Source organism: Ammospiza nelsoni, chromosome Z (assembly GCF_027579445.1).
Source record: "Ammospiza nelsoni isolate bAmmNel1 chromosome Z, bAmmNel1.pri, whole genome shotgun sequence".
Taxonomy (NCBI): domain Eukaryota; kingdom Metazoa; phylum Chordata; class Aves; order Passeriformes; family Passerellidae; genus Ammospiza; species Ammospiza nelsoni.
In genome coordinates this window covers 55,519,700-55,663,878 of record NC_080669.1, presented here as the reverse complement: position 1 = coordinate 55,663,878, position 144,179 = coordinate 55,519,700, and the positions used below count along the sequence as shown (strand labels likewise).

Sequence of the window (144,179 nt, the reverse complement as noted above, 5' to 3'; positions counted from 1 at the left end):
ATACTTTTTTAGAATACATGTTTTATTTTGCAGCAGAAAAATATGTCTTCCTAAAACAAGGGAAGGTGGGTTTTTTTTCAGAGAACCACCATGTTTACCTATGTTTCTGAGTTATTTTCTCTGAGTTTAAGCATCTATATTAGCTTGTATTAAGCTTTATATTACCTTTCCAAAAGGTATTAACACAGGCAATGGTATGTTTTCCATAGTATAGTTAGGACTTTTCAATGCTTGTCTTCGTAAATTTTACTTCTGCTGAAAACTAAAACAATTTAATTTTGCAATTGGCATTTACATTGTCTAAATTATATTTATTATACATTTGCAGTTGGTGTTTCACTGCAGTCTAAAAAGAAAAAATACTCCCAGTGTTTGCAGGGTTTTTACATTTACCTATATTAAAGAATTGCCACAATGTATAATTTTGTGCTGCTTTGAAGAATGCAGGATAAATGAATTTCCCTAATAGTGTATTTTTCTCTTTGTTTCTACTTCTTTATGTATTGTTATTAGGCCAAAACAAAATGCCATTTTGTAGTTATCAATATAAAGAGCAAACACAATCTGTGTTTCAAAGAACTGAGTTCTTTTCAAATTAAAAAAATTAATATTTCTTTAAAATAAAAATAATAAATACTTGTTTTAATATAAAAAGAATACTTCTTTAAAAATTAAACTGTGACATGCATGCAAACATCATATAAAACACACTGGATGAACACTGGCTGTGGTAAGGGTGAGTCACATGAGAATAGAGATTCTCTTTTTCATAGAATAGTGATTCTCTTTTTCATAGATAGGCTGCTAAAAGGCACCAGTATCTGATCACAGATCTATGTACAATTAAAACCTGGTATAAAATATCACTTTGTCTCCATTGTCAATACATTTGTTGCTTATAATTTCATAAATATAAAGCAAATATTAAATGATAAGATAATTGGAATATTTCATTCTTCAAATTTAGATAATGAAAAAAATAATGGATGGCTTACAGTGCCTGAACACTTTACATCATATTGCTTATAAATATGGTCCATGAGATTTGGAAAACTCTAATCTAAAAATAAAAGTAGGTTTGTATTTTTTTTAAATGAAGGAAATCTCTATAAAATGCTTATAAACAGAGGAATGCAAATAAATTACATGGGACAATCATTCTTTTTTTTAATTATGTTTTAGAATATATCAATTTGTTTCTTATTTAGTTATGTCCATGCATAAAAATAAACCTATCAAGGCTGGGAAAAGGGATCAGGTAGCAGAAGTCTCTGTTTATGGCATGGGGGTTTTTTTATCTTCTCATATTAATGAGAGTACCTAATATCTTGATCCTAATTAGCTCTCAGAAAACTGTAACCGCTTCATGAAGACTTTCTTTATTTTCTCAAAATTGCTTGTATTGTATAGGTGTCCTTTGGGGATTTAATGATCATTATGAAGTGTCAGGACATATGGCACTTAATTTTTCTGAGAGTACTGACCTAATTTCCTCTTATTAGGAACTCCTTATCAGATTGAGATGGAGTCTAACCCCACCACTGAAAAACACCTGTAAGATGATTTGGAGTCATATTACTAATAAAACAGCAGACAAAGATTTCCTCCCTAGAAAATTAGCATTTCCATCCATCTCCGAATGAAATGACAGGAGGCAACTCCTCTGCATATCAGATATGTCAAATAGAAAAATCCTAGCAGTAAAACTAGGGAGTCACCACTGGGCTAATTGAATCAGGGTTGATATGATTGTAAGAGATAAAAACACATTAAACAAATTAGGATATTTTTACAATACAATATATGATTTAAAATTCACATTTTCCCAACAGAAGGTGATCCATGATGCCTAAATATGGATGTTATGTTGCTAACAAAGTTTTAGATTTCAAAGCACAATTAAACTAAGAGAAAACTGCTTTTGAACAAGTTATGAAAAAATAGCTTTGAAATTTGATGCATCTTTCATGTTCCTTTTCTTTGCACTCTTTATAATTTTTATTATTAAATAAATCTTAGGGATGAAAAAAAACTTTGGCCTACACTTCCAGAAAACTACAATTTTTCTGATCATTGAAGGCTGAAATTTCCATCCCATTTTCCCTTATTCTTGCACTAACCAGTTTCAGGTTTTGTCTTGGGGTTTTTTTGGTGGGTTTTTTTTGGGTTTTTTTTGTTTGGTTTGGGTTTTTTTTTTGGTTGTTGTTGTTGTTGTTGTTGTTGTTGTTGTTTTGGTCACATTTGTATCAGAATGTATCTTTACCTGTTTTCTTTTTCTTACAGTGCTATCAAACATTTTATTGTTTGGCTTTAGGTGTTGCAGTCCAGACTGGTCTTTGATAAAACCCATATAATGCAGTTTAAGGTCCCCAGCCATCTGCTGCGCTGAATGTTCTGAGTAAACTCATGACACATGGAAAATGCAAGCACACAGAAGATGGCTCTTTCTGGTAATACAAAGAGACATCTGAGAAAATAAAAAAATAAAGATTCCTTTCCCATCAATCAAGAAGCCCAATGCTCCTTTGGATCATCATAGTTTTGACTGTTTCATTTCAAATTGAGAATCATCACTGGAAGATAGACAATGTGTCAGCAGGAGCCTAATTATAGGGAATTGTAGGAAATTTCTTGAAACATCTACAATATTCACACAAGCTGTCCTCAGTTTCATTGTCTCAGCACACTGGTATTTCCTTTTGGTAGCTAGCCCTGTGCAGATTATAAGCGTGAGGACAAAATGGGAAATTGTTTGGCTCATAATCATGTTTCTCTGAAAGCATCAGGCCTAAATATCTGGTATCTGGGATATCTGGCTCCCTTTTAGAGGTTAAGTTTTAGGTGCTCCTTCTCCTCTGCTTGGGGAGGGTTTAGCTGTGCGTGGTAGGACAAGGAACTTTTTTTTCTTCTAAGCAAATATATTTTCTATTATATATACACTTATTGCTGAAGAATTAGGATGCAAAAACTACTAGGAATTAGACTTATTTATAGTTCCGTGTAGTTGATGCATCCTGGCTTTATATGCTTTCATGCTAAATCCAGGAAGAGGCTACAGATTCGTAAATGTCTTCACATTTCATTCTGTGCTTAAGAGTCAGCAAAGACTGAGGCATATTTCTTATGCTGATAGCTGCTTATACATGTTAGCTGGCTGCAGTAGCTACAGAACAAATATAATTTCTATATATTCCTAAAAGTTGAACTCAAGGACAAAAACATATGGTAAAATAACAATAAAATGTCTTTTTTCTTGGCCTAAAAAGCATAATAGAATTTATTTTCAGAGATAAGAAGAGCAGTTGAGGAAATAAAGAAACTGTCACCAAAGCAAATTATTGCCTTCCCTTGTGGCTACTTCTATCAGGAATAGTAAAATTAGAAAAATCAGGAAAAATTAGGTATAATACTTTGATGATAAAGTACCATAATGTCAGGTGGCAAGAGTAATTGCAGTTGGCATTTGTTTTGTGCTTATCTTTATGTGAATAAAGAATAATGAAAAAATACAAAAATAATAAAAGAACCATTCTGAAATGGGTGGTTACATGATAATGGGCATCAATGGAAAATACTCATCGTTCTGGGTCTTATTCCCAGGTCCTATTCTCGTGATATTACAGTTTCCAGTTCTGTGCCTGCAATTTTAGTCTAGTTAGTAGAAGAATTCAATTCATTCAATGATGTATGGCACAATTCATATGCATTTTATTTGCTCTGTATTTGTTCAAAAATGTAAAGGAGTCGTGCAATGATCCAGGAAAGAAAGCAACCAAGAGAAGGCTAATATCACTGATATCTCCAGTATGGCCTAGATCACAGCTCAAAATTTCTCAGGAAACAATTTTTTGGAAGCTAATGATCACAAGTTCTCTTGGCAAGCTGCCTGAAGCACTCAACTTGTAAGCTGAGAAGCCCCATTTCAAAGAGAAATTCGTTTCCTAAAACTGTAAATTTATAGACCCTAAAGCTTTGCGTAATCTCCAAACTTGATGACTCTCAATTATCACATCTGCAGACACACTTACAAACAGTGGAATTTATCCACACTTACAAATTTTTATGCTAGAGAAATATAGGTGTCAAGACTGTGTCAGGACCATGTGTCTAATTTTGCTCATGTTTGAATAAAGTTCAGACTGTCCTGGTGCATGTGACAAACAGGCATGTATCAGCTGAGGAAAAGGAAGATGTCCAGAACTAATGATGCAGCAGATTAAGTCCTACTATTTTCCTCAAGTTAGGTGGTGTAGTTTCTCTAGTGTCCATCCAAGAAGCAATAAAAAAAATGTAACCCATATATATTTCCTTTTTCTCTTTGCCCTTTGTTCTGGCATTAGCATCTCAGGTCATATAGTCAGAACATTTTTGAGATTTCTATGTGAGCAGATTGGTCAAAAAGTATTTTGATACAACTTTGTATGCATTTTGAAAAAAATGGTACATTGTGAACACACTGCAATATTTTCCATATACTTCAAATAAAAAGCAGTACGGGCAAAAAAAGGCATACATTCCCTGATGCAGAAATCCAAAAACACACACTCGCAGAGAGCACAAACATCTGAGAAATAGGAAAGAAACTGAAAGTGAAAGGGAAAACAATCAGTTGAGGTTTCCTTTCAAAGCAAAACAACAAAAAAATCTGCAGCTAAGATAGATGACAAGCAAGCCAGATTTTCCCACATCCTGTCCTGACCCAACTCTTTCTAAGGACCTTATGTACACAAGTATAAACAGAAGCAATTAAGTGCAAATTGGCTGAATATCACTGATCTTATCCACCTGACACCAAGAACATGGTCTTTTTACTCTTCATTCATATTCCAGCATTGCAATGAAGACTAAAGCGCATTAAAACTAAAAATGGACTGACACAGATTTAGAAGCATAGAAACGAAAATAATTTTGCAGGCCACTGCCTCCTCCACCACCAAATAAACTAGCTGTGCCCTAGCTGCCTCAATGGTCCTAAAGGTGATGCAGAAAAACATTTTCAGAAATGGTAATGTGTCATTTCCAGTTAGTCTAAGCTACAATATTCCATCATTTTCTTCAGCAATTTAAAATAAACTACTATGTTTAAACTTTGGATTATAATGGTATACAAATTTTTGCATAAAAATATAGACCTGTGCTCTTAAAACCTTTACTGACTGTCCTTTCTCACGTACTCAGGTGAAATTATCATTCTTTCCAGGAGGATAAGGAAAGCACTAAAATATTCTTCTGTCTTAGCAACTTCCACTTTCTTTTTGTGCCAAAGTAAGGCTTCAGGACTGGTCTACTAATGCACAGGAATGTATTAGGAGCTCAGCACAAGAATTACTGTGTGAAATTATAAGGCTTATGTTATACAAGAGGTCAGACTAAATTATCATAATGGTCCCTTCTGGGTCTTAAAACCTATGAATAATTGGTGTCTCCATCCTAACGTAGGCTGCTACTTCATCTAATCTAGTCATCATCATATTTCCTACAGAGGCTAGCACCTGAGATTTCAGTGGAAATCAAATCCCCTTTCACCCTTTTAATGTAACTAGATAATTACATAAGGGAAGAAAAATTTCTTCCCAACTCTTGTAGGCTATCATACTATAAATGAAAGTAAGGTACTTGTTTCCTTTCTGCTATAAGAATGTTTTATCCCATTAAAAATGTAACATTCTTGAACTTCATATATAGTTCACACATGCAGCTGCATCCAGCAACCATTTAGTCGATACGATGGGGCATTTATGAACCAAAACTTAGAAAATTTTCAGCAGCAAAGTAGCCAAGAGAAGTTCAGCCATAGTTCATACAGTCTTTTAAAAAACTTAGAGTACAGCTGCAAAGAAATGGCAGCCTGAATCTGAAGGATGGAGTCTTCCCTGGTGTGTCGCAGGGTCAAGAAATACTGTACCAAATAAGAATGCAGAGCTTTGCTGTAAATATTTGTGGTTTTCCTTTTCATACTGTCTTTTTACTGAGGGCTGGAATGCTGCCGTATCACACCCTCAAGAAGAAGTACAAAAAAGCCATGTGTTGACGTGAATTTTAGTATTTTAAAAAATGTGTGAGAGGGGACACTATGAGACCCATGCCCATACAAGAGGCAAGGAAGAGATATAAGGGGCTAGGAAGAATTATAAGATGAATCACCAAATTAGTCAATTAAACAGGGAGAGAATTATTCAGCCAAATGAAGCAAAATCCCAGATGCATGCTTCTACATTTTTCTCAAGACAAATTCAGGATGGGTGATTAGTTCTGCAAAGTCCTTAGTTCATTCTCTCAAGTCTTAATCCTAGGGATTAAAAAATGTAATGAAACTAGCAAGATTGTTCAAAGTGCACAACCCCAAACATCAGAGCTGTAGTGCAGCATTATAATTTTTTCCAGGAGCCTTCTTATAACACACTGATCTGCTCAAACTGCTGCTGCTGCGTGACAGAGGGTCCCCTCTTTATGGTACAGAAATAACACATGCCACATGTTCACTATTAGAAACTATGTTTTCATTATTCTCTGCTTTCCTACTTCTCATAACACAGTGCTATTCAAAGCAGCAGTATTTTCCTTACATCTAGAATGCAGATTTTTAGTATAAATGGAAGTTGCTACTGACACTTCCCTACCATTTTCACTGTATCCACTGAAAAATCTGTGATCTGGAAACCACAGATAAACACAGCTATCAGGTGTCAGGAAATGAAATTGGACTGACACCTGCACACAAAAGGGACTGGAAGGTAGGGATGAGATGGGAGCAGCCATCTGGACAGGGAGAGCCATTTCTATCTTTGTATGAAAGCCTGTGACAGTAAGTCATAATAAAAATTCCTCGATTCATGAAGTCTGGTAACTTCTCCTTCCTAAAACACATGTTTATAATTACCACAAAGAAAGCATTTCACTTCTATAGAATCTGCAGAACTGTATCAGGAAACAGCTCTGAGAATTCACAGGGCAACAGGTTCCTGTAAAACATTTCTATTGCTCTCTGAGCACCTCCAAATGCAGAGTAAACACTTGTTTCTTTTGTAGGAACATGGTGATTATGAAAAAAAATACAGAGACTATCACAGGAAAATATAAATCTAGAACTATTTTCATTAACATTCAACAATATAAACATTTTTTCTAAGTCAAACATGGCCTTATATTGTCCAACTATTTTTTTTCCAAAATGTTTCTGAAGTTAAACACTTATATTTGTAAAATGTTTCATTTTCTTCAAAAATCTACTTAGATTTTTGGAATTGCTGCAATGTAAACAGACAGATTTAACACCTCTTTTTTTTCCCCCTTACAATACAAATAAAATTTGGATTACCCATTTTAAAAAGTGCATTTTATATACGTGTGTGTATGTGTATTATTTGTCCATCTGATACATATTCTAATAGCAATTTAAATTCTTTCTTGGAATTTTTACTGCAACCATTGACTGTGAGCTATTGTCATTAGGTATCTTGAAAGAAGCATAAGTTCAAGCATACGTGTTTTCTCTGTAAACATATATATGGAAACATATGCAGTCACACACATATACAGTCACAGAGATTAAATCTATACTTCCACAACCTCCTTAACAGAAACCTGAAGGAAGTAAACATATTTAAAGGTGTTTAATGGGGACTAATACAGTTTGGATATTGATAAATTAATGATTTTAGCATGAAAAGCTACCTACCAATATTCAAGGAGGCATAAGATAAAAGCAACTGTTCTTTCCAATATCAAGATTAGCAATTCTGTATTGCAATACACCCAAACTGAAGCAGACCACTTCACTGTAGAACACCTTCAAAATTATCCCATTTAACAAGTATGTACAATGAGTCATTGACCTGATCATCTTAGAAAACCATATGTGCTAATGGAGAAAAAAAAGACTGGGATTTAACTGGGGAAGTGAGAGAGATGGCCAAGAAAGCACAGCTGCATGAAATATGTAATGAGGAGCCTTGGTCCCTTCTAGAAACCACAAAATCAGTGTGGTTTCTTTCTGCCTTCAGCCCAGAGTTCTGGGAGAGCTGCCAAAAGCAAAAAGAACTGTAGGAAGCTAGTGAGGCTGACTGGAAAGGAGGAAGATATTTTATTAAAATAAAATGTTTAGGTTTTTTACTCTGAGAGAGGAAACTGCAGAACACCACCTGCTGGTAGGGTCATCAAATGATGAAGGAAATTTCTTAGGACTAAAGCACCTCTCCTACCAGGTGGAAACTGGGAAAAAGATCCCATTTCCTCCCAAGTAAACAATGGTCAGAACTGTTGATTTTCTGTGCTCTGTCCCGGAACCAAGATTTGGCAAAAAACAGCTTCAGAGAGGAAAAGCTTTGGATAAGGGTCTGGAACAAAGATAGTCAGTTAGTGGAAGGAATAATTTCAGAAAATGAACAGGAATGAGCTGAATTTGGGTGAACAGCTACATCAAAACTGACTGTGAGGACTCGGACGTGGGTGTGACCTCTTGAGTGCTGAGTGAAGACTGCACTGCTCAGAATATACCACCCATGTTGGAGGCAGCAAATGCCTGCAAGGAATAAGATTTATGAGCAATGGATTTGATTATTAAAAGCTCAGGGAGGCTCCAAAAACAAGCAGAACAAAATCTGCATAACTAAATTAATCACCAGAAGACAGGTGATTATTTCAAGTGGAGTGAAGCAAGCCATGGTTTCATTTAGCAAGAGGAAGGGCAGAGTGCTTGAAACAAATAGAGCAAGATGAAGACCATAAGACTACTGCAGCTTCTACTTCACTTGTCTTCCCAAATAGCAAACTATGGGAGTAAACCACATTTGCACTCTCAGCAGTGATACCTGTGCACTCCTGGAAGGAGATTTGGCAAAAAGTATGACACTAAAGCAACAATGGAAAATAAAAGCTATTAATCAGTCATGCTGTTATGTCTATTAAAGATGTTATTAGCTTCTAGAAGATGATTTAGAGAACATGCTAAATGTTAATTTACTTTATATGGTTTGTGTATGGGGGGGGAGAAGGGTCTCCTTTTTTTATTTTTTATTTCATTCCTTACCCTTAAGCCAGTGGCTGAATCACATCTCTGTAAGAAATTGTGCAGCACTGTAAGATTGAATCTGCAAACTCCATTCCAGAAGTACTTAGTAAGTGCATAAACCAATTTTTTCTCTTAAAAGTAACCATCCATGCTTCACCTGCAGGAATTACATTTAAATAAATTCTTCAAGGACGAATTTGAAGAACAATTCATCTGCTAATAAACACAAGAAGTATTTTTAAATAAACAGTAATGAAAAGTATAGTCCATTGACTAATACTGTATAAACCATAGGCACTCTTCAAAAAAACTGATTTTTAAATAATAATTTTTGAATAAATATACCTAAAATAATGCAGAATGCAGATTTTTAGAGTGTAGATACTGAATGTGTGTAGTAGGCAAAAAACATCTCTTAAATGTAAAGATATAACTTAGATTAAAAATAATAGAAAAGCAGTAGCGGTACAATTATACTTGATATCAAAAATGGCCCTAAGTTTTCTTTATTCACAGTTTCTAGGAGTTGTACCACAATGCAAGCACCACTTGGAGCAGGAGTGCAGGCAGGGGACAGAAGAGGGAAGATGGAACTGCAAGTGACCTTGGAGATGAAAGCTTTTGTCAACCACGCACTGCCACAATCATTTTTCAATATGAAACACTTCTAACAGCAGTGTTCATTTTTGCTATGTGTTTGTCAGAGGAAATACTGAACATATGTTTTCAGTAGTTAGATTGGCTATATTAATAATTCTAATGTATTCCTTAAAAACATTAAAAACTTTCTTAGCCTCAACAATCTGGTACTCCACTATTTTCTGCCACTAATCTCAAATATTTATTTCCAACTGTATAACAAGTGGCAGTGCTCTTATCTTTACTTAATTAGCTTCAATTTCTAATGTTAAATTGCAGTTTAAGATTAAAAAGAACATGGTTAGCCACATACTTACTATCTGTAGTATCTGTAGCCATATTTACTATCTGTAAATAAAATGAGTCTGTTGTGAAAAGTTCATATGCAAATGCCTGTTGTTGATGACTACAACACTGAACTTGTACATCAGTATTGTGAAGAAAATAATCAAATAATTCCAAACACTATTTAGAGAGCTCTGTTTAGTTTAGAGACGTTGAACCCTGTATCTTAAAATTACCAACATCAATCAACAGAAGATACAAAAAAATTCTGTGATAAATTATTTGCCTGTTGAGAATCACTGTCAAAATTGATACTGCTAGGTAATTATATCTTCAGAAAAAACAAGGATTTCAGCTGCATAGATTGGACAGATACTAAAAGTTTTTTTGTATCTGAAAATTTCTGCAAATGAAGGGAATAAATTTGATATGATGGCATTCCTAAAATCTTTTTATTTATGATGTATGCACAACTGGGCTGGGATAATTTTGCTGTGTGGTCCTTTTTGTGCTTGAGATAACTGCTATCTACTTCTGCCATTCTTACTGGACTCTTTTGACTTTTATTAGAGTTTTTGCAGTATAGATAAATCTGATTAGGGGTAACAGGAAAAGCCAACTCAGGCCTTGTACATTTCACATAGCTGCATCTATACACTTACATAAAGTAATTTTCAGTGGTTGGATGAACCACACAGTGTATCCTCTGCTAAAGGAAGTAAAGAAAGTTGAGATTTCTGCAGAATGAAAATCTGTTTCTCTCAGCTATGTTTTACTACACACCTTCAACAAAAAAAAGGTTATCATTTTGTTTATCATGATAGCAGTAAAAAATTCTAGCAGTAATAGCCACTGAATCACAGAGTTAAAGCTGAAGTTTTATGACACCAAAAGAATTACCTATAGTAAGATAAATCACCAAGAAAGGCAGGATTACTGAGCTCTAATAAAATCCTTTAATGTCCACCTACCTCTGGTCACTATGTACTTTGAGGATATTCTTCAATCTTCCTTTACTTCCAAGCATCTTTCAGTTTCTTTCTAAGTTCCCATGGGACTTTTTGCTGCCCATCCAAAGGCAATACAAAAATGTCATACAGATGTAATCCAAATACCTACAGAGTAACAAATGAGCAAAAGTATTTATTAAAAAAAATCCATTCTCCTATAAGTTGCACATGGCCTACACACATACAAGAAGAAACAATTACATAGTAAATACTGAAATTTACATGATGAAAACTGTCTCATACCTCAAATAATTTTACTGATCACAATTGTGACCAAAGGTCACAGTCTCAAACCAGTTTTTGCTACTGTTATCCCCCAGTTTCACCAAAAACTTGGATGATAGAGTGCTCATATTATTCTTTGTTCCAAATTACTGAATCTCTTCATAATTCTGCAAGCAAAATTTATGAAGCATCGATTAGTCATTTTATAGTTGTAGTTTTTTTGAGGCAGGGGAGAAGTGACCATCAAGCATTCAGATTTTGATTTATATGAGAAGAGAAATTAATATATCTGATCTTTCAATTAAACTACAACCTGATTTGAATACCACAGGTCACTTATATTGTTGTCTAAAATTTCAGGATTGGTATTCACATAGAGAAGAGTACACAGAAAGACTTGCCACTGAAATATAGTGAATAAGTATTTCTGCAGTGACCCAGTTCAGACTGTCTCTGATGATTCAGTACATTGGTAGATATGTAGAGAAAAATAAATAGGTCAAAGTCAGAGGAGGTTTGTTCCCAGGAAAGACTCCTGCATGGACAAGGGAGCATGAATTTCTTCAGACCAGGCAGGCATATGAGATTTCCACAATCCTGGCCACTCAAACTAATAAAAAGATAATTTTTCTGCCTATATCTAAAAGCAGCAGCATTGTAGGCTGCTCTCCTAGGAAAATCACACCACATTATCTCAGATCTAACAGTTCAAGAACCAGGTCTTCCTGCCTCTGCACATCTGTCTGAGAAAGGTACTTCATTCTCACCAAATGTTATCTTAGCCCGTCCTGAGACTCTGAGTGTACTTAAGTGATACCAGTGTTTACAGTGTACTTGCATCCCTAAGACAGCTGCAAAAGAGTGATAGGATACATCAAAGCTCTGTGGAAGTTTCCAGGTAATCCTAATCACAGCCTATTATAAGAAACACAATCCTGCCTGACACATGGAGCAAATGACCTGTAAATGAAGCTGCCTCACAAACTATAAAGACACTTCTCTGTTTTCCACACAACTTTTGCTTCAGAAAATTTAGGTCAAATAGCATTTCAAATTTTTTTTCCTAGCAGATTAAATTGGGTCATGTTCCTAGAGAAGTGGGTCATTTTTCCTTGTAAATAAACAGTTTCATGCCTGCATATCCTTAGTTCAAAGGCTCTATTGTTTGTACTCAAAATTGCACAATTCTTTTACTTAGCCAAGAGGCAGTGATTTTTTTTTATATTTTTTTCCAAAGGGCAGTCTTTAGCCTAAACCAGTAAGACATATGATTTTTCTCAGTACATGACAGTGAAGAGTCTCTTTTCTGCCTTCCCATCAAAACACTGACTGGGGACAAAATTCTTAGCCAGTATTGATTGATTTGCTCCAGTGACTTCAGCAGAGCTGTTCTGGTTTATATCATGTGGGAATCCATGCTAAAAAAGATCAGTGTCCAGTGAAAAATATAGAAAAGTTATTGCAAATTTTCTAACACACCTCAAAAGATTATTTTCACATCTGTTCAGGTGAGAATAAGGACCTTTATGAAGAGAAAATGGTGCAATTCCCTAGCTTGAAGCTGTAAAGTTCAAGCCAGATGATCCAGTAGCTTAGTGAATTTGCACAGGATGGTTCAGTTAAATGTTATAGCAAGGGGGAAAGGGGGAAAAAAGTCAACTATGATATAATCTTCCCTCCCTTCTTTTTTTTTTATTTAGACTTATCAATGTTGTTATCATTTATGTCATCATGAATGAAAACATGGAGAACTGTCATACTGCCAAATGAGTTTTGAAATGATTACATACTTATCTAATTTCCATAAATACAGACATACATTTCAAGTTCACATAAGTGGATATGATCATTCAAAGTAAGGTCATTCTTATGCTAGCCAATCCCCACTCCTTTGTGTTCGGTTTCACAATTTTTTCTAATATTTAATGGCTACAGAATTTTTTTCCTCACTGTTGTTAATCTTTCATTGCATGTCTTATGGAAACTAAAGGATTTAAACATTTTTTCCTTTTTAAAGTCCCAACTCTCATATTCTCAAATTGACATTGCATAAATGTGCCTAACAAACCCTAGAATACCTACTGTCTTTATAAGCTTAATTCCTCTTCACTATTACTTCTTCACTATCAAAAGAGGAACGGCTATATTACTGTATCAAATTTCAGCAAGCATAGGTACAATAAGAATTTTAAAAGAGCATAAATTATTGAAAAAGTAAGGGGTTTTTTTATTATTGGAGTGATATTTACCAAGTTTTCTGGGAAATCTAGTCCGTCTTTATTGATATTAATTTTATGTTCTGTATACTACTCTATGTACTACAGGAAAGACTATATTTAAAGCATATCAGCAGCAGACATATTATTCTTATTCTTTAGTCACAAATTTAGTTCTAGTTATAGTATATGATATAATTTCTGGACTCGTAACACAGAGCTCCAGTCTGCTTTCCTATGGTTTTTGGAATCAAACATTTTGATAAAGACATACTAACACTTGCTTTGAAAAATCCTCCCAATATGACCTAGATTTTCCCAACTTCAGAAGTACTCCAGAGATAACCCATCATAATTTCAAGAGATTTGAAAGATACACAGAGATTTGACAGCATTTCTTGACATGGCACGATTTTGCCATATTAATCTTGATGTGGTTTGTATGAATAATGAAGAAAATGCTACTGGCAGCAATATTTTCTAAATTAATTTGGAAAAAACTTCCAGCAGATGCACTGTGCCTTTTCATCAATTTCAAATGTCTTAAGATATTTGTTCAGTTATATAATGAGGACAATAACACCAGTGAGCGTTGCTTTATTCACATCAGTGAGTGAGCTTCTGAAATGCTTCTGAAAAAAAAAATCTAAAATCATTGTCAAAAGAAGATTGTAGAAGAACAGCTAAATACCAAGTCTGACATTAAAAGAGTAAATGAATTCTTTTCATGTTGGTTTTAGGATACCAATAATTTTATTCTAGTGATTTTACTTGATTTACTTATATATATGAAAAGAAAAGGTGACAACATAAACAGAAATAGCTTGTGTAGATTAGATTGAAGGGGAATTGCTGTTCAAGACAAGTACAACATAGCCTGTGGACACCTGTATCATGCCTCAGATGATCATCCACCAATAGAGACCAGGGCAGCCGGACTCTCAGGTGAGGTCCTTGAAAAGTGTTTTTCATGGGACACATTTGTTTGCTTTGAAAAATGATTCCACAGTCTAAAACAGATTTTGCAGTTTTTTCTTAAAAAGATTGGACTTTCTCATGTCATGACCAGATTGTGATGTGTACATCAGATGTGTGAGAAATAAAGCAGAAAAAAACCAGTGATCTCATTCCAAAAGGATACAAACCAGTATTTTTATCTGAAAAATGTCAACCAGCACCCATATGAGAAAAATAAAGAAATCAAATTCTGCACATTAAAAAGACAGAGAGGGAAGCTGAGCAGCCCTAATGGATAGCACTGGATTGTTTTCCAAACTTTGGGGCTCTCTGCATATATTAACTTAAATAATAACTAGTAAATTGAAAAGGCATTCTATGAACATACCAGCTCTTCAACTAGATGCAGTGAAACGAACTGCAAATAAATTAAAGGAGGGACATGTAAAAGTAAAATCAAAATGAGAACCAAAACAAATTGGTCAAAATTTTCTGCTGTGTTTATTTTTGTTTGTTGTTTTTTGGGGGTTTTTTTGGGGGGGAGGGGAATGCTTTGTTTGTTTCTTTGCTTCTCTCTGAGGGTTGGTGGTTTTTCATGAAGAGAATTGTAAATTCTGACACTCTCTTCAGAATGGAAACAGCTAGAAATGGAAATAAAAGCACAGTCACAGAAAAAAAGTTTAAATTACTTAACTAGAGTTATTGAAAAATACCTAAAAATAAGCTCTTGAAATTATTTTTAATATTTAGATAATATGTAATAGGAACTAACAGATATGGGATTACATATGTAAAAAGAAAAATTATGACTTTGTTCTCACCTGGGCTTTTGAAACTGGAACAAGCAAGATCATAAATCAAAGTTATTTCAGAATATGAGAGAAGCAAAAGGAAATAAAAGTAGAATTGTATAAAGAAACCCAAACAAACTTATCAGCAAAGTTACTGAAAAAGAAGACTAGGATGAAGCCATAGGCATGGCACAGAAATTTCAAATGTTTGCTAGTGTAAGAGACAAGAATACTGCTGGAAATGTAGGAAAATAAAGAGCTGGTGTGGAATGGACTGGTAACTATGCAACTAATTTTCCAATTCTGAAAAATACAGTGTCAATATGGTAATATTTGTGAGGTTTATATGCCTATCAACACAATACTGCCCAGTGTTAACCATGACCACTATTAACCAAAATCAAGTTATTTAAATAATACTAGGTCTCTATTTAAACAGCCTGTCATGAAATTTATTTTAATAGTACTTTTAGTCAACAGTCTTATCATGCTTTTACCAACAGTGTGATCAATATAAGCATTATATCTAGCCTACAATTTCACCCACTACTTCAAAAGCTTCATAAATCATCAACTTTTATAACTTCTTGATTACCTCCTAACGTTCATACAAAACAAGGATAAAAACAAAAATCACCCTCTGATGAAAGCATGCTGAGCACTTGAAAAACTTTTATTAAATGATATCCAGTTAGCAACACCCTGTTGGGCCATCACTGTGTAGTGATGATTATGGAGTGCTCTTTCGCATAAACTGAATAAATCTCATAAATTGTTGATGGAGGTGCTTTAAAATATCATCTATTGACCAACTTTACCCCAGCAACAGAATAGAATTGATTTACTTTGCCTCTCTTCTAAGAAATTTTATCCATAGCCTGGGGCTTGGGGATTGTACAGCAAACAGATCAATCCCATGTACTTTCAAGGGCTGGAGAAAGCTGTTCATGTCTGGGTTTCCTGAAAGGTCTGCATCTTGCTAACCAATTTAGTGAGGCTTGCTCACAGTATGACAAAAAAGGTGGATGAGGGTAGCTCATCTTTAACATCAAAGAGAGTTCACATAGGCACGATTAAAGGTAAAATTGTCAAGCCAATTTTTACAGTGAGGTTAGGTCTATGGGAGGCATGTAATTGAATTCAGTTCCACTGGAGCCCCAACCTGCCTTGTCCCTTCCTTGTTCTGCCTTGGCTGTTCCAAGGATTGTGGAAAGACAACAGGCCATGCTGCACATGGCCCACATGATCTCTATTCACCAGACAGGCTCCTTGTGCAGTACAGCTACATAATACTGCAACCCGATGACAGGAAAAAAAAAATAGAGAGATCAGAAATGCTTTATGTTGCTGTTCCACCTCTACAAGGTTTGTATTATAGATTTCTTCCACAACACTTTCTGAACTTGTACAAAGTATGGGAAATATTTTTGTTTGTCTACAGCCTGCAGTGAATTCAAAATGCCTTCAGCATTTTAATGCACTTGCCTTTAGACCTTTAGAGAAAATTCTCTTTTGCTACATTTTAGTCACTACTGGTGATGAAAAACTGAATTACTCTAAAGTTTTTCACAGTGTTATGCCTCTCTCTTTCATACTTCTGTGATGCTGCTTTGCTAACATATTCTTCACCATACTGAAAGAAAAAACCAAGACCAAACACTACTCAAAGTTCATTATGGTAAGATAACTAAACAAAACCAGATAAATCCAACTACAGTAAGGAGTTGTATATCTCATCAATAATGTCCTTACAATAGTATGATCTCTTACTTTTGGATGACATCTCAAAATATACAGAATACCCTTTCAGACTCAATATCTAACAAGGATCATTGGTTTCTTTAGGACTGCCCATGCATTTGAAATTACTGAATTGGTAAATGAGGTATAAGATGGAAGTCATTTAATACCTTACTGAATTGTCCCATCAGCTCTGAGGCAGGCATGGAATTGTTTTGCTTATAATAAAATCCACAAAAGACCAGTAGAAAATCCCCTATGTGAGACAGTTAGAAACACCTTATTAAATTCCCCAAAAATGAGGTGCACATTGAAGCCTCTCATGGCCCCACACGTGACACTGCCTGTCAACTTGCACCTCCTGTCTCACCAAATTGTGATTCTCCTTTGGACCCGATCTTATCACAGAGCGTGGAAACAGACTTGAATTCAGCCTTCCAGGCCTGGGGATACATGATTTTCATGATTACCTTCACTTTTACTGTATGAATAAACCATTGACCCCACTTGAAGCTGCTACAGAGATAACACAGCCTGGTACTATAAGGGGTTCCTTTAATCAGGTAACATTTTTAAATAAAGTCACATCTCCAGTGTTATGTTTTCTGATTAACTCTTTCTACATGCACATCCAAAGTGTTCTCATTTAAGCAAAAGTATTCATATATATGAATATTCCTACCAAGGAGTTTAACAGCCAGGATCTTAAAATCTTAATTAAAATGTAGTCATGAAGAAAGAAAAAACAGCTCTATTTTTTCCAGAGGGATTCCCAAAATGTAACCAAACTAACACTGAGCTTTAAATTTTCTGTACTCCTTGAGCTACATCTGCTTCTCACCTGGGAATTAATCCCTGTCCTCCATAAATATGCACCAGATGGCTGAGGAGGGCCTTGGGAAGGCCTGAAAGGGCACTCTACAGAAGAGCTGTAGTGTCACACTCAGGAGGCACTGAAGTAGTCTTTTGTGAAACCCACTGTCAGCCATTTATCATAGTACTACACATCCAGGGAAAAAACAGGCAGCGAGCAAAGGAGGGCAGATAGCACACTGTTCCAAGGTCACTTCTGCCAAACAGACATCATGCTATTTACCATGAAAATGCTGCACGTCCTTTCCTCCTCTCTTAGGGAGATTTCTTTTTTAATTCCTTAAATGTGGGCCTAAGTCTAAGGCATATTTCTTCAGCTATTTTTGTAGCATGTGTAAGACCAGTTTCTTTTATCCTTGTAGAGGCCAAAATATCAAGTTTCTAGAAGGATCACAGTGAGGGAAGACAAGGTTTCAGATTTAGCAGGAGGCCCAGGCATGTGGGGAGAACACGAATATATCTGCTGCAATTTTGTCACTGCTTGCCACAAGTCAGCTGTTTTTGTTATTGTGTACACAGAAGGAGCATTAGGACTAAAGTTCTCAGTGTGTCCACAGTATAGGAGCAAGAAGATTCAAGTTTTCATCTTGTTAAAATGCAGACCAAAGCTGGCTAATTATTTGTCGGTAGATACAGATGTCAAACCCTGAAAAGACGGCATTTACCAAGGCAAAGTGTAATGGCTAAACTGTTTTTTACTCACATCATCTATACAAAGAAAAAAACCCAAGCAAATTAACAAAGTGTCTTCTTTCCTAATATTAATAAACTAGTTTAAACCCAGCATAAATTCAAAGAGTTTTTAATGGAAAAAAAATAAAACAGAAACTTCAGCAAATTACTTTAAAAAACCCAAACAAATAAACAAACAAAACACCAAACCCTACAGCAGATTTAAAATTTTGCAATGGCTTCTGAAAAAAAACTGATTTTTCTTTTAATTATTTCAATAGGAGTCAAATTTTTTGGAAAATATATTAGAATATTTCTCGTTTATAGCACACATCTAATTAACAAAACCGGAAATTATATTTTGTCTGATTACATTTGTTTTAATACCCACACACAATATGTAATAGTTAAGCCATTTTCTCTCTTCTTTGTACCAGGTGGATAAGGACATTTTTTCAAGGCTCTTCAAAGATTTCTGAATACATGTAAAAACTCCTCTAACAGGTAACAAGCTATCCAAGTACCTCCCACACACTCCTTTATAAAATACTTCACTCTTTAACTGAAAGAGAAGGGGAGGACTGGTCTAACAATGAAAAATTGAAAAACCAATAAAAGACATCTTGGATGATTCTGTGTTTCAGATGTAAGAGGGATATGGGTCACATTATGTGCCGATAAAGTTTTGAATGCTTTAAGCACAGGCCAAGAACATTCATATCTGAATGTTCCTCAAAGCTCAGAAACTTTTGAATTGGTCCATTTTCTTTTAGTGCCTTCACAGGTGCCATATAGGGCCACAATAGGACAAATAGGAGGACACCTCTGCATGCTCAAACCTTTCAGAAATAAGCTTAAAGGCAGAACAAATAGTTGTCCATTTACTCATATACTAACATTTAACTGGAATTTTCTTGACCTTAATGTTTTCTTAAGCTCTCTTTCCCAACATTATTCAGTCACTAATTTTATCACATAAGCTGTGTTCTTTCCAACTTGCAGATGGTGACCTGTAAATGCAGCAAGAAGCATTTTGATCTGTTGCTCCACTTGTTCCTACAGCATTCTGAGAGTACTAAAGGGAACCCATCATCTCCAAAGGTGGCAGATCAGTGCAGAACTGACAAAGAAGCACTCTGAAATTTGTATCAGAGGAAGGTGATGTTTAGTTGCAAGAAATTCTTTTGATGTAAATGCGATCTTTACCTCCTTGATTAATACTGGGAATAAGGCAGACTAAAATTCCCTAAAATACTGTCCAGTTTAGTTCATTGCAGAGAACTTATTCAGGAAGGAACAAAATATATTCTCCAAGTCTCTGCCTGGCACAGCACAAGAGTAAAGAAGAAAAACCAAACAAAATGAGAGCTTTGAGTGTCAACACTCCCATCTTGTGGCAGCTGAAGAAAATGCATATGTCTAAGTAAAAATGGAAAAATAGTTCCATGTAGATAGTTTATAAATATTAATTTACTTGAAAAGACATTTTCTTGTATGTTTTAATCAAATTTGTATCTTTGAATTACCAGCATTATATTCAGAGAAGAAAGGATGTGGAAATTCTTTCATTCAGCTGCAACAAGGTAATAAATGTAGCAAATTCCCAATTGCAGGAAGTTAAAAGCATGAAATCCACTTTTGTGATATCTGGATTCAAAATATCCTGAATGAAGGCAGAGATGTGATTGAAGCCCACAGGCTAGTGGGCAGTAGGTAGTGCCAGAATTTAAGGATACATGATGGAGGACTAACAAACAGTTAATTCACAACATCTGGATGCAAGAGACACAACTCTCCTCTCTCTAACTCTATGAACCTCAGAAGAAGGGGCAAGTCTCACTTCTCCTGGGTCTTCCAAGAGATTTTTCTTCTTGATTTATTAGTTACCTACATAAAGCTGAAATTAAGATCATGTGACTGATATGCCTCATTAGAGGTCCTATAGGATTCTTGCATTAGGTACCGGCTTCCTTACACAAATCATTGCTGAATAAACTTGTTTCCTCTATAATTTCCCTGCATCCATACAAATTCTAAGATAGTATGCATCCTGATCCTTGATTAGAATCTCAGAGTAAACTTAATTTATGATGTGTGCTAATGCCAACAACAACATGAGAGTACTTCTGTGTTGTTTGGAAGACACTGACACTGAGCCATTTGCTTTAACATTTGGCCATAAGCAATTTCTGAAAAATACCAAACATCCAGTTTCAGAAAATAAAGTTCTCAGTGGAAACTCATCTGGAAACAGGATTGTAAAGTTGAAAAAGATAACAGTTACAGAGATTATGAATGAGGTATCACCTTAATAAGAATCAAAAATGCAAGAAAAATCTTTCCTAAGAAGTTGGAACACCTCTTAAATATTCACATAAAAAACCTAAATATATAGACTGAGAAGATTTAAGGGATGTTAAGGTTCAAACTCATAAAAACTGTGGGTTTTTCTCACCTTTTAGATCCGTGTCACTGAAATGAGACCAAGGCTCAGCCTACTGAACTACAAATGGGATTTCTAGGAATTACTTAATCCATGCACCTAGCAAGGGGCTATGTCTTACCAAAGTAGAAAGGAAAAAACATAGTGAACCCTCCTGCAGTGCCCCAGTGTTTTACAGCAAGAGAAATTGGCCTGAGAGCAAGCTGATTGATTAACAGACATAACATTTCAAACCAGAAGATGCACAAAGTGCATTTCAAAGACAACCAGTCAGAAGGACTCTGCTCACTAACAAGCCTGCAGGTAAAATGTCTCAACAGAACTTCTCACCTGAGGTTTCTAATACAGGAATTGCTACCCCTCAGGTGAATGCAGTTCTCTGCAAGTCTGCTTGTAAACCAGACCTCCAAAGCCGGGTTAAACTACAAGGGAGCACAAGACTGAAGTCCGGGCCTGTCAGCCTCAGGTGAATAAATGCTGTGACTTTGGTATGCAGACTTAAAATGGAGACAAGACACAAGGAGAGCAGTAGCATCTCCCACTCTACACTACCCTGAAATTACACAGGTCAAAATACCTGGAAGTGATTAGCAGCTTAGGTTACTGTTTCAATTTGGTTTTTTTGCTTTAGTTTGAGGAGAAAAAATAAAGAGGATTCTCCATTCCTCTCCAAGAGGAAGAAGCAGTTCAGTGCTTACTAAAATGTGCCTCATAACAATTAGACTGTGAATGAGGGATGTTCACCGTGATGAAAAGTGAGTGAGGAGTGTACCCCTGCAATATGGAAAATGAAACATATTTTGGGCTGTAATAACAGCATTGTGACCAAAAAACTGATGCAAATGATGACACAGCAGTACTAGAAACTTGTAATGCTGCAAGTGGAATAGTGGGTTTAATTTTATACAGCTAACCTTTAATGGCTTCAGACTGAAAGGGAATTGGTTTATACAAGATATTAGGGAAAAAAAAGTTTCTTGTGAGGGTGGTGATGCATTGGAACAGAGAAGTTGTGTCTGCCCCATCCCTGGAAGGGTTTAAGGCTGGGTGGGATGGGGCTCTGAGCAACCAAGTCTATGCCCCAGGCTCACAACAGGGAGGCTGGAACTAGATGCTCTTTAAGGACCCTTCCAACCCAAACCCAAATCTATTACTATGATTTTTAAAAAGTGATAGAATCTGGAAGAGGACAAGCCTCTTGTCAAGGACTGGAGAACCTGCTGAAAAGAGCATCAGAGGGGACTCTGTGCATGCATGCCTGAAGAAGAGGGGATCTGATTGCAGATTCCCCTACTGGAAAGTGCAGTCTAGCTTCCTCATCAGACAGATGCATTAGGGGGAAATATAAGGGTCAGAAGGTTCAACAGAGGAAATTGTAATTAAATATTTTTTAAATGGTTCTCTGTGGTAGTGCTGAAGGACTGGAAGAGATTGCTTGCAGGCAGTGTGGAATTTCCTTTCTTAGGGATTATGAAACTCAGTTGGACATTGAATCATACACTGAGATTTGATGAGTTGTGCCCTAAGAGGCTGCACTAGAAGACCCACAGAGGTCCCTTTCACCTAAATTTTTCTACAATTGCCTATTTTAAGAGCTGAGGTTCAGTGTGGTAAGAAATGTTGGAAACAGGATAGAATTTAAGTCATACCAGGGAAATTGGGCTACAATATAGGTACAGCATCCTCAAATGCAATTTGCACAGCTGCCAGCCTGCTCTAGTCATATGTAAGATCAGCAGAAACAATACCAACTGTATCACAACCCAACACGATAACATTAGTCCAAGGTGATAGATGTCAAAAATAAACTGTAGCTAATCATTTACTCACTGACTATAGGTTAAGAATGAAACCTTAACAATTAAAGTGGTTTTATGGTAAACAGAGTCAGCGAAGCTTTGCTTCAGAAAAATTTGTATTTATTTTTTCACTTGTATAATTCAAAATATGTCTTTCCTATCCTCACCAGGAAAAGAATCAGCAGTGTTGTGGCTGCCTGCAGGACTGGCTAACAGCCATCTGCTGCCAGATAAAACATGTAGAAATTGAGTTCTGCTTCCACTTTGTTCTGGGAACAAAATACTTGGGTTCCACTCCCTCACTCAGCTGCTGTACATGTAAAATCCATAGAAACATTCTTCTTGTTAAGGCTTTCTTCAGCTTCTAAATGTGGTTGAAATTGGGTAGTAATTTCAAACCCTAAGGTGTATGGCCTATAGAGTAAGAAGTCTGAAATGAATGCACCATTTGCATCAAACTATAATTGCAACCAAAACCTCTCCATGTGGAAAACTTCTGATCTAAATTGACTTTAGCTTACACTGATGAATATTTAAAAAAAAAAAAAAAAAAAGAGAATTCCCCATGCACAAGTCAGTCACAAAGATCTTATAATAAATAAACACAGTTTTCATGGGAGACTGCATGAGTAATTAAAATAATGGGACATAAAAAGAAAATAGTTTTCACTTAGCCATGTAAAGATGATTCTGTGCATGAAGAAACAGCTGAATGCAATTGCTGTTCATCTGCTTAAAATATGATGTATGGGAAGGTCTGGATGAGAGCATTCTCTAGTTCTTTCTTTCATGATGGCAAAATTTTAATCTTAAAATATGCATCCAAGGAAAAGCCATTTATTTTGCTCTTTTGGAATACATAACTTTCATATCTAATTCACACACTTTAACTTCATCATATTTCTTATTCAATGCTATCCACACAAAAGTAATATTCTGTCTTCCTGCTAAGGAACTCTTGCTCTAGACAAATAAAATTTAAAATGCTATCAAAAATCAGTAAGACTCATAAATATCTGTACTAACTAATATCTGTACTAACTAATATCAATCTGAATGGGATTAACATACGTTAACATACTTAACACTTCTAAACCAAAGCCACACAGCAGACATATTGTAAGAAAAACATTTGTTTTAAAAGTTTGGAAAAAGCAATTTGGGATTCATGGATTTGCTTTGGTATCATTCCAGATTATTTCTGTTACCCGGACATTATGGATACAGTCATACTAAATAATGTACACGTCCCTCATTTCTAAAATTTCTTTCCTACATTACAGAACTATCTTGCCACCAAAACTAAGCAGTGAGTCATATTGTGAATGAGGTTCCACAGTAAGGTAAAATCTATACTGTGAGTTTCCTACAATAAGATGAAACTATCATTTGTATGCCAATCAAATATCTCCTATGTGTAATGATATTAAAAAATGTTTACAAATATATTCTTGTACAAACATGGTGCTTAGTATCTCCCCATGCAAATCTAAAATTGTGTGTCTTCTGTTTTACATGGTAGAGTTACTCTACACCAAAATACCTTATTTGTAACATGAATGGAACTTTCTTCCTCTTTTATCAGAAGCTTCCACAGATGAAAATGCTTTCTGAAACAATTTCTGCTGCACAATGTTTCTTTATTTTCTCAGTGTATGACACTGATTTATACTTACATCCCTTAGATGTTCTTTTGCTGATACAGAATAAGACTTTGCCCTTCAGTTTCAAAAGCAAAAGCTTTTTTAAATGTTTAAAATACAAAATAGTACTAAAATTAGTTCTTAGGGCCTCTAATGGAATTTTGAATCAATAACTCAAAATCGAGGCTTTTTTCTTATGTTAAACAACTCTCTCTATAGTGGACTCTATCCAGCAGGACCCAAGATATCTCTAAATATAATTAAAAACTCTTGCAGGAGAACAATGTTGAGAAGTTTTGCTAATGTATTTCTACATAAAATACAAGATGAATCTGATTCAATGCAACGTAATTTGAAGATTATGATGGAAAGACTTTTTCACATATCATAAGCAATAAGCATAAGTAATATCATAAGCAACAGTGACTCATTGCAGTAATTTATTATCACCACCACAAATAAATTCTTGCTGTAGAATGTAGCTTGAAAGATGATGCAATTAGGATGCTATTCAGTCACTACTTTACACTACTTTACAAACTAAGGAAGTTACTAAAACAGTTCCTGCTAAGAATAGTTACAAATACCAGCATGGATCTAAAACTGGTTTCAATGAGAGTAGACGTTTGGAGGTCATCTGAAGATAGAGTGACACTTAGAGTTATATAAGGTATTTTCCAAAATACTTGGAGCAGAAGGGGACGCTGGATGTTGGAATAATCTTGCTGTAATTATTATGGTTAAGAGGCTCATCTCACTCTTTCTACACTACATAAGCATTAGGCCAGCAGTGCTTCAATGTTAGCATAGCTACAGTCAGGCATCACAAATAGGGTATTCTAAACGCCTAGGAATTTAAATAAAATTTGCATAATCTGTTCAGAATCAGAAAATTAGAAATGTCTAGAGATTCAAAATCTTGACATTGCAATTTTTATGATAAGCAATTTAAACTCAATTAAATCAGAATAGGAAAATGTTCAGCTAAAATGAGTTATACATTCCCTATCTGCTACCAGAAAAATATTTATCTGGGCATAGGATGGACGTCACACTAAAAAGCCCGCAGGAAAAGGGAGAACAGACAAATGGATGAGTTCAACTTTCCAAAAATCACATTTTCCTCTTGTCTAAAGCAGCACATAAAGAACTTTCCAGAAGTGTCTTGAAGAGCCCTATGAATCAATTATTCACATAGACTAGAAAAATGCTTTATATTGCGTATTGTCCTGTACTGATAAAGAAACATGACACACATAGTCACTGCAAGTGCCTAGTAGATTATTCCTCTGAAATAAATGCTTTTTTTTTATTTCAAGAATAAAAAATATTCAAAAGTAGGATAGGTGTGAAGAGTTTTAAAAGGTTATCTAAGGTTGGATCTCTGCAACACTCAGGTGCATAAAGTTCTGATCCTGAAATAATAGAGTTCTTTCTTATTTAAATATTACACCTGTCACAGATCTAAGTTCTCCAGGATTATGTATGACATTTTCCATTGACCTTGGACTGCTCTTACCAATTTTGAAATATGTGCAGCCAAAAGAACTGCTGCAGTCCAAATTTCCCCTCCATGCTCTGTTTCTACGCTATGTGAGATTGAAGAAGGGTAAGGAAAAGGAAGAATTTACCATGCCTGACACTCAGTCTTTAGCAGAAGAGACAAACCCCCTGTTCTGGGGAGAGGTGTAAAATCAAGTACAGTATTCCAGATGCAGTTTAGCAAATTATATCATTAACATGGAGAATTTTATAAATCAAACCACTGAACACATGATATTTCAAGCTACAGCCACAAGGTAGCAGAATAACTTTAATTTGAGCCACTTTTATGATGTAATGGTTGTCCAAACAGATAAGAAAAGCATATATTAAAAAAAAAGAAACCACCACACATAGCCCTGTCCTCCCACTGTTAAAAAACAGCCCCCAGACATTCCTTAATGATAACATTCAGCTGTGCCTTGAAGTTCAGTGAAAGGAAAATTGGGGTAATGTGTAACACAATCTCATTAAAGATAAAGACTTAAAATTTATTTCACAACCAAGGAACAGCAGTTCTCCTTGCTTTAAACTCTTATGAGAGAAGCAAAGATTTTGGAGTTGAATATCACTATCAAGCAATTTTGTTGCAGAGTTCTAAGGGATGACAGCTACGTTACTGTCTTTGCTTGTGCAAGATATTGCAGAGTGAAAAAATAATACTTTCATTCAAATTATTTTTTCTCCATTTTAGTTTATGGTTTACCTTATGTTGCCACTGCACTTGAAGAGGAGGCTTCCTCAAGGGTTTAAACGCTGAGGCAATTCAGATCCTTAGCATTTAGAGACAGATTTCAGCCCCTATAGAGAATGTTTTAAAATCCTTCACTTTCATGGACAGAAGACAGTTCTTCAACATATTAAAATCATGACATTTGATACAGGATTTCAAACTCTTAACTTATAAACTTGTTAAACATTTTTTCCATATTTTACTAATTTCTTGGCATCTTCCCCAGTTCCCATGACCTGGAGTGAACAGGCCATTAGTTTTATTGTGTTATCAATCTCCACGGAGTCTCATGGACCTCTCACCTATAGGAAGGAAAAATTGCTGAGATTTTTTTACTGATTATTTCTCATGTGCAGTTTTTGGGCATAGCCAAATGGGCCAATCCAACCTGATCCTTGTGGTGATGATGTTTTATATGCATTAAATATAGGATAAAAATCCTTCCATATTATTTGGATATGAAGGCAAGCAGAGAGCATGGGGAGCAAATGGGCAACAGGATATAATTAAAAAACTCACGTAAGGTTATTTCTGAGGAAAGTAACAGGGAATTAAATTTTAATTATTTATTAATTGTCAAATTAATCTGGAGATAATTTAAAAAGACATATTGCTGTTTCTTCATGTGATTTCCCATGGATATATGTATCAGTTTTTTTGATCCACTGCTTACAAGGAGGATGAGATTAAGCACTTTTGTCTCAGGTAGGGAGGGGGACATTCAGGGCTGGGAATACCTTAAGACAAATTGAAAAATCTTGATACATGGTAATGTCATCAATATGCCAAAAACCATGAAAACGGGTCTTTTTCAATTATAATTAGAGTAAACTTAAATTAACTTAATTTAGGTATTTTTGAAATGAACTTAAATTTAGGTATTTTTAAAATGTTTTCAGCCCACTCTGTGTTGCTGAGTCACTAATGTGCCATGCTTCACAAAACTTACAGAAAGAGTTGAAAAGTTTTGTTCAGTCATGTACTTTACTTAAGTAATTATTTCTTTACAGAAAATCAGACACTCATTTTATCAAGGAGGAGAAAGTTAGAGGCAAAAAATAGAGGAGAAAGTTAGAAAACCTCCTTTTATTGACTGGTTGGCAGAGAAGAGAGATAAAGTGGTGAAGGATTATACTAACCAGTCTAGGAAATAGGGAAATAACTGCTGATTAAATGCAGATGCTGAACAAACATCACAGCTAATCATACCCACTGAATACTGCTTTACAAAAGAAAAAAGACATGACCTCCACTCACTCATCATTTACTTTACTGCCATGTGATTCCTCACACATAAAGACTACAGTGAAATTACTTAAGTGTTCCACAAATGTTTCTACACATCAACAGGGTATTACAAGGACAAAATAGAGTTGCCTATTTATAAGAAGAGAATAAATCACAAATAGATGAATTAAGGTCATGAAACAGCAGAACTCTGATAGACATTAGATATTAATAATTGAAAAGACAATAAAAGAAATCAATTTAAACATGCAGAATGCAGAATAAGCATTAAAATAAAATTTATATTAAAAGAGATCAACCTAATACTAAAGTATAAAGTTAAATATAAATTTTTGAGGTAACATGGCCTGATTGGAATAGAGTCTAAATTTACTTTATGATTACTAAAAGGCTGATCCAGGACCAACCAAGATCAAACCAGAGTTCTCATTGATTTCAAGATGTTTGGACCAGGTTTCAGAAAACAATTAAAGTCAACATAAATTTTCTTGTAAGTTTCAAATATTAAAACTCAGTTTTTCAAAGTTTCAGGGGAAAAAAGTGTAAAAGACACATGAGCTTTTCTAGAATTTGTTCCTGCATATACCAGATGAACCAAATTAATTGGCCCTTTGAAATGCTCATAAATCAATGAGTTCTCACTACATAATGCATGGCACTGTTTTTCAGACCAAGACAGAAAAGTTGCTAAAGGGTTTATTGGATGCTGTCAGAAAGGCATCCAAAATGATATATCACTGGCCACATGTTTTCTGTTTGAAAAACCTTCAGTGTGTTGTTCATGGAGCTGGCAGGGAATATTTGGAGTACATTTAGAGAGAGAGAAGATAGGTAGATGAGTAGATAGATAAATAGATAGGTAGATAGATAGATAGATAGATAGATAGATAGATAGATAGATAGATAGATAGATAGATAGATAGATAGATATCTTACTGCCAAATATATCTGGAATGCAGTCCCACAATTTAATCTGTATGGATGTATCCTTCTGTCTGCACTGATTTTCACTGTAAAGGGACTTATCCATGTGTATTTCTGTTCTGGCTCGAAAAATGTTTTTCTTTAAAATAAGCATTTATAATGCCAACAAAATTCTCTAATGCTTCTATTTTAAATGTCCCAATGAAGATATCTGGTATTCAGAGAAGTCTGATTGCTCACTCTGGACAAGTGAAGCCACTACAAAGCATAGAGATTCCTATATGAAAATCTTCCTAGCACCTTTAACTTTCCTAGTCCTAGTTCAATTATTGTTAATGTGGAGACACACAGTGATACAATGACATCAATATTTTTAAATGGAATATTAATTTTTAAAAAATTAGGAACTATACATATTTGTGGTATATATTTATTTTTCAGCTGTGGAATGTGATATATATATATACACATATGGTACATGAAAATTATTTATTGTATTAGTAGATATTAAAATTCAATTCCTAAAATATAGGAACATTATGTGCTGTATAACAGCAAAAGCCTGTTGAGCCCACAGTCTGGTCTCCAGTAGGGCTGGCTGACAGGCAAATACCTGAGTATAGGTGAGAGCATGACAAGTACAAGCATGTCCCTCCTTAAAACACGAGAGTCTTTTCAGCTCTTCATGACACAGAAGTGGTTTCTACACAGTTGGTAATCTTCAATGAATTTCCATTCCATCAAGTTTTCCATTTTGCTCTTGAATCCATGTAGATTTTTTATTATTCAAAATGTGCTTTGGCAGGGAGTTGCTCTCATCAGATATTGCATGAAGAATTCTCTCTTTAACTTGTTTGAAACTGAGTCCAATTGGTTTCCATTTATTTTCTCTCTCTCCTTCCACTGCCCACCCTAAATCCTACAGTTTATCTACTTCATCATCATCATCATCTACAGTCTACAGCATTATCAAAACTGAATTAACAATACATAAGATCTATGCAGCACAACATCTTATTTCACATCAGTTCTAAAGGAATGATTGCTCTCACCTTTTGGAGGCAGAAATCAAGATAACTTAATACTTTGCCAGTGTACTTTCTGAGCATTCTAACTACCCCTAAAACTGGCTGCTTCATAATCTATTATTATATAGATTTTGTAGTATCTGTAAAAATTAAATGGAATATCCCCTTTGTCAGGAAAACTTCTGACTTCTTTTCACTTATTTCAACAGAAATATAAATGAAAGTAGTATATGAGAGTTCGTTCTGCAAAAGTGTAGCAATTCAGTGAATGATGACCTTACTCCTCTACCTTAATAATTTATAGGACTAGCAAAGTATTAAACAGAAGCTTGAGAGAAATTAATTTGTATGATGAAGTGGGAAAATCTCCAAAACCAAAATTACAGAGCCTGATAAACATTGAAGAAGTTGGATCCTGCCAACAGTAAGACACTAAGCCAAATGCTTTATTCTTCAAACTGATACTTCAACCAAAAAAATCTATGATCATTAGGTTTGTTTCCCCCAAACAATGTTTGTATTTGCGTCAAGATTTTTACATCATTGTTGCATCAGAAATAAATGTTCTGAGGACATTTCAGATCCAAAATATGTTTATTTAGCATACAATTTTCCTAATGTCTGTAAATTCTCTAATATTTTTCAAGCCAACAAAACTGGGAGACATTTTCTATTCCAGAAAAAAATATTAACAGTGTAAGTGGGGAAAGGATAGCATTATACACAAGGACTGAAGAAAGTGGGGATGGAGAAAGCACAGAAGGAAATAGCTTGCCATACTGTGAGTAAAATGCTCTTTCCTGTCTGACCATATTAAAATTACTTACCTATGCAAACACAAATTTACTTTGACTAGTACCGGCTAAGCGATACTTTCAATAACACCAAGACTGGATTTGAGGCTAATTTCATTTTTGGCTTATTTTACTTTGTATGGTTTTGTTTCCATTTTACAAAATCCATAGATTTTTCCTAGACTATCTAAACCAAATTGCCTTCTTCTAGCACATCTAGCTAAAAAAATTCTTGGTCTGATAGTTGCATGGTAAGCAACTGAAACTGCTTGATCTGGCAGTGATGGAAAATTAATTTAAAAAGCAGCAAAAATGAATTAGTCTGCTAGAGAGATCAACAGCTCACACATAGCTTCTTCCAGCTCCTGTTTGGAGCCAATGGGAAACTCAAATTGCGTCAGCTGCAGAGAGATAAATTTTTCTGTCAAGTAAATCATTGGCTTTTGAATTTGTGCCTAAATATGGACTTCATGATGAGAAGAATGTCTCTGATGCGGAAATCTGACCAAATTCTCCCCACAGACAGAAGCAGAAAATTCTCAATAGTCTTGGAAATATCTAAATTCTAAGACAGGATTACTGTCATTAAAAACCTTTCATATTTCTATCAATTGTTTATGCTATTTTTCATTTGCTCATAGCTGCCTTCACACGGAGATTTTTGTCTTGATCTATCCCAAACCCATTAAAGCCAATGAAACAAACATCTGAGTTGTCTCTAAAATTTCCATTTCACTTTTCAAATCATTTCTACTACAAAATATTACTCTATTCTTAATTATTCAGATGTATAGATAATATTCTCTGATGTCTAGGGGAAGAATTTTAGTTTGTTTATTACATTATTGTATTGTGCAATTTTTAAACCTGTTCCTGTAAAAATAATTAATGTGAAGCCACTGAACCAGCAGCACCCATTTCCACAATGCTCCTATTTTTTTATAAACAGAAGTAAACCCTCCATTTGTTAGCAGAAATTATGAGTTCTATCCAGAAACCCTGAATTTCAATATGAATTGTAAGTGTTCTCTGTCACACCTCTGATCCTTAAATCTACCGCAGCAATTTTTTATAAACCATCTTACAATTTATATTCACTATTGTATGTTTTTATAGCCAGCATGCTCTTTTTATGTCATTATTTTTCTTTCTTATTGACTGTAGTAGTCCCAGTTTGCTCCTCAGAAAACTAATCATAAGCTACCATGTGTAACCTCAATATTACTTACTAATTGCGAAATCTTTGTCTTTATTATCTGTCCTTAAACACTTCATGTAGTTTTTTCTGTTTTCTTCAAACTTGCATCACACTCAGAGTCTCTAGTTTTATTAGCCTGAAATATAAAAACACAATTAGATTATTAACCTCTGCTTTAAGACAAGCTTACTGCTATGACTCAAAATACAGGTTATTAGAAAAAACACAATGGGTCACCTCAGACTAAGGCCTTGGGCAAAGTTATTTCAGAGAAGAAAGAGAGCAGAGCATGTCCCTTTGTAAACATACAAATTACTCTGAGATTTATGTTTATGTGAGGTTCACACACACAAACTTCTGGAAGTTCAACAAGATGAAGTGAAAGATCCTGCACCTGGGTCAGGGCAATCCCAAGCACAAATAGAGGCTGGGTGAAGAATGGATTGAGAGCAGTCCTGAGAAGAACTTGGGGTTGTGAGTGGACAAGAACTTCAACAAGACCCAGGAATGTGTACTCACAGCCCAGAAAGACAAACACATTCTGGGCTGCAGTCAAAGCAGCATGGCCAGCAGGTGTGGGAGCCAGTTCTGCCCCTCTGCTCTGCCCTGGTGAGATCCCACCTGGAGTGCTGCATCAGCTCTGGGACTGCATGCAACAACAAAGCAGACCTATTAGTACAAGTCCAGAGGAGCCCATGAATATGATCACAGGGCAGGAGCAAGTGGCCTGTGAAGGGAGGCTGAGAGAATGAGGGCTCTTCAGCCTGGAGGAGGCTCTGGAGAGACCTTATAGTGCCTCTCAGTACCTAAAGGGGACCTGCAAGAGAGCTGGAGAGTGACGTTTTACAAGGGCCTGTAGTGACAGGACAACAGGAATGGCTTCAAACAAAGAGAGGGAAGGTTTAGGTGATATTTCAGTTGACTTTTATATTTGCAAAACTAAAGGTAACGGAGAAAACCTTTTGAAATATCAACCCCAAATTCTTTCTTCACCAAGAAAGCAAGGATAGGTACTAAACGGTAGATCACAGGGAGAGTTCGCAAACTACGTATTCCTTGCCATAGTCTCACTACGGTGATTATTAAGATCTGATTAGAAAGAGCTGCCTCTGCCTGAATTAAGGTGAAAGGAGACCATATGCCAAACTCAAAAGTACAGATTTTGTTTAACAATAAAATGAGAGGTAGAGAAATAGAGAGAAATAGAGAAGAGACGGGGGAGAGAGAGTGAGAGAGACACAGTTCCATATGATTCTGGATTCAGCAGTGTCCTATTGATCCTTCTTTACTCAGGCCCTATCAGTGGTGGGGAACCTGAGACCGTCCAAAACTTTTCACAATATGTTTAGTAAACAAAGGAATTAATCATCATTTGCTATAGAGTTCTCTTATTCTACCAGTTAAATAACTTTTCTCCCTTAATCCTAATTAGTCCACATGCTTAGTCTTTCACTTCTTTGGGTCTGTGGGTTGTGAGTTGGTAACCCATGAATTCTGTGCTCTTTGTGTCCATTACCAAAGATATATTCTTCTCCCCCAGCTTTGCTGGCCTCTCCATAGGTCTGAGATAGCGGGCAGACAACAGTACCTCCTTTATATTATCTCAAGTTCCCACTGTGGGGGCTTATCCTACAATCAGGTTTGAGGTACACATGGAGGCTTATCTGGGGAGGCTTCACTGGTCATTGGTGGTCACACAAAGCTTCTGTCCTACGTCAGTTGATCTTTCTTTGACTGGTGAGATGCATATGAGCAACTGCTTCTTTACACAATTTGCCAAATTTGAGTCAGCTTTTACTGGTCTGAAAAAAAGCACTAGTCTAAATTATCTGAAAAAAAGCCTATTCCATGATTGGCTGACACATAAAGTGCTTAAAAAAAATTGGTTATAAAATAAAAACAAACAAATACAGAGTTAGAAAATAAACTTAACATAAAGTTAAGAATAAATGAGTACTGTATGAATAATAAATTAATACCGTAGTGACATACAAAAGTGCTTCCTTTTGTTCTACTACTCTTGACATACATGTCTTAAATAGACCACGTACCTGATGCAAATGATCTGTTATTACTGTCCTCTTACATACTAAGATCCCTCCCAGAAATTCTGAAACACCTACTGGAAAAATGTGTCCAGAGCAGTATGTGAGAGTATCTGCATGTTAACGTAAGTGTTATGAAGATGAACAAGGCCAAACTTTCTCTGGAGAAAGAGGTTCTCATTTATTAAAACAGCTGCAAGGAACGGAGTACTCAGGATAAGTCCAAGAACCCACACAGCGAGCCAAAAACAGAACAGTGCGCTACCCCCAAGTGCACTGGGCTCTCCCCAGAAAACAAGTTTCCAAAAAGAAGAACCTCAATCCAACCGAACTTCCCCCATTTATAGCCCGCTTCGAGTTCAGGACTGGTCCATTTTGGATCCGCATGGTGACTGATCCCTTTTCTGGCTTCTCATTGGTCTTTACTGCCGTTCATTCTGGACCAATCGTTTCTGCAGGGCTTCAAATGATTGGTCAGATCTTCCATCCAATCCCTCTTCGACCTCGCCTTGCCCCGCCAGACCGCCCGTCCACCAAACCTTTCTCCTAGCGCATTGTAATAGCTCTCCCCACTCTTAACATAATGCAATTCATGTAACATAATTAATACAATACAATTGAACTATATCCTAATTTAAACTATAAACTATATCCCTATATCCTTTTACCTATAACATAAGTGTGCATCCAAATCAGGCAAAAACAGTAATATGTGTAACAAAGTTAATACCTGAGTAGTGGGCTTCAACTCTTACCAATAGTTTATCATCTTTTCACCTTTTACATTTAGATGTGGAACATGGTTTTCTAGATTACAATGATGTAAAACATGATTCATTTGTTTATTTTTTATATCAAACTACACTAATAATGACTTAAAGTTTTGGTTCTTTTAATTTTTTCTTTGCAGACTCCTTTGTTTTATTTATAAAAAACAAAACAATCCTTTATTAATTTTTTTATTCTGCCTTTTAATTGACTCCTGAAGTAGTCTGTACTTGATTTATTTAATTTCCCACATTTTCTTCAGAAGTCAGGTATCTTAAATGTTTTCAAATTCTTATGGTCTTAACTGCCCCATACCCATTTCCACTTTGTGATTCTACTTCCCTCAAAACTCTTCTTTCTATTTTTTATTGTGTCTTAGATCTGTCTCACTACATTTTCTGACAACCATCTGTTTACTTTAGACAATGCTTCTTTCCTGTGTTCTACCACAGTATATATTACCCTTTCTACCTTCACTTCCTTTTCCATTCATTAAAGACTACCTGCACAGATTACAGCTACCATTTAAGTTCTCTCAAATCCCTATGATTTTCATTTATCTATTTCTCTCAAAATAATTCAAGCAACTTCTAAACCACATGTTAACCACCAATCCCTTCAGTCCAGCACTTTTAACTTATTCATGCTGATAGCACTTTTAACTTATTCATGCTGATACCATTCACTTAATTATAAAAAAAGAGGCGCAAAAAAAATTAGGAAAAATATTTACCATTTTCTCCATTTAAGATAGAGTCACCAACAAAACTATTTCTAGTGCATGCATTATTTTGTTGTTGCTTGGTGCTGTTGCTGTTTACCAGCTCTTAAGAGCCCTGCTGGAATCCCAGATCTATGTTGTTTACAAACACAGAAAAAAATTACAATCCTGTCTGAAAATGTCTTGCAGTCTACAGGAACCAACAGATGGAACAAGCCAGATGAAGCAGTTCAAGCAATAAAGATACTGTGTCATCATCTTGATACTCAGCGCATCAGTAATATAACTATTGCAGAAGATTTTTGGAAGCATCACTGATGAAAAAAGTAAATGCATTTAGCTGGAGAGAGAAACACTGCAACCTTGGGGATCTCCTTCCATATGCAAGAAACAGGTTGGAAAAAGATCTAACTGTGTTTGAAAAGCCAGCAATGGGACAATGGCAGCTAATGGAGCGTGTAAAGGTGGGGAGAAAAGCCTCAACTCTAGAAGAGATGAAATAACAGATAAACTGATATACGGGGGTGCAGGTTTACTAGTCTGCCATTCTAGCAACTGAAACTCAAATTCCTGATGAAAAACTTATATCATTCTGCTTTTCTTCTAGAGGTTGTAAGTCCTAGTTTTATAAGCAAGGTAATAATTAGATATTCTATTGACACTTCACATGCAGTTGTGGCTTATCAGTTCTTGAAGACTTCAATTGTACATATATTTAATATATACATAATAAAGGCAGAAATAACACTAACAATTAACACTGGGTTCATCACATCCCGGGGACAAGTCTTCACACTGCCGCCAGTGTTTACTTTCAGAATGGATTTGCTCTCATGTGTTTCACACAATATTTACATGTTTCTCTTGTCCATCCTTTTCCAATAAGCTTTTTTTTGTTCCCTCCTTCTTCATGAATTGCTTATAGCATTTTTTAAATTTCAATTTAAACCAAGACATACAATTTCACCCTGCTTAAAACACCCTGTGGTGGGTTGACATTGTCTGGATATCAGGTGCCCTCTACAGCCACTGTATTGTTCCACTCCTCAGCAAGATAGAGAGGAGAAAATATAACTGAAGTCCATGGGTCAAGATAAGGACAGGGAGACACTCAACAATTACCAAAAGAGAGAAAACAGATTCCGCTTGGGGAAAATTAATTTAATTTACTACCAATAAGCTCAGAGCAGGATCATGAGAAAACTAAATCTTAAAACACCTTCCCTTCCCTCTTCCAGGGTTCAGCTTTGCTCTGATTTTCCTAACTCCTCCCTCCGTAGCAGTGCAGGGCTATGGGGAGTGGGGGCTGCAGTCAGTTGCAGTCAGACATATCTCTGCTGCTCCTTCCTCCTCCTCACGCTCACTCTGCTCCAGCTTGGGACTCCTCCCACAGAAGCTCTCTATTAATTTCTCTAATGTGAATTCTTCCCATGGGCTGCAATGCTTCATGAGCTACCCTAGCATGGGTCCCTTCAACAGACTGCAGTCCGTCAGGAACAGGCATGAGTCCCCTATGGGGTAATCAGTAATGCTAAAAAACCAGCTTCACAAAGTTACTCTCTGCAAGGGTGCGCAGGTACTTTCAGGAGCCTGCCCTAGCATGGCCTTCCCACAGGGTCTTCATGGGCCGCAAGTGGGTCTGTGCTCGATTATGAACTTCCTTGGGCTGCAGGGGTACAGCTGCCGCACCATGGCCTTCACCACGGGCTGCAGGGCAATCTCTGCTCCTGCACCCACGGCCCTTCCTCTCCCTCCCTCTGCACTGACCTTATCTGCAGAGTTGTTCCACTTATTCCCATTCATCACTTCTGACTGCTCCTGCTGGTATTGGATCAGGGTCCTTCCCCCTTCCTAAGGATCCCAGAGATGCTACCCCATTGCTGATGGCTGAGCCTTGACCCGTGCCCTGGTCTTGGAGCCAGCTGGCATTTGCTTCATCAGGCATAGGGAGAACTTCTAGCAGCTGCTCACAGAAGCCACACTTGTAGCCTTCCTGCTATCAAATCCTTTCCACACAAATTCAATATGCACACCAAACCATGACTGCTTAGGATTATCGTCATCACTATTCTTCATGCTGAGCAAACTGTGAAGTACTCTCCATACAGAGACTTTATACGTACCTGAAACTCTTAAGTAAAGTTTTAGGAATACATACCTCTCCTGGTCTGTAATTCAGAAAAGAAAATTTCTTTTTGTGAATGACATTTTCATGAAATTTAAGTTCATTTGCTGAACTTTCTGCTTGCAATATTATGGTCACTCTATCATAGCAATTTTTTCTTCCCCTCCTCCTGACCCCAGTATTAGCAACTAGATGGCAGCTTGTGTGCACAGGTCATTGTCCAATAAATTATCACATGGTTTCTCGGACAAATCTCCTTTAGAGTGTTTGAACCGGCAACACTTTTCTGATATTCTAACAATCAGAAACAATTTCCCTGATGATCTGTTTTGTTTTTATTTTGGGAGGGCCTTGATGTTATTTAACCTTAAAATCCTGCAACTAACTTCTTTCATAATAGGAATGTATGTGATTATTCCTGAGGCTTCTCCCCAGGGATAATTTTTTGTGCAAGTTTGTTAGATATCTCCGTGTCTGAATGGTTTGCTCTGCAGCTGATTGCCTGGGATCACTTTGACATCAGTCTGTAGCTGATATGCGCAGGAATTTGCTGTGTCTCTGTACAGAAAAGGGAATATTGCCTTCTCTTCTCGGTGAAAAGAACTCTCTAATAGACTTTGCAGAGATTTCCTTACTCATTATGCTGCTCTGCAGGTTTTGCTGTAGGAGGGGTCCTCAGACTCACTTCTTTCTGGTTTCAGTCGAGCCATCTGTAACAATAGCAGAAAGCTGATGAAATTGCTGAGAGTGGGGAATGACTGCTGTTTGTTTAGTTCTCTGGCCTGTTACAGTATTTCCTGCACAACATTAATCTTGTGTTTCCAAGATACGTAACACAGAGCAGCACAGTCATGTAAGCACAAAGATTTTTCCCACAAGATGTTCAGCTGGTATTGGTGTCTTCAAAAGGCCCAGTCTGCATGCTTTCAACTTCTGCTGTGTTTGGATGGAGATGAAAGAATTCTGCACCCTTTAACTCTGCTCACTAAAATCAATACTGCAGTAGAAGAGGTCTTGAACAAAAATAATTTTGAACCACACACCCTTGGCTGTCAGAACTTGGAAATGGATACGAGGTGGCCATATAGCAGCTGCAAAATAGAACATAATCATCTGACCAGTAACTGTAAAAAGAAGATATTCCACACACCATCCTCAAGAGATTTCAGTTCATTTAACTCCCACTACCTTTCTCTAAACTTCACCCATACCATCCCAGGCAAATGTAAATGGATCTTCCAAGCCTCTCTTAACATCTTGTGGACTGGGATCTAAGATATAGCCCACTACTAGGTGAATACTTGGAATATGTTTTCCACTACTTTCCACACTTTGCAATCCATATACTAATTTAGGTGCTTTACATGGCCATAGAACATTGTTTTCTTGTTGCTACCTAAAAAGTAAGTCTTCAGTATCATTCAAAGAGGGATTATAAATAATATTTCTTTCCTCAATATTTGCCCTCATTTTTCTTTGATGTATTTATATGGCCCAATAAGTAGAACATTTTGGAGCATGAGGCAATTTAATTTTGTTTTGAAGATGATTTAATCTTTATCATGTTTTTTCCCTTCTTCTGTCTATGATATAACCTTATTAAACTTGATCCCAGCCCTTAAAATAGTGGTTGATACACTACTATGGAGAAAAGTGGTTTTAGGCAGACATACTCTCATGATAAAAATCAATCTTTGTTTTTAAGCTACATTCGTTGTCATATTTCTGAAGTTGAATGAAAATGGCTAGACCAGATCCAGTTAAAGTCTTGGTCATAAAGTGTATAGCAGAGGCCATGAGGAGCAGTCTTTCTTGTGCTTTCATATTTTGAAGTAATCATTTTATAGTGTTCACAGAGTTATCTGAAGAACTGTCTTAAGGCATCATTTTTCGATGCATTATGGCAATAAAGAATATGTTTAGTTTATGAAGTAATACAGTTTGTTAGGTTTAGCAGTGTCACACAATTTAAAACAGTGAATTCACCAGGTGCAGTTTGGAGGGAATCTTCTCATGAAAATGGAAGCTGCTTCCTGATTACTAAGAAATGCTTTAAGCTTCCTTCAGTAACGTGGAGTATGTGCAGCACACTGACATCTCTACTGAGAAAATATCTGAGCCAGTTGGAGGCATGTCCTCACTCACAAAGGTCAGCCAATGTGAAGTGTAACAGCTATTATTTTGGGCTTTCAAAGACTGGGAAGTCTGTACTCTGTTTTTTCCCTTCTCTCCCTAGAGAAAGGATAAATACCAAATGGGCCCAGCTGAGATCTGTAAACTTAACAGCTAGAGATGGGGAATAAACCATCTCAGATCAGTAGTCACCACAGATTTTTGCTTTAAGATTAGTATAGGGGAACCTCTTCATGTCAGCCTGTTTTTCTTTCCCTTTTTCCCCTCAGGAATATTCAGCTATGGGATTGTATGTGGCCTCTTGCCCTGCATTTAATATCATCTTTCTGTCTTTTTCTTTTTTTTAATCAGAAAAGCAACTTTAAATTCCTTTGATATCTCCATTTCAGCCCTGCTTGTATAAGCTTTGTGGCCACGACACAGAATGAACACATCTCATACCACAGTCAAGCCCAGAATCTGCCCTCAGTCTGGGTCTGTGGTTGCTGTGAATGCTCTCAAGATCCTATTCACATCAGAACACAAGATGTGTCTTCTTACATTCGTATTGTACTTAATTCTATAATTTCTTGAGCCTTTCAGTGCTCCTGGCATTAGGCATGCCTTGAAGGGTGGGTGAGTTTCATTACCCTTTTACTATTCAAGAAAAATGCTGCAGTAGGTGGTCCTGAGTCATCATTTTGGCATGCTTTGAGGCTGATCTTCTCATAAATCTTGCAGTAGTAATTTGTTATGGAGACACTATTTTAGCTGTAAACTATATACTGTTTTGGTGTCAACTCAGGTACATGCGTCTACTACAAAACCAGGTTTGCAAGAAAGGGTTTTTGTGCTTTTCCAAATGGATACAAAAGCCACACACACAACTTTAATTTCTGTGTCATTATTTAGACACAGCTTCCAACAAAATGAATCAGAAATTAAGATTTAGCCGTGTAAACTACACCTCCAAGACCCAATAAAGTGGCCCAAAGCAAAAATCAAGCTATTATACGAGGTAATCAATGCATTTTCAGTTGGAAAGAATAAATACACCCATTATTTTAGGCTTCATTCAGTAATCTTATTTAGCTGCGTCCGCAGTCCTCCAAATTTGACACTGGCTTGCATCACAGCTTTGTTTTATGCTATATCTTTGCAAGTGTTGAAATAAACGATCTTCTTAATGTCTTATGTTCAAATGCATCCCTTTGCTGTTGGTGAGATGAAGCTGAAGAAAACTTGTTCAAGCAACATATTTACTAAAGAGAAAGAAAATATATGATTCAGACTACAATGGAAATGTTGTTCCTGATTTAGTGGCTTAAAAATGTTTTCCAGTCAATTTTCCAAGAATCTGCCTGTATAGCATTGTCTACTTGAGACTTTTGACCTTAAAAATCTTGTATGATGTGATGACTGTTGTTGTCTTAGTAAAATTAAACCTCATGTTATACCTATGTATCAATGTTGTGTTGGGTAGGGACCCACCTAAGCACCCTAGCACTTGAAGATAAGCTTTCAAACAGAACTCCACAAGCATAGAGGTAAGCAACTGCTATTTGCCTGTGACATGGGATTCTACCCTCTGGCACCAAGCTGGCATTTTATTCCATTCCTTTAGGCTTTGCCTCACAGATCACTCAGTGATTTTGATGTGGAAGCCATTGCGTAAAAGACATTTCTTCTGGGATTGTTATCATCAAGCTGAGGTTATTGGTGTTAGCAGAGATAGCTTCCAGTGGAGTAGGCAAGAAAGAGGCCTATGGATTTCCAAATCTCTCACAACGATCCCTGAAACTGGGTGACAGGAGAGAAAAGGCATGTGCTTGTCAAAGGCACAAAGACTCTTATCCTGCAACAGTGAAAAAATTTCTGTCTACTTAGTGCACAGGTAGTCATTATGAAGCTAAATACTCATAATAGCTTCATAAAACAATTCCACTATGTTATTGCTACCAAGTGGTGGCATCAAGGTTTTCAAAGAAGAAGAATGAAAAAACTTACTCAAATGCAAGCTCAATCACTTTTTATAACAAAAAGCACCATGCAATTTATATTCATATGTGTTTTTTACCTGTCATTCCTTCAGCTTGATGGCTGTCAGAATACTACATTTTTAGTAGGCTTGCAATTGCTGGAGAACTTAAATACACCCTATGATTATATCCTGCAGGGCCGACAGCTGAAATGTCAAATGGTCAGTGCAATGCTCCTAGCAACACTCTTCTCCCTTTGTGGCAGAAATTCAGGTGCTTTTCTTTAGCTGCAATTAGCATTTGATGTTTGAAACAGCCTTTGTATTCTCTTTCCCTCCCTTTCCTCTTTTTTTCCCTCTCTTTTCAGGCCTACTGAGACAGTCAGAAGACTGCATAAATTATCTTTTCAGCCAGGTCAGAAAGCAGGTTACCTACTACATCATATAAGGAAATTGTTGATCCTTTTTCTATTGAGAGTATAGGAAACTTTTCAAACTCACAACCTTATAAAGATATCTAGGAAGTAGAGGGCAGTGTATAAATATGAAAGGCTGACGTTAATATTTGGTCACTTATCAGTGCACCATGATACTTACCAATAATGGCATGACTAAAAATAAAATGTTGCAGAATCTTGTTACCCTGGATTAAAAATAATTTGTAGCTATAAATTAGAGATATAATGAAAATTATAACTGTTTTTCTAGTTACAACTTCTGCAAGTTACTGCACATAATATCTACAGAGAAAAAATACTATTCTTTATAAGTAAAAGGAGGACCATTAGATGGCAAAATAGGCATCTGTGGTATCAGTATCTTTGTGTGTAAAGGTATTACATGGACCCTTGCACCTGAAGATATAAACAATCTTCATTTGTTTTTCCTCTTAATTCCTTGGAGATAGATGAATTGCCTTCTGGTGTAGCAGGAGCTGGCATGGCACTTCAGGGTGATCAGAAATGTCATTTGCAGTTCTCCTGGACAAGCTGTTTTGTACTGCAGTGGTGTACAGAACCAGGCACAGCATGCACAGAGACATTAGAGCTGTTCCACTGCCATTTGGACAGGCTCCAATGAACTCTAGAAGTCCCACTCACAATCTTGTGCACATTTTTGGAATTTCTGTGTACCATGTCAACTGACTAAAACCTGAATGATATCAATTACATATCTAGCTCTGTAAGAGTCTAATCAGATTGGACAAACATGTCTAATCAGAAACTCAGCAGTGTTTTACTGTTTGCTTGTCTGACAGCAGGTCTAGAATATTTTAGTGCTCTGAGAGCACCTGAACGTGGTAAATAATAGTTTCCTAAGTCTAGGAAAAACACAATAAGCTTAATACCATTTTGATTCTTTGCCACATCTATTCTCACACTATTTTTAATGGAAAGCTAAAAAAAGAAAACAATGCCGCATAGGGAGTGTTTAAATTACAGCTGTCAGCTGTAAAGCAGAGACTAACATTAACTATGATTTTAAGATGTGATCAGAGACAAATAGTCAAGAAGATGTGGACATTAAACACAATCTTCTGTAGTTTTATGTGTCCCAGTTTCAACCAGTTGGTTTTAATTAGAGATTGGACAGTGACATGGACTCAGTGGAACACTGGTCTGATTTAGTGTGATGGTTCCCACATTCATTTTTCTGGCTTACTGTAAGACTGAGAATAAAAATTGTAATAGTTCCTGTGGATCTGTGTAAAAACAAACAAAATTATGCATGACATGAAAAATCAGGGCCCCTTCTAACACTTAAAAAATAATTGCTTTAGAGTAATTTTTTCTTACAAAATAGGGTTCCTGTGCGGAGTAAAAGAGATAAGTTTACTTTAGAAAAGAACAAAAAAACCCAAAAATCCAAAACTAAAACAAAGACAAAAAAATATAAAAATCAATAGAGTCATAGCAATGCTCTAACATGGGCACTGAATTGGCAAGAGTCATTTTTTGTTAAAGATCCACACTGAAATTGATGTCAGCTTGAGCACTGTAGAATCAGTAATAATACTTCCATTATATTAAGTCTTTTACATATACCATGTGTATCAGTATGAAACCTACACTCAAAGCACTCCTATTCCAAGTGTTCTTTATTCTAGTCCATATTCAAAGCTGCAAGTAACTAGTCAATCAAGCAGAGTTGATTCAAGACCAATAGATATTTGTGTCCTATGTCATCTCCTGTGTTGACACTTTCATGCAATGATTAACAGAATTCCTGAACATATTCTTTCTGTGAACAAAGCACAAATTAAGATCAAATCAAATCTTACCAATGGTTAAAAACAGTATCTGAAAATCTTACAACAATTTGACTCCTGGATTTTCCACAGAAAAGTCTGCTGCTGCCCATGGTTTGCAGCAGCAGCTTGGTGTATAACAATAGGTTTAGGAGGGAGATATCTAAGCTATATTTTCTTCAAAAGCCAAGACTGTCCCCTCACAGACACTGAGTAAATCCTTATCAATATAAAGATATTTAAAGGCAAAAGATGAATATGTCATACTATTCCTTTGAGAAGTTTCATACCGGTAGTTTCTTTGCATTCCCCAGAAATGAAACTCAAATTCATATCCAAGTACTTTCCTGCATGATGTGGCTACACCTGGTGTACTGCAGGGTTTTAAAAATACGGGCAGAATACTGAGTAAAAAACTGACATACTTTCTGAAACACACTCAACTGCAGTTTTGGGTAGACACATCAGTACCTTCACTGTCGTTCCAGGGTAATACAATGCTGTGGAAGTGCCATTCTGCCTTTTTGTTTGGTTTGAGTTTTAAGTCTACAACTCAGAAATTTTCTTGCAACAGGTATAGAGTAAGGAAAAAATATTGTAACTACAGCTTCTCTCATGTAAAGCATGGAAGAAATCCACTTTAAAAGCAGGCATTCTTCTAAACTCTCTTTTTCTGATATAATTTGCAGAGGAATTCAAATGAAAAGTAGTAATGGGGCTTTGCTGTTTAGAATTTAGGTCTCCATTTTTATGTTATAATTTAACTCATTCCTGAATGAGACAAACTTTCACGTGGCTGCAGTGAGAAAAACATTTAAAAATCCCATGAATTACCAGTTATTTTAGTACAGGTTTAAAAACAGGTACCAAGAACATGAAAGTGTGGACAGACCATTGCATAAAACAAATGCACAATATACCACACAAATAATTTATATGTTTCTCTTGCTTAGCATTGTGAGGCCTCAGCACAGTGAAAATAACTGGTCTTATCACATCACAAGACCATTTGAAAATTAGCTGGGTATTGACTTCTGTTCCTCAGAGTGATTCTGGATGCAAGTTTTTAAGTAAGAAGTCTCTTCTGATGCAGACAAATATACATATATACATATATACATATATATATATATATATATATATATATATATGTATATGTATATTCTATTGGACATATATATATATAACATATAGAATAGAATAGAATAGAATATACATATATATATATATGTATATTCTATTCTATTCTATAATATAATATATGTTCTATTGGACACTAAAACAAATTCTATTTTCTAGTTTTTTGGTATTGCAATGGCTATTGTAACTCCAAGCAGAATTCCCTTGTCTCATGCTTTCCAATTAATAAAAGCCAGGAAGTACTTGTAAAAAATTTAGCATGTCCTGCCGTCTTCAAACTGTTATTCGATCCAAGTTTATACATTCCAGTAAATTAAATTACTCTTTAAACTCTGATACCTGAGCAGAACTACTCTCCTGCTCAGTAGCACAGTTGGAATAGTCCAGTAGAAGTCAGGGTAAAAAAAAGAGCTGGGAAAGCTTGAAGGCTCAAGATGGGGATAAGAGACAGCACAATATCAGAATGTCTCCCTAGGAGGATGGGGAAGAGCAGAAAAGATTGCATTAGAATTTCAGAAAGAAGTGGGCTTTGTTAGGTGTGTCAGAGAACACTACACACATCACTGAGTGTTGGGCATCACTCTCCTGTGCCTAAGCCTGTCTCTAGGTATTACTTGAGTTTAAAGAAATTAGGTAAGACATAAGCATGAGCAATAATGCAGAAAACAATAATGTTGGTGTTTAAGGCATTTCCAAATTTGTTTTCCTAATTTATTTGTTGTTCATAACGGAAGTGAACATCATCTGGCAAGTGAGCCAGATCTCCCAGATTTTATAACTGAGGCTGAAGGAAAATGAATCCGTATGCAAAAATGAAGACAATGAAGTAATGAAAAATATCTTTGTTTATAAAAGCCAACCCTCCTGCTAGCAACCAAAACAAGAGTTAGTACAACTCAGCAGGCATTCACAGTTACATTATATTCCTCTAAGTTACAAGCTTGATCCAATAGACAGGTTTTGCCAATGGGAAAGGAATGGAACAGATTCCCTAGATGCGAACAATATTGGTTTCAGGCCTACTATATTGTGTTATTTTTCTCGGAATTCACTGTCAGCAGAGAGTGAAGAAGAAATAATAAAAAAAAAAGTTTTGTTACTCTGCTGATTTAACTGGAGATGTATTCAGATTTTCATAGCAGAACTGGAAAGAAACAAATCCACGGAATTCATCAATCAATATAGTTCCCACCAACATCACTGATTATTAAAGTTGTCTAAGAAACTGGCCTGAGACCACCCAGAAGTGACAAAAAATTTCAACTTATTAAGGACACTGCTTGCATTCTAATACTAATGATAATAGTAATTTTCCTCAGTTTATTTAGTGGATTGCTGTTCCCTAATTCTCATCTTCATTGGCATCTATATTTTAAATCCCATTATGTATTATTGTATCTCAAGTACTGTACCTATTTTTTGAAACGGCTAAAAATAAATTCTACTACCATTTAAAAAAGTAAAACCAAAAAACAGCTAACCAGCATTCACTACTAAGTCTTGCAATCCAGCCCACATGACCTGTCATTACTTTTATTAGCAAAAAGGTTCCTGCTCAGGTTAAAAGATGTTGTCCTTCTGACAGATGAAAGCACTGCTGCTGTATCCTAGGCACTCCTCATCCTGGGCATTTTCTGATTGGTCTTGTTTATTTGGTTGGGGGTTTTGTGATTTACAGGGCATATGGGCTCTGAAGATTCCTTGGGCCCAGAAAGAAAGTATTGCTGTTTCTCCCAGCAGACTTGCACATCTGCCTTCACAGAATGGGGACATGGGGACTCCACCCCCCTAAGTGACTGCCTCCTCACTGGAACATGCCCCTTTTCATACAGTCCACAATATCAGCAGTTTGCACTTAGAATTTAATAAACAGGGCCATAAAGTAGCTATATAGCACACTACATTTAGGCTTCTAAAACAAATTTAATTTCCCATTAATTTACATTTACTTTTTAAAAAACTCTCATGGTAACCTATTTCTCTGCTTTCTTTCTCTACCATATTAAAAAGAAATACTGGTGGGGCATGTGGGGAGGGGAGGGAAGCATAAGAAATCCCAGAGGAGTGAATTGTGGTGGCCAGGAGGGCACAATGCCCCTGTTATCTCCCCAAAATGCTGTGTCTCTCCTCTCTCTCCCTGTCTTTCTCTCTGCCTCTCTCCTGACTCCTCACATGCCCCACACACTCCCCAGTCTGTTATTCCTTAAGTCTCTATCTGTCACTGGAGGAACTTCTGCACTGTTACATAATATAATGCTCCCATCTTTTTCTGATTATCTGGTTTTATGATTCGTATTTGTAGGCACAAATAACAGTCTTGTCAGTTCATAGTAGATTTGGACATTGAAGCACTTCGTAAGATTTCTGTCATAACATCAATTAGAAACTCCTGACATAGTTCTTGACTGATAACAGGTTACTTTAAGTTAAAGGAAAAGGATGGAACCCTATTCATCTCTGAGCTGAGGGAGAGACAAAGAGAGGGAACATAACACCCATACCCAGAAATGCAGTAAAAATTTTGCAACAGACTCAATCCAAAGGAATGGAACTGGGCACAAGCATCATTGCCACTATGTCTGTCCTCAGGCTTGGTACCTGCACAATTTCTCATGGGAGATAAAACATTTGTCTCCTTTATTAAAAATTTTCCTTTATTCAGAATGGTATTTTCATGACAAAGATGTCTGGCAAAGGACAGAATGCTTTGTGTTTTTATTTTCTTTTAAATCTAGCTAAACTAGAAACAGCCTGGCTGTCCTCTAGCTTCTGATCTGTTTTCTTAGTAGCCAAATCCTAGATTTATGATTTTTTCTCATTAAAATTGCCCTCTGGTTTTTATCAGCAATATGTGGAGCTATGTATCAAGGACTGAAAAGTTTTACAATGTTATGAGAAGGGGTTTGCAAAAACAGAGATTGCTTCCTTATTTCACAAACTACAGAGGCAAATATAAATAGTACATGGCATATTCCTTCATTTAATACTTGTATTCTTACACTAATACGATGCTTCCAGCCCTTACAGGTAATTCCAAAAACACATTTAATTACACCTTCCATCATTCCAACTGATGCTGTGTTATTTCTGTCAGTATCCTGTCAGAAATGAAATTGAGTGTGAAAACAGCAACACAAATAATAAAACAACCTAGCAAGTACATTACTCTCAGAAATAACAAAGAGGAATCAGAATCTTGCACTACAAGGTTATTGCACACAGACAACTCCAGCAAGCTTACTTTCTCTGTTCTTCCAGCAACCAGTTTTTAAATGCAAATGGGAAATTTGTGTACATTTCTCCCAGGCAGCTCACAGTGACTGTTGGTTCAGGAAACACTCAGGTAGTTGTTGTATCAGTTCTGTCCCTTACTAGATCACATATCAATACAAATTTAGTCAGAATTTAACAGATAGCAAAAGCAATCAGTTCTGATCCTTGGAGGAGTTGCCATTTCTCCTAGTACTCGGGCTGCTTCTTATTGGCAGTGCCTACAGCAAGAAGTGAAGCTGGAACTTCAGGATTGAAGACATCCCAAATGAAAATTCCACTTCCATTATCTTTTTCCTCACTCTACCTTCTCAGTGCACCTGCATCAGGAGTAGTATTGTCTTGCTTAAGTATTGTACCTGGCAGGGTCTTGGTGGATTTGGAGCACTCTGTTACCGTGGAAGGCCCAGTCTCCCTCCATGTCCACAAGCTCCCCCTCCTCTCTCTCCATGTGTCTCAGAAAGGGTTCTCCACATGATGGGCTCTGGTACTCCTTGGTTCTTTCAGCTTCTAGGTTGACAGGAGGAGAAATCTTATTTTGGGAGCATCTGTGTATAAAGTCTCTGTAAAGAAAGTAATTAGTCTTAATAGCTCTCAAGATCTCAAGATAGATCTCAAGATCCTGTATATGTCAGTATGCTATTTTTCTGCCATTAGCTATCAAGTCTAATCTTAAGACCAAAGCTGAGTGAAGCAATCAGAAGAGCAAATGCTACAAAACTGCTGAGACCACCAGAGCAGGAAAAACTGAGGTAGAGGAGATGTGTTCCTAAACACTCTCTACTTGGAGTGGCACAAAACCAAGATATCAATGGGCATTGAAAAGCTGATTTATCACTCAGGATTTGGCAACCCATATTAATCCCAAGCTTTATTACAAGCTAATTTGGGGGTCAAATCATTGACAGTGAGATTCACAGTTAAAAATAACCTCTGCTATTTGGATAGTTTTTAATTCAGGACAACTATGGCTGGTGCTTCCCTGACAGAGAAATTCTGCCTTTTGTCATCCAAAATCATTTCTGGTTCTAATTGCTCCTTTCAGCTTGCTATTCTGTGAACTTGACATTATAGCAGAGGTGGCTAGGGGGTTCCAGGAAGCATAATGCAAACAATGACTGACAAAGTTCAGCTTCCAAGATTTTCCAAGGCTAAAAGTACACACACAATTTAAATAATAAAAATAAATAAAAATAAAAACAAAATTAAAAACAAACAAAAAATCTACCATGAAGACAAACCTACCCATAAAGACAAAAAAAGAGAGAGAGAGAGAGAGGAGAATATGCTGTTAGAGCATGTGTTCTAGACATCTGATATCTGTTTTAAGAGTCCTGGCTCCCAGAAATTCATCTCACGCCTCTTTTCTGGTTTTCATTCCTTTTGTCTCATCTACTAGAGATACTTCTTATTCTGGTTTTCCTCAGTACTTCCAGGAGAGGAACACTGATCTCAGAGATCATCCAACAGTCTCCCTCACACAAGCACAGGTGTACTCCACTCACATACCCTGTTGTGGCAGATGGGCTCTCTTTTGACTTCTGACTGTTTATTTTAGCCCTCAGTTTTCCTCTCAGCATAAGGCCTGAAATGAATTGGATAACTAATAACTCCAAAAGACACTTTTGCACTCAGACCACAAAATGTCACATGTTCCTAAAAATAACTTTCCATCTAGATATTTATGTCCATATTGAAATATATCTATAGTCCCCAGCTGGGATGGGAAATGCAACTTATAATTTTGCAGTGTTAGACTTAAAACACTTGGGAAATGCAGCTTATGATTTTGCAGTGTCAGACTTCAGGTCCAAATAAGCAGCAATCATTTTCGCCAGCATCATTGAATCCAAGTGTTCCAGTGTGAGAGACTGGAAGAATTGCTGGCTTGAGATATTTCAGGTGTGCAGGCAGGGGCAGGTCAGCCTTGCTCTGGTAAGGCAGTGAACTGCTCCAAACACCCCACCCCAGCCCAGGAGTGTATCCCAGCCCCACCAGCCACTGGCACACTTGAAGACAATACTCCATATCCCACCTCTGAAACCTCTCATCCAGCTCCTAAGTGGCCACCAGACCAGAAAACTCACCTCGGGAAGGTGGGAAAGGAAAGCCAAAGGGTATTTAACATGAAACACAAGGCAAGCATGTGTCTTGACTCTACTTCCTCTTGGAATTTCTGTCAGCTGAACACTGCTGGAACCAGGTAGTTATGTTTTTTTCTTTTCTATATCTCATCTGTCTTTCTCTTGCTCTAAATCTTTTGCCAAAGTTCTTTACTTTTCTAAAGTTGCCAGTATATTTTTGTTGTTGTTGTGTTGACCTCTTCAGGATATCTTGTTGGTGTTTCTCCCATGCGTCTAACTCAGAGTACATGAAAAACAATGACCCGTTTTTAGAAATGTTTTTGGGGCCTTACATGTTAACAGCTGTTAGTGAGTGGGACAGACAACAGTCAGAATTAAATGAATGAAAGGCTATTCCACATGCATACCCCAGTGAAAATTTAGGGAAAAGTGCCTGGAACAGAAGTGGTGCTTTCTGGTAACAGATCACAAAAATTGTCATGGAGCATGAAAAATTCATATACACTCAAACCACGAAACAAGAAATTAATCCAAGCCATCTATGAAAGTGTGACACCCTAAAAAGAGATTTATAGAGTACTTGCCTACAGCTTTGCTCTGTCATCCTTCATAAGCTACAAAATGGAATTTAGAGACAGCAAAATTAATTTTGTGCTTATGCCTAGCCACCACATAAATTTAATTTTCACTGATCACAAGATAATTTCATAATCTTTAAAGCCAACTAAAAAAATATTTTAGACATATCCCATCACCTATAATTTTGCTCTCTGCCTTAAGTAGGGATATAATCTTGTTGGATTGAAATTAATAACAAGCAAGTCACATTGTAAATTGTTTTTTTTCTTTTGAATGAAAACAACAACATATAAAATTCTTTGTAGCAAACACAAAAATCAGTGCAGAAATCTGAGAAAATCTAGTTTAAAATCTGGAATTTTAAAATGTTGAGTTGTTTCAATTATCATAAAGTAATAATTTATTTATATCGTATGTAGATCCAAACTAAGAAAAGGATTTGATATTTGGAGTTCAGTCATGCAGTATTTGATTACTAAAATAGTATTTATTTTAGTGAACAAATTCAACTGGTCTGAAAAAACTACATGCATAAGCAAGAAGTAATTCTTCCAAATATAAATGCCGTGAAAACAAATATTTATTAATTACGCAACAGAAAGACAAGGAAGTATATTTCTGTTGCAAGCTTGAAGGTCAAATGGCTTTTCCACAGTAACATTGCAAAACTAGTTTCATCTCTAATGAACTTTCTTGTAAAAGGAAACTAGAGGTCATTATTTGACTCAGCAATTCCCATGCTGCAGTCAGCAATCAGCTAAAATTGTCTTGTTGCTTTTAAAGTTCATAAGCTATTTCAAACTATATTGTTTTTTCAAGAAGGTCAGTATTTTCAAGTTTGTCAAAAGACAATATTGAATTACCATTACAATTCTCTAGAATAAAAGTCCATTTAGGGCTGAAACAAGATCTCTTCTTATTAGCATACCCATGTTTCTATGGATGTGACTTAACAGGAGGAGTGAAGGCTAGTGGTTCCATGTTTTAATGTTTGAAGTTCTAGCAATTGACAAAAATAACAGGACTAATTTGTGATGGGTTTGGGGAGTTGTATGGGTTTATGGGTTTTTTTCAGTCAAAAATTTAAAAATGCACACAAAAAAAAGGGAATTGAACAGGTAGAAAAATCCATATAATTTTATATTTTAGCTGTCCTAAAAACCACTAGAATTTTCTATCAAGCACCAGAAGAAATTGTCATGTTTATTTAGGAATGATCAGCCAATTTGTAACAGATACAGTTGATTTTTAAAGAAGTCTAAAACTGTAGCAGCGAATGCAAGTTATGGCAATAAAACCTAAAGCACGAATTTGCAGCAGTATTACAACAGAAACCGACACAGCTTCTGAAGCTGAGTGCAGACCACACTTGGTTTTCACAGTGGAAGCAAATAATGATTTCCTGAAAGAAATACCGTCTGTGACACCAGTTATGAATCCCTACTCATATTAAGAAGGAGACAGAGGTTTCCCTGAAACTGGTCTTCAGGGAGAATAGTTCTCTGCCCTATTGGGTGAGAGTCCTCACAGATGGGTGTTTCATCTATGAAATGTGCATTTTTTTTCCAAATATTCACAAAAATTACTAGCAATTTTTCAGAGACTCTAACAATGCATGACCTGCCAATGATCACTGTACTCCAGCCAGAGTTATGTAATACATACACGAGCAGCACATTTTTATCATTAAGTTCTCTGTGAAACTATTGACATATAAGAAAGGATTTACCAATCTAAAAATAATATTGTACCAAAGTTATTGACAGTTTTCAAGGAACAGAAAGGACATGGGTGTCTCCAATAAGAGTCCAGCAGGTCTGAGTACAATTCCTCTAAATTAGTATGGGGACAGTATTAACATATGAAATAGACTTGTTTCTGAAGGTAAGAGGAAGATTCTCTCTGTGAAGTTATTAGCACCTAGAACTTTCAGGTACAAGTAATCTTACCATGTGCAGCCATCTATATGCCAGGTGACTTCTAAAATCCACTGTTTTAGCTCCTTCTACATACACTTCCAAGAGAGAACTACTTGACAATGTAGGTTCTCCTAACTACTGCTGTAATGTGGGAAGAATCAGTTCCTAAAGAAACTCTCCTTCTTTTTTAGCAATAAAGGAGGCTTTAAAAACAGCTTTCCCCACATTCTCAGATGCCAAAAACTGGATAAAGTCAAGGCCATGTTTGGCAGATATACATAGAATCATAGAATCACAGAATCATTTCAGTTGAAAAACACTTCTAAGGTCATTGAGTGTAACCATTAACCTAGCACTGTCAAGTGCACCACTTAAAACATGTCCCTGATATAACATAGAGCATTGACCCAGTTTGAGGACAAACAAACCTGAGGATTAAAGAATGTAGTGTTTTATCAAATCAATGTCAGAAAATATTCTTCAGATCTATGCAAGCATTGAAACAGAAAAGCCAGTATTGCAAATTCTTCATCTTAAATAAAGAAACTCCTGCAATTTTAGTTCAGATTTCCTGCTTAGCTTGAAAACCTCTCGAGCTGTCCTACAGCGCATCATTCTAGCTACCCACAGATTAAATTATAGTTCCAGGCAAAACCTCGGTAGGTAAACTTTTTATCTCATTTCATCTTCCATATATTTGCCCAGCTAGAAACATAGCATCAGGTCAGACCAGTTTTTATTTAAGAAATCATTGTCGGTCTCCTACTGGAGGACAGGCAATGAAATGTGTTTTTCTGCCCCTGAGAGATGGAGCACCTGGGGAAAGGTGCAAATTATTTTTATCCTGAGTGTTCAAATATGGAGTTAATCATACAGAGCTTTTTTAATGGTTAACAGACTTTGTTGTAGCATTTCAAGAACTTGCCACATTGTTTATTTTGGATCAGAATTTCACTCACATTGTGTTAAAATCATGTTGGTTTATTCAAGGTCTGGTATTGTTTAGCTACTTTCACTTCCAAGTTAATTAACTTGAACAAAAAGAAACACACCCAAGCCATTGAAAAATTTCCAATAAAGCTTTGGTAAATTTTGATACTAAAAAAGATTTGATGAGGAAAAAAAGGTGCTCAAAATATATGGATCTAGAGATGAAGGAAGCAAGCAATAAAGAAAAATGCCCGTCCATATCAAATTATGATCTAGCTGATAATAAATGATATCTTCTTAACAATAACAATGGTAATACTTCCACATAGTTCATAAACACAGAAAGATAACAGAAGGTAAACCTCACTGCCCCTACTTTTAACCATGTAAATGTTGTACTCATAGCATAAGTTGGCAGTTAGGCTTCCTCTAGAGTTGGTGGAAAAAAAAGAAGGTGCAAGAGAGCTGCTGTAGGTGATCTAAGAAAAATAGACTGGATATAGCTATGGGGGAGCTTCATTTCACTGACTGTCCAATGAGGCTTGACACATGGCTTAGATTAGACAGACACATTTAAATGCAGAAGACATATTTTAGCAAAAAATGCAATTTTATGACTTATTAAGGAATCTTCTCCACTACTGAATTTGGGGGTCTGGACTGGGGGTCTGTATAGAAATGTGAGAGAAATGAAGATTAAACATTCTTTGTCTACTATGTGATGCATAGGCATTAGATTTCATTCAAGGATTAATCTAATTTATTTTTGTCTGCCTTTTAGATCTTATGCCCCTTTACAGTCTTCAAAAGAATATATTTCTATTTCACTTGGTTGCATATCAGAAACCTGTTGTCAGATAATTTTATGATGTCAGTTAAAAATTAATCTCAATGGGATTTTATAGCAATCAAATAATGCACATTTTAGACATATTGTTTCTTAAAAGGTAAAGAACTACCTAAAGTATTTAATAGATCAAGGGCTTTAAAAACCTTAACATGTTTTGTCATATGGGGAAATAAGCAAAAAAAAAATCTGTCTCGATAAAAAACAAAGCCAGGGAAATTTCATTGAACTGATTTTATCTCTTACAGGAGGTATTATATTAACTTAATTCAGGAAAATCATTTTTATATTCCAAGAAGTTCAAAAAATGTGCACAGTTCAGTATATAAGGAGCATGAGATGCAAACCTGAGTGCTCAGTTGTCTGTTTGAGAAAGCAAATTCCATCACACTTCAAGGCACGCTCTAAGCCAACTCCTACACTTTGAGCTGACTTCTACACATTGTTTTAAATCCAGCCATCTTTTAAGTAATACTCCTCAGTCACTTTTATTTAAACAAAAAAGACTAAACCTTGACCCTCCATTTGTCTAAGATAACTATAATCCTTGTAAGTGTTAGACCTGGGATAAAGAACTGTGGTTTCAGAGATATCATACAATGCATTGTCAGGAAAAGGCGTGGATAGCTTGCATACGAAATTTCCTGAAAACTATGTTTACAAGGAATTTGCTTTGTTATAAAGCGTTTAAAGCCTTTCCACCTCATACTAAACACTGTTCTGTTGAGAATACACATCTCACAATATTTTTAATTCCTACAACAAAATATGGTATATTTGTTTTTCCCTCAAGAATTTCTGTTCTAGACAGAAGTTAAGCTGGTATGAAAATTTCCATGGCTTTTCATAGGTGGGAAAATACAATCCCTTAATTATTATAGCATCTGCTTTTACACTGACCTCTGTAACAGGAAATAGAGCACAAATGACCCAATAAACTGGTGATAAAAAATATAAATAACATCTTGCCTACTTGCTATTGTGCTGGCTATTCTGCATTTCTGGACGTCCTGTATCACAATATAACTCACAACATCATGCTGCAGAAAGACATTGGAGAAAAACTGTGGTTTTAGGCAAGTTGCTGGAAAAGGAAGCTGCTAAGCTGCATATAAAAACTAGCTTTAAAAACTACTTCACCAGCTTATTCTTATAAGCAAATAGTACACAATACTACATATTGTATAGAAATAAAATGCAATTCCTCTCCGCATATGTAACTATGTGAGTCATTGAAAATACATATTAGGCTTATAACCCTAATTATAAGTGTTGTATTTCAATAGTAAAAGTATTGTGAATTTAAATTGTTCATCTACTTAAAAAGAAAATCATACCATAATCATACTGTTCAAGTTATCATAGATACTCTCTTATCTTACTTGAGTCACAGCACTTCATTCCCTATCTCAAGGTGAAAAAAAATCAACAGAGACAAAATCAAGTATTATTCATCAATTAATGACTGTAATTTTAAAATTATATCTTAAAAATATTTTTTGATATAATCAAGTATTGTAAGTTTGGGGGAGGGGAAGGGAGGGGAGGGGAGGGGAGGGGAGGGGAGGGGAGGGGAGGGGAGGAGAGGAGAGGAGAGGAGAGGAGAGGAGAGGAGAGGAGAGGAGAGGAGAGGAGAGGAGAGGAGAGGAGAGGAGAGGAGAGGAGAGGAGAGGAGAGGAGAGGAGAGGAGAGGAGAGGAGAGGAGAGGAGAGGAGAGGAGAGGAGAGGAGAGGAGAGGAGAGGAGAGGAGAGGAGAGGAGAGGAGAGGAGAGGAGAGGAGAGGAGAGGAGAGGAGAGGAGAGGAGAGGAGAGGAGAGGAGAGGAACTATTTTTCTGAGAGCAAAGACAGCTCCTCACCTACTATGACTTTCCTCCCTTCACCCACATCTTTTATCAAAAACCTTCCCCCATGCCATGACAATGCTGTTGCTATGCTGAACTTCTAAGCATGATAATTATCTGTCTTGTATTATGTATGCTGCTTCATTGAGATTAACATCATCCCACATGGGAACTGGTGCAAAAGATGACTATCTAATTTAACACAATTTGACCACTCTTCCCGAGACTTGTGAGACCATACCCAGCCCTCTGCTTCTCCCTCAAATGGAATCATCTGAAACTGACTGCTAGGTTCAAAGACTACTTGGGAAAATGGCACATATGTGATAGAACTGATAAGCTGACAGCATAATTGCATAATCTTCAACTCCAGAAGGGTGATTAAAATCAGCAAATTAGAAGCTGAATAGGGAATATGTTTGTTATCTTTTGAAAATACTATTTCCGTGACCAGACGGGGTCAGCACAGTTACTCAAAATTTTTCTCTTGCATTTTAGCAAGGCCCTTACAAAGACAAAAGAAGAAAATACAAAAACACTTCCTTTAAGGAATATAACAAAGGACTCGGCACTGTGACTGTGAATTCTCCATGTGTCATGTGTTCCAGTCTATCAATATAGACAAATAAGCATGTAAGAAAATTTGAAAGGAAAATCTATTTAGTGGATTTCCAGCACCTTTTCCATATCATGACATCCTTTATTCCTCTTCATTATTCATTCTTTTCCTTCTCTTTCTGTGACAGGACATCTCACTTAAAAATAATGTTTGAGCAACACCCATGTAATCCAAACAATGAACTCTGATACTATCAGTCATCACAAAGATATGTGAAAACAGTAGGGGTTTTAGTTTGCCTAAGAGAAAGTGAAGGTTTTTCTCCCTTCCTAATTATGCCGATAAATCTTCCTTTGTCAACAGATGCAGAGGAAATTGGTGACTTCTATATAGATACATTGAGCACAGTTATCTCCCTGAAAATGCCCAGTGACAGTCTTTGAATGTATCAGGTCAGAAGCAGTTTTCTCTCTTCATGATTCTCTGAACAAGGGAATCTCCACTTCTTATTTTTCTATGGGCCACGATGCAATATAAGATGTCCTCCCTACCAATGGTTCCATAATCAGCAGTTACATCAATCATACAGGTGGAAAATTGGAAAAACAGTCTTTGCAATCCTAGCTACCTCCTATATAATGTGTACATTTCCTCCAGAACGTGTGTTGACATTTTGTCCCTAATGAAGCTATGAAAAGATGAGTCATGGGTTTTTCCCAATTAAGAATTTCATTTCCAGTATGGATTCAACTCTTACATTTATACATCTCCAGTTTAGACTTCTACCTCTCAGCTATCCACCAGAATGCCTTATAGACAATAGAGAAGAAAGGACTACTTCAGGTCATGAGTTATCTATATTTTTTCAGACGTCTTACAATATGATATCTTTAAGACACTGGAAAAGCCTGATTTTCTTCACTGGTTATTAGAAAAGCCCATACTAACCAGCTCAGGTAAAGATACCCCCAATTATTTCAATAAATTTCACTACTGGAACTTAGTACATCTGAAGGTAAAGACAGCCAGTACTGAGTTTCTTGTGAATTACAAGTAGCATCTTTCTATGTTAAGTGTATACTATGGCTTTCCCTTATTCAGGAAAAATGGCCAGTTTTCTGCTTGAAATTTTAACTGTTATTCCCAAGAAAAATTCATCATGCAAACAAACCAATAAACCAATAAATAAATAGAATTCTAATTCACAGGTATTGAGAAGAATCCTTTCTGTTGGTTGCTATGACTATGTAAATGCTCAGATTCCAATTTTTAGGAACCCATTTTGTGTGGTCATGACAGGAAAAAATGTCAAAATTATATACTGTCCTATGTATGTCTGCTACGCTACGGCCTCAACTGCTTTAACAGGACTCATTTACATGTGGAATTCTGACAAACAGTAACAGAGCTTAAGTTAATAATTATAGATATAGTAGGTGGTTTTGGTTTCTTTTGTTTTTGTTTTTTTTTTAAATATACTGGAAAGTGGAAAACAGTTTGTTAACAGGAAACTAGTTTGAGTTCATAATAGACAGACTTACAGCTTAATACTTTACCTCCTGCTATGAAAGGTTGCACTCCTTTCTCCTTTTATTCACAACATTCCTCATCTTTGGAAGAGATTATAAAACTTATCTTCTAAACCCCTCTCACTTTCCCCCTTAAAATTCCGAAGATCTACTCAAATCAAATCAATTTTCATTTTTAAACCAAAATATAATGTGGGCATTCTATTTGTGTGTATAAATATAAATATAAATATAAATATAAATATAAATATAAATATAAATATAAATATAAATATAAATATAAATATAAATATAAATATAAAATCTGCTTTTGCATCACATCTCCTAAACTTAGTCAAAATACATCCATGACAGAACTCAGTTTTTAATAGCATGAATCATGCTGAACTAGTTTAAGGTCTGGTTGCAATATTTTCATGCAAGAATCTGCATTTCATTAATGACATACTATGGTTTTTTATACTTTTAAGCACTTATTCTCTCTCATAAAGTAGCTGATGCTTGTCTAATTAAATCCTTCAGAAAGTTGAAAAACAGACATACTGTCTGCTTACACAAAAGGTATTGCCACTGTTTAAAGTAAGGAAAATCTTTGATTTACCATAAAAGGGTATCAGTTCTAATGCCATTCCTTTTCTTGTTTAACTTCTCCCTCAACCTTACTGACTTGAAGACCCATCTGAAGATTCTAAATACTGTTTAAAAAATGCAGTAATTGATAGCTTAGATAGATTAACAGAATTAAAATTTCTTTCTAAAACTGGTGGAATGTTATTTTTTGAATATTATATAAGTGTATATGTTTTTATCTGACCTAAAGAGAACTTTGAGAAGTTAAATGAGAACTTTGCATGTGACAGTATGTTGGACTAAACAAACATAATAACCATAATAATTCCCTTGACCTTAATGTCTGTTCATTGTAAAACAAATTCATGGCCACAGCACAGGAAATTCCTTCACTATGACAGGCCATCTTCTATATTTTGCAGGCCTAAAGACTTGAAGAAAGTCAGTAGAATATATCTTGAAACACATGAAGAAACTTACTTTTTTTAATATAAAATGTGAGGACCAAGGACAACATTATATGCAAAGTATTTAATCAAACTGATTGATTTAACAGCTTGGACTATTTTAAAATGATACTATTTTTTATTGTGAATTGATTAAAGAAAATACAAAGCTGAATAATTACCTGAATTTGTAAGTTTCTTTGCCCCTCCAAAATAGTCCAAATGATGCTAAAACAATGTAAAACAATTATTCTAATATAATTTATCAAGAAGAGATAAATTAAATTATAAGAAGTCAGTTCTGTAAGATTTTCATCACAATGCTTGTATCATTATATTTCTTACATCACTATTCTAATTACTCTAATTTTATTTACAAGCAATCTCATTCACAAAACAATCCCTTACAAATCTGTCAATCAAACTGTCTATGCAGACAAATTTCAGAAATGACAATACCTAAAAAAAGATCAAGTTCAGAGTATTCTTGACATACATTCATAGATTTCCTTTGTTTACAAAATATCACATACTAATGCCATGTGCAAAATCTCAAATAGTAAATTGGGTTTCACTGTCTTGAATGCTCATGCTTTGTAGAAAATCATAATGTGTACCTACACTGCTACATAATTTCCTGCATAAATTCCTTTTGCATTCTAAACATGACTAAACACAGTAAAAAACTGGATCTCACAGCTTCTTTCTCTATTAACCTGAGTGACTGTTTTGAAAAGCAGAAATCCTGCGACTTTTCAAAGCTCACTTCTCCCCAGTCTTGCTATTTCCCATGTGAAATACTAAATTCTGATTCAGCATTGTAATCACTACTGGAAATCTTGCTGTCAGTGCTGTAGCCAAGATTGCTGCTTATCTTAAATTAGATATTATGACTATAAGACACTTATGAGTGTGGTCTAAACTTCCCTATTTCTGTACCCCTGTGTTTATCTTCAATCAGTTAGAAAGGTATTCATGCTGCTCTATATACCACCAGCTGGCTACATGACCCAAACACACAATTAGAACTAGTATAAATGTAAGTATAAAACTAGCTATAGAATAATTCCAAATGTTTTTACATGACTTATTGGAATAGCTATTTATCTAACACATATAATTGATACATGTTCCTTTTCTGCGTTAAGTACAGATGGCCCATCAACCCTGGTTACAACCAAGAGAATTTTGTCTCAGATTGATGGTACGTGACATGTCATGATATGAGTCCATTGGTGTCCCCACATATTATCCTGGCCTGATGTTAGCTGGATTTTGGCTGCCTTGCACTCACAGCATTCACTGGCAATTTTTTGGAATTAAAGTGATACAACAGTACATTCTTTACTTGCAAACATATGTAAAACATCTACAGAAGCAAGGAGATTTCTGGACGCCCAGGCTGTCTTCCCTTGCCTTGATCTGCAGAGACTCAAGGTCCTCAAAAGTTCACAATTCCTATGGTAACTCTTTCCCCATGTTTCAAGGGAAAAGCCCATAAATTCAAGGCCTACCATATTTGTTAGTTCCTGAATGAGTTTGTGAAGATGTCAGTATTTTTCCACTTTTTCCATCACAATCACTTCTAAAGATGTGTCAGGATACTCATGTCACACAGTCACAACCACCATGAATGCTTGGTTCTCCACAAAACTTACGTCCAGTTTCTATAACTCTGCTGTCATCTCTCCTATTTGGTTCCTGAAGCATTGCCCAATCTTTCTTTTTAGCTTCCTCTGGTAACATTTCACAGATGTAATCATGTCTGCATTCTGTATGATTGGGCAGTTTCCAAGTATATGGAAGCATGTTTCATTGTCAGCCTGGCAGTGCCTGAAGGATTTGATGTACATTTCTTGTCTACTCCTTGCCAGGACCTCTCTTGTGAGGTAAATGTTAACAGTGGAATCTTCTCAGATGTGACGTACAATTTCTTCCTGTTCCAGTTCACCACCCAATTCTTATTCTCTCCAAAGCAAGAGGAATACTTCAGGGAGACCAGCTCCTACCATCACACCGCTACAGGTTCTTGTTTTCTTAATTGTTACAGTGTATCTAGCAGCCTCCATGCATCCACAAACACCAGCATTCATGTCATCCAGGTAATTTTAAACATGGAAACTGGGATTGAAATCATTAGCTCCCTGCCAGACCCTTAATTCAGGGGCCTAGGAAATACATTCAATAAGGTGCTGCTAATCTACAAAACACTGTTCCTGGAGGTTTGTGATTACTGCCCCCAAATCAACTTATAGAATGGGCAACAAATGTCAAATGGACCAGCTGGTGAGATACCAACTTCAGATGGTTCCTGAACAAAAGTAGTCTGAAGAATACTTCAAAATCTCAGGGAAAACCCTCAAAAATACTTTTGAGGAAAATATTCTATTTTTTTAGCAGCTTTAAAGGAGTGATAATGACTTAGCTGAGTACTGAAGAAAGAGATTAATAGAAGACATTATTACATTTTGATATTTGAGATATGTATTCCTCCTTGAATGAGTAAGATACTTTTAGAAAAGCTTGTAAGAAAAGACTTTTCAGAAAAGACTCTAAAATCAGACGAAATAGTTCTGAGAAAAACATGGTCAGTTATATGACCATTCATTTTATTTTAAAAAGAGCACTCAAAGAGCACTCTTGAAAGCAAAAAGTCTGGTTCTTTAAGCAGTCAAAACTGTCCTGGTGACACAAGACCTTCCAGTTCTCTCCTGGTGACACAAGACCTTCCAGCAGAGCCTGGAAAACTTCTAAAGAGGTTCAAGATGTCGGGCAGCTAAACATATGTTAGGTGCACAGGTATTTGGTAGGTATTTTGACAGGTGTTTGGTAGGTATTTGATAATGGTGCCAGAATGACTTTATTGAGAAGGTGCAACCTATGTGTTCTAGAAAAGGTCAAAAAGGCTAGTTTGGCTGCAGAATTTGGGGAAAATATTGTCCTGGATTTCTCCACAGGAAGTTTTTTGGATTGCTGACCTAACTTTAGAGCCTCTGCAAAATGTGCTGACCTGAACCGAGGTCTTGCCTCTGAGCCAGGTCCTATTGTAGAAATAAGATTTCCATAGCAATGAATTCAAATTAATCCAGGCATAACATTCACATCCACTGCTTCATCAATAAGCAGACTATTAATAAAATTAACTCTGCCTCTGGCTTATATGTTGTTTATTTTAATAACTCCTATGTGGTCACTGGGTACTTGGACACTGATATACTGCAATAAAACAACTCTGATGAAGGAAACACAATTTCTTTAGAGAGAAAACATAAAAGTTATATAGACCACAGAAACACATTAAATTGTTCATGCTTATTACACTGAAAAATATCTTGAAGACGAAGAAAATTTCTTTCTTTAGATGCTATGAAATAAGACGTTTATGAATTTTTTTTTCCTCTATCTGGGTATAAATCCACTCTCAGGTCACTCTGATTCTTCCACTATTAATAAATCACTAGCCTCTGAATAAATGCTATTCCACAACAGAACGCATAGTAAAACACTGCACATCAGTCGTTGGGATTCTTGGTTTATGCAGTGTTAAACATGAATTCTGAAAATTTCTCTGTAACAAACAACTTGCCCCTTAAATTTTGAGTTCATTCTGGTCCCTGAAATTTCAGAATATCGTATGAGCTGGAGGAAACATGTATATGTTTATTTTTTCAGATTATACTTTTACAACATATAGAAAATCTTTAGATATGCAAATATTTAGGCATATTTAGACATGCAAAATGGCATAATTATGACAGAACTTCAGTATCATTTCTATTGATTTCTAACTCAGTAGCTAAGCAGCTGAAAAGGAGAATAATACAGTATAAGCAACAGTTTTGTTTTTCACAGAGAATGAATTTTCAAACTAACCAAAAGCTACTAATCATAAATATCTTATATGACAACAAAACTTCCTCTTTCATTATGACTACACAATTTATGCAATTTGAATTGCTAAAGTTATATTTGTTACACTCAAGGATGATTTTGCAGAAATGGGAAATGAGGTTTTCCTTCTTGGGGTTTTTAATCAGCAAATATTACCACCATTTGATTAAAATAGTCTAAGAAATCTCTCTTTTTAAGTTAAAAAATAAACCCAAAGCTATGATTGCCTCATGATATAGATCTACTGATATTGTAAAGCAATTAGTAACTTAAATTGCATCTTTAAATTCAAAAATTTGATCTAAAAATTCTGCTTTCACCTCTTCTCCAAACTTAATTACTCTGTTTGGATGCTGGTCTATCCACGGGGTTCTCTGGATAGCATTTTGGTTTTTGCAAGGCTAGGACTCTGCTTCCAAAGCACTTTGGTGTCTGGTTTAAACCTCCAGATCAGAAGCTCTTCTTTTCAGTTTCACTAAAGAACCTGATCCTGTAGATGCACTCAGAGTATGCTCAGCACAAATTGATTCACAGGAATTTGCACTGCAAGGGAAATGGTCTTTTGAGTCCTTTGACAAGAAGACTAAGTTGTCATTCTGGTGAAGAGCCCTGGTCTCTGGTTCCTTCCTCCAGGACAACATGCACTCCATATGCTGCTCAGAGCATTTCCATTTAAGTGAATTAACCTAAAATGACTGGGTGTATCCAGTGACAATTCAGTCACTTTAAAGGTTCTTCTGGCTACCTGAAGGCTTATGGTGATGGTGTAGGCAGAGTGGTCCTGGTACAGATTGTCTTGGGAGCCTTGCCCTCTGCCACCCCTTTCCATGAGTTCCTGGTGGCACCTCTTTCATACACAATCATACTCATGCCTATCATATTTAAAAGGGTTGATATGGAAAAGCAAAATGTCCTAATATGTCTGCATAGTACTCATCCGACAGGGCTTATACATGTGTATTCAGTCATGTGACATGCGTGTTAATCTACTGGTCACTTGAGGAGAGCACATCTCATGACCCCAAGAACTACACAACTCAGCCTGCATGGGGGAAAAAGTTCATTGCAGCAGTCTCCACAGCTACAGTTCAGCAGATTGCTTCTGACCTGAAGAAACCTTAGCTCTCCAGTACAGATTACTAGTTTCAACAGAACTCTGCAACTAGTTAGGCAAAAGTCTGCTGGTTTTGACATGACTCTGGGAAACTGAAGATGCTTTTCAAAAAGGTTTTCAATGTGAAGAAGAGCAATATATAATTCTGAATTTGAAGCTAAGTGCTTTTTTAATCTTCCAACAAAATTTTGCATATTACCTTCTCTGTCAGCTGTCCACTATTTCAATATGATCCACATTCAGAAAGATCCAGACTTCCAGGCCTCAAAACAAATTACTTATATAGACAGGTAGATGGAGCAGTGGGATGTGAATTATGGGTCTCTGCAGGTAAAAATTATTGTAGCACCCCTGAAACAGAGTTACTGCAATCTACAGGAGTTCAAACACCAGCTGGAGACTGGTTTGCAACTTCACTAAAAAAAGGCAGCAATGTGCTCTTCGTTGTAGAAAAATTGTTGCAAACTTCTAATTTCTCATAAATCACATCATTAAAAAATAAGCGGTAATCCTTGCAAAAAGCTGAAGTTTCTGCACTACAGGGATCTTTTTCTTTGTTGTGTGTGTGCTTTTTTTCTGGGGTGAATTGTTTGTTTCATTTTAGCATGGGTTTTGTGTATTTGTGCTGAGTTTTCTTATGAGTTTTTTGTGGGTTTGTTTTGTTTGTTGGTTTTTGGGGCATTTTAGTTGGTTGGTAGATTTTTGTTGTTTTATTTTGCTATTTTAATGCAGGCCGTAAAACATAGGCTGTCATCATGACCACGTTTGTGTTCCTTAAAAAAAAGCAAGATTTTTTCCTTCATGATTAAGAAGATTAAAGGAAAGCTTGGGCAGTGATCTAAATTTAAATATTGCTTTTGCAGTAAAAGCAATACAATAGACATGGAAGAAGAATGTGTGCATCAAGGAAAAAGGAGAGAGACAATGTTCCTATCTATTAGGAAAGGAAAAAAATAATATAATTAGTTTTCACAGTGTTATTATAATCATAGCTACCTTTTTTCTGTAACCAAATAGTAATAAGTAATTATATTATGCAGACCAGCTGTGAAGGTAATGAATACTGTGCAATGCAATACAATGTAAGACTCTGCAGACTATGTAATTATTTTGAGAAATTAGTGACATCAATTAGCCTCCCTTCACAGCATGCTCTCAGTAAATTATTCTTTTATACAGCTTCATAAATGAAATCTATCTGAACAATAAATAATATTGGTTATACAACATACCACAAGCAGCATGTTAAAAACAAAACAAAACAAAACTTAATTGTTAAGAAGCAGTAATAAAGAAAAAAGGAAATTTGTGTGCAGAACTGCAGAAAGCCCAAGGCATTAATGAAAATAATTAACCCTCTACACCTAAATTCTGGCCTCATTGTAAATCTTCTTTGTATATTGCAGTAGAATTAGTGCACTGATGTTAATAACTGAGTTATTATACCTACCTTTAGTCAAAAAAACTATAAACACATTGCAATTTCTAGATTCTTGGTTTTGTATAACACAATATTAATTTCTGGTTTTCAACCCCCCACACTTGAAAATACCAGTTCCATTCCCCTCAGACTCAATGCCATAGCTGCAGTGACTTCAGTGTTGCAGAAACAGTGCTCCAACACAAAAAAAAAAATTGACAGGCCAGAGAAGTCAGTACCTCATTCACATGGAATAGACTGCGTTCTGTAGTGCATAGTCTGAAGAACTATATATTCATGTAAAGTTTGGCAGTGTACTATGGAGCTCAAAGATAACTTACAAACAGATACATAGGTAAATAAGCAAGCAGAAATCTCCCAAAAATTAAAGAGATTGGTGGAAGATGTATAGCAGTAAATGATACTGTGCAAACTCATCTCTTTCTGATCTTCCTGTATTTTGTGGTATGCCTAATTTTGATCTCTACAAATTTAAAATGAATATTTAAAAACTTGCACCTGGAGAAAATGCATAAAGAAAAGCAACGTGACTGAGGATGTGACACTCTGGAGAACTGTTAAGGAGGAAAATCAGAAATTTCAGTAAGAACACATATATTAATTTGTATATTAATTTGATTATATTCATTTGTATATTATTTGATTCACAGTTACACATGATATTTGATACATAATCCAAAAAATAACAAGAAATAAAAGATATTATAGGGAATAGATGTAACACAGAACACAAAGGGCATTTTCCATAACATTTCCTACCAACATTATTTAAACTGACACAATCTGCAAAACAAAAATTTTATAAAGATCCTATTGTCTAGCAAAAAGGATTTTTGGCACATATGTACCTCTGGTTAATACAGATGGAGCTGAAGCATGGGCATTCTCCAAGAATATTAAGTATCAGTTAAAAGCTGAGCTGTAAAACATGAAAAGATTTATGCATAGAGTACTTCATGCCAAATCCTGCAAGGTCTTAGTTCTGGTACTTGAAGAAGAAACCCTCAAGTATTTCCGACATAATAAAAATCAGACTACAGACCCCCAAGTCATGCGTGGTGAATTCTAGTACAGTCCTAGAATCAGATAGGAAAAAAATGGAGATTATGAAAATTAACAACAAAGTCATCAAGGTGAAAGACATGCTGGAGACCGAGGATAAGCAAGTGTAAGAAAAAAACATAAATGTAAATTACCATTAATCCACAGTGCAATGTAAACTATCCAAGATTATAATCTGTGATGTCAATGATAAATATTCACTTAGAAGCTATATGAACACATTCTGTAGTATTTTCCATGCAGTGCACAGCGAAGTGTTATAACAACAGTGAACACTGCAGAAGCGTGTAACATCTCTCTTACAATATCAGCGCTGTCATACTATTCCTTTAATAGAAGAAAATTAGACACGCTTCTGGCTATTTGAAGTCAGTCTTGCATTATGCATTCCTCTCTTGTGTTACAGATTAGAGATCTTTCTCACCCAACAAGTAAAATAAATTAAAATTGCTCATACCTTCTTTAAGAGAGGAAGAAAAAAAATCCATGAAAAAACGAGTTCTACGTAAATTGCAGTGACACCATATAAGACTGCCTGACTTTGAAACTATTTGAAAAACTTTGGTTCCTCTTTCTTCAGCCCTGACCTTTGGGACAAAAAGCATTTCCACGGGTTGGGTTTTTTTCTGCAGGAATAACACCTCCTAGAGGGGAGAAGAATAGTGTCATTCTGATATTTTTAGGTTTTGCTACTTTTTCAAAGTCCAGTTTGTCAAAGTCTTTAATCTTTAATCACAAATACTTAATCAGATTCTGTGGAACTACTAGTGGACTTATTCTAGATCTCATATTCTAAAAACAACAACAATTGCTGAAACTGAGTTAGGAGGCACAGTTCAAAAGTTACCAATTATGTTTAATTTATAGCACTAAGGAAAAAATCCTTCCTCAGCATTTGGTGACATCTAAGAAAGACACAAATTATGCAAGCCAACTATATTCTTTTAACTAAATTGACCTTTTTCTTTTATCCATAACTATGGGTAATGATTTTGTATACTATTACAATCCACTGAAGCTAGTAATACTTGTTTTTCTCACATTAAAATAACGTAGTATCTTATCTACTTCTGGGCCTCAGTGAGCTTCATCTAGGGATTCCTGCTTAAAATAGATTTGCTCCTTACTACTAATGTATGAAGCTTTGAGAATTTGGCAACATGTCACTAACATAGCTTGAACTACTGTACATACAGCAACATGAACTGTGAAACAGTGGGTTTGAGGTTTTTTCTGGTCTGACACTCCAAAACAGATAGTTGCCTATAAGTCTGTAGTGTATTTTAGTTACTTGAATGTGTTCAAATAAATAAGAAATAGTAGCTCAGCCCAGCAATTAATAATTTTTAATGTTTTCCTTTTGACATTGCCTATGCAAGACATATGACACCACCACAAAAACAAATTAATGAATCATAATATTAAGAATAATTTGGTAAATATTAGGAATAATTCTTCATCATTTTTACTCTCAAGAAGTCCTATTCTCCAACATGATATACAGTCTCCACATATTTACCAAATGTTAATAAATTTCATATGGGCTTGAATTAATTTTAGTCCAAGAGAAGGTCCTTAGTTTCCCTGCTTCTTCCTCTGATGTAATACATTTAATCTGAATAAATAAATAAATAAATAAATAGTCCTTCATTATGATTGGAAGGCAAGCTCAATTCCTTCATTTAGTTGAAGTATAGTGACACAGGGAATACAAAGGTTTGGTTGTTTGGTCTGGTTGTTTGGTTTAGATTTTTTTTTAAGAAAATACAGCAGTCCATCTGTATTTGGTAGGTGGAATATATACTAAAAAAGGGTATAAAAAAACTGCCAGCTTTATAACCCAGAGGGCGCTGACTTCTGTGGATTGCCACCCAGCACCCAGACTTGTAATTCTGTAATAAACCGCAACATCAACTCTGTGTGCTGTTGGCTCCAGTACACTGGGTTACGAACTCTGTTTTGGAATAACAGTAGTAGTAACACAACTGACTGGCAAAAATGAAATGACAGTTTTTCCATAAACTCAGTCTTCTTTTCATTTGGATGCCATTTTCATTTCCTTCAATTTTATGCATAAAACCTTTGACTGGAAAAAATGTGTCTTGTCTTTTAAACTGACACCAACCAAGCTAAAATTCTCATTCAGCAGAAGTTACACATGTACTTAATTTCATCAACTTTGAGTAGACCCATTGAGCATCTTTGCTCTTAAACCAGCTTTACAATTGTGCAGTTTTCTAAAATTTCCACAGATCTACAAGGTGCACCCTAAGTGTTCTCATGAAATTAAGACAGAAGGTGGAAGATGAAATAAGCTATTATAGTGCTTATTAAAAGCTGCAGTTTATTAGTCTCAAAGGAACTTACCAAAATTCCACTAACTTCCACTAACTCACCAAATCCTTTGCTCCATGTCAAGGAAATGATAAAGGATTTTTCTAGAAGTACCAATTTTCCAAATCCTTGTATTTGGTTTTTCTTTTTCTTTCTTGAGGGACTATGGATTCCCTTGTTTAATAAACAATAAAATGATTTTTCACCAGGTCCAGTGTGGCATCTCATACACTGCTGAAGGAGTGCGACTCCACTTGAGCATCAGTCTGGTGCTCAAAAGTCCTGCAAAAACTCAAAAAGTCCTGCAAAACTACTCCTTTCCTGTGTGTGCAACAAACCCTGAAAATCTCCGCTCTAGGGCTTGAATCTGGCTGATTATTACCTTTGCTATTTATTCAGTTATTTACTAGTGAAGTCGTTTTGGGGGCAGGGAGAGTGGGAAGGCATGCCATGCAAACGTTCGATAGAGGAGGGCAAAGGCAGCTGTCTGGTATTTATGCAGCGAAGCACAGGAGGACGCAGAGACTCGAGAGAATCGCCCACTGTCTGAAGAGTTACTGTGTCTCCAGAGCCGCCGAGAATGGGGAGGGGGTGGCTGGCTTCCTCTTGCGGGCAAATGACCGGCCGTAAGAGTGCGTTTTTAAGGGGTGATGTCAGAGAAATTAAACTCGAGCAGTCAAACACACCCCCCTACCTCAACGACGTGTTTCTTCTGTTCTTAAGGCGAGAGAGGTGGCTATGTAGCACACCCAGCTCACTCCTGCCCTACTGGGACAGGGGCTGGCCGGCGGCAGACACTTATTAATTATGAACCGGGAGATGTCCCTTTAAGGTCTGCTGCGCTCTCCGAGAGTGTTTAGTGGGGGAGATTTGGCTTTATTTGTACATCCTAACGCTGGGCTAATTCAACGGGGAGGTTTCCAAAACTCAGAGACCTTTAGGCGGTGGGGGGGGGGGGGGGGGGGGGGAAACTGTGTGCGGGTGGGAGGAAGCTAAACTCTTCTTAAACGCGAAGAAGCAACGTAAAGACTGGATAACAAACAGGAAATGCCTAACTCGGCTGCGAGGCGGACGGGCGGTGCAGAGCGCGGAGTTCCACCGGCAGCGCAGCTCAGCCGGGCGCGCCGGCGGCAGAACCGCTCCCGCCACCGCTGCCCTCCGCCCGGGCTCCCGGCCCCGGCTCGCAGGAGCCCAGGAATGGCTGCCTCCTGCTGGATGCTGACAGGTGAGTAAAGCCTTGTTTCTGCCTTGCTTTGAAGATTCGGGTCCCTAAAGCAGCCCTGCTCCCGGTGGGAGGAAGGGGAAGCTGGCAGGGTCTGGCACCCAAGGGACGGCGCCCTCCCGCCCAGATCCCTGCCCCGGGATTGCCCTTCCCGAAGCTGCCCTCCGGCCGCAGGCGGTGAGGAATCTCCTCGGTTTGCTTGTCTCTGGGAACTTTAATTCCTAAACCGATTTTAGAATCTGCTGGCAAGGAAGGGGTGACTGTTAGATGAGGATGAATGGCTAAGAAGGCATACTGTAATTGAATCTGGCTTGGAAGAAACAAATTTATTTGATTTTGTTGGTTTGGTTTTTGGTTGGTTTTGGAGGCTTTTTTAAATTAGGGTAGATTTTTTGCTTTCCTCTGTTTGGCTTTCAGACTTCTGACTGGTAAAAGGGAAGTGAGGAAGCACTCACTCACTTCATAAAGATGAGTTCATCCGGAGATGGAATATGTAATATTTCCTTTTAGGGGTTCATTGATTGTTAGTGACTTACTTGCTTTCCTAGAAAATAGAATGCAGCAAGCAACAATGTCCCTAGCTAGTCAATCTGTAGTCACATTCTGGATCTGAAATCAGGGGATTCCTAGAAGTGGGAAAGAAGCTAAGGCAATGCTGGGATTCATGTGCTTGGAAATGTGGACATTGAACTGCACAGCAGCTCTTGCGCAGGCAAGTAGCACACAGTGAACCTGAAGCAGTTCCCCCCTGAAACAGGGGAATAAATCAATTTCATAAGAATTGTCCAAATGCAGGCAGCAGCAAGTGGGGGAAAGGTAAAAGCAGAGTTTTCCCCTCTTCCCTCTGTGCTTATTGTGCAAGACAGAACAGATACTGGAAACTGTGAAAATCTGAATATAGTATTTTGGCATGCCATATTTAGTTGTTGTTCTTAACTGTCTTCATTATTATTAGTGACATATTCCAAAACATGCTTCTTTGTACCTTCAAAGAAGGACACTTTGTAAAACAGCAAAAGTTTAGTGTGCCACAACCTCCTTTCAGAGCTGCAGAGTTACCACTGGTAATGCTGACAGATAATGAACTTATCAGTAATAAAAAAAAAAGGTTTACTGTCAGATAGGAAAACATTTCAAGTCTCATCTGGATTTTCCAGGTGATTAATTTTTTGGTGGTGGTGTAATGGGGGTTTCTTTTTTAAAAGATTGGTGGGAAAAAGAATAGACTTAGAAATAAGAGAAGGCATTACCAGGTAAAGGATTCAAGTTGTCTCTGGTAAATAAGGGAAGTTTTGGCTTGTTTTGATGAGACCTCTGAGAATCTTGACCACAGAAAGTCTGACATGCAAACAGACTGAAGTGCATAGATAATTGAGAAGCCTGATAAGGGTCTGAGTAAAATGATCTATGGCAAAACACTGAATTAGTTAGGCTTGTCTATCTAGTAGAAAAAAAAACTAAGGGCAAAATGTTGAACATTTCAGATATATCTGTTTATCCAAATATTATTGCTGAGGATATTATTCCAGATTTCAATGTTTCTTTGTTTTGTGAGAGCACTCAGTCATGACTTTCCAGATCACATATGTTGGTTTCCAAAGATATTGAATACTTGGTTCTCTAAATCCAACAAATGACAAAAGAAAATAAATGTAACTGGCTATGCATAAATCTTAGGGAATATTCAGAAGAATATTCTTACTCTTCGGGTAAAGAATTGCTAGGCTACCGAAAAAAGCCCACCCCTTTCTCTTTCACCAGGACTTTTGATGAAGTTGGATGAACAGCTATAAGGGATGGCTGAGTTTACTTCAGCTGGCCTCTATGGAAGTGGTTTGACTAGGGATCTGCTGAAGTTTTCTCCAGCCCTACATTTCAACAGGAAGGAATGAAGAAGTTAGTTTAAAGGCTTCCATTACCTTTAAAAGCTTCTTCACTTAACAGTGTTAGGCAAAGCCTGTTCCCTCCTGGACTTGTGTCTTTATTGATGATGGTCTTGCTGAACTCATCTTTGTAACAGAAAAGATAAAGGTAAATAGATAAAGACAGAACTGTATGCAGCAAATGAAATGGTCTTTGTTCAGAGTTTGTAGAGGCAGGACAGCCACAGGACAAAGGCAAAGCATGAAAAGACATGTTTTCCCAAGTTTCCCTCTCCATCTCTCTCTTTTATCTTCCTCTGCTCTTGCAACAATAACGCCCAACATTTCTTAGCAGACTTTCCCCCCTGCATCAGAGATTCTTTCCCATTAGTTTTTCTTATTCAGAATGTAAGCATGTTTGCATGAATTCTAGCTGAAGTGGCTATAATATGGAGGGGATGGGATTTCCTATGAAAACGACCTCTTCTTGTCTAGAATCTGTACATAACCCACCTTCATAAAGTAGCTGACCAATAATTGAAGATATAAGGAAGTGTGTCTCAAACATTTGCAGAGTAATAACCTTAGATAACCAGCACAGCTCTAAAATCCCTAAGGATATATGCTATCACTATTTTCCTTTTATCTTGCATTGTACTTAAAAAGGTCCAAAAATGGATGTCAAATTGCTACAATTATTAATACCAATAAAATTGCATTTACAGAGTGATTTGTTGCAAGAACTCTTAGGTCTTACATATAGTCTCAATCTTTCCAAGGCAGGAACAGGCTATGCAATTTTGAACTCTTATGTTAAAACTGTATGAAGAGTTAAAAGTACACACTTGTTTTGGCTCTACCATGATCAAAGTCATCTCTCTCCCTGTCATTAGCAAAATTAGAATGAACTTAGAAACTTCTATGGTTCTTAATTTTTTTGAGATGTTTTGCTTCTACTGCTCATACTTTGACATACTCAAACAAATAATAATATCCTATATTTACTTTTTTACCAGACAAAACATCATCTCTAGTAGGTACTTTCCTTTATATGTTGACAATAGTCCTGATGATAGTGGGTAAATCCATTGAAGTTTACATTTGCCACTAAATATTTTTGGGTCACTGTCCACAACTCTATAAATCTTACACCTTGCTGTTTGAGAAAAGGACCATATCAAAATGTCTCTTTCTACAACAGTCAGTAGAGTATTTTGAGTGGCAACTTTGTTTCAAAGTTGGTTTTTCTTCTTTGGTTGTGGGTTTGTTTGTTTGTTGTGAGTTTTGCTTTTGGGGTGTGTTAGGTGGGGTGTGTATGTATGCATGCATGTGCATTTTTGTGGGGTTATTTTAATGCAGTAAGTTATTTTCCTGAATTGAATGTTTCTTTTCTACTGGATAATACTGGATGCCAACTTGCAACCTTTATCTAGAATACCAGAGATGTGAGGCTGCTTTTAAAAAGTTGACAGGAATGAATAAGCACAGAAAAGTTTGTAAATACACCACTGTAAAAGAATAAAAAGTAAAATACATTTAATGTGGAAGTTAAATATGCACCACAGCTATTTTTTCTTGAAAGAATAGCATGAGGTCAACCTTTGGAATTTCATAGTTGCAAAGAACAAAAAGAAGAAAATTTGCCATCAGTTCACCATTTACCATTTATATAGATAAGTGAAAGGAACTGAAAGTAAAGCTGAATGCACACTCTCTCCTAAAGAAAACCTGAATGCAGAAGTTCTCTGCCTGTGCTTTTGCATTAAAATGGTAATGCAAAATTATTAGTATGTACAAGTTAAACAAACAGTTACTTACACATGTGCTTATGTTATATTCCCTTGGGTGGTCCTGCTTGATCCTGTGAAACTATTCATGCTAACAGAGTTAAGCATGTGTACTCACAGGAAGAGAGTCTGAGGTCTGAAAAATAAATCCTATTATGTAATATCTGATAAAGTTATTTTTACACCAGTATCAAGCTTAGGGAAAAGGAATGCACATTACTGGCCAGATCTGAGTTCACTGTCCTGTCACAACCGACTACAGCTAGATGCTTCAGAGAAATTTATAGGTACACCACAACGGGAAATATGGGATTATTTTTGCTCACAGTAGCCTTGTATCTCATCAAATTCTTGACTCCAAAGCCTTTCCAAGTCAGCAAATTCCATAATCACAGTGAGTTGTTTTTTCATTTAAAAAAATGGCTAATAGAAACCAGAAACTTTCTTGTGACCACCTTCTCATCTGTAAGGAGATGCCTTCACACTTTTCTGTTACTAGATCAAGTGTGTAATCATTCCAAACTTATCTGTCGCAATTGCCTTGACACACTTAGCATGGCACATTAGTGTGCCCACCTTCTCAACCTATTTTTATTTAATCATTTCTCATGCAAGCATTTTTTTTTCTACTCTTCATTCTTTCCCTTGTTCTAAATTTGCAACATTCATTCTTAAATGGAGCTTTTAGCGTTGTATGCTGTTTCAAAAATAAGCTACAGAACTCAGAATCATAGAATTATAGAGTTTTAAGTGGTTGGAATGGATATAAAAAATCATCTAGTCCCAACCCACCTTGCCATGGACAGGGACAATTCCCACTAGACATCTTCCAGCTTTCTCAAGGCCTTGCCCAATGAGTACCAGCATTGGGAAACCACAACCTCGCTGGGCAACCAGAGGTTAGGCACTATTCTAGAGTGTAACCACTCTCAAAGAAAAATTTCTTCCTGTTATGTAACTTAAATTTCCCCTCTTTCAATTTGTACCCATTACTTATTGTCCTGTCACTTCAGTTCCTGATGAAGAATCCCTCTCCAGTTTCCCTCTTCCCTGTCAGATACTGGAAGGTTGCTATGAGGTCTCACATAACCTTCTCTTCTTCTCCAATATTCCTCTCTTCTTGTATAGTGATACAATTTTTCATTATTTCTGGCTTGCTAAATTCGTTCGGGCTGCAAATTCAGCTGTGTAGTGATGGTTCAGGTCCATTTTCTTCGCAATATCATGGGTTTTAGCAAGGCATCTTATTTCCCCATGCGAACATCCAGCTTCGTTTGAAAAGTGCTTATCTGCCTCCCTAGCACGTCAGATCTGGAAGGAAGCCGGTCAAGGTTCAGTACTGGCTGAAGTGTAACTTGCAAATTTAACCAAACCCTTTTAAACCGGAATTCAGTTTAAGAGCAGCGTGCAAGCAACAGGTCAGGTTTCCCTTTCCATGGGCGGGGGCCGCCTCGCCCCGCCTCAGGCAGGCGGCGGCGGCTGGGGGCGGCACCGCGGTCCCGCGGCTCCTTGGCGCTCGCTGAAGCACGGGACTGCACCTCTCGCCTCTTTGGCTATCTGTGCCCCTGAGTTTCTACAACCGCTTAGCTTTGGCCGCTCGGTTTTGGTTTGGCTTTTTCCTCTCGTGTTTTGAAACGCGCGGCACGCTGTGAGGAGACTTCAGGAGTTTGGACCGCCGCTGTGAAGCGCTGGAGGGGAATGACGAACGCGGGGGCGCCCCCCTCCCGGCGAGGCAGTAGCCGAGTTCCAGCGCTCGCAGCAGCGCGGCTGCTCCCCGTTCCCCCTCCCTCCTCACACCGCCCCGGCACTTTTCCTTCCGCAGGACGAGGGAGCCTCGCAACGCGCCGCCAGGTTACCCGCGCGCGGCGCACCGCGCATGCGCCGTGCCTGCGGTAATCGGGCGGGGCGGGGAGGGGCGGGGCGCGCCCCGGCGGCGCCTCGGGAGGGAGCGGGCTCTGTGCGCGTGCGCCGGGGGCGCCGCGCGTGCGCGTTGGGGTCGGCGGCGGGCGCGCGGAGGAGCGCGGGTAGCGGGGGCTCCGGGAAGGCCGCTCGTGTGTCCGGCAGTCCGTCCGGGAGTGCGCGGTCCCGCCGGCTCCGGCTCTCAGCCTTCCCTCCCGGGGCACGCCTGCCGCCCGCTGCCGCCGCGGCACAGGGGGAGGGACGCGAGGAGTCGCCAGGATGAAGCTGGTGAGGAAGGACCTGGAGAAGGATAATGCGGGGCAGGTGACGCTGATCCCCGAGGAGCCTGAGGACATGTGGCACACCTACAACCTGCTGCAGGTGGGTGACAGCCTGCGCGCTTCCACCATCCGCAAGGTTCAGACCGAGTCGTCCACGGGCAGCGTGGGCAGCAACCGCATCCGCACCACGCTGACCCTCTGCGTGGAGACCATCGACTTCGACTCACAGGCCTGCCAGCTGCGGGTCAAGGGCACGAACATCCAGGAGAACGAGTATGTGAAGATGGGCGCCTACCACACTATCGAGCTGGAGCCCAACCGCCAGTTCACGCTGGCCAAGAAGCAGTGGGACAGCGTGGTGCTGGAGCGCATCGAGCAGGCCTGCGACCCGGCCTGGAGCGCCGATGTGGCGGCTGTGGTCATGCAGGAGGGCTTGGCCCACGTCTGCCTGGTCACCCCGAGCATGACGCTAACCCGTGCCAAGGTGGAGGTGAACATCCCCCGCAAGCGGAAAGGGAACTGCAGTCAGCACGACCGGGCCCTAGAGAGGTTTTACGAGCAGGTGGTGCAAGCCATCCAGAGGCATATCAACTTTGAGGTGGTGAAGTGTGTACTGGTGGCTAGCCCAGGCTTCGTGCGGGAGCAGTTTTGTGACTACATGTTCCAGCAGGCAGTCAAGACTGACAACAAGCTTCTGCTGGAGAACAGGTCCAAGTTCCTACAGGTGAGGATCTGTGCAGTTTCCAGAGTGGGTAAAAAGAGGCTTGAGAGTTGTGTGTGATAATAAAAGGTAGTTACATGGGAAATAAGTTATTAAAAAATAAATTTCTGACTGAGCATCATGAGCAAATTGTTCTCATGCCTCCCAAACCGTAAAGGACTTACACGTAATACAGGGATGGTTCCCACCTAGCATACCTTAAGGTGGAGTAGAGAAATTTCTAACTCCCTGTAAAGGCATGTTTACTCTTCCGTTAAGTGTGAAGTGCAAGTTGGAAAATACTTTGCACTGTTACTTTGTCACACTATATAGCATGCATGTTTAATAACAACTTTCTAAAGATGTTTTTTTAAAAGCACCTGGATGCGGTATAGGTTAGTTAATTTTATGTTACCAAAATTAACTAGAATTTTGTTGTTAGTTTTGTACTACATAGTTAAAGGCTGTTGTTTTTTGCTTGTGTCTTAGTCATGTCTGGTTGAGTGGGTGGGGCTTTAGTCTTGTACTGAAATAGTCATATTCAAAGCCTAAAAGTGGTTTTTGTAAGGATGGTTATATTATTTTTCAGTTGGAGTAGACCTGGGGTGATCTGGGGGCAGGGATAGTGAAGTGAGTCCCAGTGCTTAATGGTCCTAGTACTTGGGAGACCCAGTTCACCAAGAACCCTCCTTTTCCATGTGTAGCAAAGTGATAACAGAAAGAAGTTTTGATGTAATTCACAGCTTTGCAACCATAATAATTGCACAGATTTGATGCTTTTACACCATATGCCTGCAGTGTTGAGGGTCTTTCCTTATCTTGAATGCTGTATAAAAGAGGCTTAGGCTTAGATTTTAGTTCCTTGGTAGTTTCAAGTAGCCTTATTTTAGGAGCTCATGTATTTAATCCAACCTTTGAATAAGAGAGGCTGTTTTCTTGTGCTGCTTGAAAGGCAGTTTAAGGGATTTGGTATAGGCTTTGGGTTGCAGGAGAGATTCAGAAAAAAATCATGTATTTTTCAAGAAGGAGATAAGTTCCCCAAATAAGCATCAAGATTAATACTGCATATCATAGAGAGTATTTTTGATTGGTTAATCAAGAAGATGGTCCTTTTTCTTCAAAAACACCAAACCTTTGACTTTGTTTGCACTCCAGGTCCACTCTTCCTCGGGACATAAGTACGCACTGAAGGAAGCACTCTGCGACCCAGCTGTAGCTAGCCGTCTTTCTGACACTAAGGCAGCTGGTGAGGTCAAAGCCTTAGATGACTTCTATAAAATGCTGCAGCATGAGCCTGACCGAGCTTTTTATGGTCTGAAGCATGTGGAGAAGGCCAACGAAGCCATGGCCATTGACACCCTGCTGATCAGTGATGAGCTTTTTCGGCACCAGGATGTGGCTACCCGTGCCCGATATGTTAAGTTGGTAGATAGCGTGCGGGAGAACATGGGCACGGTACGCATTTTCTCCAGCCTCCATGTGTCTGGAGAGCAGCTGGGCCAGCTGACGGGGGTGGCAGCTATCCTGCGCTTTCCTGTGGCTGAGCTCTCTGACCAGGAAGATGAATCTAGCTCTGAAGACGATTGATAACAGTGACTTCATTTCAGTTTCTTTTCTGCGTCACGCTAAAATGACATTTAAGGTCCTCCTGACCTGAATACAGCGTGCAGATGTACAATGACATGTAATTAAAAAGTTTGAATAGTGAACATATACATACATATATATAGCTTTACTCAGCACACTACTGATGCACACTACCATACATATCCGATGTATGGTAATAATTACTGGTATGTTGTGCTGAGCTGACTGTTTTTGCAGTTCCGGACCACCAGCAGTACAAGAAACTAATTTGGCTCCCCAGCGCTTCTTAGTCCGCATGTTAAGGCAGACTGCCAATTTAGTGAAATATGTAGGAAGAAATAGTAAACTAACAGAGAAAAATTCACGTTAGACTATTTCTGTTCAAATGCTTGGAAAGAGTATTATGAAACAAATGTAAACTTCTTGGAAAAACTGTCAAAACTGTGCTTGATCTTCACAGGAGCTCCCTGTTCTTCCTAAGGTGTGTCATAGGAATTGGGTCAATATCAGCTCTTTGGGCTTTGTGGGGTGATGTAAGTCTAACCACTTAAATTTTTCTGTGAAACGATTGAAGCAGTCTTTCAGCAATGAGACCCTTTAAGTTAACCATTTCTTTGCTAACACAATAGTAGATGCAGGGCAAATGGTGACTCTCAGTGTAACCATTTAGTTATCTTTTAGAATGCTGTTATCTTGGGAAATTGAAGACTAATAAGATGTCATTGGCTGTATTCTGCTAAATTGCCATTATTTAGCACCCAGTTCTGAGAAAGCATAAGAAAAAACTTAGAAAATCAGGACTTCAGTTTCCACAAGGAATCTTTTGATAGCAAATAGTTTAGGTGACTTCATAATCTGTTATTCTATTTGCGTATCTCTTTAAAAACTTATATAAATGGTGATACAGAAATACAGATGACAAAAGGATAAATCAAATTTCAGCTTAAGATAGTGGAAACTGTAAAAGTGAAAATTGCCTTTTCAATTATTTGATCAGCTGAAAGTACTGAGAGCCCGAAGGAGTTTTCTTTCTTCACTGGGCTGTAAATCTTAGGTTGAGGAAGCAAAAACTGCTTTCAGATTCAGACATAACCAGTAGTTGTATTGTTTCAAACCCAGGTTTGATGATGTGGCTTGTGTGTGTAAATAGGCATTCCTTATTTAAATGTGATGGAAGGTGAGAAAAATATGATGGAAGGTGAGAACAGGAACCACAGAAGAATTCTGTGATATGGAAAGTGTTGTAAGAGTGGAAGATTAAAAAATAAAACCACCAAAACTCCTAGTCTGGATAGAATAGTTTTAGGAAAATAATTTTTAAATATAGTCCCCTATGTCCAAAGGTGCTAATCCTCTGAATTTAATACTGTCTATTGGTAGCTGAAGCACCATTCTAAACTTCTTGATAGAGAAGTACTTTTGAATTAAAGCCATCTCCCCTCTTCTACATCATGCACACAGTCTAAGAAATTCTTGAAAACAACTTGTATAAGAGCTGTAATACCTCAATTCTTCTTTTGTTGAAGATAAACAAGCCCATTGAGACACTTGTTTAAAGTCAGCTTGCACATGAATTATTTTGTTTGAGCTTTACATTTTTGTCTTGAATGGTGTTGGGTGCCACCAGTCATAGGATGCTCGGGTGGGCTTTGTTTGGCAATGGCCAAACTGTTTAATTTTTTTTTTTTAATTTGCCTAAGTTTATTGTACACTTTTTAGCAAGAAAGCACTTTGGTTCCTGTTATATCTGGTTTGATGTTAAAAACAGGGAGCAGAAGAAATTGACCAGAAAATATTAATTATAGGCAGCCAATTCAGGCCTTAAATAAACTTGTATCAAAACAAGTCATTCATTTCTCCAAGCTTTTATAGCCTAGGATGGTACAGTAGTATATTCCCTATTCCCTTTTTCTAAGTAATGCCAGTTTGTTGCAGCTGTACACAAATGACATATTCTAATTTGTAGTGCATCAGAAATTCTTAGTTTTTCTCAACAACCTCCCTGAGAGACAAATCACTGTTCTTTGGTTGTCGGATGGATTGCTATTTTATCAGACCAGATTAGTTCCAATTATTCCATTGTAAACCAGAAGTTGTAAAGAGTTTTTGCTGAGTACTGCATGATTACAATGGTGGTTTTGTGTTTTGTGCCTGTAGTTACCATCAAGGAAAAGAAGTGGCCATTTTGTTGCATTTTTTTTTTCATCTGATAAGCAAATGTGACGATAGTGATTCTTTGAATTGTTTACACTCAGAATTAAAATTCTACCTTGACTATATTTTGTGTCATTTTCTTTTTTTTTTAACCTATTGCTATCATGTTGTTATGTCTCTGAAAGAAATACTCATGGAATTGCCCAAAGAAGTATGGAAGGGTGGGATTTTTTTTGGTGGCTTTTTTTTTGTTTGTTTTTTTGGGGTTTTTCTTTTTTTGGTAAGCATTTTTGTTGTAAAATAAATATACAATCACTATGTATACAAATGCATCCTGTTTCAGGAAACAACTTAAGGGCTGGTATTGAAAGTGGGCTGTGTTCAGTGCTTGACCTGGCCAATTTCCAGGGTTGCTAGTGTCTTCCACGTGTCAAGGAATTTTGAATAGTTGAAAAGTCCATACGGACAAAGTTGCTTGCTCAGTGCAGACCTTAGGTTGTGGGTATAGAAAGGACTTGCAGAAGAGGCATGCTATCAGCATATCAAATGAGTGAGTGCTAGAGCCATTGGAAAATATTTTTTGTGTCTATTGTTTGGAACTAAACTAAAAACTGCGTTTTGAAATGTCTCTGTTTTGAACTATCTCCAGTTTAGGATTATATTCTGGCACGATTCTGTGAATAGTGTAGTTTAGCTTCCAGTTTTTCAGTGTTCAAAGTGAATGAAGGCACATTGTAGGACTTCCTGAAGCTTGTTACATTTGGTAGGAAGAAAGCTTTAAAAATCATGAAATTAGATTGATCATGAACCCTGCTGTGCTAGACAGTGATTCAAATAAATTTATTCAGTTATTATTTTGCCTCTTGCAAATTTGTATTTTGGAACAGGCCCCAGTCTGTTAGTTTTGTCACCTTTGGCATTTAAATCCACTTAGCATATATGCTTTTTGTGGTTGTTAATCAGCTAAAGCTTGGTGCAAAATGCAAGGTCACCACCAGCTAGAGACCAAGATAATCCTACTAATTACAAGTCAAAATAAAAGATAAATCCTTCAGTAAAATTATAAAGTATTTAACAATATTATTTGACTAGGCAATTCCTCATCTCCCTCCTCCTGTCTTTACCCTTATATAAGTAAAATGCTGGTAATAAATGATCTTGGACCACCAATGTAACAAGAGCCCATAGCTCTTCAGTTTAATTTGTGATGAGACTAGACGTTATGTTTAATTTAAAGCTGTGTAAATGTCTAAATTTTCATTTGCAACTGTTCTCTGACAGGTTAAGTAGCACTGAATTTTAAAACTAACTTATCCTCTGAAAATTTCTTACAACTTCTGAGCTGCTGATCTTTGTTTGCCTTGTTCAGTGAAGGTATGTTATAGCTCAGTTCTTATTGGACTGATAGATCACTTGAGCCTCTCAAATTTCTTTCTGGAAGCTGCATTATAGGTCTAGAAAACTGTACTCATAGGCATGCATATTTTAGATCACCTGGTCCACTTTTCTCTGAGGCTTTCATAGCTCTCTTTTTAAAGAAAAGAAGCCTGTTTCACAAATAAATAGACACTGTTTTGCAGGAAAAAACCCCCATAATGTCTGAATGTGTTACTTGAAGCCATATTTCTACAGCAAGTATTCTATTGATTCTACAAAAGACCTAAAAAAGCAATTTTTAAAATATGAAGCAGCAATTAGAAAGTCTGCAATTAGGAATTCTTTTTTATAACCTAAAATCAGAATCCCTACAGGAGACATAATAAAAACAAAAAAAAAAAAAAAAAAAAAAAAAAAGGAATGACTTCAGAAAAGTACTTATGTACTTTTTAGATAGGCAGAATTTAAGACTTGATTTTTTTTCCTTGCATCGGTTTAATCTGAAGATTTCTCAATTCTGACTTGATTCAGCAGATAGTGGGGAGAGAGTGGTGGTAGATAATTTTCCAGTATCTGTCTTTGTCCTGTAATGGCCACAAATTGCTTTTAGGGTTCATTCAGATTTTGTGTGGAAAAGAAGTATTTTGATGTTTCATTATTCTGCAAATATAGGGTTAAGAAAATGCCTAACCATTTGGTCTTGTGATAATTATGATTCTTAATTCAGGCTCTGACAGGGATTGAGCCTGGGCTTTTTCAGCAGTGGAAAGAGTAAACACAGGCTGTGAAGCCTCTTGTGTGACAGTTGCCCAAAGACTTGCTGAATAAGTGTAATGTTTAGTCCTGCCATATATTTCATGCTTGACTCAAATAGGGCATTGACTTGGATTTGAGGGTAACTGCTTGCATGATACAGAATCTAAAGGAAAGATTCTGTCTTCAGTCTAACAACCAAACTGTGTATCCCCTGTCAACTTGTAAACTTGACTGTTTTAGATATGCTCTGTAGCTTTCCTGTGGGAAAAAAAAATTACTCCTAAGGTGTCTTAATCTGCAATAAAGTGTGAGGAAAAGGTTTCTGAAATCATGGTTGTTTTTTCTGTTGTCTGAAAATAACTCTTCCTTTTGTCCCACTTGAGAGCTGTGTAAGAAACAGAGAGGGGAGTGGTATCAGAGCGGCCCTTCTTTCCAAGTCAGTGTCTTCTGGGAAATGCAACATGAAACAGCAACTTTCAAGCCCTGCCAGGTCTTGTCAGTTTTTTGCTGTATCAGTCTTTAATTTATTGCCCTCTTTTTGGGAAATGCCACATCTACAGCTCATGTAATTGCTGTCATGCTACTCTAATAATTACTTAGAAGTCAAATCAGAGCTGATCATGAATCCTCTGGCAAAGCAGCTATTCCATTAAAGAATGTTAATTAGTTGAAACAAGTCCTCCTTTTTAGGAATGTACATACCAGACATGATGGGAAGTGTTTCCTCTGATCCAAAATGGAATTTCTAGTCAAAGCCAAGCCTGGAATAGCAAAGAAAGAGTGTAAGGGGTTTAAGAAGTCAAATAGAACAGAAGATACAAAGCTTAAAGCCATTTTCTCTTTCATAGTAAACACAAGGCTAAGGTGCTAGCTAACACTAGCTAAAGGTGATCCCTTTGCTGTCACTCTCATTAATAAGTACAACTTCCACATTGAGCAAATAGATAATCTTATATCTTGTTTGAGATATCTAACTTACAGCTGGCTCAGGCATGATGTCTGAAGGGATGAGGGAGGCAATTTTCAGATTTCTGGTCTGAATGTGAAAGGAAAATAATTGAAAACTAGAACTGTTCCTACCACAAACATTTCTATCTGTAGTTTTTCAGAAAAAAAAACCCTGAATAGCGTTCCATGTTTCAAAAAGATTTTGGACCTGATGTCTACCAGCAAATCTGCTTTTGAAGATGGGCAGATTCTTTCCCATGCAGTACTTTTGTTTGATTAGAACAAATACTTTTAGCACATGTTTTACTGAAAGGGTTTGTATGTGAAGATGTGTGTGTTCAGTAAGAGAAACAGCTAACTTGACTCTCGACTTGTTGCTTTGATAGCTGCAGGATTGGCTCAGGATGCATGGTTGATAATTATCTTCAAGACTGCAAGATTTGTTTACTGTAGAAGGAACTTGGTAGCAAGTGATAAATTCAGGAAGTCTGACAGTTTTTAAATGCTCATGGACATTTCCTTTAATGTTTTCTGAAGCCCTGAAAGCTACAGCAGGTTTTGCTGAAGAAAATTGCCTTTTCTTTGACCTGCATTGTTCAAGTGTTTTAGATAAATAGTTTAGTTAAGGTGTGACAGATGTTAATTCATTGCATTTGTTTATCTTGCCCAAACAGGTACCATAAGACCACTTCCATTTGGTAAAGAGAACTGGTGTATCCCATATAATTTATTCCTCCCCTGTGTGGAAATTTTTGTTCTGAAATAGGTTGTCTAAGAGAAGCTGAAATGGACTTTGCAGAAACAGTGCTGGGTGAACACTGTCGCTCTGCCAGGACAGTCAGGTCTCCTGGGACACTGGCTGCCCTCGCTGCAAAGCTGTATGTAGGAGCTACTGGGACAGCAGTGGTGAGAGGCAGAAAAAGAGCAGCTGTCTCCTGAGAGAGCTGTTCCAAGTTCCAGAGCTGTGAGGAAAGATGAAAAGCTGTGGCTTAATGGAAAACATGAGATGCTGTTTTGGGTATGTGTCTTCTTCCCCAAAGGGAGACGCAGTGAATGTTTGAAATGTCTGAACTCAGTTCTAACAACTCATGCTAGGCTGAGAGTAAGATGCCAGTTGATGTGATTAAGCTCTGCTGTGTGTCTGAGGGAGAGGAGCTTTGAGCCTGAGACAGACTCTAGAGATATTGAGACCTTGCTAATCCTCTCACTATGGAGTAATTTCCGGCCACCCTGCTATTGCTGTATCTGACGCTTGTGAAAGACTGGCTTTGTTTTCCTTTCATACCTGTCTGAAAACCACCTTCGTTTTCAAAAATACTGCTTTGTGAAACAGACGCCTCACTGTGTTGTGTTGGCAGTCTGTATGATAAGCAAAGGAAAAATTTCTAGTCAGACATTAAAAAACACTCAAACCAAGAGAAGCTGATTGAAATAAATCTTAAAGGCTTTTTGATAGTGTACGTTGTGAGAAGAAAAAGAGAAAGAACGATGAAACCACATGTAACAAAGTTTGTTGGTGTTTTTTAACAGTTTTCAGGTCATTTCAGCTGAGATAAAAAGACTGGTTAGTCAAATCAGTCAAATGACAGGCTTTTAAACCTTTACTCAAGAAAACCCCAGAAACCAGTTGTTAAAACTCTATTAGTACAGAGTTAAGTGTTGTGTTCTTAGTAAATTATGACCGCCTAAACTGTTTCAAGCTGTCTGCATTTGTTTTATCCAAGTGTAGATTTCCATGGTCCTGTTTATTGCTCTTATGGGATAAAGTATTTTGTTATGAACAAAGATGAGTGTTTAGAAAAAACAAAATTAATGCTGACAACTGTGAGTCCAGCCTTTCATAATTTTGAAGACTGGTCTTTCTTTTCTAAATATGTAATAGAAATTTATAAGTGATGTGGGGTTTTTTTGGAAAAAGTGTGGAAATTGTCACTGAAAAAATGCTTAGGGCTTTAGGCAGTTGTAATTTGAACTTGAGCTTTTTTGCTTATTTCTAGAATATTTTTAAAACTATTTTGTTTCCCTACTTTAAGCACTTTTATTTTGACATAAGGACTGGCAAGAAATAAATGTATGTTAGAGATCAGAACGTTCCTGCTACTGAAAAATGAGAAATTGGAACAGCCTTCCAGTCAGAAAAAATCAGAGCAAAAGGTCACTTTTTAATGGAATTTGTTTACCCTGAGAAATGTGATATAGTTAACAGTAACAGATAGGAATCAATTCATCAGTCCTGTACCCATGCTTGGAACAGAAGCAGAGCACTTGCTGGTTTTATTTGATCAGGGCGTTGTGTTGCCCTGCATATATCTGTTCAATTCTTACCACATATGTTCACACTGCATCTCAGCAATCGCACCAGATTTCACCACAACACTGACCTCCTGTGAGACAGGCATTAGCTGTTTGAGTTAACGATGCAAAAATGGTTAGATTATGTACCTGATGAATGCTTAATGAGTACTTTCCTTTCCATCTCTGCCAGCTAGATGTCTGCCAGGAGCTGTAAAGGCCATTAAAAATATTTTTTGGGAGTTTTATTTGTAAACAGGCATTAGACTGAAATCAGCGATCATTAAGTGTGGTTTTTTTTGATAGCATGTTTTCTCCAGTAATTTTTAAGAGAGCAGCTATGAGTTGGTCCTCTGTATCTATCAGCACAGCTTGGTAAAGTCTGTTTCTTACAAAGGCAACTGTGGTATCCAAAGGGCTGTAGACCAAAAAGAACAAAAAGACCTCAGCATCAGAACTGCTGTGCTGCCTCATAGCTGGGCAGGAAGGAAAAGCTGGAAGTGATCTGCCAGACTCTGCTGCTGAAACTATAGTTGAGGTGCTACTTGCATAAGACTGATGTTAAATCTATGCTAAGGTCATGCAACAGTAGTGTTGTGGGATTTAAGTTGGTGGCACAAGTTTCATTTGTACCTTTTTAGGAGTTCCTTTTTTTAATACTTGCAGATCCCATTCACTTTAGGAAGACTGAATCACTTTTAAATGACCCCAAAACTGATCCTAGTTTTGCAAACCTCGATACAGCTTGGACAATTTCCTCACTATTAAACTTGCATAGTAGTTCTGTGAGGGTGATGCAGGTGTTTGAAACAAAGAGTAGCAGGTTCTTTATGGAACTCCTGGTGTCACGAGGATACTTTCCGAATAGGCCTGGTCCAGATAGATATCTTTAAAATCATGGGTGTACTTCAGTCCTGTGGGTGGGAAATGAAAGTTATTAGTGCCAGTAATTCATGTAGAAAACTCTATCTTGAACTGCATCTAAAAAACAGGATGTTTTTCTACCTCTAGAATCCAGCTCTAATTTTTTGGGGGGAAACAAACCTTCCTTTTATAATCTCTTCATGGCTGGTTCCAAATTTCCCTGAATTGTTTATTGGTGAATAAAAATGAACATTTGCAGTAAAAAGACCTAAGATTAATTTTGCAGTGCTTTCAACTGGTTTATCCCTACAGCAGTGATACAACAAAAGAGATGTTCATGCTGTTACTGATACTTGAGTGCCAGAGTCTTTAAAAATAAGTAGATATTTTTGGTGATGCATATTATGCTAAAGTTGTCAGTACGTTACCCGTTGGTATCGATAATATATGATTGAGTGACTTTTGGAGAATTCATTAGCTTTTCACTTAAAGAAAAATTATCCTGACCATAAAAATGTACCACATAATAGAAGAAATTAAAAGCCCATACAATTTTGCTGCAGTTTTAAAAATTGCTTTGTTTTCCAACTGCACTGTGAAATGACAATGAAATAGTCACCAATCTTGACCATATTCCATTCCACACATATCTCCCAGAATTATTGCAGGGAATAAGTTTCTTGTTAGATGTGCATCTTCTTATTTCAAGAGTGATACTGATGGAAAGTTGGCGTTTTGGTTTTGTCTTTTTTTCTCATGGTCACAGATGAACACTGTATGGTATAGGAATCCATTTACAGAAAGTTGAGTTGTATCTGTTGCCTGTAAATTATGCTCACCTCACAGGCAGACCAAAGATGAAATACTAGCGTAAGACACAGCAAGATGTGAAAGTCCTTGTGATTATCTTGGACCATAAGATGAGCTAACCTGCAAAATACCTTCTGCAGCAGCCCTATGAACTGACTCATGCAATACCAGGTGTTCTTTAGGTCTTCTTTGACCAAATGAGTAAACTTTTTTTCTTAGGGTGCAGTGTTTTTCATTACATGCGTGTGGTTTGTTGTAGCCTTTACTAGATTAGGCAGCTATTTTTATGGTTAAGTCCATGGAAAATTTGATTTAATGATCACTGTGGTAATTTGCAGTTTCATATTCTTATCTGCTTGGATTTCTCGATTCCAAGTGTAAACTTTGTGTTATCACAGAGCAATGTTCTTTAAATTGTCCCGTACAATAAAAGATTTCTCGTCAGAGTTAATTCATAGGTAGGAACGACTAAGGAAAGAAACTGGATAAGGATTATCTTCTCTTTTAGCAGTGAAAAATCATAGATTTCAAACAAGGAGTGCTCTGTATGTTGTAGTAGAAAGTTGCTACTGTGATCACTCGTGCTGGCACATGCTTGGAACAGGCTCAGGATTTTGCAATGACCAGGTCAGACCTGATTTGTGCGAACAGACAGTGCCTGCTCCCTCATGCTTATGCAGGACAGGCTGGTTCTCCCTTGCGGGCATTTCAGTTCTGTGCAGCTGGAGAGGCATTTCCATCTGACCTTGTGTGAGAGCACTACCATCTGGGGACCATTCATGGAGAAATTCCAGCATTTCAACAAATATGTGACTTATTTTCCATTATTGCCTGTAGCAATCTCTTATCAACTACATTCTCACTGTAGCAATTTTTTGGTTAGCAACAGGAGAAAAAGTTTTTAAAAAAATAAATCTTGAGCAATTTTATCAATAATGCGTTTGATGCATCACAAAGAATTAACATAGGCAATAGAAGAAAGGAATTGTTCAGATGATGGTTCATATTTTCAGTCCAAGTCCATGTCAAGCACTTTTATACTTCAAAATTTTCCTTTAGCAGCAGTATGTTTATCCCTTACTTTCCAGTTCTTCTCTCAAAAAGCTGTGTATACAATTATTTAATTATTTTTTTAATTCTTTCAACTTTACTATGGTACTTAACATAAGTAAAGGAGGTTTTTGTGTAAGACTGTTGTAGTATTTCCCTGTGACTTTTAAATGGAATTCAGTTTAGTGAATATTATTTTGATTTATGTTTTTTTCTGGAACCTGTTAGCTTTATGTAACAAGTTTGTCTGAAGAATAAAGTCTTAGTGCTAAGAAGCACTTTAAAGTTTAAGAGTGTTCAGGTCTCTCTCTGTACTAGCTGTGGTTCACCTAAAAATGAACTGTTGTGTTACAATGAAAATTATGATAGCTGTTTTATTACGGGAAAGAATAGGTAAGTTGCCTCTATACATCTTGATTGTACTTTGCAAGTTGATTTTTTCTTCTAATATACATATCTGAGATTTAATTCTGAAGTTTGTGTCTGCCCTATTTGTCTCTGTCATTTTTGTTTGGTCAAGCTTTCTTCTTGCATTTGGATTTCCCCCCCACATCACTGTATATCAAAATGGTTTAAGACTAAAGGAAAAACTAGGTATTTATAAGCTTCCATCTTTTCCCTTCCATTGTACTCCAAAAGAAATTTCACAGATCACTGTGAAATTGATGCATTTTATAGAGACAGTCTGTGTTTTTGTTGTACTATGTAAAAACTGGCTTAGATTTGATGCTCTAGGTAGCTGAATGTGAAAGGGTCATATCAGGGTATTTGCACTTCCTTTTGGAGGATTTCTTCTCCTCCTGAAGCTTTGAGTGATTTGATTGGGAGCAAGTCAATGATTATGCTGAGCCTAAGGCGATGAAAGACAGGAGTTAGTAGTCATTGTGAAGTAAAGGAATGGGAAAAGTTTTACTTGCTTAAGACTTTGAGAAAAATTACCTGAAAATCTCTGAAAACAATTGGGGGAGGAAATGAAAGGGTAAAAGAATCAATTCAGGTAGGTAAAAAAATAATTTTCCTTCATCCATGTCACAAATGGAGGGATAGACTTCACTCATAGGAGTGAAACTCCAAAATATATTATTGATATAAAACAGTGAATTGACAAAATTCAGTGTTAAATGTGATGGTGATTTAACAAGGTTTGATGGCAAAGTACACTAGACTAACAGCGTAGAGGGCAGAGACAGATAAATCTGTCAGGGAGACTTTGCTGTTCTGTCATCAGGATCAGAAAGGTCTCCCTTGCTTTCTGAACTCCTCTCAGAGAGGAATCAATCCAGGTCCAGCAAGATCCTCTCCTGGTTCTAGACTTGGTCAATGCTTATGTCCAGAGGATTGTACGTGTACAATCAATCCTCTGTAGCACTTAGCTAAGATGTCAGAGTTTAGCATGCTGTTAATCACTTGCTGAGAATGTGCTGCTGCAAGGAGTCTTTCAATTCCTCAAGGAGTAATCTTGAGAGGTCCCTTCCCAGGGAGAGAAAGGAGCAGTCCTGGCAGGGAGATAGTTGCATGAGTTTTCAGTTAGGCATTATTTTTTGCATCAGTTCTCAGATTATCATATTTCCCACAAAGTTTGAATGGAATTTCTGTCCTGGGGCATTTTATAGATAGCTGGTTTTAAATTTGATGGAGTAGACTGGTGAAGTGCGGATTTATCAAACAGAGTAACTTTTTTGGGAGCCCTTTCTGGTGCAATGGTTCACATTCTCTTAAAGTCTATTTAGATTTTTTTATACATAAGTAACAGCATGGTGGGAATTTATCTACCTTCAGAAGTGCATTGATTTGCCTCCAGTGTTTAGCAATTTTTTCTCTGTTTTGGCAGGTGTTTTTTTCAAAGATAACTTGCAAGTTGCTAAGGAAAAAAAAAAACAAGTACAAAGCATTCAAAAGAAACTTAAAAATGTGTAATCAATGTAATTTTCAATTCAAATTTGAACACTGACAAGTAGTGATTTCCTCGAATCAAAGCATTCACCAGTGTCATGAGTATTCAGGACTTTCTTTTTCCTTAGTTCCTATATTAGCATACTAAAATTGTGAAAGATGTAGGCCATGTTGCATGATGGTGAAAGTTGCCAGTCTGCATCTTCTCAAAATAAACCTCCGTTGAATCACGAATGACTCGTACTGTTGGACACGTATTTCATTTTCTGCCTTGAAATTTCTTGAAATAATTCTACAGCCTTGCATGTGTTGTTTTACAACTCTGAAGTAAATTCAGTTTTGAAACTCTGTGTTAAAAAAATGCACCTGTGATTCAAAATACATTTACAACAATTATAACCAATTCCTAACATAATAAATTGGCATTATGTAAGGATGGTCATATCATTTTTTTTAACCTGACAGTGATAGGTTGACCTTCTCAATCGTTTGTGCTACCTATTGCACAAGCCAGTATATCTTTGAATTTAATCATAGACAGAAAGTTAGAGGAACTGTTGTTCAAAGTGACATTATATATATGATTTGGTAAGGTAGAAAAGGTATGGGAGATATTTGCTTAAGAATGAAAAAAAAAAATTAGTTTTGCTTCCCCTCATTAGCAAGTGTCACAGAATTTAATTTTGTAGGAAACATGAAATGAAAACTTAGAAATATTCATTAACTATTTCACATTATATGAAAAATAGCACTCTTATGCTCAGTTACCATCATACTTGTTTAAAAGAAGCAGTAAGGTTCATACTGGATCTACTTAGGTGCGGTTTTTTTAGGCTACGAGCAACAAAATTGACCTGTAATACATAAAGTATGCTTGTGTGGAAAAACAGCCTAACTAGCAGTGTGAAGTCAAATGAAAAATGACTGTGGAAGAAGTGGCTTTGGGACTTGCTATCTTGTGTTTCCTGCAGCACAAGGTGTACTTGTCCTACATGCTCGTTTCAAGAAGGCTGCATAATGGAAAGCTTACAGAACATCAGCCAGAAAAGCTAGGATTCATCGTAACTGAACAAGTGGTTGTAGAAAACCAAACTAAATGTCCTATTTGACTCTTACTGCTGGGTTTTATTTCAGAAAACAACATACGTCTTCATTTTAGCTACGGTTTCTGCCTGGAATATGGGGCTTGCACATAAAGCTGTATGGTAGGAATTGAAAGTTCCAGTGTGGGGCTCATGAGGAATGGTCTTTGGCAGCAAAGGAGGATGGACATCGTGGGAATACAAAAAATGTAGAAACTTGTGTGGAATTAAGTGTTGATGGAAGAACTACATCCAAAAGATGGACTGGAAATGATTGGAAACAAGATAAAACATTTTGTAGGAGTTGTTTCACTTCCATCAAGCTAATAAATTTGCAAAGACTTTGTACATCTGCACAAATTGAGCAGCAGACCTCATAAAGTTCTTTGTATGTGACTGCATGTTTCTAAGGTTTTTTTCTTTCTTTTGTGAGAAACTGCAAAGTGCTAAGCATTGTGATGATCAGACGGCCACTTTCCAAATTTTGCACAAAATAGTTTTATTGTGATTACTGCTAATTGAGTAGGGGACATATTCTTGGTCTCTGCCATTATATTTCCAAAAGTTTTGCCTGTTGCATTGTGTTATTCATTTGGTACTGCATTACAAAGCATTGATTCAGTATATTTTCAGACTTGATACTGCATTATAAAGCTATTTTCCAGCACAAAATACTTAGTACAAAACCAGTAAAGAGAGCTTTATTTAATGGGTTGAACAAAGCATTTAATTGGTTTTGAAAACCATTTGGCTACTGCATCTGGAATTACTTTCAAATATATATTTCTTGGTCTTCTGTGGTATTTATCTACTTTTAATAAGAAGTGTTTTATTAATTATTCAGTCTCTTTCCAGAAAGTCAGTCTTTTGCTCTTCAAAGGTTAAAGATTAAAGAAAAAATGCCAGAGGCAAAATCATACAAAAGTTCTTTTGTAGCCCTGAAAAATAAAAGGCTCAATTTAAGCACTCCTAAAAAAGTGTCTGAAGTTGATCCTTTTGTTATATATATACAGCTTTATTTGAAATATGTTGATATTTAGCCAGGCAGAATTGAATGCAACAAGAGCTCCTGCCTCAACCTTCTTGGCCTTCCGCAGTAAGACCAGAGCACTGTGGCCCCTGAACTCACAGACAGCAATTGTACAACGCTGTCGTATTTTCTTCCACTTGGCATGTCAGTGGCTAAATCTCTTTCTCATAGGAAAAGGCTGTGTAATTCTGCAGTGACATTATCACGAGTGAAGCAAAAAATAGAGTGTGTAGATTTCGTGGTCCAGCAAATAATCCACTTTCACGTGTTTGAGCCATGATTTTAGAAAAATCTGTAGTTATCACTTTGCAAGTAGAAACGTGTGTAATCTTCCTTGCTACCAGCCAGGTGCAGCCCGGGCCTGACCCAAATGCACGGGGTTGTGTTGGTGCAGCTAAGGGATCCAGCTTTGAGGAGGTTTTGTTTCCCGAGGCTCAGTGTGCACTGGAGGACACAGTTTGTTCTCTGCATCTGGCTTGATTGCAGCTAGCTGAGAGCTGCAGCTCAGGCTTGCAGGTGCCAGCACACAGTGGGATCAATTTCCTCAAGCGTAAGAGTTTTCAAATTGCAGAGCATGATGCTGTCTGTCACCATTATGAAAATAAGCTTTTGTGGGAGGCCACCGCTTCCCTCAGTGAGTCACACTTACCAGCATCCCACCTGCATCCTTTTATGCTCATTTGTTTCAGAGGTTTTCTAAGAGGATGAGGCAGGTAGTCTTTGCAACATCAATGTAAAACACTGTTGAAGGCAGTCAGTTACTGTCTTACAATTAGGATATCTTTCCTAATAACACCTAGCTTTCAGTACACTGTGATCACATCCACAGTTCCCTGTTGCTATATTGTGCACCTGTTCTGTTTGCAAGTTTTTAAAATATCTTTGCAACACCGCTGATTGTAATATGCTGTACAAGCATTAAGGCAGTTTTTCTTTTCATTTATTTTCCAAGATATATAAGGATATGAGAACTCCATAGAATACTTTAATCTTATTTTAGTCTTCAGCTTAAATTTCTGCATTCTCTCTGATATATCAAAAGATGGAGACAGTCTTATCTTTTAACTTTCTTCTTTTTAATTTCCCAATGTTTTCCAGTAGCACATGCTTATAAAAAACATTTCTACTTGTTTTGGTGTGTTCCTTGGTGCACCTAGAGCTGCTTTGTTTCAGTCTCCTGCAAAATGCAGATGAATTGATAAAAACAAGTGCTATAGCAGTAAATGTGAAGTGAAGCAAAAAATAACTTTTTAACCACATGCTGGCAGGGAGAAGTAGTGCACAGCCAATGTGGTAGGCTTGTCCAATGCTAAGTGTAAATTCATCCTTTCCTGTTTTTGAAAGAAAACATTTGTATTTCTTGGTGTTGTCTCTATTTATAGAGGATGCAGTTGTTATTTGCTACAGACCATACACAGTTAAAGTATCCTAACTCAATTTATTCACTTCTCTTGTCTAAGTTGGTCTTTATGGTGCCATTTATTGGGGATGATTTGTGGTGATCTATTTTTCATCAGTAAAGAACCAGGTGTTAGGCTTTGTTCTACATTTTGGCTTATGTTTATATCCATCTTTTTAGGGAAATAAGAGTGCCAATTCTTTGTTTGTAAGGTTAGAGTGGCCAGCCAGGCAATATGCTTGTGAACAAGTCCCAGAAAAATCTGGTTTTGCATGGTTTGGAGGCAGAGTAACTATCCAGACAGCGCAAACGTTTAGTTAAAAGAACTCATTAAATAAAACAGAAAATAATTTATTAGTGGCTACTGGACAAGTATGAGCTACTACTCCAGGTTTGTAATAGAAATAATATTTGTGTTGTCGTCTTGGTGACTGAGAGTTAACTTTTCACATATAGGTACAAGCTGTGCTAGGCAAAGAATGGCACACGCATCAGCTCATGTTCCGCTCAGTGTAAGTCAGCAGTGAGAGGGACATTGCCCCAGGTTTTTCTGCAATGCCTCATTTCTTGCAGAACATGAAGATGAAACTGGAACTTCAGTTTTAACCTTTGAGAAACTTTTATACTTTGCGTTTCTGAACTGTGTCAGTCGATTTTGGTCTGTTCGCAGTCATTCTGTTGACACAACATGAAATAGTTCAAAATCTTAATTTACCTACATTATTTGTGATTAAGTCAAATACTATGTACCTTATGAATTTTTTTTTACGCCTTAATTCCCACAGTTCTGAAGAGAATCCTCTCCAGCTTCCCTGTAGTTCTCCTTTTTCCAGTGCCTCTGCCAATACTCTTCTTAATACATATACAAGTTAGCCAGAAACAGTAGAGAATGCATGCCATCTTAGACAGAAACTGGAAGTTTGAAAGAGTTCAAGCTAGATATTATTAATAATATAATTTTCACAGTCACAATCAGTAATGTTTTTATATATTCTGAATCATTAGCTCCTGTGTACAGTGTTTTCTCTACTAAAAAATCAAGTAAAGCATGAAAGCCAAGTTGCCATAAATCAGTAGATTATTGTTAGCTACATGTGTAATGTAGGTCACCATAAATTCCACTTCTCCGTTTACCATCTGCAGATTTGAACATCTCTTTGACTTGTAAGATTTCTTTTGCAGGATCTTTGGAAAATGCAGCAAGCTACCTTTAAATATATTAATTATTTGTAAGTTAATTTTATACTGTTTATCATGACCCTTACTTTAATGCAAAAACATTATGCTTGTAATGTTTCAAAGCACATAGAGCACAAAGAAGGCCATGCAGTACATTTGGATATTAAAATATGCCAAACAGTTTGTGAGTGAAGTCAAACTTCAAAGCATCTGGTTTCTGGCTAAGATAGAAGGGAAATATGAGAGAGTAAGGGCGCAGCCATCAAGGTCGTGTTTGGTCCAGCGTCGTGTCTGCAGGAGTACATGTAAGCAGATAGCTACAGACAAAAAGTAACCACGTAGTCAAATGTTATGTTCCTCTTCCAGTTTCCAAGTATCTTCAGCTAAAGGGATTTCCTGAACCAGATGTGCATTCTGTGTGGGTTGTAAGCTGCAATGGTTTTGTTTTCCATTGAGTTTTTTAGATCTCCATTAAGCTCATTACATTTAGCCTCTAAGGCTAAACAAGGCTGCCAACAAGGTCTACAGGTTTGTTCTGCTGTGTGGACTCACCACCCTCAGTTTTATTTCTGACCAATCTGGCCCATCTAGCTTCTTTTGGTTCATCTAGCTTTATTTTTTTAAAAGAAAGCATTATTATTGTTGGTTCTAATTTGGCCTTACTCCTAAGCATGAGGATTTGGGTGGTTGGTAGTAAATAGCTGGCATTTTTTACTCATTTACTTACTATCATGTCATATTTTTAGCTGTTACGAGGATTAGAAACACATGCATTAAAATTAAGAGATTTGTGAATGTTACATAACCAATTCAGGAAACTTCAAAACCGAAAATTCCTGTAGTGACTACACAGAGTAAAAATCCATAGTTGTCAATACTACATCACTGTGATGAAACTCCTCATCTATCAGCAGGTGATAAAATGATGGTGGAGGATATCATGGTGAAGTGAACAGATTATAGGGTGCCCATGTAACCTTGGGCTGCTTCAGGAGAAATCAAATTCCAAAGGGCTGGTTATTTTATATCATGGTATATGTTGAACATCATCATAAGGTGAGAAAGGGGAAAAGCGATCTTCTAAGGACCTCTAGAAGGATTTTCTGTCCTTCTTAAAGTGAACAGACCTCTGGAGATCATTGAGAGAGCAGTTGACATGGGTATATTTTGCTTCTACATTTCTTCTTGAACTAAATGATGAATGTAGTTACTTTAGCAGGTGACTCATTAGTACTGTTTCAGTGTCTAGGAGGTAGATTGTGGGTATAAATGACACAGTTCCAATCCCTCATATGCTTTGAAAGTAATAATAGCAATTAGTATTACTCTTTTAGTAGTAAATCTCAGTTCTTACTGAAACTTAACAAAAGAAGACTTGAACTAAAAATAACTTGACTGAATTCCTAAAAATTTGGTTTGTTCATTTTAATTATACTGAAATGACTGAGAATATGGGAGGAAAATGCCTATTGCACATGGACAGGCGTAGCAGAATTTCTTTAAGCATAAATGTTTAAGGGAGACAAAATTATTTTCCAACTAATTATTTCCCATCAGGCTGTCAATGATTAATTTTTTCTTATCATTTGCAGTGAATATTTTCTGAAGAACTAATCTCTGTTTTAGTTTTTTTTCCACTTCTTTATATTTCCTGACTCTGACTGGAGGAAGAAAAACTAAAATAACACAAATTAAACTTTTCCTTTTTTTGCTGTCCAGTGAAACTGGAAATACTTACCAAATGACAAATGGTCTACTGTGATAATTTTACTGCATTAAGCAGGAAATAAGATGCTGAGAGAGACAGATTAGCATTGACCACTTGGGAGCTTAATTATAGAAACAAGCCTTCCATGAGAATTTTGTCAACTCAATAGTGAATAACACAGATGTGATTTAGCAACTGGAAATTATTTAGATGTTTTGACTTGTAGCAAGTATTGGGTATGTGGGTTTTTTAATGTAATGGTTAAGTGTGAGCAAATGCTCACGAAATGCTTCTTGAAAATTAAATGAAATTTTTGTATATTTGTGGTTAAGCAGTTTTAATGTTCTACAAATTCACCTAATTTTTGACTCTTGTGAATTAAACATGCAGCTCTGCAGCAGCAGAGTCAGTGGTTACTTTTGAAACTGATTTACAGGACAAAGATGGAAGAGAGCACTATAAGAAATAGTAAACACAGAAGAGATAAATAGCCTTATTTTTATATACAATAGTGGGTTTTACTTCTTAATGGGCCTTGCAGTTATAGGTATCACTTCAAGCTGGATTTTTACCCTATATCTCAAATTTTCCTGAAACTTGCTATACAGTCAAACTTTTGCAGTATATTCCTTGGTGATGATCATTGAACCTTAGGGTATGGGAAATCAGTCAGAAGAAGCATTCACTCTTTTGATTGATCTCCTCGTAGTCCAAGATCGCCATTGTATAGCAACTTTTCTTAAATGCACAATTATCAGAGTTCTGCCAATAATCGCATATAGATAGTATGGAGATCAGCAAAAGATTGCATAGAAAATTAATTTTATTCTTTTCCAAATATAAATGGTTTACAGGAATTAAGAGAAAACCATATACTTATTTTTCTCTAATATAGATTAAAATTAAATACATCTGAAAACTTTTCCTCATTCTTTTCCTATGTGGTTTTTCTTCAAAAATTTTCTGTTAAAAATTAGTTATTTCTCAATTTAAGTAACCTTTAGAACTAATTACTTGAATGAGGGAACATTTTGTATTAAATTCTTGCTTTAGAAATGAATGGACGTAAAAGAATAACTAAACTGAACTAAATCAATAACTAAAAAGTTATTTATTCTTAAAGGTGATAATGTTTACTTCCTGCAGCTGGAATTTATTTTAAAATGAGTGATGGGAGTTTGAAAGATATGTTTGAGCTACAGAAATCCAGTTGCTAACAACTCTGAATTTACTTATGTACCTATGTATGAAGAAATATGTTTTAAGTCTCTTACAAGCTGAGATATGTGTGCCCCAAATGCCACTTTCAACGTCTTGTGCCTTTCATTAAGTCATAATTGAATGTTTGTTTCTTAGAAGTATTTGGGTTTATTTGTACTGCTACATACTAATTTTTTTTTTAAATACCTTTTTTTAAAGCTTTCTTTCATCTTGTTTGCACTTCAAATGTTGATGTGAAAAATGCACTGACCTTCAGTGGGCCTCTGGAAGACATGTTTGGGTACACAGTCCAACAGTATGAAAATGAGGAAGGGAAATGGTAAGCTCTTTTTCTTTTTTTTTTTTTTTTTTTAACTGAACACTCCAAATTATCAGGTATGCAGTGACTAAGGTGCTGTACTTTTATTATCAAGTTAGGGTCAGACATATTTCTTAAACTTATGCACAGCCCTTAGGAAATCTGGAAAGATTGGGAGAGAAGAAGATCCACATGTATACCTCCAATTTTCTCCTCAGAGACATAAATGACTTCACAAATATGGGTAGATTCCCTCATTGATGGAACTGAGAAAGCACTGTGTTTTGCCTGAGCTCTGTTTTTTCCATTCACCAAATGAAATCTTTACCTTTTCCGTCTGTTAATGTATTTAAAATGAAATTACTTCTGCATTAAGTTTTGGGGGTTTTTTTCTGAAGTTTTCTGTCAGGGATTGTCTAAACTGAATTTTTTAACTCTGTTGGTTGGAAGATTTACCTGTCAAAATATTAATTAGTACAGTACTCCCTCTGCCTTCCCTTTTGGAGGGCTAAGTATGTCTTGCAACTGGTATATATTTGCACTGGGGACCTGGAGCCTTTATCTTAACCTCTCTTTTCCTTCCTCTTGTTCTAAGTAGAGGCTGTATTTTGGCATGCTCACTCATATCATTGCTTTTTGGTCATTTGATAAACACCTGCCTATGCTTTTCCCTTGTTAAACCCCAGAGGCTGATGACTGGGCAGGAGGACTGAAATAACAATTGCATGGTAAAAGGTTTGGGGTAGAGATCTCTATCATTCTTTGCAGCTGGCTCTGGTTTTTCCAGAGATTTTTTGACAATTCTTGGTAAATGCAGGGACTCTTGCAGGCATGCAGGAATGACAGGCAGCATAAGGCTGTGTGGCAGATGGGCCAGACTGTTCTGTGGTGAGCAATCACCACTGCAAGTGCCGGGTCTGCCAGACTCTGAAAGTCTGATCACCACTGCAACACAGTGCTCAGAGAAATAAAACCACAGAGCCTGCTTTTGAATGTGCTAGTTCTTGACTGCTGCAATTGTAGGACGTTTAAATAGACATTTGTATGAGGGTCGTGAGAGAATAAGAATAATGACCTTCTGTGAGCTAGTTTAGACCTTCAGGAAATGGAATTCATTTGAGGAGCTGGGATTTTGCAAAGTAAGTTGTATTGTTGTAAGCAGTCCTGAAACCTTTCAAAAGCAAACAATAATACGAACTAGAAATACGGGATCTACCAGTAGCCAGACAGCAATATAAAGTAGTATGCTAGATCTGGACATCTCTGAAATTGAAATTCAGAGCTCCTGTAAATTGTCAAGCTTTCAGCACATCAGTATTTAGAGCAGAAAATTCGTTAGCTAATAGTTAAAAATATACAAACCAGCCTTGAGGATTTTTCTGCTGCAACCTGTAGGGCACCGATAGAGCTTTCCAGCAGCAAATGGTCTCTGAACCTGACTGCAGCTTTTTCTCAATAACCTGTGGATTCCCTCATGCAAAAAGACAAAATGAAATAGCCTTTCAGACCACATAACAGTCTTCATGGGGCTCTTTCTTTCTGAGAAAGGAACAGCACATGAGCATGAACTTGATGACCATTGATCATCTCCCAGGGGATGTCAGGCACACTCAGCTTCTCTGCATTTTACAATTTTGAAATTTGTTTTTATAACCCTTTGCTTTATTAGTGATAGGGAAGAACATATCTTTTACAGTGCTGCTCCACATTACATAAGACTAAATTCTTCCTCTGAGTGCTTGTGAGACTCTCCTCTTGCATTTGGCCTCTGAGCATGGCAAAAATTTTTCATCAAAGATCCTGTGAAGATCTAGGACATATTAAATAAAGCATATCTTTCCTTCTGTATTACTTCTAAGACTTGTTGTCTACCCACCTGTATTGCTTTTATTTTCCTCTTGAATTTTTAAAAGTGTTATTCTATGCTGTAATTTGGTTTATAGACACATTTCATGTCCTTTTTATTTCTCTTGCATCTGGACTGGTATAAATAGATACTTTTCTTTTTCTCCATCCTATACTGCTAGTGTAGAGCTTGCTGCAGCTGTCCTCTGTCTGTAAATTTTATTTGCTCGCTTTTGTGCCTTGTTAGAAAGAAGACATTCAGGTAACTTATTTAATTTGCAGGGTGCTTATTGGTTCACCACTAGTTGGCCAACCTGAGAAAAGAACAGGCGATGTCTACAAATGCCCTGTAGGAAGGGACAGCCCATCACCCTGCACAAAACTGAACTTACCAGGTATGAAAGGAAATAAAGCTGTGTCACAGCCTTCCTAGTGAAAATTCGCTTGGAGCTCCAGAGCTAAATGTGAAGGAAGTTGTGTTTGTAGCATTAAAAATAATTCTATTTTAAGGCTTCTCACTGTCCTGTGGAAAACATGCTCATACTTTTAGAATGGGTTTGTGGTTGTGTTATCAAAACTTTGTTATGACTGACATTAATTGACTGTGGTTGGCAGGCCTGGCGATTGAGCCAGGAAGGTCTTGGATCATAATTTCATGGATTACCCTTTCCAAAGCTCTTTGAAGCCAAGAGCCTTCATAATGCCATCAGTAAGCTTTTGATGAAAATGTAACTAGGCTGACGCAGTTTAATATGCCAAAGGTAAATATTAATAATTTTCTTGGTCAAGTCAAGAGATACCTGATGTAGACTGGAAGAAAATTCCTGTTTAATATGAACTTCACTAAATGTATCTGTAGTGATATTTTTTTATCTCCTTGTGTTCCTTGAAAACCTAAATGTCAGTAATGCAACATAATAGTAACAAATAGTTACGCAATAGTAACAAATAGAAAAGCTATTAACTCAGTCATAGCAAGACAAGGTAAAAAATGCATTTTTTTTTTCCTATTTAACAAAACTCTGTGCGTAGTAGTATCTTGTTTTCATTGTGCTGTTATTTTTACTTTTTTTCCTTTTCTTGCGGTTCAAGAAAACTATTTGAGACAGCAACCCAGACAAATTTTCTGGGATAAAAGCCAGTCTCAGAAATTTTTCTTGATTGTTGCAGTTGAAGAGGGAGGGGGAAGGGTGCTAAAATATTTGATGAAACCAGTGTGTCAGTCTGGGTTTTATTTTAGAAGCTGGAAGCTCCATACTAGGGGATATATAATTTAGCATTTTGTTTTCATGTTCCTAAATACTTAACATTTTAATCTATTTATAGCTTCTACTTCAGTTCCTAATGTCGTGGAAGTAAAAGAAAACATGACTCTTGGAACAACCTTAGTGACTAACCCAAAAGGAGGGTTTCTGGTAAGAAAGGACTTTTTGCTAATTTTGAAAGTCTGGTTTTTTCTCGGATAGCGTAACAGAAACATTTCACCCCTTTTCATTTTTTAAAGGCATGTGGACCACTTTATGCTTATAAATGTGGACGTCTGCATTACACAACTGGAGTTTGTTCTAATGTCAGCTCCACTTTTGAAACCGTTGGGGCCATTGCTCCGTCTGTGCAAGGTATGCATGCTGCAGGAATTTTCCCGTGTGTCCAAAAATAAAGAGTGCCAAACAAGACAAATGTATACACATAGGCATACTGAAAAAAATGAATTGCTTAACTTAGCTACAGCATTACCAAGTTAAGTAAATGTTTTCATTGTCTGTATATAACCTAAATTCTTCCCACTTTTGGAATTTGTCTCAGTATAAACAATCATTACAGTGCTATGTAACATCCAAACACAATTGCTAAAAATAGTTGCTTATGTTTTTAACTTATGGCCAAAAGACTCCTTTTAAATAATGACAGCATACTGAGACAATTTAGTAATACACATAAAAATCTTAAAGAACTGGTCCTTTGAAAAAATTGTAGAGTAATAGATTGACATTGGCTAAAGTAGGGGGTCACTGGTAAATGCTCCAGTGATATGATCTTCTTCCTTTCTTAAACTTCTGCTTACAAGAAAACTCCTTCCTCACAAAGGGAACACAAGCCATGTGAAATACAATGCAAAAGTTGAAGAATGATAGTTGTCATCAAGCATGTGATTTCAGCCACACTGCAGAACCATATACATTTGTTACTAATGACAGAAGTCACAGCTGGAGCTGTGAGATAAATCTGATCCTTGTTACTGTAAATTCTTATGTGGCAATTTGTATTGCAGAGTGTAAAACCCAGTTGGACATTGTCATAGTCCTTGATGGGTCCAACAGCATCTATCCGTGGGAGAGCGTCACAGGCTTTCTGAACAGCCTCCTGAGAAACATGGATATAGGTCCTCAGCAAACACAGGTAACTTGGTTATTCTATGGTTAATATTGAGAAGAAAAAACAATTTACAGGAAATGGTGTAATAGTTTCATCTATGGACCTCTTCAATTCCAAGAACTTAGAGCAGCAGGATACTAAAGCGAAATAGCTGAAACCACAACTAAGTCAGTACTCAGCCATCAAGCAGCAATGTCAGGAAGACTATCCCTCCCCCCAGCACTCAGGCAGTCTGGAGAAACCAACTTTCTAACCTAGAGACAAAAGTTAAGTGCATTAAGTAAGGCTGCTTGAACACTGTCCTTTTCCACTTCCTTCCTCTCCACAGCCCCTTCTTGTCTTCCTTTGTACTTCATTGCACAAAGGTCATTTCTGCTCTTCTGAGGCACACATGCGTGGTTTGGACAGCTTTTGATTGTAAGCTTTTTGGAGCAGCGGTCTTAGTACTGTGGAACATTGGGCATGCAGCTTTTAAACCTTGAGATCCTAATTAACGAGTGGCTGTTTAGCTGCATGTTATTAATGGCAGAAGCTGCATTTATATAATAAGTGGAGAGGGCCAAATTCCCAGCTGCTATAAATCAATGCGATTCCATCAGAATTAATGGAGCTATGACCAATTACCCCCTGAGGATCTGGCATATGTCCCACACACTGCTTAACAGATTATGTAAATATCAGTTCTAAAAGAACTCTGGGAAGGGGAAAACAATTGAGTCTGGGATACATATTAACACAAAAAGCTTTATTCACAGAAACAGAAGAAACTGTTTCTTCCTTTCTCTATTTTCCGCCTCCCAAAATCAAGGGTTTTCCAGGGCCTCCTGTAATAAATTATAAGCTACAGGCAGTTTTGCAACTTTGGGTTGCTGCTAACTAACTAACTTTGGGTTAGCTGCTAACATTCAGGTCCTGCCTTCACAAAGGAGACTGTGAGATGATATAAAGGATATCTCTGTCTGCAGAGAGTTATCCGTAATTTTCCATGTTAATTGAGGTTTTCAAGTTACCACCCAGGTCCTCTGCTGTCTATACCTAACACTGGCCGATAAAATAACTTATAAACTCTCAATGTTGCAATCATATCCTGTTATTTTAAACGCATTCTTCTTCAAATATTGTGAGGAAGAGGGAAAAACCCTTTGTCAAATTCAGCAGAAAGGACAAAATTCTTTCTATTCCCTTAAACGGATGATTACTCAAACATGTATCACTTTGAAATACTTAAATCTGAACTTCCCTGTATGGGGCATTGGCTGCATGGAAATCATCACTGTCTCCTGCCCAAAGGTCTTCATGGGAGTGGTAAGCAGGGCAATCAACTCCACTGCACCCTCACTCCTCTTCCTTACCCAGCAACTCCTAAATTTTTACAATGCCACACCTCTGTTATGTTCACTTTTGGAATACTGCCTCCTCTGTGTGGCTCAGCTGGCGCACAATAGGTCCCTCTCTGGCCTGCACTCCTGCAGCCTCCCATCTCCACCTACAAAATCCCTTGTGCCCACAGCTTGGCATAGCTACCCCTCTTCTCACACGTACACATATTCACTTGAGGACGTCAGCTTTGGCATCTGGCTGCTACAGAGCAGAAACATTTGAGAGGCAGATAAGAACGGGATAAGGAGGAGAGAGGCTGAAAGGCTGGAAGTGGACGACAGAAGCTCGGCGGAGTTTTCTCAATCCCTCTTATCTTCCTCCTTCCCCAGAGCACATCTCATCTCTCTCCTCTCCTCTGAGCCCCCTGCTCAGGGACCGGCTGCATCTGAAGTTAGTAATGAGTTTATACTCTGTCCCCCACCCACTCCGTCTGCTTTCTCAGAAAAAATGTTTAAATAACTATACAATAGGGAACAGGAGAAACAACAGAGCAGACTTATTTATTCCCTCTCCTCTGGGAGCCCAGAAGACAAGCATAGGAAGAATAATTTGCTTTTTGTCTTTTCAAATTGATTTTTCCAATTTAATTTTTTATTACTTTGTATGTAGAAATCAGTGGACTTTCACTGACTTAAGATTGTTTTGCACAGGAAAGGAATGAGGTGATTACAAAATACCTCCTTAGCAGATTGGGTGTGACTTGTTCAAAACTGTGTTTTGATTAGAGGCTTTTGAGATTTTTTTCCCCCACGTACCTCCTTAATGAAGAATGGTCATTAGACTTGTAGCAAGTTGAGAGAAATTGCTCAGTGTCCCATGTTTGGCAAATTTAAAAATTAAAGTCTGAATTTTCAGATGCAGAAAGTCAAAGTTTATGGTATTTTTTTTCCTTCTCTTCCTCTTTCTCTTCTCCAGATAATCTAAAGCTCCCTTCTGATGATTAAAATGCATATCTTGAGTTTTGGGATAAAAAAAGCAAATGGAAAGCGATGATACAAAAGTAGAAAAAGGAGGAACTGTGTAGAAATAGTAGAAGTAGGAACAAAATCAAGATATTTCTCTTTGCCTTTTTTTGCCTCATTTTTAACTGTTTTGGAGATAATTATCTTTTTACTATGGAGGGGTAGGTTTTTTAACCATTTACGTATGAGTAATTTTCTTTCTTTCAAAAGTAATTTTCTTTCTTTCAATTTTCTTTCTTTCTTTTCTTTCTTTCAAAAAAGAAAGCAGAATACTTGAATAAGTTCACTTCTAGCTTTAAAGCTATGTTGGAAAGGCCTTCAGAAATCTTTAGACCATTTCTATTTTTACATTATTATATGGCATAGGCTGTTATATATCTTTAGCCTGTGCCTTACTGTGTCTCCAAAGGGACTGTATCAGTACACTAATAAGTCATATCTTATGATTAGTTTTGTCTTCACAAGAACAGAACTGTATTTAAGAGATATTACAAAGCTTAAGGATGAGGAAAGGTCTTATGAGAGTTTACAAGTAACTTGTGTCTTGAAGTAAACAAAATGTGGGAGAATTAATTTATTGTTGTTGTTCAGATGCCTTTAAAAAGATCTCCTTATGAAAAAAGGTATTATCCATTAATGCTTCCCAAGGCATCTCTGCTTTTCTCTTACCTTAAGTATCAGTACATCCAAAAATATTCCTGATTTCTCTCCACATCCCAATGCTGAAAACTCTGACATATGATTTCATGTACCAAATGGTTTTCCTTTCATTTTGTTTTTTTGGTTGTTGGTTTTTGCCAAATTGATTAGCTTAATAATTTATTGGGAAAGCCAGAATGTGCTTTCCAAATAAGGGTCTGTATTCATTTATAGGACAACAATAAATCATAGCCCTGAGAACTGCTTTGTTCCAAAGTAGAACAGTCCATCACTTGCCTGTTCTCTTGTACAGCACTTTTCACAGGAACTGGGGACAATTAAAGAATTATTCCCTTGTGTAATGTAAAAGCCATGGAATGCTAGGGAAGGGAACATAAAGTTAAGAATTACAGGAATGTTCAATAGATTATGGTCAGTAATGCTGGGAAAAATAATAGGTTCTCTGGAGTAGAGCAGAATTATGTCTTTCTGTGTAGCACTATTGCATTTTCCAAATGTAAATTAAACAAGCAAATCAAAACATACAATGCCCGTAAGCATCAATCCTAGGGCCTTGCTGGAGTCCCATAAAGGCACATATGCCTCATGTAGATGTGTCACTTTCAGTTTTTCATAAGATGAAAAGGCTATATAAGTTCAAACCTTCACTGGTTTCTAATAGAATATAACTCTAATTTTGCAAGGTGATCATCCTATGATCCTGTAGGAGACTAGAACATGAAGCCTAACAGCATTTTCTCAGAGGCTTTTTGTTACCTTTTATTGAGGAATGGTTCATCTTTGATACCATGGAATATGTAGAAGATGGTGATCAGTGTTTTCAAAGCTAGTGCTAAGGAAGGGTCACACATGACAGTTGTATCCCATAAGATAAGCCCCCCTTCCTTCCTGATTTACAAGCTATGCTGCACAGTGCAGTTTTCAGACTCAGATGTTCTTCCCATTCACTTCCTGAGAAGGAAATGCTCAAAATGTGTACTTGCTGTGATCATGGACGTTTCCTTTCAAACAGGAAATGATACTACCCAATGTCAGCCTGTAATCTTATTTTAGGAAAATGACAACACCAGAATGGGTCTCTAGAATCATGAAGGACTGGCAGATGCTTTTCACACTGGCAGTAGTCAATAGATTATTTCGTTATTGGTACCTCAAAAGCTGCAGAGAAGGAGCCATGAATCCACACCAAACAGCTTCCCAGCATACTGTGGTCTCTGGCTCCAATTGGTGCATGACACTGGAATTTTTAGGCCATTGCTCCTCCTCCAGAAAATCAAGCATGATGCAAATCTCTTGTTCATCACCAGTTCACAGATGTCTTTTTAAAAGATTAACAATATCTTATTCACATATTGTGGCGTGTCACTTTAGGTGCATGCCACAGAGTAGTTGCGTTGGAAGGAAGGGGTTAAAAATTTGATCTTCAGGTTGTAGTTTATTCAGTGCCACATGAGTGTTCTGAGTGATGAGACAGAGTGTGCCCTGGCTGGTTCTGTAAACACTGGGCAGGGTTAATAGCCCTCTGCTCACAGGAACACTGCAGCCTCTGCATTCCCTCTGCTGCCGATGGAAGAGGGCATACCTCCAAGAGACAAATATCTCAAAGGCAGCAACTTGTAATAAGTTTGAGCCTACATTAGTCCTTACAGATTTGACTGTGTTTTCAAAAAGACACGGAAAGTCAGTGGAATAAATTTTGCTATCACATGCCAATATAATTATAGTCCCATAATCATTTGCAACTAGCATTTTATAATGATCATGTTACTGATGTTTACTGTGAAATATTTATCCAATTCTAACCCTTCTGCTTTGCAGAAGCTGAGAGGCTATGAAAATACCTTAAAAAAACCCTGTAAAGCAACTGTAAAATACATACTATGCCACTTCTAAAGTAATGATGGCAGAAACATCCCAGAGGTCTTATTGATCTTCAATAACTTAATGCTAGAGTGCTTTTAATAATAGATGAGTGAGATATAAATGCCACGCAATAGTGCATTTTTCTAAATAACACCTATAAATTGCCATGTGTAACATAAAATTGAAATATGCTAATGGAACATTGTGTGGCTTCTTCCCAGTAAAAGCTGTCAGGAACCTGCCAAAATATTAAAACTGACAGAGATGAATGGGAGAAAATAATTAATATTTAAGAATATAGCTCATCTTTTTATTCCATTCTTGGTTTTGCAGCAGGTTTCCTCAAACATTTTGTGGTTATTGCACAATCCCATGTGTTAATCTTCCAGATAAAGATGTGTTCTGCTGGGGTCATCTACAGGCTTTACGTTACCCTCCCCCATCCCAAAATCACCATTTCCTTCATGTTTTACCCTCTGGTACTTGTCAGGTGGTACTTTGACTTCTGCTGGGAGAACATGCATGTCATGGATGTCCCTGCTGTCTTCATCAAGATAAGAATAGTTGGGTCTTCCTGTTTCCAGGCTAAATTTAGAGTTAATAAACTATTGGATATAGAAACATTATATCTGAGTGGAATGCAGAGAGTTGTGACTGAGCCATGACTTTGTATGCCATAAGGAAAACACTTTTGAGGAGTTGTGACTGGTGGTTGGGCATTGGTCTGCTTGGCCTAGAGGAGAGCAGAGCTCCCATGCAGATGGCCTCAAGCCAGGAAAACCAAGGACTAGAGACAGCTTTTGGCTTTATTCCAGTTTTAAATAAAAGCAATTTAGAAACTTCAAAATGTTTCATGAGACTGTCATCTAGCTAGTCTTGCTCAAACTCATATAGGTGTTTCATCCTGAGGGAAACACAAAGAGTTCAATCCTTCTCCTGGCTGTAAGTACAAACAGACATTGACCCTACTGCAAGATGCTGGGATGTTTTCTTTAAGGGCCATTGATTTTAAACATGAACTCTGTGTTTTAGGTTGGAATTGTTCAGTATGGACAGACAGTAGTCCATGAATTTTACCTGAATACATACTCAACAACAGAAGATGTGATGGCTGCAGCCTTGAGAATCCGCCAGCGGGGCGGCACGCAAACCATGACAGCCTTGGGAATAGACACAGCCAGGTATGCACACAGGGCGCTGCCTGCACCTGGCGGGGAGAAACAAACAGGGCAGGGTGGTGCTTCTGATTTCATGTGTTAAAAACATGGTGCGGCTAATGCCTGACTTCATTTCAGCTAAGCTAGCATCATTTGTGAGGAAGGTGAATAAGCAGACTCTATCCAGCACATAAAGCAATTGAGTGTCAAAGGGAGCTGTCCCCTGAGCAGGGGAATTAGGAAAATATAATAGATGTGGAGCAATATTGTAGGCCTAAGCAAAGGGCTGACGCTATCTGATGTCCACATAGAGCAGATAGGAACTGTGTATGTAGAGGGATGAAGAAAATCAAGTTTTTCAGAGGACAAAAAAAATAGAATTTTTAATGCTAATTTGTTTTCATTCTGAATATTGTTGAATATTACAATGTTTGGGCCCACTCTTGTCAGAAGGCCTAAAAATTTTCTATCCTAAGTCTGTAAAGTTTCTCAGTCATTGGGAGATTAAATACCTGTTGTAGTAATAGCAATATTTGGAAATGCTTCTTTTATGAGAAAAATGAAATCTGACTTTCATAGAACAGACAGTAAATATAAATCTCTCAGAAAATTCCAAACTGTACAATGTTGTCCTGGTAACTTTTTCCTTCTGTGGGTCTGTTTCTTCCATCACAAAAGCCTGCTTTTATTCTACAAAAGATTGCATTCACTCTTTACAAACAACCATTTAATGAAATATGCAGCATATTTCTGATGAACAATTGCATTATCTAACCAAAGTTTTCTTGATATGGTGTACAATTGAATTCCTCTATATTAAGGCTTTCCTGAGATATGAGTAGAAGCTTGAGGAGTCCAAACAAGTTCATGGAAGCAGAGCCGGTTGAGAATTGCCAAGTTTTCAGAAACCACATCTAGTTCAGAAAGCCCCTGTGTACCACAAACTACAGCAGGCTTGTATATACAGAAACTGTCATCAAAAGCTTCCTCTGTTCTCACAGTCATCCCCCCTTGGCCATTTTCAGTGGTAAATTTCAGCTTTCACTCATATGGCCACTCCTAGAATTCTGTGGTATTTTTCTGAAAAGAGGAAGCCCTGCTTCCTTCCTTCTCCTCCCAAGCCCTAATCCAGCCTTGCCTTGTTAGGTCTAGAGTCTGTGGGAACAGCTGCCCAAAACCTCAGAGCCTGTTTGCCCATCTGCAACCAGATTGGGCCCTAATCTGCCTCCATTTGCCTCCAACCTATTTCTGCCACGTCCCCAACACACAGTGTTAATTAACATACTTGCACAGACATGTGCTGATAGCTAAGTAAATAGTTTGACCACTTGAAGTGCTGCTGTAGGGTGGAATTAGGTGGGGGTTTTTCTGCATGGGTTTTTGGAAAGGTAGGGTGTTTGCTGAGTGTTTTTTTAAGATGCTAAAAGCTGTTTTCAAGTGCCAGAAGTTTATTTGTAAAGGGGAAGAATTTTTCACTATCCAGGTTTGTATTTTCTGCTATTGCTCTCAAGTGAGTGCATGATGAATGAATGCTTGTGAAACTTTGGCTGTGAACTGCCATGTAAGTTCCAATTGCAGTTGTTTGTATTTGTTCATGGTTAGCATTAATCTCCATTTCCTGCTTCCTAGTTAATATAAAATCTTGTAGTTTATGGTTGGCTATGCAAATATGATGCATGTGCTAAATGCTGACATTGCCTTTCTCCAAAACACTTTATGGTCCCTTTAGGGAAGAAGCTTTTACTGAAGCTCACGGTGCACGAAGAGGAGTACAAAAAGTAATGGTTATTGTGACTGATGGGGAATCACATGACAACTACAGATTGCAAAAAGTGATTGATGATTGTGAAGATGAAAACATTCAGAGATTTGCTATTGCTGTGAGTGAAATTTAATGGGAAAATTCAAAATGTTAAAAGCATGTTTCATCTTCTAAATGTAATTTCAGTTTTATAAGTTCATTTCACAGAATCTTTATGGAAATATAATTATTTCAGAGGGGAAAAAGCTAAAAAAAAACATTAAAAATTTGCTTTCTGATTTTATAGCATATAAGAAAAGCAATTTGGCTGTCTTCCTTGTGATGATGTGTGTGTCTGTGTGAGGAAAAAGTAGGAAGAGTTTGAGGGACAGTTTTAAGTCAAATCCTTTTTGTTAAAAGCAACACTGAGAAAAGGGAGTAATACAATTCTAGGCAACTTCTACAGAAACAATACCTATTTTTAAAAAAAGCAAATGTAAGCCATCAAAAAATACTTGTTCATTATGTCTGTGTTGTATGCTTGCACTCTAAAGCTGTCATTTTCATGCCAAGCATGCCAAACAGTAGCTGAATGAGAATAGTAGTTAACCCATATAAAGAAATATGAAAGTATTAGTTATGGATTTGGTATTAATACTGCACCATATAGGTGTATTTTATACACGAATCTTCTGTTTTCTGGTGTTAATTTTGAAGGGACATTGGGTTGTTGCCTCTCCATTGCTATCTTTCTTTGTTTTGCTATCTTATTTTTTGGTAAAATAAGGTGATATGAAACCATGAAATTTAAAGAAAGATGTTATAATTTATTTAAGGAAAGATATAAAACAAAGTTGAGTCCAGCAGCACACAGATTTTCAGTGGTTTTCTTCATAAAATTAGAGATAACTAAAGAAAAAGTTGTCCTTGACACTGCAACAATTTTAGCAATAAAATTCCTGTCTAGAACCAAATATGAATTTCTCCAGTGGGCTGAGATGCTAGAGCATAGGAATTTGGTTTATGTCTCCCTCTCGAATCAAGTTTAGTCTATGGCGCCCTTTTTCATATGAAAAATGTCTGTTTGTCTGGGAATTAAGAGAAGTGAGGTGTTTTTTTCTGAGGTATCCTGAATTGTTACAGCAGTGTTGTTAAAACTGCAACCCAAATCTAAAGTCTTGTATTGTGTTGAAGTTGTTAGCACTGAATAGAAGTGTTGTTCTTATGTGTATTTGTAGGGCAAATCTTCACAGAATAAAGAACTATTCTATGCCTAATCCACTTGTCATAAATTGCATGTATAGCATGTTGTGATAAGAACTGGTGGTTATGCAGAAACCAGAGTAATTGTACTCTCGGTTGGGAAGTGTTTTGTTGGTTTTTCCCTAAATTATGGCCTGCTTCAAAAATCAGAGAATGAATTATTACATTAATTTTGTGAAGAAGGGGTGAAAAGTACAGTTGAGGATAGCAGACATCACACCACACTGTTGCTTTGTTTCCTGTCAAATTATATTTTCAAAAAATCAACTGACCCATCATAGAGTTCTCTTCTACTTGAGAAAGAATGGCTTCAAATCAGTTTGAGAGAGGTTTTAACAACACTAATTAAGGTTAGATATGATTTTCCACCATTCTCTGCCAACTTATCTCAATGATATCTTTTTAAACAGGTTATAAAATATATGTTTGACTTTTTTTGTGTGTTTCTTTGGGTTTTTTTTTTTCTTTAGATTCTTGGCAGCTACAGCAGAGGAAATTTAAGTACTGAGAAATTTGTAGAGGAAATAAAATCAATTGCCAGTAAGCCTACTGAAAAGCATTTTTTCAATGTCTCAGATGAATTAGCTCTTTTAACCATTGTTGAAGCACTTGGAGAGAGAATATTTGCCCTGGAAGGTATGACATTATTTAAAATTTTACTTTATGCCTGCATTACAACTGAAACAAATAGAAAAACACCTGTTTTTACCTTCCTTTGAAATGCATTCTGCTGTGTGAAATTTATTATGCAATTATTTCTTCTGCGCTGGTTGTAAAAATATTTTATAAAAGGCATCAAAATAGTAGATATAGATGTGACTATATGCATAAGAGTTAGAGCATGTGGAGATAATAGCCTAAAAGGGTAAGTAACCAGAACTGGTGTAATGCAATAATTAGAAAGTTGCCCTCTTTTAGGTAAAAAACATTGCCAGATCGTACCCCAGTTACCCCATGATCATCTGGTTTTCTGCCTAAATGTTTAGGGTCTCTTTTTGGTTAATTATTAATTATACTATATTAGTTTGCTACACAAATTAGCATGGACTTACTGCATAGAGTTGACAAGATATGATTTTCCTTTGGGAAGGTTCACAGTATTCAGATTGCAGCACAGGGAAGTCATTCTCTCATAATGTCTGCTTACATTCTCCATCCAAATGAGACAACGCTGCCCAAACCACTGTTTGTTTCAAGGACTACTGGTAACAGGAGACAGAGTTTATTAGTTATAAATTATACTGGCCAACTCTGAAGGGATTCATGTAGTACAAAGAAAACATCCATCTATTTGGACTATTTTTTTCAACACTTCAACTTTCCAAGTAGCTAGAATAGTGTAGTTTATAGCTGGAACAAAAGAAGATATTGACTTGAATGTACAAAATTGAGAGGGTATTTTCAATTTTTTTACATTAGAGTTGTAGTTCTCAGACATATTTATATTCTTCTAGTGTATTATTAAGTTTGGTCAAATGTTAATGATTTCAGCTATAACTAAAGTTTTCAGCAATAAAAAGTTTGTTAGAATATTATTTATACATTCTTTTTTACCTTCTGGAAAATTTGGTTTCCTCAGCTTTGCAACAAATTAATTTGAGAAGAATCTGATTCGCTAAAGCTCAAAGTTTAGCCTGCTTAGGGCCAATGAGTACTTCAAAGTTAATTAAATAGGGTGCTCTTTTTGTAAGTCACTGTGTACTAAGAATTATGCACTTTAAATGAGAATATAGTTGTTAAAACAGGAATTGAAAACTTGGTCTTCAAGTTGTCCTTTGTACTTTTAAAAAAGTGAGAAAAACAAAGTGTTTCATTGTCAGAATAAAATGTTATTTGCATCTATTAGCTATAATGAATATAGAATAACAAGTTAAATAATGTTACAACAGATGAAGGATGTAAGATCTAGCATGACTGAGTTTTTGAAAATCTAATTAATTTCATTATTGCCTAAAGGCATCTTGGTTTGCAGATTTTCTCTAGGAACTCAGAGATGTGCTAAGATTTCTACACAAGACACCTGCAATATAAGACATGAAATGTCTCCTCCTCAACCTAAGTCCCAGAAGTCATGCAATCTGTCTGCAAGAGAATCAGAATACAAATGAAAATGGGATTTTAGCTTTTTGTCAAAGCACAGCAAGGTCAAGCTGCTCCAGCAGTTAGTTAATACTGCTAATTAGATAATACTGACTAAATCAATTTATGCTGATTCTTGAGGCATAGTTTCCTGTCCTATCCCAAAACCTTTCAGTTTTCTGGATTCACAACCATGTCCATGCATGCATTTTTTCTGGTGGTGGAAGCAAGCAGGTTAATTCTGTGCCCTGCAGCTTTTGACAAGCCAGTTTATTGCATGCGTTTAATTGGAGATTAATCAGCTCTGTACATAGTAGCTTCTGTGCATCACAAGAACCTTGTTTGTTGAAATTTGATATCTGAATCTGTTTAAATTCTCAATCTAAATTGCTTCTTGCTAGTATAGTAGTACATTTGATATTTTTTTCTTGGATTTCTTAACTTCATTTTGGTTCTTTAAATACAAAGAAAAATTGAGAGAGATTTGAAAAGTCAAATCCAACAAAAACCCCTGCTTGACAGCCAGCGAGTTTTTACACATAATCTTTTTCATATCCCTCTGTGTCTCATGGCATGGACGTTGCTTTTAACAGCAGTTTTATGTTTTATCCAACCCGTAGGCAGGCACAAATGTTTTTTCACAAAATATCCTTTGTAAGATGCTTGGCAGTCTAAAACTGAATGGAAAGTTAGGCTAAGGGCCATTATCTAAGTAGTATTTTGAGCTGCACACTCCAACAGTACCAGCTTTGTCCTCTGCCTCAGGCTGTGAGAATCCTGTCCTTCTCAGCTCATTAAGGAGCATCCTTTACTGCATGAAAATATTGTTTATCAGCAGATGTGCAGCTTAAGAGTTTTTTGCCTAAAAATGACTTGTTCAGACTTAGCAAAGCGTCTGCATCTTGTGAAACATGATAGTCTTCATTCGTATGTCAAACACTTTGTACTTGAGATCATGTCTCCTTCCTACGACTGGCTGTAAATTGCAAAAATTAGGAAAGCCATCATGTCCCTGGGAGCAACTGCTGGGGTTTAGTTGCTGAGTATGAAAAGTTCAGTATTATTTAATAGTCCAGATGCCTGAAATTCATGCAGCCATGGCTTGCTATGGCTCCGTTTCATTCCCACAGTTGAAGGCTTGCTGCAACACTCAGCTGGTAGTAAACTGTGAACACTTCCTGGACCAGTACCAGAGCAGATTTCATAGCTTGCCTCCACTGCTTGTTAGCATGTCTTGCTCTCAAGGAAGAATCAACATGCAGAATATAGTTCCCTTACTTGGACACTTATAGTGGCAAAATAGTCCTTGGCTATTAAGGGCTGCTTATCTTTCTTTTAAGTAGAGGAAAAGGCAGAACTTTTTCTTCTCTGATGATATTTCAAGTTTACCTGGAAGAAAAACATCCCATCAAAGTTTAATAACTAGCATATGATTACTTGTCAAGATACTGAATCTAGTACAAAATCACCTGATAACTTTTTTATCCAAAGTAATTTAAGAGAATCAGATCTTCATGTAATTGTCTGGGCAGGGTTATCATTCCTGAGCACTTCACTAAGGCTTATGAATCTTGGACAGCAGAGATTTTTCTATGTTGTTTTTGCAAAGGTTCATACAAACATCAAGTGTTTTTCATTTAAAGTTCCTCCAGCTGCCTACAAAACTTGAGTTGCTTGAATACAAGGCCAGGGTTACATGGCTGATGTTTTATTGTTCACTTAGCTCAAGTGGAAAATGGCTTAACCATATTAATCAGACATTCCAAACATACTTGCCATCAGTCTGAGTTCAAATCTGGTCAGTTTTAGCCCAGAAACTTTGTTGGACAAGTTCTGAGACATGATCTTAAAATGGAAATTCCTGTACTTAATAGTAGCATTCAACATGGGTCTTTATTTCTGTGTTTATTGTAAAACTGTACGGTAAACTATAGTCACTGGATAGATTCATTAATTATGCTATCCTTTACAATCATATGATCATTTTCATAACACTCTTCAGTTACTTTTTGAGATTGGAACAAATTTATTTTTTAAACTTATTTTTTTCTGTTTAATAGCAACAACAGACCAGCAGGCTTCCTCTTTTGAAATGGAAATGTCTCAAGCTGGTTTCAGTGCTCATTATTCTCAGGTAAACAGACTGTTTGAAAATGGAAGTTATTTTACAAAGTAGATTTTTGCTGGTGGTTCTATGAATTTGGAATAAGTGTTTCAGATTTCTTTGTATAGTCCTGTTTGCTGTTGGAAGTTTTGTAGTGTCCTGTAATCCAGTTACCTTTTTTGTGAAATGTACACAAAAAACATTTATGAACAGCAAAAGCATGAGAAAGTACGTATATACTTCATATGAACTCTAAACTTAGTGTTCCCATGGCACTTTCTATCAGGAAAATAGCCTAAAAATATGTTAAGAAGATTGGGTAAAAACTTTTTACTAGAGCCCTTAGTGACAGAAAAAGGGGCAATGTTTTAACTTGAAAGACAGTTCCAGGGCAGGGCCACAAAGATGACCAGAGGGCTGATGCACCTATCCTGTTAAGACAGGCTGAGAAAGATAAGGTTATTTAGCTTGGAGAAGAGAAGGCTCCAGGGACACCTTAGAGCAGCATTCTAGTATTTAAAAGGGGCTTATAAAAAGGAGGGAGAAAGGGTACATGGGTACAGCTACATGGGTAGCTGGCAATAGGACAAGGGGGAACAGTTTTAAACTAAAGGAGCTGAGGTTTAGATTAGGTGTTAGAAAGAAATTCTTTACTTGGAGCAAAGTCACTGGAGCAGATTGTGCAGAGCAGTTGTGGATGCCCCACCCCTGGAGGTGTTCAAAGACAGGATGAATGGGGCTCTGAACAAACTGGTCTAGCTGATGGCATCCCTGCCATGGCAATGGATGGATGGAACTGGATGATCTTTCAGGACATTTCTACCCAAGCCTTTCTATGACCCTATAATCTTAGGATCCATACCATAATAGGAAAAGCAAAGCTAACTTTGTAAGCACACAGGAAGCATTACCCAAATGTGAGCATCCTGAACCATGGATGTCTAAAGATGATTCACACAGAGAAAAGATAATTCACGTAGAGAACAGGCTTTTTGTTTTGCTCTCCTTAAGGATTGGATCATGCTTGGAGCAGTTGGAGCCTATGACTGGAATGGCACAGTGCTGATGGTGAAAGACACTGGTATTTCCATGCCAACTAATGACACCTTCCGTGACAGGCGCTCCGAGAGAAACGAACCTCTCGCAGCCTACCTAGGTAAGAGAAATAGCCCACCTTGCAACACCTTTCAACAAATGCTACAAGACGTCTCTCAAAGCTCATTCAAAAGGAGTATGATACAGAATATTTTATCTGCCAGGAGCCAGGGAGCATGTCTACTCTCTGATTTTCATGTTCTTTAAAAAAACTAAATAACAACTCCTACAACTAGAAAACAAGTCCAAACACAGACCTAAGTATATCTAGACTTTCTCAACAGAAATGTTTAATCTGTTCAAAGAAGATTTCACAGATTCCTCTAGTATTGTTATCAAGTTTTTCTATGCCTTGATAGTTAAAAAGTCTTATACAATATTAAGTCCAAATATTTGCTTAAAATTAAGCAAATTGTCAATCAATGGACAAAACCAGCAAGACCAACATATTTTTTTCTATAATAATATTTTGCATATTGGCAGGTTATTTTTCTTCCAAAAAGCTTCAGTGCTCTCTCCCCTAGATCTTGCTTTCTATACCTCTATACCTCATGTTTCTGTTTGCTCTGTTATCTCACTGAAGTCATACTTCCATTGACAAAGAATCAATGCTACAATATTTTAATGTTTTTCCCTAAGTACTTTCTTTATTGCCAAATGCCTTTTATTACAACTCCAATATGGTGATGTAATCTTTAAATTAAGATTGTAAACTCCCATGAAACTTGAAACTCTTTCAGTTTTAATTTCACTGCAAATTTTTCAGGTCTTCCTTCACCAAAGTTGTTAAAATGTTGTTAAGAATAAACAGAGCAGAGGTAGATTCAAAATGCCCCAGAATCACTTTTTGAAGACTCCATGAGTTTGCCAGTGGGCCAGTGACAACTGTTCTTTGAAAGTAGCTTTTCAACCAGCTATTCATGACTTATTTCTTACACTGTGTGAGAATGGCAAAGTGAACATGGATCACCAGCCTGGGAACAGGTTTAATAACCCAAGGGTGTTCCTCACTCTGAGACTGTAAACAAAAAAAAAGGCATTTTCATTATCTGCTGCTCTCTATCATGAATAGAGGTAAATATCTTGTTGTGGAATAAACCTTAAAAAGGCTCTGAATCACAGCAAGTATTTCTGATGCATTCTGTGTGTATTGTATCTTAATTTCTTTCTGCTCCCTAGGATATACTGTGAATTCAGCACTGACACCTGGAGGTGTGCTGTACATAGCAGGACAGCCACGATACAATCACACTGGCCAAGTTATCATTTATAAGATGGAAGGAAAAGAGGTGCAAGTGATTCAGAGATTAAATGGAGAACAAGTAAGTACACATTCACAATTAGCACACAAAGAAGTAAGCAGAAGAAACAGTAAGTATTGCAAATGAGAACACATTAGAAGAGCACATGAAAATGAGAGTTGTAAGCAAGAAGAGAAGGAAAAGTTAGGCAGATCCTCTGGCATAATTAGCAATGCAAATTGGATTGTACAGTAGATACTTGGGAATTTTGTCTTTGAGGGTTGAATCTTCACTAGTGTCAAAGTGGTTGTTGCTATCACTGTAGTGCAATTTTTTCTGTCTGCTGAATCGAAGAGCATGTCACTGGCAGGAAAGAGTTTTGACAAGCACGATTCTGTTCAAAGATATCTTCTTGGATATACTGAAGTATTGAATGGCTGCTGGTTACACTGGGTAGCAGCTCACTGAGAGCTGTTGCTGTAGGAGGAAAAATCCCCATGTGATTGCATAATAAAGGATGGTATTATTAAGATAATATTATGCTTATGAGAATTGAGAGACCTGCCTATTCTTATCTCCCCAGGCTGCAGAATCACCTTCTCTCAGGAGCATTCAGATTACCTAATTTTCATCTATAGCTGATATCTGCAACTCAGCTAATCAATCACTCAATCAAACAAACATTTTAGAGTCAATGAACTAAAGTAGGCATGGGCCTGTTCAGCCTTGAGAAGAGACAGCTGAGAGGGGACCCCATCAGTGTCTGTCAGTGTCTGCAGGGAGGGGTCAGAGCAGGGACCGGGCCCTGCTCAGTGCTCTTGAGCAAAAGGACAAGAGGCAACAGGGTGATGCACAGGAAATTCCACCTGAACATAAGGAAGAAATGCTTTACTTCGTGGGTGACCACTGGAATGGATTGTCCAGAGAGATTTTGAGTCTCCCTCACTGGAGATATTCAAGAACCATCTTGACACAATCCTGTGCTGTGTGCTCTGGGATGACTCTACTTCAGCAGGGAGGTTGGACCAGATGTCTCACTGTGGTCCCTTCCAGCCTGACCCATTCTGTGATTCTGTGATTTTTAAGGTTTGAGACATCTGGACAACTCGAAGCATCTCTGTGAGAGATGTATCTTGGACAAGAGGAGGCTGTAGCTCCTGTTAAGTATAAATGAAGTGCAGGGTATTTTGCTTATCTGTGATTATAATCAGATGAATCTTATGGCTTGCTCCTGATCTACGAATGTATCTATCTCTTTATGTAATATTTTTCCTCTGAAAATAATAACTTGAGTGGCTGTCTACACTGAGCTATCTCAGAACTTTTGCCCAAGCTTTTTTACTTGTTTATTGAAGAGAAAACTAGCATCCCCAAGATACTCTTATTCCAGTGCTGTTTTAAGAGGTCATACTCCCCATAACAGGTATAAAGCACCCTTTTATCCTTTCAAACTCAGAAGAGTTGAAAGTTGAATGGCCTACTTGTTAATAAAAAAAAATCAGACAACAAATGCTAAAACTGAAAACAAGCTTCGAAGACAGACCAAAAAAAATCTAGCTAGCAAAGAAAATTTATACCTAGTGGTTAATATGTTGCAAGCAAGAAGTAGGTCTCTGAAAAGGAAAAGCAGCATGATGTTGCTAACTCTGTCTCTGATGTATACTTTGTGTTTTCCTACAGATTGGGTCATACTTTGGGGGTGTTATTACCACTGTTGACATCGACAGGGACTCATTTACAGACCTTCTTCTTGTTGGAGCTCCTATGTATATGGGAACTGAGAAAGAGGAGCAAGGGAAAGTGTATGTTTACAGTCTGAACAAGGTAAGGTGATGATTTTTATTGAACAGGAATAGAGCAAGCTCTTTATTGCCTTCTTATCCTTATTTTAAAGAAACACAGTAATTTGAACTAGGGAAGATGACTTGTTGAAAATAGGGGAAAATAGTTTTGGCAAATGAGATTATAATGTGACTTAATTTTAAACTCTATTCTCAAACTCTTATTAAGAATTAAGTACTATAGATAAGTAATATATAAGTACTATATCTTATAAACTGGAGTTTGGTAATGATACAAATTTACAGGACTACTTTTTCATCATTTTTTTTTATTTGCATGGATTAGGGAAAGCTCATTCATCCTAAAAGTGTAATCTCCAGTATCCTTGTGATTTGCTGAGCAACCTAGAGCTAAACCCCATGCATCCAGCAGCTTTTAAATGTCTGACTAGATTGAGGGTTATACCACACACTCTTCACTTTATTAATTTGCTAAGTCTTTTCTTTCACTGTCTGTGCATACTCCCTCTCCCTCTCCCTGTCCTCATATTATCAAAATATGTCTTAGCAATGATGATTTCCTAAAATCCTATTTCAAGAAAAGGACCTCAAGAGACTGGATATTTTTGACAAGGAATTCTTACAGTCTCTACATGCATGTTGCCAACAACAACTTGCTGGTGAATAGGATTGGTGAGAAAACAATAATTCCATGTCCTCCAATAATGTGGGGTTTGAAATTTGTTTTTCCTGTGTTTACTGTTACCCAGCTCCAAATAAAGGAGATGCAGTAACTGCTTGCTACTGCTTATTTCTGACATGGAATTCATGGGAAAGATTGGTTTCATGCCCTAGTGTCTGTGTGTTTTTGGTCCAGTATACACACTGGATCAGAATGCGTGTGTTAGGCCACAGTGTAAGTGTCTACTGGGGGCAAAATTCAGTCTTTGTAAAAGAAATGCTATCTTTTGTTCTGCAATAACAGTATTGCCATCTGTGTTTCATTAGAAACTTGGCTAACTTCTCAGATTAAGAGAATGCTTTTAGAAAAACTCTTTACACCCCCAAAAGAATGAAGTGGTTTACTTACAATAGCATTCAAATATTGTTATGATACTGTGCTTTCCTGTGAAACTCTAATTTCAAGAAATATGCAGAAACATCTAGAGGCAGAAGGAGAGGAAGCAAGAATGTTATTGCCCCATTCTGCTCAGAAAGAACACTTGAATCATAGTTGTAGAAGCACAGTTTCTGCAGTCCACGTAATGACCGGGAATAGTTTGTGATTGTTCTGTTTAATTCATCCATTTGTCTTCTGGACAGGAGCTCTTACAAGTCTGCATGGCTGAGATGTTGTCGCAAATTCACAAACTCTAAATCTGTTCTTCCACAGACAAAGTTTGACTATCAGATGAGTCTTGAACCCGTAAAGCAAACGTGCTGCTCAGCATTAAAGCAGGATACCTGCAAAGTTCTTAAGAACGAGCCTTGTGGGGCACGCTTCGGGACCGCGATCGCTGCCGTGAAGGACCTCAACCTGGACGGGTACAATGACATTGTGATAGGCTCTCCCTTGGAAGATGACCACCGGGGGGCTGTTTATATTTACCATGGCCGTGGCAAAGCAATCAGTAAAAAATATTCGCAGGTATGAAGTAAAACTCCACAGGTTGACAGCTGCTCTAATGTATATAGTGTTTATAATCCTGTCTTCCCAACACAGAATGAGGCTGTGACTTGGCCAGTTGTAACAGCTTTTTTTAAATTGCTCTATGCTTTTATACTCATACTGATTTAACTGAATATGAGTCTTAATATTGTTAAAGAATATACTCACATGGGTTTATTAGAAACCTTCTGACATGCTCTGGACAGCCAGAAAAGCAGATATTTTGCAATCTAAAAATTTATAGTGTGTTCATCACCATGGTAACTATTTTAGGGGTATTGTAATGAAAATTTAACGTAGTTAAAGAGCCTAAACCCCATCTGACTGCCGTCAAATGCATCTTGACTGTTACAAAACCCTTCAAAGTGCACTGCATTAACTTATTTATGCATTTCACAGCGTATTGCATCAGGTGGAGATGGGGAAAAAGTAAAATTTTTTGGCCAGTCCGTGCACGGAGAAATGGATTTAAACGATGACGGGCTGATAGATGTTACCATCGGAGGCCTTGGCGGGGCTGCCCTCTTCTGGTACGGAGAATCACAGCAACTGTCAGGACAGGGAAAAAAACTTCTGCTTGGATACCAGTGTAACTTGCATGCATGATTGTTTGGACTTTGTAAGGTTACTGGTTTCATCCCATGTTCCATGCCATGTTTTATCCCAGATGACTGCAAATATTCATCTCTTTACATCTCTCTAGAGGAATGAGCATTAAACTTAATGTATACTGTTATAAATACAGGGATACTATAGAACTCTTGCTAGCCTAGAAGAACTTGTCCTCCTAGACCACCTTCAAAATAGAAACTGATTCCACTTGTGGCACAAAGTAAAATAGGAAAAAACCTGAATTTCTCTATTTTCACAGTATATTGCATATTATTTTATTAACAATATCAAGAACAGGTTCAAATGTTAAGGGATCACAAAGAAAACTGGTTTTATTTCTTAGTAGGAAAACTGCAGTTTGAGGCCCTACAGAAAATCTGTAAAATTAAACTCAGCCTTCTGCTTAACAGTCAGTTCATTTCCTTTATATGAATATGATTCAGATCTAGTAGTGAGCAATATAATTTTTAAGGGAGATGACAAATAAACAGTATGACATTAAATCCCTTATTTCTAAGCCACAACTAAAACTATTTCTTTTTCTGGTAAGGAAATTGCTAACCCAGTCCCTTGCTTTCTCTGTCCTGCTGTTTCACCTAACTCACCTGGTAGGTGATCAAGTTTGCCGAGGCTTGCTACCATCCTCGAGCTCCCAGCTTCTTCTGAACTTCACCTCGTAGTTTCTTTCTAAATGTTCCATGTGTAAACACAGTGTGATGTCCTTCACTGCATTGTTGAGACCACAATTCTGAAGAAAGATAATTACTTTGCTAACTAAATTTTTTGATAGTTTAGTGCACTGACGTGCTGCATCTCATGGCCAAAAGGGAGCTGAATCGGACCAAGGGATGAGACAGGAATACATTGCAAGAACAAAGGACATTTAAAGTGAAACAAACTGGGGACAAATATTAGCCTGTTTGTCTACCCACAACCTAAGAGATGGTTTGCTGTCCTCCAACTTATGTATAATATTATTTTCATCTGTGATACTCTCAAGGATAAGTCTTGCTCTTGCACAAGTATCTTATCCTTGAGAGTATCTTGTGATACTCTCAAAGATAAGAGTTCGATCTTTCTTAAATGGATCTGGCCCTGTAGAGTTGCTTAAATGCTTCTGGAAATATTTCACATGATATCTTTTCTGAAATATTTCACATGGTATCCTTTTCTCCACAGCTCTGTGGAGAAATCCTATGACTGTCCTCCAATCCTCCATAATTCCTCTTTTACCAGTTTTAGGTAGAGGATTTATACTTAATTACTTTTCTAGACCATCGTGTTGTTCTTGTGCCCAACTCTTCAGAGACTTTCCCTCCTGAGAGGTAGTTGAGCTTTAAAAAATGCTGTAGTACTTTATAGGTTTTTGCTGCTGAGGACATGTCTTTGCCTCCTCTTTTTGTTGCTCGCTTTTTGATTTTCTGTATGATGAGTTCTTTCTGTAACGGCAGTTAATAGCATGCAATAGTCTGCCTAAATGGAGAAAGGCAAATGCAGACTGAAAAGATGCCAGAGAAGTGAATTGCAACTGCCAGTTCTTTTTATAGCATCACACAGCCAAGACAGAAAACATGAAATAATAGATGGCCTCTTAATTGGCACAACATGGCCAACGCTGTGTCAGCTACTGTACCGCAGCATGGTGCCATCAACATGTGCCACAGGAATCTCACTTCAATTATGGATTTTATGCTTCTGTTATTTTCCAAAGAACATTGAGGAATTTTTTCTTTTTAGCTATAAAATTTTTGACAGTTGGACTCAAATGATTTTAAAGCCTTTTCCAACCTTAATGATTCCTATGTGATTCTATGTCTGTATCTGAATGTTGAATGCTGCATATTTTGTGAGTTCATTCTTAAATTTTAAAAAGTTGCTAATCTTATTTCCAAGTGTTTTCTTTGTGTTTTTTTCCTAAGGTCTCGTGATGTGGCTGAAGTGAATGTTTCCATGCAATTTATACCTAAAAGCATCAATATTCAGCAACAAAATTGTCAGATAAATATAAGAAAAACAATATGCATAGACGCCACAATTTGTTTTAAGACCAGACTAAAGTCAAAAGAAGATATATTTGAATCCAGTAAGTAGATAAGCACTAAGCTATGGAAGCTTTAAACTATAAAACATCTATTCTTGCATGTATTTATTAATTAAAAAATGGAATTCAGCTCTTCTAAATTCAGTGTTCAAAGCACATCAAAGATATTTTGGGAAAAAAGAATGCATAGAGGCAAAGTGCTTCATAATATTGATCTCAACCTCCTTTGCAGGTCTGCAGTATTGGATTACCCTTGATGCACAAAGACAGATATCTCGAAGCTTGTTCACAGAAAGCCATGAGAGGAAAATGCAAAAAAATATAACAATCAAAGGGTCAGAATGTACGAAACATAACTTCTACATGTTGGCAAGTAAATCATTTAAAGTATTTTTCTCATGTTCACACTATTGTAACCCAAGTATGTCTTCCATTAATTGCAATTGGACAACAAAGTCTGTGCTCAGAATTTATCTTAAGAAGTGTACATAAAATTTGTTTAAAACTATTTATTCATACATGTATTAACAATTTACTTTTATATGCAGTCTTTTTAGCTATGTCTCTGTGCCTATCTTAAGAAAGAGCATACCTCACTTGGTGGAACCAAGCAGCTGTCATGGTTAGCAGTTCAGGTGCACTCAAAACTCAGCAGGAGCATGTGAGAGAATTTCAGTTTGCATTTTGGTGCAATTCCTCCGAATAAAATACAGTAAATAAACTTTAAGATTTGGAATAGAGAATATTTATTCACTGCAAAACAGAAGCATAATTAGCAACTGTGAGTATGAATTTGCTGAAATTGTAGCTAGTGTGTGGAGTGAATGGAGTTGCATACTGTAACCACATTTAAAATGTTTTGTGACATAGTTGTATCTTACTGTAAAACTAATGGTAAATGATACCTAGAATTTTCTTCACCAAACAGCAGGCCTAAGTTTGACTTCACAAAAGGTGATGCTGCTGATACTTATCTTACTGATCCTTTGAGCACAACTAGAAGAGAAAAGTCTGTGAGTCAATAGTTGAGATATTCTTTAATGAAAGTCTGTGGGATATGCTCAGGCTATTTGAAATTGGTGATAAGATACACGAAAACCTTAGTAAATATTTATAAAGAATGCCTGGCACATTGAATGTTTCATCATTAACTGCAAGCATTCAGATGCTTCTCTAGGAGAATGGCAGCAGTGTGACAGGAAGACTTTTTTACCTCAGCATTTTTTGGGTCTTTTTAACCTCCTTAGATACTAAAGTGAATTTCCATAACAGCAGTTTTGTTTTCCTTATATTCTAGGATAAGCCTGATTTTCAGGACTCTGTAAAGGTTTTGCTGGAATTCAATTTTTCTGATCCAGAGAGTGGACCTGTTCTTGATAGCAACCTGCCAAATTCAATAGCAGAATATGTAAGTCAGAAAGATTCTATATCAATAACCAATGTATTTAAGGTTAAAATCATAGCCCACACAAGAGCTGAAACTATTGCCCACAAATTGGCTGGAAGGGGGGAGGTCATTGAGCCATGTCCATGAGATGTTTCCTCCAAATGAGTATTTTGGAATGAGAAGTTTGATTCTATGTGCTTGTGAACCATGCTGGGGTTTCAAAGCTGTCCATATCTGACTGAAGATAGAAGAGAGTTACCAAGAATTTTATTGTTGGGTTTTAGCTAGGTGAAGCAGAGTGTTATCTGTTTACTTCTGTGGTGGTTGCCATCATTCATATTTCTATTAATGCTTCTTTTCAGAATCCAGGGGCGTCATTTAGAAAGGAGTGATAAGAAAGCTTATATTTCACCCATGCATTTTACAAGATTTTAGCATGTTTAACTGGTTAATATAAGGGAAGACTTCTTTGATCATTTAACAGAAGGTCTTACATAAAATTAGATAGTGCACTAAAATACAAGTATTTGATAACAGATGTAATAAAATTAAAAATAAACATATTATTTTTGCAGATTCCTTTCACAAAAGATTGTGGAGCCAAAAATAGATGCATTTCAGATCTTGTTCTGATTGTAAAAGCAAGCATAGCTGGAGACAGGTAACTGCACTGGGTTTAATGCATTTCTTGATATCTGTACAAAGTTTCTATATGAATTATAAATTCTGCCAGGGCTTCCTTTCTAATTAAGAAACAAGATAGTCTGGAGGCTGAAAAAAGTTTCTCTTTATGTTAAAAACAGATTCAATAGTTAAGATGTTCAGCATTCTTACTTTATTTTGCAGCTCTTCTCCATTCATTGTAAAGTCACGCAATGATAAGTTCACCATCCAGCTCTCTGTGAAGAACAAAAAAGACAGTGCCTATAATACCAGAGTTTTGGTTCAGTACTCTCCAAATATTATTTTTGCTGGCATTGAGGTAGGATTTCTTTTTACATTATCACAATTATCATAACATATAATGCTAGAGAGATATGAGGAAGTCTTTTTATTAAACCTTAATTTGTCTGCTCTGGCATCATTTCAGTTGCTTGAAAGAGATTTCCCAGGGCTGTTGTTCTTGCTTATGCCTCTCAAGGAGTGTATTTTTTTTTACATGAGTGGACTCTTGCCTAGCCCTGTTCTTAAAATACAGATGTAAATTTTACAATGGCACTTAGGAAAAGTGCCTGCCTCTTAGACAAACATCAGATGTAGATCTGTAGAGCCAGAAATGCCTTGTTTTTTATCAGTAGAACTCCTGAGCCTCTAAAATTCTCCTTTTGCACATGTGTAGAAAAACCACTGTCATGGCAGGACAGGATATATCAGTGCCTGTGTCTACCCTAACTCAGACAGCATTTCCAAAAGTAGCTGTTTTCCTTCCTGCCTCAGCAGATATGGTACAAGTACACCTCAGTTCAGATGGGAAGCGTTTAGGGCAGTTTCTTTTCTGTCAGCAGTCCCAATACTACACATTAGGAGAAGTCAGGGATCCATAGCACTGTTTCTGATCTATGGCAATAATTGATGGAGTGTGAATGTGACTTTTATTGCTGCCTTAAGAACATATTTACAAAATTTGAAAACCGTGTAATTACAGACATGTTGATTGCTAGACCCCATGACTAATTTGCATGATGTCCAGTAGGCATATAATTGTGACTGTTCCAAACACTGTCATTGGAAAGGCATAATGGCAAGTAATTGGTATAAGTGTCCATAGATGAAAATTGTCTTGCAGAATTTGTAGCTTCATGTTTTTGTTCAAGTTTGACTAAGGCTTTGACTCTCACAATATAATGACAGTGAAAAGTGGCAGTGGCATATATGTTCAACAGGTCTGTGATGGCCAGTCAAAATTTTAAAGGAGTTTGTACAAAGCCATGCTTTCACTGTCTTTTTTCCTTCAGGATATACAGAAAGATAGCTGTGAATCTAATCACAACATCACCTGTAAAGTGGGATATCCATTTCTAAAACCTGAAGAAGAGGTAAAAAGTCCCCTGCATGCAAGTTCTGCTTGCCCCGTGTTATTCTAAAGGCAGGGCAGTCCATATCACCTCTGAAGTTCTTTTCTCTTGTGTTCATCCCAGAAACTTTCCATGCATGTTTCCTAAGCTATCCTTCACATCAGCTGCACAAAGGCAGATGGGAAAACCATCAGATTTTCAGTAGCTGGGCAGTCAGATGTGGTACATGAGGGTGTAAAGGATGCATATTGCCATCCTTGACACTGTCAGAATGCAAGTGACACACAAGTGGCTCGCCTGGCCAGAAGTGTCTGTCTCGAGGCTTTCCACAGCTGGGAGCCTATGAGTTTAGTTATTTTGTATATAAAATGTAGTCCCTTGATTGAAGACAGAATAAGATGCCATCCCAGGTCTGCCAAAATCAGGCATCAAGGCTTCACCTCTGCTCAGTGGAGAATGAGAGGCCTTTCCAGCAAGTAGTCAGCTTAAAATCAAGCTCCCATCTTGAGGAGTTCCAGTGATATCTGTGTCTCTTGTTGGGATGGAGAGGGAGCTTTAGTTAAACTAAGGCTTCGAAAAGCCATGCTTAGGTCTTGGTCTTGAATTGGGAAATACCAATTCTCATGCAAATAAGACAACCTTTCCTGGCAGTTTCTTGTTTGTCCCTCTGTCATGCTCCAGGAGTACCGATGTCTTCTTACACTGCCTCCCACACAAACACTCCAGCTTGGACTTGGACTTGGATTTGTAGGGATAGTCAGCTGTTACCTTCTTGAAGCCAAACAAGTATATTGACCAATGCCTCTGCCCACAGTGTTCCATTCACAGCTTCACTGGATTTTTCATATTTTCCTTTCATGTTTTGCTTGTTAGTTTGTCTGTAGCTGTAAAGCCCTAAATTTAGAAATTTCACACTTTTCTTTTCATTCAGAAATCAATTCATCTCTGTTTAACTGATTTCACTGATGCATCCCTAATATATTCTTTTCATCCCCTTTAATATTCTTTTCTAAAGCTGCTTTTTTTTTAAATATTATATATAGGACAACTTCCTGTGGATTAATTTGTAAATACCAAAAAAAGTTTTGTACACATAAAAGGAAAGATAAAAATCTGAGCTGAAAATTCCATACAGTAACAAATAAGAAAACTTTTGTTTCTTATAAAATTACTTAAGTGTCAGATATGAGAAAGAACATTTAGGACAGTGTTCCTAAATTTTTTGTAATTCCAAGTTGTGATAGATTTGTCCTGATTATTATAACAATGAGATGTTTTTGATACCTAGTGGTCTCTCCTTTATTTACATTGTAAACATTTATTTTGACATTCTAGGGGTTCTACTGTATATTAGTGATAATCTAGCAGCCTTCTACAGGCAGCTTATCTCCACTGCAATAGCCAGGCTTTGAAGCTTTTTTTCCTTCTCATTAGAAGGAAAAAGAGATTTTGCTTGTAAGTCAAATTGCTTTCAGTTAAGAATTATTTAGCCATGTGTTTCTAATATACTACATAATGTTTTTTCTTGAGACTTGTGAAAATTTGAGGCTTCTGTTTAATAAGTGAAAACTATTGGATTTCCTTCTTGGTTGGGGCAAGTTCCAAATAGTAGATTCATTCAGATTCATAGAAAGCTGCTAAAATATTAATAAGGATTCCCTAGATAAAATCAAAAGTTGGTATATTTTTCATTATATCAATCATTATACCACACCTGTTAAGGTGGGCTTTTTCTTTTTCCTTTCAAAATGTGTAATGTATTTCTCTACACAGATTTCCTTCAAAATATCCTTCCAATTCAACGCATCATATCTCCTGGAAAATGCTACTATTCATGTATATGCAACAAGGTTAGTTGTGGTCTCTGCCTTCTGATTTATATTTTTCTTTTTGAAAGCGCCACAGTTTTGTGTTCAGTAGTAAAACACGAGCGGCTTCTGAACTCACAAGCAGTTACATTTTCTGTATAAGTACCGTTAAATTTTCTGTAGAGCTGGAACCCTTACGGTTGCATTCAGTCCAGAAGTGGATTAAGTGGACTAAATAAATAGTTGATACTCTCTACAGCCTTAGAGTTACAACTGAGTCATAATTTCCGGTTATTTCACCTTCAGCAAAGGTTTAGTCTCCTAGAGAATTACTGCACACTTTAGCATGAATCACAGTTAACAAAAAGCTTGGCCTTCAAAGAGTAAGAGCATTGCAGAAGTTGTCCCTGATAGGGTAAAGGAATGCACTTGATCTCAGTGTTTGCTGTCCCTACAAAACCCAGAGATGGTGTGGCTTCTAACTGATCTGTTTTCATTCAGTCACCTGCCATCTGTAATTTTAACAAAGATGCGTCTGTGAGCTGGGGCTGGTGCAGGACTTAAATCATTTGTTCTTGGAAAAAGTATTTTAATTTATTTTTAGAAGACAGTACTTAACTGGAAATGAGTAGTATGCTTTCATACCCAGAGCTGTAGGTATTTTGTTTTCTGAGATCCCTTTCCACCCAGCAGTCTGATCTGAGTGATGTATGTTGTTTTGTTTCAGTGACAGTGAAGAACCACCTGAGACCCTGAGTGACAACAGAGGACACATTACAATTCCAGTAAAATATGAAATAGGATTAATATTTGTAAGGTATTGACACTTCTCTGAACTTTACTTCCTGGTGTAGTAAATTGCAGGTATTCAAAGAACATTGTGTTGTTTTGATTTTGATCTGCCCAGTATCTACAGGCCACAGCTTCAAAGCTCATAAAGCGGAAGCACAGGCTTCTCTGAAAAGATAAGTTGTGAATTAGTGGAGCAGTTACTGTCCCTAACTTGATGAAATTCCATTTTATCCATTTAAATTTGATCTGCAGTTTGCAAGTACAACAGCAGGTTTTGCTTGGTTCCTGTACTTTGTTTATATTAATTCAAAAGCATTTCAGGAATGAAGGAAGCATAAGAAAGCATGACATAGAAAAGAAAGCAAATACTTCCAGCTTCCTGATGGCCATGGATTTGTGTCACTATAGTATTGCATGATGTGGTGTTTGATTTCCATCTTCAAAAATTAGCCTTCATTATAGATTCTTGGTAGTTTGGTTTTTCTAAGTTCAGATGTATACTTTAATGCAGGTCTTGTACTATAATGCAGATCTTTTCTTTTCAGAAACAGACAGAATTCAGTTAGATTCCATCCCTGAAAAGTATTCTGTATATTATTGGGTAACAACATTTTGTGGTGTGCAGATGTAAATAATTAAGCCAAATTTATTTTGCATGTATTTTCAGACTTTGTTTGTCCTATAGGGAATAAGGCTGAATTTAGAATATGCTGGCTTTGTTCTGGTTTTGCTTGATTCTGTCTTTTACAGGATCCTGCCTGTTTCACATGTCAATGCCCAGGATAAGGGACTGCAACCTAGAGTAAGGACAGCAAAATCAGACCCTAATGTATTAATTTTGGGAATAGTATTTTCTTTTTTAGCAGTTAAATCTGAACAAAGCATTCTAAATGTACATGGTAAAAAGTGGGGCCTAGTCAGGGAGCAGAGCAGTTGAATTTCAGTGGATGCAGCAGTGCACTCTAAATTGCAATACCAGTCCTAAAATTCATGAAATAATAAAAAAACCTATATTATTGACTCCTAGGGGGTTTTATGATGTCTGTGTGCTTACTTTTTTGTGTGTTTTTTTAACCCACAGCGTTTTCAAAGAGCACCATGTTATAATTGCAGCAAATGATACTGTCCCTACTGCCATTAACACAACAGAGCAGATCGGGGATGAAGTTACTCTACATTATAGGGTAAGAAACAATTAAAAATGTATGACATAGGTACTGTCTTATATTTTTTCCATTTTAATAGCAGATATACAATACATTAAACCCTCTACATGCATATTTTGTGCTTAAAACCCTTTTTTCCCTTCCTTCCTTTGGAACACAGTGAGTTAGAAGGTCTCGGATGGTCTGTCTCCTGCAGAGTAGTTCTGGTGGGTTTTAGACCCTATATCCTCAGCTGGAAAAAGAGACCATGCCTGGGTAAATGAGAACTTGGACTACCCCTGCTGCAAGTTAGAGCAGCCATTTCCAAAATCCTGTCAGGTTTATAATAGGTAAATGCCATGCTCCAAGAATGTGGTCTTCCTGGTTGAATGGATACTGCAAAGTAAAATCACATGGGAAAGATATCCAATGGACTCCACTCTTGTGAGATCCCGGATGGACTACTACATCCAGCTCATCCATGTCCAAAGTAAGGACATGGACCTTCTGAAGTGGGTCCAGAGGAGGCCCTTAAAGATGATCACAGGGCTGGAGCACCACTCCTGTGAGGACAGTCTGGAACAGTCAGGGCTATTCAACTTGTAGAAGAGAAGCCTCTGTGGAGACTTCACTGGGGCCTTCCAGTACCTAACGGGAGGCTTCAAGAGAGCAGGAGAAGTTGTTTTGACAAGGACAGGTAATTATAAGACAACAGGGAATGGCTTTTAACTGAATGGGAGATAGGTTTAGATTGGATATTATGGGGTGAGGCACTGGGGAAGTTGTGGATGCCCCATCCCTAGAAGTGTTCAAGGCCATATTTGAGCAACATCTTCTAGTGGAAGGAAGGTATTCCTACCCATGGCAGGGGCTTGGAACTTCAGATGATCTTTAAGGTCTCTTCCAACCTAAACCAGTCCACAATGCTATGATTCTGTGACAAAAAGTCCAACCTAAAGTTGCAGCAAAACTGAATTGTGTTATCTTGAGAGCATCCTGTTTCCCACTGTCAAATACAAAACTGATCAAGGGTCCCATATAGAAGCATAGAAGTCTCTAAATCAACTTCTGTCTGTAAAAAATGATAAAATTCTTGTTCTCACTAAATAGCAATGACAAAGGGTTTTTTTCCTTTTCTTTTAAGCCACTACAGTGTTTTTTCCCAGCTACCTTTTCTCTTTGTATATTGTGGACATCTAAGGCATTATTCATCTCATTTGCCAATCTATGTTTTCTGAGTCAAAAAGCTGCTGGATTGCAGAGCATACCATTTATGATCTTGTAAAGTAAAACTCCTCTTTGCAAGCAGCTAATCACAAATAAGTAGCCAGGATGGCAAAAGTTTAAAAGGTTCTTGAGCATTTATTAAGTTTGTCCACTTCAGAGATGATATCACCAATTCCCCTGCCAGCAATTCCACCTAGGTGGTTGCCCAATCCTCCACCATAGCAGGTCTTTCCAGAAAGAGCTGCTGCTTACAGATGTGTCCTCTCAGAGAGAACAGGAGAGAGGAACAGGTGAGCACAAGAGCAATTACCTAAGCACACCTGAGGAGGAACCAGCAGGAGCCACCACTGATACAGTGGCTTCTCTCCCCTATAAAGCACTTTTTGCATAACTAACTGTGGAAATGTAAAAATGAACAGAAGAAAATAAAAACACAGGAAAGGAAAAAAACTCACAAGCAAATTCCAGCAAAATGAGGAAAGTACTAGTCAAAACATTTTTCTTTTTTTATAGATTGAAAAAGGTGAACACTTTCCAATGCCAAACCTCACACTGCAGATCTTATTTCCCAATGTAACAGCTGCCAAAAACACTCTTCTCTACCTTACTGCATTGTCACATTCGCAGGTAAGATAGGAATTTCTATTTTTATGATAAATTTAAATTTGAAATTTATGTTTAAGGAACTTCACATTGCAGGCATTTGGGATTACGCATTGCTTTTAGTCTAAATAACAAGATACTGGTTTTTTTAAAAGTATGTGCAGAGGTGCCTAAGACAGAGGGACAAATGTTCATAAAAGGAAACAAGCAGATTTAAAATGGTGTTGAACAATAGCTGCGCTGTTACAAGGCTAGTTTGTTATATTGCAAGTGCTGAGATGTCCAGACTCAGACGTGAGCCTCATATTCTCTTCGCTGTTGGAAGTGCTTATTGCAAATGCTCGAATCCTGCTGTGTCCACCTAGAGCCCAACCTCCTGACACTTCTCTTCTTTCGGGAACTGAAATTAACTTTCATGCATGTCTGCTCTCCAGCACTAGCAGTCCTCTGGCTTCTTCCTTCTCTGGGGCACTGAGACTTCTTGAAGGGGATGGTAGATCATATGTTGCAAATGCTCTTCACTGCAGCCCTCATTTGAGTTTTTCCATTTCAGTTCTCCAGTGCAACTGGCAGAGATCACAATTTCAACAAATTCCATTATGCTAGAGCTGTAGATATTATAGCTAGAGCTGTATCAATAACTACATGGCTGAAAAACCCAGCTTTCACTAAGTAGTGACCTAAACCTTTTCTTTTTTCTTTCACCCAGAGACATATAGGCATGAACCTCCCTGCTAATAATTTCACTTAGTTTTCCGGTGTTGCCAAACTGAAAAATAAACCAAAATATATGAATGAGATTCACTTTAAAACAAAACAAATATCAAATGAGCAAAAAACTCCCATATTTGGAATACAAATGAAGTTCTGTCTGTTCTTGATTTCCTTTCCCCATTATTGTCATTCCTAGTCAATCACCCCATTTGACACATTTGCACATAAACTCAGTAAATCTTGTTTTTTCTAAGACACAAATTTCATGTCCTGCTAGCTACACCTAGTGATAGTAGAGTGACAAAGTGCATTACAGAGGATTTGTATTCTTTTCATGCTAGCAGTGTGAAAGTCAACAACCTGACTGAAAAAAATCAATTCCCCAACACTGAAGACACCAAAGGCTTTCCTAGCAGTCGCAGAGATCCCTCAGTGCTCCGGCATCCACTCCACCTCCCTGGATATTGCCAGTGAGGATTCTGCATCCTGCACTTAACCTGCCTGTCTGCTTGCTAGGGCAGAACCTCTGTGGTTTCCCATGCAAAAGCTGTTTAGCTCATTTAATAGCCAGCTCTTGCTGGTTCACATAATGGTCATCTTGCAGGAAGCTCTTGTTTGCTTGTACAGATGTTTAAGTAGCTGCATAGAGTTTAGGTTAAATTATCTCATAAATATTTCATGTGCTGTTTGAATAATAATACTTCAATACATAGACATCTGAATTTCCTATTCTGCACTCTTGCAATATGCTATTTTATTTTAGTGGCTACTAAACATTATAAATGTTATTAAATATTATCAATGTTGACTTGCTTTCAGATCATTTTTTGTAATAGTTTGCATATCCAGACAATAGGAATATTGTTTGTATTTTTGCTTACAGAATGCCATCTGCCAAAGTAGTTACCCTGTAGATCCCTTAAAGATTGGCACTGGGAAACCATTTGTGCTGTCAAAAATAAAAGAACCTACAAGGGATACAATTATGGTAAGCCTATTCATATATACATTCACTGCAGACATGAATCCAGATCTTGGAGCTGAGTACTTCTTAAAAAGATGTGTAAAAACTGCTCTGAAACTGTATCATTTGGAAACTGACTTTGTTTTAATAACTTAGAAAACCTTTTCTATGTCAACTAGAGCAAAACTCAATGTGGAACTAAATTTAGGTAATTTGTGGTTTAATTTAAAAAATATGTAAATAGCAGTAGCACATTTGACAGCTTAGTAAATCATTACTGTCTATTTTTCCATTGTAATTAATAAATAGGAATATTTTTAATGGTTCTTATGTCCCTTTCAGCTTCTTTAGACATCCAGGAGACCTGGCAGATTTTCCATGCAACTGTAATTGATGATTTCAATTGGAAAGGACTAGCCCTTCACATTTAGATGAAAGAGCTACAAAGGGATTTTGATGCTGTAGTTATGTTAGCAGGTCAGGGGGAAGGTGTCCTCAGCACAGAGATGCAAGTGGAGTTTCTGGTGCCAATGAAACCATGAGAAGAGTATCTTGCCATGCTTATCATTGTCCTTCACAGAGGTGAAAAAAGTCTAGGCTAAGTGACGGTTTCCAACTTTTTGCAACATAATCCTGCTATACTTACAGCTAGGAAGTAAAGCTACTCAAATTTTCACACACACTTATTTCCCTGCTTGAGAGATTCAGGTGTCCCAAGATTTGAAAAACACTTCAGAAGAGCCATAACAGTGTTGGTAGAAAAACACTTGCTTTCACAAGCTGTGCATCCCTTAGGAGTTCTGTGATGACTTTTGCTCCATAGCTGCAGCAACAGAGATTCCTCAGGGCTTGCCATCCTACAAAAACTGAGTCTATTCTAGCACAGCACAAATATCTCAACCTTTTTTATATATTGCAGTGTCATTTTTACAAAAAAAGCTACAGTAATTAATACCAGTTTATTATTGGTGTCAAAGCAAGTGGTCTGTATATATAGTAGTTTACATGGCTTCATTTTAATGATGTGAAAAGTCTCTTCCTATTTCCTCATGGTGGTCCCTTTTAAATAGGACTGTGATACATACAGCTGTGCCTCTATTAATTGTGCGCTGGTCCCATCTGACATATATCAAGTGAATGTTTCTTTGAGAGTATGGAAACCTACCATCATAAAAGTAAGTAAATCCTGTTTGTATTCAGAAAACTTTTGGGTTTGAGAAACTTAAGCCAATATTTCTAATGTCTATTAAAATTGTGTCTTTCAATTTCTTAAATGTCTCCTCTAGTATTTGAAGTAGTTTCTTTTGCTATTTTAAAATTTTCTTAAAACTGGGTCTCATGCACTTTCTTATCCCTAAAGTAAGTACTTATAATTTAGCATGAGTTTAGAATCATGGTGAGAGGGCACCCCTTACTTATTCTGTATTGATGGTCCTTTTCTAATTGCTACTTATGCATCCACATCTAATCCAGCAGATAGAAGAAGGAGCACATATTTTTAAAGTAAGCCTTACTCTATGAAGATTTCTCAACTCTAGAAAGAATATTTTTGATTTAAAAAAACCAGAAGAGAGTCATTAGTATTCCAGAATTAATTAATATTCTTTTGAAATCTCTGCTATCTACCCTTTAAAAGTAATATTGCTGTCTTTCAAGCAATAATGTGTGCTGGAGGTGACATACATGAGCAGTTTCACTGACTTTTATGTTTTTCAGCATCCCCCAAAGCATTAGGTTTTTCCTTCACTCCTCTCATTGCTACAAAGCTTTCTACTAAAAATACCTAACTGTAAACCATAGGAACTACTCTCTTCTTTCAGGCCAGTATTCACAGCTTAACCCTTGTTGTGAAAGCATTACTTAGGAGTGAGAACTCATCACTGATTTTGAGAAATGACCATCAAAAACTGGAGGTAAGAATGGGATCATTGATGTATTTGTTCTTCATAGAACTTTTTGTGCTATGGAACCATTCATTTTCATCCATTACTCATGAACTGATCGTTACTTTTAGTAATGCATTATCCTACTCTAAGCAGAAGTGATTTTGTATTGCAGTAGAAATGTGAGAATTAGTCAGAAAATAATACCAAAAACCCAGTACCCTCCAATGTAGTTAGGCAAGGATAAGTACTATCTGAATTTTTTCTGCTTGCTATAATATAAATACTTCCTGCAGCTATGTAAATTAAAAATATAATTAAAATTCTTTTCAGGAATCAATAGTATTTGAATTGTTCTGAGTCAATTCAGTTGAACAATTGAAATTGTTGTGAGTCAATTCAAACTGATCATACTTGGTATTTTCTTTACTATTTCCTTATTTATTGTTTCCTTCTACTTTGTAACCCAGGATATAGATGTGAAACAGGATCTTTTATTTTTCAGAACTTTGTTATGATTTTTGTAGATAAGGAAATATATAACATGATAACAGTGGCTTCAGATATAAAGAGAAATGTCTAAAATTTTGTTAGAGGTATTATTCATCCTTTAACTACTCTCAGTTTCAAACATTTATAGTGTTTAAAGAATGGTCTTTTATGATAACTTTTACATGGAGGAGCTTATTTACTACAGTGTCCATTTTTTAAGCAGAAATCTTATTATGAGTTTTTATTGTTAATATTCCAACATTTAGAAAAGTAATATTCAATGTGAAATACATCTTGCACAAAATATTTTTGAAAATGCAAAAATCAGTGGTCCATTGTTAGCTGGTTTTGTGTCTAGAAATTTCTTTTAAGTGACAGATAAAAATTCAGTCCAGGAGTAAAAACACAGCTGAGAGGCTTGCAGATAATGAGAAACAAGGAATTTCAGATTTAACTTTTTCAGGGACATAATTTCATGCTTAGTGTTCAGTTCTTCAATGTTCTTTTTAACTACAAAGTTGGTCTCTAATGAATTCTTTAGTCAATTCAAACTCCTGCATGGTCACATTTATTAAAAAGTGATTACTTGTTTCTGTTGGGTTTACACCAGATATGCCATGTTTAAAATCAAGTTAGTTTCTACACAGACTTTTACACTTAGGCTTACCTCCGTCTTTCAGGAGGCTGGCACTGAGGGAGAGTGTACTGAAGAAACTCCTTAGCTTATTCTTCCACTGCTCATTATTTCAGTCCTGTGTCCTTTAGCACAATGATCATTGACTTGTAGCAGTGCCACTCTCATAAATGAGTGCACTTACAAAAGTGCAAAGTATTGTGTAAATAATCTCCAGCCTTTCATGCTGGAGATTATTTTCTTAATTCCCTCCTACTAATTCCTGTTGGTAAAATGAAGTGGTACCCTGGGAAATCACTGCAAATGGATTAATCACTGCTGCTGTTTTGATATTTTGGAAGGACACATTATTTATTGCTTATGTTCTAAACACTTTGCAGACCATGATCAAGATTTCCAAAGAACACCCACCGGGTACAGTCCCCTTATGGGTTATCCTCCTGAGTATCTTCGCCGGACTCTTGATTCTTGCATTGCTTATATTTGCTCTGTGGAAGGTAAGCTGCACCTCCTTGTCTTCAGGAGCCTGAACAAACATGCTCAAATTCTCCGTCATTTCTTTCTTATAACTAGAACCTCACAGACAATAATTTTATCTAGTTGTAGATAAAGTAGTAGTGTGAAATCTTGAAAAAATTACAAAATAACACTGTCTTTTTCTAATATGGAGTGAGTGGTGGTTCCTGATTCAAACCTATATTGCCATTATGTTAGGGAAAGAAAAAAAAGAATATATTTTAGTATGAGTAAGGGTTTCTTAAGGAATTTTTCCATCAGCTTTGGCTGTGACCTCCGTCAGCTAGGTTTTTTTCTGTTGTGCAAGAGATGCTAGGCCCTGTGGTGAAAGTCTTGCCACAAGTGGGCACTCTTCTCCAGGCTAAATATTTTGCTCAAAATTAAGTTAGAAGGTTGCAGCTTAAAAATTTCAACATGCATATTCTCTTGAAAATTTTTACATTATAAAATAAAATATTATTTATTCAACTGATTAACTGATTACTATTAAGCACTTTAATCCTTGACAATATGTGAGCAAAGCAATGATTCAGCACTCAACTATATATTAACAGTACTTAGTTTTTCTATTCCAGGAAAAACAGTGACGTGATAAAATATTCATTAACTTTGTATAGCAGGGCAAGTATTAAAATAGTAATAAGAACCAACACATGAATGTAGCCATTATGGTTTATATGGTTTGAACAATTCTTAGTAACTTTTTTTCTTTTTTGCAGGCTGGATTTTTCAAAAGGCCATTAAAGAAGAAAATGGAGAAATAAAAAAAAAAAAAAGAAAATTAAAAAAACAGAGAAAATTTTGCTCAGGTCTGCCTCCAAAATGTTACTGTAAAATTATGAACTTATATGCGGTCGTTACAATGCTTTCCAAATGCTGGTGCATGAAAAAAAAACAAGAAGCAGAAAAACAAGAAGAAAATCAAGAACACATGCAAAGAAATTATGCAAAAAAAGAATTAACAACCTTGCAGCATTTTTTGATCTTCAAGAATATACCTTTAAGCATTGCTCATTTTTGGAGAATAACTGAGTTGAAAGATTCTAATGTTTTTTGAATACGGAAAGTTTGTAATCATATTTTTATATACCTATGTATGTTGAATCATTTTTCGTTCCAAATTACACAACAGGTCAGCTCGTATGTAGCAATCCCGGTCTTTTTTATCACCTTATGATTTTCAAAAGGAAAATGCATACTTTTCAAAATTCCCTCCTAATGTCAGTTCTGTGGAAGCAGATTCTCAATTCACAAGGCAGAACATGTAAACTTTGACAATGCACCAAATCCTCTGTGATAGCTGATGCAATGGCAACTCAGAAGACAGAAACACCTCCAAAATATTGGGTGAAAATTACTGAAATACCATGGATTTCCCTTTCTGCTCATTTTAGCACGTCCAGCTGAATGAAGGATACTCCAAGAAAGAGACTTTTATGGTCAAGGACCATAAAGGGTTGATCCATTAAACCACATAACTGTTTAAACTTGAAATATATTTTTGGCAGGCCTAAAAACATGCAAATCATTCAAGCCCATCTGATTGCACACTGTACTCAAATAAGCAGGGGCATAATTTTATCTGCAAATTGAAATGCCCATATTTATGCAGAAAATGTTTAGAGGCACCCTGAAAGTTTGACTCTTGCTGTATATCTTGGAGTAGCCAGCAGGGTGCTTCATAAACTGTCACTGTAAATTTCTTGTGTAGCTATTTAATCCAATGAATTTAAAGTGTACAAAATTAAAATTATCAAAAGAGCACAGATAGGAAATTCAGCACTGGCAAGCTTCTTCTAGTATTATAAGTCACAGCTCATCTTTATTACTTAGGAATTTAAGAAGTGATGAAGAATTTGCATACTGAATAAGCACTTAAAAAATGATGTTTATTTTGTGTCAAAGATTAAAAGTTTATATGAGAATACACTGAAATGTAGATAGCAAAAGGTTTCTTTAAGAATTTTTTTTCTTTCTATTTAGATCATTCAGTTTCTTCCTTTCTTTCATGCACTTGTCTTCCTCCCATGAGGATCTCTCCTTGAGGCTCATGGCTGTGCCATGACCTTGAGCGCTTCCTGTGTTTCTTGGAGCCACATGAAATTAACAGGAGAAAAAGGATGCATGCTGGCAAACTGTAATGCTGCCTCAGCATGACTCAGTGTTGATTGCCAGTAGATCAGAAAATGCTGAGGAGGTGTTCTAAGTTCTGTAAGACATATTTGTTGGCAGAAAAGCTTTGCCTTGCTAAGGAAGCCAGGAAAATTTGTTCCTCCTCTTGGGACAAATAGCACTGAGGGAAAAAAAAAAAAAGCAGTTTTCTAAAAGGTTTTTGCTTATCACTGTCTTTATAGTAATAGCTTAAAAAAGAGCAAAAAATTTTACAAACACTTATTTTTCAAGAAGAGAATATAGATTGGGGTGAACATGCTGACAAGTAAAACTCTCACAGTGTGCCAGAAGGTGTTTCATTGCTTGAAAGGTGTTGTCTCTTTTCAGTGCCTTTTATTTAGTTCCTAAGTTAGAGAAAGTGGTTATTGGGAAAGGCTAGCTTATGTGGACGCAACAAGTGGGATTGAGTTTGAAAGTGCTGGCAGTTTCTCAGGAGTCTGTGGGAAAGGTGGTTATTTCAGAGCAGCAGTCTGCTGAAGGTAGCAGAATGAGTCAGAGGAGAGGGCAGAGCCCTCCATGGGAACACTGTGGGTGGTTGTGCTTTGCAGAGCCTGGGAGATCTGCTTAGGCAGTGGGACGTGGCTGCTGTGCTCATCTGGACAGCTGGAAGGGCCCCCTGCCTGAAAGGGCTCTGAGCACTGAACACATGAATGGAAGCAAAAAAGTGACATAGGGGAATTGTAGATAGAAACCCTGCTTCTTTCATTGTGAAAGAAACCAAAAATCTATTTGTTGAACTGTGAAGATAAATTAATACAGCAGTGATTTCAGTTCCATGTAAGATGTAGGTTTTACTTTAGGAAAATGTATTATTTTGCCCATTTGTTTGAAAGAATTAAATAGCACCTGTCATCATAGCATTTGAACATGTTGGCATTGTAATTTTTTTTTTTCTCACAGTATCTCTGAAAAGGCATAGCAGTGTTGTTAAGCTCTAATAAGTTTGTAAAGGAACAGAATTTTGAAGGAATTGTGACTCACCTATGCACACGTAGAAAATTTATGGTAGATGAGGAAATACTTGTATTTATTATTATTCATTCCGTTTGTTAACAATGAGGTCATTTTTCCTGGCTTCATGAAATTACTCACAAGTTGTGTAAGACACACGTAATTCTTAGGCAGCGTACTTTTAAGTCTTTCACTATTTAGTTATGATAAGCTGATAACCAGAGCTTTTCATTTCATTTCTTATTTTAAAGCATCAGCCTAACTGAAAAATACATGTCAAGAACAGTCTATTTCCCTAGATGAAGACTATGCAAAAATAAATCAATAGTGTTTATCAATGTAGAGTATGTTTAAGATCAGTGTTTCATTTTAGACTTTCTTTGCAGTGTAAAAACAGTAATAAGCTTTGTATAACCACACTGCTTTTCTCTTTCATGATGCTTTCTCTTTTTTGCACATTTGTCCTATTATCATGTATAATATCTATTTAAAAGATAAGTATACATACATACGTACAAGTATGTCAAGGGGATAGCACTATAGCACATTATTCTTACACGATTCTTAGCCATTAGTAAACTTGTTATTTTTATCCATACTAGCCTTTCCACACAGCACTGGAAGAGCAGTATTTTACTGCTTTTCATGATATACAACAGAAAAACCTACTGAAAGCAATATTGCAAGCATCAGGAACATCTCACTTAAATTTGGCAGGTACTAAAGGTACCAGAACCTAATTTTACAGCATGTAACCAATTTTATTCCTAAAAATAGACACAATAGGGTTGTAACGTGATTCTAATAACTATGAAGATAAATATTTTTTATTGAAGCAAATTTCTGTAAAAATTAATAATAAATTGGGTGTGTAAATAGAAATTAGGCAACTAAAGGATTCTGGCCCACCCAGCTCAGTACCTAACTTCAGCACTGAAGTAGGTAACTTAATGGAAATGGACAAGTTACTTTTCTATAGGGTTGGGATTCTCTGCACTCTCCTGCCTCAATATCAGGTTGTTCTAGAGGTTGCTGATCCCATACATGATTTTAGAAATCCAGGAAACAGCATCTCCATTGGAGCAATCTTGAGCAGCTGTTTGTGCTCTGTGGGCAGTTCCTTTGCTTGTCTGGTTTCACTCTAAGTCATTACTATGAGCCATTACTACAGACACAACCCACATACCCTGACCCCTTACCTGAGCCCTTTAGTACATATCCTGTGCTGAATCATTTTGAGTATTGTGTTCCGCTTCTTCAGAGCTTGAGTCAGGGGAATCCACCCTAAACTGAATCCAAGGGTTTTCATCTCACCTGACACCAAAAGGCTGGAGTTAGGGTCATATTCATCTAATGAATTCTGCATAACCTAATTGGTTAATTTCTTCAATTGCCTGTTGTATAGATGATGACCCATTCAAAAATAGAGGCAGATAAGATAATCAGAATCTACTGCTCTTAACTATACCACTTAACATGAATAAACGGGGATTTACATACTTTTTAAGAAAACCACAACATTCTGCACAGCATTTTCTTTTTCCTGTATAAGTATTCCATGTGCTTTATTGATTAAAAAAGAAATTAAGAGTTTAACAAGTCTCCTGTGTAGTTTGTTTACTTGTTATTGATATAAGGATACTATTAAATCATCTCAGCACCTAAAAACAGATTCATCTGCCTGTCAATAGAAAGGCATTGCAGAAACAAGCATTCTTGCACAGCATAACATCCAGGAAAGCTTGATGCGGTCAAGCTGTCAGAAATACATTGTCATTAGTTTCATGGACTTTGTGCTTATATCCATGTTTGAAAGCTTTTTAGAAGATCATATGACTTCCTGGCATAGAGTTGTTTCCATGACACTAAATAAAAGTTGAAAGACACATTTATTTGTTCATCTAACCATTCTTCCTGTCCAGAGATTCCTCTTACAATTTATTCCTGTAACCCAAATAGTTTATGGTCTTGCATAATTATATATGATTCTCATTAATGTCCTTAGACCTAGTAAATGTTTGTATCAAAACTTCCTAGAAGACAAAGATTATACCTTTTATATCACCATTAACTTTTAGAAAACATTACAAAATATGTAATAACTGTTCTCTCATCGAAGACTGCTTTGATGCTGAATCACAGTTCTCTAACAGCAACATCCTGTCTAGTCATCGGGGAGTGCTTACCAAATTAACTACTCTGTATGTATCTGATCATTAAGAGTTTGCTGGACCTTGCCCAATGGGAGCACTTCAATGAAAATTGGGGGGGGGGGGGGGCGGGG

At 37.0% G+C, this 144,179-nt stretch overlaps 2 protein-coding genes across 2 annotated transcripts; both read left to right on the top strand.

The window, feature by feature from the left end:
- The first annotated feature begins 70,316 nt into the window (after positions 1 to 70,316).
- ITGA1 (integrin subunit alpha 1) lies at positions 70,317 to 143,494 on the top strand. The gene is made up of 30 exons (XM_059492715.1): positions 70,317 to 70,549; positions 98,624 to 98,744; positions 100,851 to 100,963; positions 101,895 to 101,983; positions 102,073 to 102,187; positions 102,841 to 102,968; positions 108,842 to 108,990; positions 110,696 to 110,846; positions 112,441 to 112,606; positions 116,110 to 116,183; positions 117,165 to 117,309; positions 118,428 to 118,570; positions 120,170 to 120,313; positions 121,664 to 121,918; positions 122,339 to 122,469; positions 124,471 to 124,634; positions 124,825 to 124,961; positions 125,890 to 126,000; positions 126,555 to 126,640; positions 126,826 to 126,961; positions 127,935 to 128,015; positions 129,768 to 129,844; positions 130,530 to 130,619; positions 131,676 to 131,778; positions 133,480 to 133,593; positions 135,167 to 135,271; positions 136,318 to 136,422; positions 137,068 to 137,160; positions 138,637 to 138,753; positions 139,492 to 143,494. The coding sequence occupies exons 1-30, from the start codon at positions 70,372 to 70,374 to the stop codon at positions 139,534 to 139,536; spliced, it is 3,666 nt and encodes a 1,221-aa protein (XP_059348698.1). The 5' UTR covers positions 70,317 to 70,371; the 3' UTR covers positions 139,537 to 143,494.
- On the top strand, positions 76,206 to 80,941 carry PELO (pelota mRNA surveillance and ribosome rescue factor). Its single transcript, XM_059492431.1, has 2 exons — positions 76,206 to 77,099; positions 78,231 to 80,941. Exons 1-2 carry the CDS (start codon positions 76,374 to 76,376, stop codon positions 78,660 to 78,662), a joined length of 1,158 nt encoding a protein of 385 aa, XP_059348414.1. The 5' UTR covers positions 76,206 to 76,373; the 3' UTR covers positions 78,663 to 80,941.
- Positions 143,495 to 144,179: the final 685 nt, after the last annotated feature.

Bases quoted from the DNA above. Each gene is read 5' to 3' on its own strand.
- ITGA1 (XM_059492715.1), top strand. From the start codon at position 70,372: ATGCCTAACTCGGCTGCGAGGCGGACGGGCGGTGCAGAGCGCGGAGTT. The intron at 101,984-102,072 runs GTAAGAAAGGAC...CATTTTTTAAAG, and splicing joins ACCCAAAAGGAGGGTTTCTG to GCATGTGGACCACTTTATGC. The intron at 136,423-137,067 runs GTAAGTAAATCC...CTCTTCTTTCAG, and splicing joins GGAAACCTACCATCATAAAA to GCCAGTATTCACAGCTTAAC.
- PELO (XM_059492431.1), top strand. From the start codon at position 76,374: ATGAAGCTGGTGAGGAAGGACCTGGAGAAGGATAATGCGGGGCAGGTG. The intron at 77,100-78,230 runs GTGAGGATCTGT...TTTGCACTCCAG, and splicing joins ACAGGTCCAAGTTCCTACAG to GTCCACTCTTCCTCGGGACA.